At 47.4% G+C, this 121,075-nt stretch overlaps 2 protein-coding genes across 7 annotated transcripts; one reads left to right on the plus strand and one right to left on the minus strand.

The window, feature by feature from the left end:
* Positions 1–28,971: 28,971 nt before the first annotated feature.
* Positions 28,972–90,043, plus strand: pask (PAS domain containing serine/threonine kinase). Of its 6 annotated transcripts, none has more exons than XM_085990806.1 (20): positions 28,972–29,064; positions 34,116–34,378; positions 35,507–35,718; positions 36,736–36,906; positions 37,674–37,814; positions 39,022–39,156; positions 46,775–46,916; positions 48,443–48,630; positions 50,969–51,143; positions 53,828–53,920; positions 57,206–57,377; positions 61,074–62,428; positions 65,743–65,918; positions 67,562–67,729; positions 68,929–69,054; positions 69,627–69,761; positions 71,608–71,807; positions 83,956–84,089; positions 85,832–85,981; positions 86,944–90,043. In XM_085990806.1, the coding sequence occupies exons 2-20, from the start codon at positions 34,162–34,164 to the stop codon at positions 87,183–87,185; spliced, it is 4,332 nt and encodes a 1,443-aa protein (XP_085846932.1). In that variant the 5' UTR covers positions 28,972–29,064; positions 34,116–34,161; the 3' UTR covers positions 87,186–90,043. The 6 variants fall into 6 exon arrangements, 5 of the variants coding, with proteins under 5 accessions (XP_085846932.1, XP_085846933.1, XP_085846935.1 ...); XM_085990807.1 differs by having other exon boundaries at positions 85,832–85,975; XR_015078742.1 differs by lacking the exons at positions 85,832–85,981; positions 86,944–90,043 and adding an exon at positions 83,214–83,404 and having other exon boundaries at positions 83,956–84,086.
* A 6,361-nt stretch (positions 90,044–96,404) lies between these two features.
* mterf4 (mitochondrial transcription termination factor 4) lies at positions 96,405–112,040 on the minus strand. Its single transcript, XM_085992003.1, has 4 exons — positions 111,885–112,040; positions 109,818–110,355; positions 102,988–103,172; positions 96,405–97,176 (listed from the first exon to the last, which is right to left on the minus strand). The coding sequence occupies exons 1-4, from the start codon at positions 112,038–112,040 to the stop codon at positions 96,805–96,807; spliced, it is 1,251 nt and encodes a 416-aa protein (XP_085848129.1). The 3' UTR covers positions 96,405–96,804.
* Between the last annotated feature and the right edge of the window lie 9,035 nt (positions 112,041–121,075).

Raw genomic sequence — 121,075 nt, forward strand, 5'->3', positions numbered from 1 at the left:
ATAAGATTTACCAAAAACGTTTTATAAGTACTTTCACTTTCATCTTTCAAGGTATTAAGTGTGTGTGTGGGCGGGACTAATCGTTTTCATCTCAGGGATCTGCCAGCCATTGTTTCACAAAGGGACACAGACAGGGCCCCATATATATAAAGCGGTTCCGTACGTTTTGTCTGTCCGGCTATACGCTCGAAAGTTATAGGGCGTACCTGCGCGTGCGTTACCTCCAAAGAAAGCTTACCGTTCTGGGACGGTCGTAAGCATATTTACTTTTCGCTCAGATGAAAATTGTTCGCGCCTTATGCAAAAAACCTTCAAAATTAAACTCATTATCTGCTAATTAGCATTGATTGACTGACGTCAAGGTCGACCAATCCTGTGCCGTCACGATTGACCAATCCTACAGTTCTGTCCCCTGATGGTTGACCAATCGGTGTGTGTGTGGGCGGGACTAATCGTTTTCATCTCAGGCATCGGGCAGCCATTGTTTCACTACCAGCTCAAACGACTCTGCTCATCCACCTTCAAAAAAGTTAGTATCTCTTTTAAAAATAACATAACATTTACCAAAAACGTTTTATAAGTACTTTCACTTTCATCTTTGAAGGTACTAAAAGGTAGAAATGTTGCCCGGCAGCAGATTCACAAAGGGACAGAGAGACAGGGCCTGAAAACCTGGGACTCGATTTAAAATGTTGCCCGGCAGCAGATTCACAGAGGGACAGACAGACAGGGCCTGAAAGCCTGGTACTCGATTTAAAATGTTGCCCGGCAGCAGATTCACAAAGGGACAGAGACACAGGGCCCCAAAGCCTGGGACTCGATTTAAAATGTTGCCCGGCACCAGATTCACAGAGGGACACAGAGAGGCCCCAAAGCCTGGCACTCGATTTAAACCGCCCGGCCCAAAACAGCCCTGGCAAAGCCGGGCTCCCCCAGCTAGTATGGGTATATGATTTGACGGTGAAGGGATGGCCAGCACATGACGACTCACTGTTGCCAGCATTCTCATCCAGAAGAGAACAGCTGTCAGTATGCCAGGGTACCTTGATGTGTGGATCCCGAGTGGTAATTCCACCCAAGTTAAGGGAGAGAGTGCTCAATGAGCTTCACGAAGGTCATCTGGGAGGGGTGAAAATGAAAAGCCTTGCTAGGGCTTATGCCGGGGATCGATCAGCAAATCGAAGACCTGACAAAGAGCTGCTCAGGATGCCAGAAGGTCCAAAATGCACCACCACATGCCCCCTACACCCATGGGAGTGGCCCTCATCTCCATGGCAACGGGTGCATATTGATTTTGCTGGTCCGTTCATGGACTCAATGGCCTAGAAATTCAGTTGGTAGCGCCGGCGTTGAGCGCTTAAAGAGACCTAGAATTGGGGCGATACCCTATGTTGGGGCGGTCGCTATGAAGATAGCGACAACTCGCATATTGACTATACATTTAACGCCTGCGCTAAGTGTTTGCGCGCGCCTGCGAGCGCAAGCAGATCATGACGTCATTTCAGTGTGCAACGCCTTTTAGGAGCGCTTGAGCGCATATTGGGTGGCGCCCGGAGCCTTAACGCCTAGCGCTATTAGTGACAGTTCGAGGGAGCGCTAGCAGGCCCTTCTCAGAGTAGGGGGGCGCTATTTAAAGGGGACAGCTCTAGTGCAGAAGCTTCAGCCACTTGGCCTGCTCATTGCGATCGTTGCTGGAGAGAGTTGGTGAGCTACTGTGGAGCAGAGTTTTGGGAATTTAGCTTTAGGGTACTTGGGACCTTCAAACCTGTCCGGAGCAGTTGGAGCACTACACCTAACAGCCTTTTGACCAACTGGCATCGGAATGGGAGCTGCTTTGGAGGGCGACGGCCTCATGGCCGAACACTGTGAAGGGGCAGAGAGACGGCGGGAGAGAGGGCTGGGATTGGCCAGAAGGAGGAGGGGCAATGGAGGTCGGCCAATCCGACGGTATGCTGTGAGGGTCTTTAGGCAGCAGGTGTCAAGCCTTGACATGTCGGAGGAGCAGTGTTTGCGAAGGCTCCGAATCGGGAGGGACATTGTTACTGATCTGTGCCACCTGCTTGCTGAGGATCTGCAGCCGCATGAACGGTGCAGGACCTCTCTGTCCGTGTTCGCTAAACTGACTCAATTTTTATGCCAACGGATCCTTTCAGTCAGCCATTGGGGACATTGCGACTATCGCTCAGGTTGCAGTCCACTGTTGCATCCGGCAAGTTACAGATGCCCTTTATAGGCGAAGGCGTCAATTCATCACCTTCCCTCTGACCCTGCACAAGCAGGCGGAGCGCGCGCAGGGTATCGCTTCTATTGCGGACTTCCCCATGGTGCAGGGGGAGACTGCCAGCACACACGTGGCTTTGAGGGCGCCATGCCAGCATCCTTAGGACTTCCGCAACCGCAAGGGGTTCCACTCCCTCAACGTGCAGCTGGTCTGTGACCACCGCCAAATCATCATGGCAGTCAACGTGCATTTCCCAGGGTGCAGCCACGATGCCTTTATCCTGCGGTTGACCTCAGTTTGTTACCTTTTTGAGGGGCTGGCTCGAACACGAGGCTGGCTTACTGGGGACAAGGGCTATCCTCTCTGCCCATGGCTGATGACAACACTCCGTGTGGCCGACACCCCAGCAGAAGAGCTGATCAACAGCGGCCATCAGGCGACCAGGCACAGTGAACAGCACACTATTGGTGTTCTCAAAAAGCGTTTCCAATGTCTGGAACATTCGGGGGGATCCCTGCAGTACTCGCCGGAGCAAGTGGGACACATCGTCGTCGTCTGCTGCATGCTCCACAACTTGGCGATTCGACACACCCAGCCAATTCCAGCTGTCCCTCAATGACCAGCAGAGCAGGCGGAGGAGGAGCAGGATGAGGAGGAGGAGGAGGAGGAAGAGCAGGCGGAGAAGGAGGAGGAGGAGGAGGAGGAAGAGCAGGCGGAGGAGGAGGAGGAGGAGGAGGAAGAGCAGGCGGAGGAGGAGGAGGAGGAGGAGGAGGAGGAGGAAGAGCAGGCGGAGGAGGAGGATGAGGAGGAGGAGGAGGGCGAAGAGCAGGCGGAGGTGGAGGAGGAGGATGAGGAGGAGGACGAAGAGCAGGCGGAGGAGGAGGATGAGGAGGAGGAGGAGGAAGAGCAGGCGGAGGAGGAGGAGGAGGAGGAGGACGAAGAGCAGGCGGAGGAGGAGGAGGAGGACGAAGAGCAGGCGGAGGAGGAGGAGGAGGAGGAAGAGCAGGCGGAGGAGGAGGAGGAGGAAGATGGAAGGGCTCCTGAAAGTGGAAGGGCCATACGTCAGAGGCTCATCAGGACTCGTTTCGAGACCCCTCTGGCGGAATGATGAGAGTCTTAACTCCTGCGCACTTTGGATGTTTGACGGCCTCTGAATGCCAGCATCACTGAAAGTAGTCACGTGCACCATGCCACATTGAAACTTCTGTTTATTGTCACAAAAGTCTTTCATTACAGCAAAACAACGTCATGTCAACAGAAACCATAACTAACAAAATAACTGTGAACTCTTCGGCAAAGCTGCAAAACTCAACAAAACTTCTGCAAATATTACAACAGGTGAGGGTGTCCTTGAATTTGGACAAAGAAACGTCTCAGCACCTCCCTCTACAACTGGCCCCTTGAGGGAGAACGAATTCTCTTTCGCGGCCGGCCCCTTCCCTCCCTGCTGCTCCTATGTAATTGGACCCCAGTGGTGGGCTCAAGGCTGGGGGACGCCTGCTGACTGTGTGGAAGTGCAGAAGCCCCTGAGGGACGGCCTGGCCGACCTCTGGGCTTGGAGGGTGCGGACGCAGGATGCTTGATGTGACCATGGCTGGAAGCAGTGTGCCCTGCACTAGTGGGTGTAGTCTATAGGCCTCCGAACAGTTGCAACTCTGTTGGACGGAGTATTAATCAGGAAATAGTTGAGGCTTGTAATAAGGAAACAGCTATAATTATGGGGGATTTTAATTATCATATTAACTGGACAAATCAAATTGGGCAGAGCAGCCTTGAGGATGAGTTCATTGAGTGTATTAGGGATGGGTTTCTTGAGCAGTATGTAACTGAACCGACCAGGGGGCAAGCAACCTTAGATTTGGTCCTGTGTAATGAGACAGGATTAATTAAAAATGTCCTAGTAAAGGATCCCCTTGGAATGAGTGACCATAACATGGTTGAGTTCCATATTCAATTAGAGGGTGAGAAGGTTGGATCTCAAACAAGCGTGCTGAGCTTGAATAAAGGAGACTATGAAGGTATGAGAGCGGAATTGATTAGAGTGGACTGGGAAAATAGATTAAAGGGTAAGACGGTACATGATCAGTGGTGTACATTTAAGGAGTTATTTTACAACTTCCAAAAAATATATATTCCACTGAGGAAAAAAGGGTGTAAAAGAAAAGATAGACATCCGTGGCTAAGTAAAGTAATTAAGGATAGTATCCGACTAAAAGCAAGGGCATGTAAGGTAGCCAAATCTAGTGGGAGGATGGAAGATTGGGAAGTCTTTAAAAGACAGCAAAAAATAACTAAAAGATTGATTAAGAAAGGGAAGATAGATTATGAAAGTAAATAAGCAAAAAATATAAAAACAGACAGTAAAAGTTTCTATAGTTATATAAAAAGAAAAAAGGTGGCTAAAGTAAATGTTGGTCCCTTAGAGGGTGAGACCGGGAAATTAATGGTGGGAAACATGGAGATGGCAAAAACACTGAACAATTATTTTGTTTCAGTCTTTACAGTAGAGGACACTAAGAATATCCCAACACTGGACAAACAGGGGGCTCTAGGGGGGGAGGAACTAAATACGATTAAAATCACTAAGGAAGTGGTACTTGGTAAAATAATGGGACTCAAGGCGGATAAATCCCCTGGACCTGATGGCTTGCATCCTAGGGTCTTGAGGGAAGTAGCGGTAGGGATTGTGGATGCATTGGTAATAATTTTCCAAAACTCACTGGACTCAGCAAAGGTCCCGGCAGATTGGAAAACTGCTAATGTAACACCCTTATTTTAAAAGGGTAGTAGGCAGAAGGCTGGAAACTATAGACCTGTTAGCCTAACATCTGTGGTTGGTAAAATGTTAGAGTCCATTATTAAGGAGACAGTAACGGGACATTTGGATAAACATAATTCAATAGGACAAACTCAGCATGGTTTCATGAAGGGGAAGTCATGTTTGACAAATTTGCTGGAGTTTTTTGAGGAAGTAACATACAGGGTGGATAAAGGGGAACCAGTGGACGTAGTGTATTTAGACTTCCAAAAGGCATTTGACAAGGTGCCACACAAAAGATTATTGCTCAAGATAAAAAATCACGGGATTGGGGGTAATATTCTGGCGTGGGTGGAGAATTGGCTCTCTAACAGAAAGCAGAGAGTTGGGATAAATGGTTCGTTCTCAGATTGGCAACCAGTAACTAGTGGTGTTCCACAGGGGTCAGTGCTGGGTCCCCAACTCTTTACAATCTATATTAACGATTTGGAGGAGGGGACCGAGTGTAACATATCAAAGTTTGCAGATGATACTAAGATGGGACGGAAAGTAGTGAGTGAGGAGGACATAAAAAACCTGCAAAGGGACATAGACAGGCTAAGTAAGTGGGCAGAGATTTGGCAGATGGAATACAATACTGGAAAGTGTGAGGTTATGCACTTTGGCAGGAAAAATCATAGAGCAAGTTATTATCTTAATGGCAAGAAACTGGAAAGTACTGTAGTACAAAGGGATCTGGGGGTCCTGGTGCACGAAACTCAAAAAGTTAGTATGCAGGTGCAGCAAGTGATCAAGAAGGCCAATGGAATGTTGGCTTTTATTGCTAGGGGGATGGAATATAAAAACAGGGAGGTATTGCTGCAGTTGTACAAGGTATTGGTGAGACCGCACCTGGGATACTGCATACAGTTTTGGTGTCCATACTTAAGAAAAGACATACTTGCTCTCGAGTCAGTACAAAGAAGGTTCACTCGGTTAATCCCGGGGATGAGGGGGTGGTCATATGAGGAGAGGTTGAGTAGATTGGGACTCTACTCATTGGAGTTCAGAAGAATGAGAGGCGATCTTATTGAAACATATAAGATTGTGAAGGGGCTTGATCGGGTGGATGCGGTGAGGATGTTCCCCATGATGGGTGAAACTAGAACTAGGGGGCATAATCTAAAAATAAGGGGTTGCTCTTTCAAAACTGAGATGAGGAGAAACTTCTTCACTCAGAGGGTGGTAGGTTTGTGGAATTTGCTGCCCCAGAAAGCTGTGGAAGCTACATCATTAAATAAATTTAAAACAGAAATAGATAGTTTCCTAGAAGTAAAGGGAATTAAGGGTTACGGGGAGCGGGCAGGAAATTGGACATGAGTCTAGGTTCGGAATGGTCATGGCCCTGTGGGTAGTGGAGTGGGCCCAGGGGCCGTGTAGCCTGGTTCTGCTCCTACTGTGTTCTAATTCTGTGTTAGATTTCAGGAGATGGTTTTATTCCTGTTCCTGGCTGGGATGGAGATTGCCTTTACAAAAGGTAAGTACTGTAGAAAATATAGGGACAGAGTGATCTCCTGGAAGAATTTCGATCGCCTAGATGGGTCGGAGAGGAATTTCCCAGATTTTTTTCTCCCAAATTGGCCATTGGGTCTTTATCTGGTTTTTCGCCTCTCCCGGGAGATCACATGGGTTCGGTGGATGCACAGTGATAGAAGATTTGAGGTTAGAATCAGATCAGCCATGATCTTATTGAATGGTGGAGCAGGCTCGAGGGGCCGATTGGCCTACTCCTGCTCCTATTTCTTATGTTCTTATGTTCTTATGTTCTGCAGGTGGTGGCAGCTGCACTGCAGACGTCCCAGCGCTGGCATGTGCAATGGCCTCCTGCCGAGAGAGGACACCTGCACCATGGTCGGACGACACACTGGCTATCTGAGGGGACCGGCTCGGCTCATCCGCCACAATCGCATGCTCCACTGATTCCTGGCCTTGTATGGGACTGGAAGGGCCCGGGGTGATCCTAACTGATGCAGAGAGGGTGGCTGCAGTGAGAGATCGCGTTGCCTCAATCTGGGTGTGGACGAGGCCGGCAAGTGACTGCGTGGCAACAGTGAGGACCTGTGTGCCAGGTGCCAGTGCTTCGGAGAAGCCCTGGACAGTTCTTTCCATTGCTTCAGACAAGGCAGGTGCCGACTGCTCCACTGCCTCGGACAAGCCCTGGACAGACCTTTCCAGGGATTGTCCGAAGCCCTGAACAGTCCTTTCCATAGCGGCCTCAAAGCCCTGGACAGTCCTCTCCATTGTTGGCCCGAAGCCCTGGATAGACCTGTCCATTGTTGCCCCGAAGCCCTGGATAGACCTGTCCATTGTTGCCCCGAAGCCCTGGAGAGTCCTGTCCATTGTTGCCCCAAAGCCCTGGAGAGTCCTCTCCATTGTTGCCCCTAAGTCCAACATACTCTTAGCCAAGGTATCGATGGACTGAGGCATCTTCTCCACTGCAGCCATCAGCTCCGTGTGTCTGAGCCGGGCCTGTTTGCTCATTTCACCCAGGCAACGCGCCTCCTCTGCACTCTGAGCAGCAGTCATAACTACCTGCCTTGCCCTCCGGGGAGACGGTGGCCGAACTTGCCTATCCCCCTTGCGTTGCTGCATGCCGCTTGTTCCGGCAACTGGTTCATCCTCAGAGCGCCCCCCCTCCCCTCCAGCGGACTACTATCCCCAGTCTGTAGATGTGTCCGCTCCCCGGATTCTGCAACGGCTGGTCCGGATTCCTCCTGCTCCTCGCCTCCGGTGGCACTGGCACTGGCAGCTTCAGTGCGTTGAGCCCGAGTTGATGCTGATTCATCTGAAAGCAGGGAGGTGGAAGAGTGGCTTTAGCAAAAGAACAGGTTTGCGGAAAGGCATGCCAGATTGTGGCAAGGCTCTGACATGGCTGCACACTGAGGAAGCATGCTGGCGGGGGGACCAAGTGGAAGGCAACAGGTGAAAAAGGTGAGAGTCTTACCCTCGCTGTCGGAAATGGGGTCGGCAGATGCAGTGGTCACAGGACCAGACAGACGTCCTCCAAGAATCTGGTGCACTCTCCTCCAGATCCGTGAGAGGGACCACTTGTGGAGGCCCGCCACCGGTTTGAAAGTGGTCCCTTCGCCTGGCCGCCAGCTTGGCCTGGAGAGGAAAGAAGGGGAAGTTGTGTTACATGAGGCCTTGAGACATCATCGCATGCCCCCCATGGTGAAAGAGCCCTTACATGAGGCCTTGAGACATCATCGCATGCCCCCCATGGTGAATGAGCCCTTACATGAGGCCTTGAGACATCATCGCATGCCCCCCATGCTGAAAGAGCCCTTACATGAGGCCTTGAGACATCTGTCCATGTGTGTGCCCAGAAAGGGCCATGGGTGCTTGCTGACAGATGGCCATTGGGGCATCATGGCAACAGGGTGCCCGAAGTCAGCTGCAGATGGAGGGAATCAGAAGTTTGCTAAACCATCACTCACCCTAACGATCCGTGTGAGGTCGTTGAATTTCTTCCTGCACTGAACATGGGTCCTGGTCGCCATGCTGCTGGAGTTGACCCTCACAGCAACCTCCCTCCAAGATCATCAGTAAGCCTTCTGATTCGGCCTCTTGCCATTGTCCGGATACAGGACATCTCGACGGCGCGCAACTGCAGCCACCAACTGGTCCAGAGCCTCAGTGCTGAAGCGCTCTGCTCTCTGTCTAACCTTCTCCATGCTCACCAAGTTTCTAATGCCAGAGAAGGGCGAGCGCCGATTCTGAGGCCTACAGGGCATTGGGTGTGGCAGCTCAGGCTGACTGACCCACCCCTTTAAGAGCCAGCCGGCGCCTGGAAGTCTCGTGGTTTCCCGTAATTGAGATCACCTGCGCTGCGCCCGTCCGCGTCGATATTGAGTAGCGCCTGAACTTTTGCGCCTTAGGAGCACCGTGCAATGGCTGAATTCGCGCCTCAATCCCCTTTGGGGGCAATGCAACCCAATATCTCGCCAGGCAGCGATAATTTTCGTCTGGCTATAAACTTTGCGCACCGCCAGTTCTAGCGCCTCAAGCGGGGCTATACCCAATTTCTAGGCCAATGTTTTTAATAGCTGTGGATGCGCACTCGAAATGGCCTGAGGTGATCAAAATGTCCTCCACCACCACGGAGAAAACTATTGCAGTCCTACGGACCATATTTGCCAGGAACGGCTTGCCAGAGCAGATTTGCTCTGATAACGGACCACAGTTTGTGTCTGAAGAGTTTCGAAGATTTATGAAAAGGAATGGGGTAAGGCATTACACATCCGCCCCGTATTATCCAGCCACAAATGGATTGGCTGAGAGGTTTGTACAAACCTTTAAAAAAGCAGTAAGGGCCATGTGCGATGACGACATTCCACTGCAGCATAAGGTGGACAATTTCCTGTTAGCCTACAGAAATGCGACACGTGCAGTCACCAACCAGGCCCCGGCCATGATGTTCTTTAACCGAAGGTTGAGATCTCGTCTGGATTTGCTCAGACCAAATGTACGAAGAGATGTTGAGAATAAGCAATTCCAGCACATCAATGAGAAGCCGACAAGGAGCTTCAATGTAGGGCAACCAGTCTTGGCCCGCGACTACCGAACAGAGAAATGGCAACCAGGAACGATATGCACACGGCAGGGGCCACTAATGTACACAGTGGATGTTGGGGAGAACATTGTGAGACGCCATGTTGACCAGATCCTAGAGTCACAGGGACGAGTCAACCCCATGTCTCGCCCATACGTACCTGGTGATGAACCCGACGTACAGGTATCATCTACCCCAGAAACAGTAGCATCGGAAGCGGATGAACCAACTGACGACAGGGGGCCAGAATCGTCTCCGCACCAAGAGCAAGACACTCGGGAAAGGCACTATCCAGAAAGGATCAGGAAGCCTCCCCAAAGACTGAATTTATAAATAGACTATTTTCAGTTAATGTTGCATGTTAAAAGTGTTAATTGTAATTAGTTTGATATTTAATTGTTAAATGCGTGTTATGGTACTGTTAATCTAAAAGGGGAGGAATTGTAATGTATGTGCCTTTAAGGGGAGAACTACTTTTTACAGCTCCTGTATACTGTAGTACCGGCAGTGACCACACCTGTATATAAACCCTGAGTAGTGATTTGTATAGTTAGTTCTAGAGTAACCCTCATTCAGTAAACACCTGTTGATCGTTCCCTGCAGTCTCTTGTCTAATTATTGAAGGACATAACATCAAGATACACGGATCCAACAATCCACATACTGAAATAACTGTCGGGGCCGGCTGAAGCCCTTTAAACAATCTGCCATACACTGGTGAAAAATACTGGGGCTATTGTGGAAACCCTGAGGTAGGCAGTTCCAGGTGTATTGTTGGCCCTTAAACATGAAGGCGAACTTGTACTGGTCCTCTCTCCATAGAGGGATGGACCAAAACCCATTGGAAATATCCAGCACCGTGAAAGTGGTCACGGAGGCTGGAATACTTCCAATAAGGTCGGCGACAGCTGCGACCATGGGTGCACAGGCGAGGATGTTTCGATTGAGTACCCGATAGTCCACCGTGGCCCTCCAGGAGTTGTCCGGTTTTCTAACTGGCCACAGTGGAGAGTTTACATGGGTGGCTATCGGTCTCAATACCCCCTGTTTGACCAGAGAGGTCATGGCCGTTTCCATGTCTGCCTCCGCCTTTTTGGGGAAATTATACTGCTTTTGTGGTCGGGTCATGGGGTCCCCATCTACACTTACTTCGACCCCGTTCACCCTCCCACAATCGTGCTTATGAGTGGCAAATGCGCCGAGGTGTGCTCGCACAAATGCCTGGTACTCCACTGGAGAGTTACTGACCATTTGTTCGAGGTCGTAATCCTCCTTTGGTTTTAGGGTACACAAGGTCCCCTTGCCCTGTTTCTCTGGGATAACTGCCACTTCACTTTCTTTGCCGGTGCATGCTCCGCACAGACAGTGGTTCCTAAGATCCACTAGAATCCTGTGGCCTATAATAAAATCAGCCCCCAGGATCCTTTCCCTTCCTGCTCCCATTTCATTAAAACACAAGTCCACTTGGTGTGGAGTGCTCCTAAATGAATGGACAGCGGGATGGAGAACGAGCCAGCCTGCTTGTTACCTGTGAACCCCACTAAGCTGTATGGGACCCCGTTAGACAGAGGTGAGGCGGCGGGGTTATCTGAACAGACTATGGTGCTCGATGCTCCCGTGTCCAACAGATAGGTCCCTTTCACCTTTTCCACCTCCATCTTAACAAGCGGTCTCTTCCATACATCATACTCAAGGGGACACAGGTTGACAGGCTGCGCTGGCTCTAGTAATAAGTCTGTGTTAACTGGGGCAGATGAAGTCAAAGCACCCGTGGCTGTGGCTACCTTCCCTGGGCCAGCCAAGAAAACTCGAAGTGCAGCTACTAATGAATCAACCGTGGGGGGAGAGGTCGGTGTTTCTGTCTTTGGGGCAGGAGCTGGGGAGTTTTTCCCTACACTATCCTTCCAAGGATTTCTACAGTCCCTTCTCCAATGCCCACTTTTCCTGCACCCGAAGCAGTTACGCCTCGTATCGGAAGGGTTACCCCCTTCCTGGTGCCATTCTTTCTTACTTTGGCTTGGTATTAATTCGTGAACCTTTCCTTTCACTTGTGGTTCTTCTGCCCCTCTACCGTTGTGGTAAGCCAGGGTCAGTTGTCTGGCCACTGTCTCCTCGGTGACTTGGGGGCCCTTTGGGTCAAACCACAGCTCGGCCTTGGCCCTGATCTGTGGCAAGCTGTTTGCCACCAGACTCCGGAGCCAGTGGGCCAGCTCGTCCTGGTTCAAGTTAGTCCGGTCGAGATCCCCATTACAGGTACTCTTATACACAGGCCACAGCTTGTCTGCGAAAGCCTGTGGGGTCTCCCCTGCTAATTGTATAGCCTTCTCCACCCAGGAGAATGGACTACCATCGTTCATCCCCGTCGCCTCCAGAACTTGCTCCCAGATGGCAGCGTACCCGCCCTGTCCCTTCTTGCTCTCAGCAGAGAGGGACTGGTACAGCTTGCCATCCAAAGAGAACGGAAGCATTTTGGCCATCTCAGAGTCGTCGCACTCATTGATGCCTGCTGCTTGTTCCATTTCCATGAAGTGGACTGAGGGGTCTCCCTTGTGGGTGAGTTTGTTCAGATGGCTTACCATAGCCCTAAGCTGTTGGGTACCATGGGGAATCACGAATTGGCTTTTAAGGGGCCCCTGGCCCCCACCACCGCCGGGCGGGCCAAACTTCTGCTGCCGAGCCGGGCACATCGGCCCCGGCTCCGACCTTTCCTGCATTGGCTTGCCCCCTGCTGCCTGCTGCCAAACCGAGTCAAAACCCGGCGCCACAGGTGGTGGTGGTGGGCAATCCTCCCTGCCCTCCCTACAGATTGCCTGTCCCTCCTGCTGTCCAACCGGGTCATTCCCCAGTGCCACAGGTGATGTCTGAACAGTTTCCCCTTCTACTTCCAGGCCCACCCGGGCTGCACCCGGGCTCACCAGACATACCATGCCCTTTGCCCTGGACAGAGCAAAGTTTAAACTGTCGATCTGCTTTTGGCAGGGGCCGTGATCTCCCGCTTCAAAACCCCTAGTGCTTGCTACCTTATGTAGTGTATGTACCTTTAAGGGGAGAACTACTTTTTACAGCTCCTGTATACTGTAGTACCAGCAGTGACCACACCTGTATATAAACCCTGAGTAGGGATCTGTACTGCTTTGTTTTAGAGCAACCCTCATCCAGTAAACACCTGTTGATTGTTCCTCTGCAGTCTCTGTCGATTATTTGAAGGACACACTACCTAAAGATATCCAGATTTAACATTGGCGACAAGTCATTTCGAACCTACCTGCAACTCTGAAGAAGAAGGCCGATTCCACAGTGCGGGCGTCGACCATCCAGGGAGAACTTGAGCATCGCAGAGGAGGCTGTAGAGAGCTGGGCTTGGTTCTCCAGCCGCGACGATCCAGCACAGCGGGCTGGCAGCAGGTACGGCGCAGACCCTTCCCGGACAGCGGCAGCGGGAGCCGACCGTCGGCACAGAAAAAGACCGAGCAGCGTCGACGGGTAAGAGAGAGGGTAAAGCGCACAGGGTGCAGCCGGGGTTGAAGACCGAACGGCGTCAACGAGAGAGGGTAAAGAGCACAGGGCGCAGCCGGGGTTGAAGACCGAGCGGCGCCGAAAAGAGAGGGGAAAACACGCAGAGCGCGGCCGGTGTTCAAGGGCTGAGCAGCGTCTGCGGGGGAAGAAAAGAAGGGAGAGCGCGGGAAGACGCCATTTTGAGCCAGTGGAGAAGAAGGGAGAGTGCGGGAAGAAAGGAAAGCGCGGGAGACGCCATTTTTAGCCAGTCTAACCACACCCAGGGATGCCGAAGAGTGGCGTGTCACAGCGTTCGACAATGAAGTCGAAGATTGGGAGACATATATAGAGCGCATAGAGGTGTACTGCAAGGCGAATGAGGTGCCAGATGCCAGGAAAGCACTGGTATTGTTGAATTCCATGGGTGCAAAAACGTACGGCTTACTGCGAAACCTAGTAACCCCAGAGAAGCCAGTGGAAAAGGATTTTGAAAGCATAGTGGCAATCCTACAGGACCACTTAAACCCCACACCGCTGCTGATAACAGAAAGATTTAAGTTCCACAAAAGGAACCAGCATAAAGATGAAAGTAATGCTGAGTATTTAACGGAACTGCGCAAGCTATCGAAACACTGCCAGTTTGGAACGGGACTAGCAGATACTTTAAGGGACAAGTTTGTGTGTGGGCTTCAAAGCGAAGGAACCCAGAAACGGCTTCTATCAGAAAAGGATCTTACGCTGGACAAGGCTTTCAGCATGGCAGTATCACACGAAGCAGCCACACGAGGCACTGCAGAGATACAACGGAGACCGCAAGAATATGGCATAAATGAAATGTCATATGGAACAGGGAAGTGTTATCGCTGCGGCAGAACAACACATGACCATAAGGATTGTTGGTTTAAGGACCAAGTGTGCAGACAGTGTGGGGAAGTAGGACACATAGCAAGAGTCTGCAGGTCGGGAAAGAAAACCAGCAGCAAGAAATCTCCACAGGAGAAGTACAAAAAGGTACATAAGGTGACGGAGAGTAGTTCAGACGAACAGAAAACTGATATAGACTCCGGAAGCAAGGAGCTGGGTTGTCTGAAACTACATAATGTAATCAAAATGGAGGATCACCAAACTATCTGGGTCACGCTCAAGATAGACAGAGTCCAAGTGAAAATGGAATTGGACACAGGATCAGCCCTAACAGTTATAAACCGAAGGGACTACAAGCGGCTATTCTCACATATACCCTTGAGAGATACAGAGATTGTCTTGAAGACGTACACGGGGCAAAAAGTCTACCCCAAAGGAAAAATAATGGTGAACGTGATATACAACGGCAAGGAAACACCAAAAATGGACCTATATGTATTGCCAGATGGAGGACCACCACTACTAGGACGTGAATGGATCCGGAAGATACAGTTAGATTGGCATGCCATACAAGCACTGATGGTAGATGCCAAAAAGGATGACGATGTCACACCTGGACGACTGTCAAAAATGCTAACTGACGCACAAGAAGTGTTCCAGGAGGGACTCAGAACACTAAAAGGCATAACAGCGACGATCAAAATAGAGGAAAATGCAAGCCCAAAGTTTTTTAAGGCCAGACCTGTGCCTTTTGCGAACCGCCCAGCCGTCGAAGCAGAGCTGGAAGGTTTGGAATGTTCTGGAGTACTGTCCAAAGTGGACTGGAGCGAATGGGCTACACCCATCATTCCTGTAATGAAGAGGTCGTTGAGTAATACGCCTGGGGAACCAAAGAAGGTTCGCATCTGTAGGGACTTTAAGGTGACAGTGAACACAGTCCTTCACACGGTACAATATCCGCTTCCGCGGATTGAAGATATTTTCGCCTCGCTATCTGGAGGAAAACGCTTCACTAAGATTGATCTGGCCCAGTCGTACCTGCAAATGGAGGTAGAAGAAGCCTCGAAACAGTACCTCATGATCAACACTCATAAAGGTCTCTACCAATACAACCGGCTGGTGTTCGGGGTAGCATCAGCTCCGGCTATTTGGCAAAGGGCAATGGATCAAGTCCTGCAAGGGATTCCAGGGACCCAGGGTTATTTGGACGACATCCTGGTCACGGGCGAAAATGACAGTGATCACCTCGCCAACCTGGAGCAGGTGTCACTAGATTGAAGGAATATGGGCTCCGAGCTAATCGCCACAAATGCGAGTTTTTCCAGAAGCAGATCTCGTATTGTGGCCACGTTATTGATGAAGAGGGGTTACATAAGTCCCCTGAAAAGATTGAGGCAGTAGTCAAGGCTCCAGCACCGGAAAATGTGTCACAACTGAGGTCGTTCCTCGGGCTGATGAACTACTACCATAAGTTCTTGCCGAATTTGTCTACAGTACTGCACCCACTGAACACCCTACTGCAAACGGGGGTACCATGGAAGTGGAATGACGAATGTAAACGAGCTTTCCAGAAGTGCAAAGAATTGATCACATCAAAAGAGGTGTTGGCTCATTTCAACCCAGCACGACCAATTCGGTTGGCGTGTGATGCATCACCCTATGGTATTGGAGCGGTGCTGTCGCACAAATTCCCGGATGGCTTGGAGAGGCCAGTAGCCTTTGCGTCTCGGTCACTAATCTCAGCCGAGCGTAACTATGCCCAGATTGACAGGGAGGCCCTCAGCCTAGTGTGGGGAGTGAAAAAGTTCAACCACTATCTGCACAGGCTGAAGTTCACCTTGCTGACTGACCACCAACCACTTATCTCCATCTTTAATCCAAAGAAGGGCGTTCCGGTGATGACTGCGCAACGGCTACAAAGATGGTCCCTTTTTCTAGGGGCGAACCAATATGAAATAGAGTATAAGGGCACGAAACAGCATGGAAACGCTGATGGGCTATCACGCCTGCCACTGCCTACTGCGGAGGAAGCACCAGCCATGGACCCTGTCGAAATATTTTATTCGTCTATAATTGAACGCTTGCCAGTAACTAATGCGGATATAGAGAAGGAGACCCGAAATGACCCGACACTGTCTCGGGTATATGATTTGACGGTGAAGGGATGGCCAACACATGGCAACTCACTGTTGCCAGCATTCTCATCCAGAAGAGAACAGTTGTCAGTATGCCAGGGGACCTTGATGTGTGGATCCCGAGTGGTAATTCCACCCAAGTTAAGTGAGAGAGTGCTCAATGAGCTTCACGAAGGCCATCTGGGAGGGGTGAAAATGAAAAGCCTTGCTAGGGCTTATGTGTGGTGGCCGGGGATCGATCAGCAAATCGAGGACCTGACAAAGAGCTGCTCAGGATGCCAGAAGGTCCAAAATGCACCACCACATGCCCCTCTACACCCATGGGAGTGGCCCTCCTCTCCATGGCAATGGGTGCATATTGATTTTGCTGGTCCATTCGTGGACTCAATGTTTTTAATAGCCGTGGATGCGCACTCGAAATGGCCTGAGGTGATCAAAATGTCCTCCACCACCACGGAGAAAACTATTGCAGTCCTACGGACCATATTTGCCAGGAACGGCTTGCCAGAGCAGATTTGCTCTGATAAAGGACCACAGTTTGTGTCAGAAGAGTTTCGGAAATTTATGAAAAGGAATGGGGTAAGGCATTACACATCCGCCCCGTATTATCCAGCCACAAATGGATTGGCTGAGAGGTTCGTACAAACATTTAAAGAGGCAGTAAGGGCCATGTGCGATGACGACATTCCACTGCAGCATAAGGTGGACAATTTCCTGTTAGCCTACAGAAATTCGACACATGCAGTTACCAACCAGACCCCGGCCATGATGTTCTTTAACCGAAGGTTGAGATCTCGTCTGGATTTGCTCAGACCAAATGTACGAAGAAATGTTGAGAATAAGCAATTCCAGCACATCAATGAGAAGCCGACAAGGAGCTTCAATGTAGGGCAACCAGCCTTGGCCTGCGACTACCGAACAGAGAAATGGCAACCAGGAACGATATGCACACGGCAGGGGCCACTAATGTACACAGTGGATGTTGGGGAGAACATTGTGAGATGCCATGTCGACCAGATCCTAGCGTCACAGGAACGAGTCAACCCCATGTCTCGCGTACCTGGTAATGAACCCAACATACAGGTAGCATCTACCCCAGAAACAGTAGTACCGGAAGCTGATGAACCAACCGACGACAGGCCAGAATCGCCTCCACACCAAGAGCAAGACACTCAGGAAAGGCGCTATCCAGAAAGGATCAGGAAGCCGCCCCAAAGACTGAATTTATAAATGGACTATTTTCAGTTAATGTTGCATGTTAAAAGTGTTAATTGTTAAATGAATGTTATGGTACTGTTAATCTAAAAGGGGAGGAATTGTAGTGTATGTACCTTTAAGGGGAGAACTACTTTTTACAGCTCCTGTATACTGTAGTACCACACCTGTATATAACCCTGAGTAGGGATCTGTACTGCTTAGTTTTATAGCAACCCTCATCCAATAAACACCTGTTGATTGTTCCTCTGCAGTCTCTGTCGATTATTTGAAGGACACACTACCTAAAGATATCCAGATTTAACACCTTATAAGCTGCCTGCACGTCTCTTAACCGCTCTTCCTGTTCTTTTAACTGTCTGGTTAGGCGAGCGTCCTCCTCTCTTAACATTAATTCATTGCTTTTAGCCTCGGTGACTTGACACCGAAAATACTCATGTCTGTTCCTGTGTTTCTCTGGTAGCTGTAACTTCTCCTGACTTTGGGCCTGTAATTCCTGCAGTAATCCCTCCCCTGCTATAGCTCTTGCTTGAGACAGTTTGGCTGCCTCCCGCAGCTCTTCTGTTAACATCTTAATGTGTTGATCTAAAAGCTGGATCTGTCGCAGGGCGCAGACCAACCAGATGGCCTTTTCCACCGACTTCTTATGATCTTTGCTCTCAGTCCATTTGGCTGCAGCGTCCAGGGGACGCTCAGCGCGCAACAGACTGGTCACCCATTTCTTGGTGATATTCACCTTCTCAAACACATAAGAGGAAATCCTCTCTTCCATCTTCGTTCTTTCGTCAAACACAGGGTCTATTGCATTACATCCCGTTTGCCAAGGTCCTGCCGCAGTCGCCATTATGTAAGGGGTGGTGTGTGTGGTCAGCTTTGCCTCTGACTCCTGAGTGGTTCGAATCACTCCCACTCCCTTGGTTCTAGACCTGGACTTATTTGGGGGTTGTAATGAAATTGCAACAGACAACTGAGTTGGTGAAAAGAACTTGGATTTTATTTGAGACAAGAAAATATACACAACACAACAATCTTATCACTCTAAAAAGGGGGAACACTTTGGAATATATGAGGGAGAATAACAATAGACAGAATACTTCACCACTCCCAATCCCACTACACTAACTAAGTTGGACTCCAGAGGACAGGGAAAATGCTCACCAAACGACTTTCTTGACAGTTGTAGAGGTTCACGGTTTTGGGGTTCTCTAGGTGTGGCAGTTGGGGCCTGCCGTGCCCCGGATGTGGTAGAGGACTTCACCTGCGTTGCTTTTTCAGTCTTCGCGTGTCCGCTGATGCGGTCGGGTGCGTATTGGATCTATCGGGTAAGTACCTGATTTTCTTTGGTCAGAAATAGGGTTTAGAGTCTTTTCATCAAATCTTACCCAGGGGTAAGTCAGAATAGTTTGTAGAGTGGAAACAAACTTGCGAATCTTCGGTTTCTTCCAGGTTGGTTTCTTGTTGGTCGTGGTGGCCTAATATTACCTAGTTGTTGATAATATTGTTGGTTGTTTGTTTCTTGGGGCCCTTGGTTGCCGCGATTCCTTTCTCCTTTCCTTCCATTCTCCTTCTGTTGTCCTTCCATCGATCTCCGAATGGTTTCGCTCTCACCAATTGACTGTTGAATTCCGAATGACAGCCTCCACTGAAAAAGCAGGCCTCAATTATACCATTTGAGGCCTTGCTTATCTGCCTGCCAAATCTTCTCTAGCCCATTGTCAATTTTGGCAGGCTCGTTAACATCAATAGTTTAAAAATTCTTTAACGGGTTTCGAGCTGGTCCCATCTACCTTAATTGATTTAAGTTGGTGTAAACTAGGTTCGGGATGGTCCATTGAAACCTAAATTGGCTTTAAATGACTGTTTAATCTTTGGTCCGATTAGTAAGTTTTGTCTTCTCCTGCTGGGGTCAGGGTCCCTTTTGTTGGTCAGTGGCATGTACTGCATTATGCATACTCCTAATGGCTCTGTAATTTTGGCGGGAACTGCTCTTCCGTAGGCCTATTGTCATTATGTAAAAATGACTGAGACAGTCCAGAACATTCCCAGACAGTTTGGCCTATGCCAATACCCAAACTGCTTGTTTTACAGAGGCCCATCCCAATCCCTTTGTCGCAGCCTTCCACAGGCCTGGACATGCCCTTTTAAAATAACCAAACTCCTGGGGTTTTAACTTTAAGCCCCTTTTTGGCCCAACATTCTTTAAAACAGTCCAACAATCTCTTCTTTGGGGTAATCTTCTTGGTTTGAGGGAATCTGCAGAATTTTACAAACCTTACATATTGCAGCTTCCCCAGGTTGGCACTTCATTTTTAGGTACGCTTGGTGCTGCTCATGGCATGATTTTCTGCACTCCTTATTGAACCAGGGTTTGTCCCCTCGCTTGATGGTAATGGTAGAGTGAGGGATATGCCAGGCCATGAGGTTACAAATTATGGTGGAATACAATTCTGCTGCTGCTGATGGCCCACAGCTCCTCATGGATGCCCAGTTTTGAGCTACTAGATCTGTTCTGAATCTATCCCATTTAGCACAGTGGTAGTGCCACACAACACAATGGAAGGTGTCCTCAGTGTGAAGACGGGACTTTGTCTCCACAATGACTGTGCGGTGGTCACTGTTATCAATACTGTCATGGACAGATGCACCTGCGACAGGTAGATTGGTGAGGGCGAGGTCAAGTAGGTTTTTCCCTCATGTTGGTTCTCTCACCACCTGCCACAGGCCCAGACTGGCAGCTATTTAAACTAAATAGCACAAGAACCAGAGGCGACATGAGAATTTTTTTACACAGCGAGTTGTTATGATCTAGAATGCAATGCTTGAACGTGTGGTGGAAGCAGATTCAGTAGTAACTTTCAAAAGGGAATTGGATATATACTTGAAAAGGAAACATTTGCAGTGCTTTGGGGAAAGATTAGGGGAGTGGGACTAATTAGATAGCTCTTTCAAAGGGTCTGCACAGATATGATGGGCCTTCTGTACTGTAACATTCTATGATTCTATGAAAGATGCTTTAGTCATGATCTTCCAAAACTCTTGTGATTCAGGAATTGTCCCTTTGGATTGGAAAATTGCCAATGCCACTCCATTATTTAAGAAGGGCGGGAGAGAGAAATTGGAAAGGTATAGACTTATTTGTCTGTTGTGGGGAAGTTATTAGAATCTGTCATTAGGGACAGAGTGACTGAGCACTTGGGCAAACATGAACTGATCAGACAGAGCCAGCATGGTTTTGTAAAGTAGAGATAATGGGTATGTGTGACAGGATGTGACTAGTGGTGTCCCCCAGGGATCTGTACTGGGGCCTCAGCTTTTCACCATATTTATAAATGACTTAGATGAAGGAATAGAGAGCCGTATATCCAAGTTTGCTGACCACACTAAGTTAAGTGGCACAGTAAGTAGTGTAGCTGGGAGCAGAAAGTTGCAAAAGAATATTGATAGATGAAGTGAGTGGGCAAAACTGTGGCAGATGGAGTTCAATGTGGGGAAGTGTGAGGTCATCCACTTTGGACCTAAGAAAGGTAGAGTATTCCTGTAGATCGGAGATAGCGAAAGGGCTTGCCATAATTTTCCAATCTTCTCTAGATGTGGGGGAGGTGCCTGAGGATTGGAAAGTGGCAAATGTGACACCTTTGTTCAAGAAATGGTGCAAGTACAATCCTGGTAACTACAGGCCGGTCAGTTTAACATCAGTGGTGGGTAAAGTTTTAGAAACAATAATCAAGGAAAAAATTAACGGGCACTTGGAGAGGTTTGAGCTAATTAAAGAGAGCCAACACGGGTTTGTAAAAGGAAGATCGTGTTTGACTAATCTAATTGAATTTTTTGATGAAGTAACAGAGAGGATTGATGAAGGGAATGCAATGGATGTTGTCTACATGGATTTTAGGAAGGCGTTTGACAAAGTACCACATAGAAGGCTGGTTAACAAAATTGAGGCTCATGGAATAGGTGGGTCAGTGGCAGTTTGGATAAGGAATTGGCTTAAGGACATAAAACAGCAAGTTGTGGTAAATGGCTGTTTTTCAGACTGGAGGATGGTAGACAGTGGTATTCCCCAAGGGTCAGTGCTGGGCCACTGCTTTTTAAAAATATATATAAATGACCTGGATATTGAAATGCAGAGTAGAATTTCTAAATTTGCCGATGACACCAAACTTGGGGGTGTGACAAACAGTGATGATGCAACAGGACATAGAAAGGCTAGCAGAATGGGCAGACAAGTGGCAGATAGAATTTAATACAGAGAAGTGTGAGGTGATGCATTTTGGTAGAAGGAACAGGGAGAGGCAATATACACTTAATGGCACAGTTTTAAAGAGTGTGCAGAGACAGAGGGACCTGGGAGTTAATGTACATAGGTCCCTGAAGGTGGCAGGACATGTTGAGAGAGTGGTTAGCAAAGCATATGGGATCTTGGGTTTCATAAATAGAGGTATTGAGTACAAAAGTAGAGAAGTCATGCTGAATCTTTATAAAGCGCTGGTTAGGCCACAACTGGAGTATTGCGTCCAGTTCTGGTCACCACACTTTAGGAAGGATGTGAAGGCCCTTGAGAGGGTTCAGAGGAGATTTACCAGAATGGTTCTGGGGATGGGGGATCTTAGCTACAAGGACAGGTTGGAGAAGCTGGATTTTTTTTCATTAGAGCAAAGGAGGTTGAGGGGTGATTTGATAGAGGTGTACAAGATTATGACGGGTTTGGGTAGACTAGACGGGAAAGGCTGTTCCCACTAGTTGATGGTACAAGGACTAGGGGACACAGATTTAAGGTTTTGGGCAAGAGATACAGAGGGGATGTGAGGAAAAACTTTTTTACGCAGCGAGTGATGAGGACCTGGAACTCGCTGCCGACGGAAGTGGTGGAAGCGGAGACACTCAATGTTTTCAAGGGGAGACTGGATAGGCACTTGAGGGAAATAAACTTGCAGGGCTACGGGGATAGAGTGGGGGAATAGGACTGACTGGATTGCTCTACAGAGAGCCAGCACGGACTCGATGGGCTGAATGGCCTCTCTCTGTGCCGTTATGAATCTATGACTCTATAAGTGTGAGGTCATCCACTTGGACTTAAGAAAGGTAGATCAGAGTATTTTCTAAATGGTGAGAAGCTAAGAACTGTGAGCAGCAGAGAGATTTAGGGGTCCATGTACAGTAATCACTGAAACCTAGTGGACAGGTAAAAATATTAAATAGCCTTTATCTCAAGGGAGCTGGAATACAAAGGGGTGGAAGTTATGCTACAGTTGTATAAAGCTCTAGTTACACTGCATCTGGAGTGCTGCTTTCACTTCTGGGCACCACACCTCAGATAGGATATATTTTCCTTGGAGGAGGTGCAGCGCAGATTCACCATAGTGATACCATGGCTAAATTATGAGGACAGGTTGCATAGACTAGGCTTGTATTCCCTTGATTATAGAAGATTAAGGGGGTGATCTAATTGAAGTGTTTAAGATGATTAAAGGGTTTGATAAGCGTAGAGAGAAACTATTGCCTATGGTGGGGGTGTCCAGAACAAGGAGGGATAACCTAAAAATTAGAGCTAGGTGTAATGATCAGTAACATGTCATTCTAGAATGGTACACCACCAGAACAATCTAACACAAACACACATACAGGCTCTCATGAAAACACATCAGACTCACCTGTGCTGAGAAGATCCACACGTGAAGTAAAAAAGCCTGATAGACTTAATCTTTGAGTACAAAGAAAAGTATAATAAAACAATGAAAAGCTTAGAGTTCATAAAGTAAAGCTTTGAAAATGTGTTGACTGTTCTGAAGATGTTTATGTCGTTATGATTGATTGATATTGATTGATATTGATTTTGTTTAACCTCAAAGAAAGGGGGATGTAATGATCAGTAACATGTCATTCTAGAATGGTACACTAGGTGGAGCTGTATGTTTAGTAGTGGGCTACCCACAAGGCAGTAGTCAAGATGGATGCTGTACACTAGTCCACATGGCTGAATAAATGACTAGCACAAGCTAGCTGTTCATAATGAAAACATCTATTTATTTATGAACATAACATGGTACCAGGATTGGTAATATCTGCTGAATATTGTGAAACGCGACATGGAGAATTTGAAGCCACTGGAGGGTTTGAAACTCACAGGGAATGTTGACCGCAATTGGCGGACTTTCAAACGACAATTCGAACTCTAAATTGCTGCCATCGGGTTTGGTACGAAGCCAGATGCAAGGAAAATAGCATTGCTGCTCACGGTTGCAGGCACGCCGGCGATAGAGGTATTTAATACATTTGTATTTGATCAAGAGGAGGACAGAGAAAAAATGGACGATGTGCTAAAGAAGTTTGATACACATTGTTCTCCCAAAAAGAACGAGACCTATGAGAGGCACGTGTTCCGTTCACGGACACAGCAGCAAAATGAGACTTTTGATAGCTTTGTGACTGATTTGAAACTGAAAGCACAGACATGTAATTTCTCTGAACTGAAATCATCCATGATTGTTGACCAGATTGTGTTTGGTATTCATGATAAAAAGGTCAGGGAACGTTTGTTGAGAGAAACCGAACTAACATTGGAGGATGCTGTGAAAATATGCCATGCCAGTGAGCTAGCTCGGCAGCACGCAAAGACTTTCAGTGAAATTAATAATAATGCAACTGTAGTAAGTGATTGTGCTGCTGTCGGTGCTGTGTCCTACAAGGGGAAGAAACGTGGGCAGAACAGAAATGCAAAGCAATCGGAGGATGGAATTTTTAATTGTAAACGCTGTGGTTACCAGCACCAGTCAAGACAATGCCCAGCGTTTGGGAAAATGTGCACAAAATGTAATGGAAAGAATCACTTTGCCAAACAATGCTTTTCAAAAGTAAAAACAAAGAAAGGGCAACAAGTCAATGTGATTGAGGACACTGATTTAAATGAGACATTTTTTGTAGGAATGGTGTCATGTGACAATATCGAAAAGGATACAGAAAATATGCAGCCCTCAGGAATGGACAATGCTGAACATAAAGTTAATGCACTAAAAGAGGACAAATGGATAGTGCCACTGCAGGTAAATGGAGCATTAGTTACATTGAAACTAGACACTGGGGCAAAAGCAAACTTAATCAGTATGAGTGACATTAAAAATATGAAAGAAAAGCCTAAAATACAGAAAAAGTCAGTACTACTGAAGAACTATAATGGACAGAAAATAGATAGCTTAGGTGTATGCAGACTTAAAGTGACAGTCAAAGACAAAGTGCATCATCTCATGTTTTCTGTTGTGGCTGAAGGACTTGATTCACTGTTAGGTGACAAAGCTTGTGAGGACTTAGAACTGGTCAAGAGAGTCTAAACTGTGCCATAAGCAGACCAGCTGACTCGGTGGATTCTGTAGTGAGTAATTTCCAGGATGTGTTCAAAGGATTTGGAGTTCTACCATTCACTTACAAGATCCAGCTAAAGGAGGATGCTCAGCCAGTGGTACATGTACCACGGAGAGTTCCAGTACCCCTGCGTGACCGGCTCAAGAAAGAACTGAACAGAATGACCACACTAGGAGTCATCAGGAAAGTCAAAGAGCCAACAGACTGGGTTAACTCCATGGTATGTGTAAAGAAAAAGAACAATGATCTAAGAGTATGCATGGATCCAAAGGACTTAAATGCAAACATAAAACGTGAACACTACCAGATTCCCAAGCGAGAAGAAATCACCAGTGAAATGTCAGGTGCCAGATACTTCACGAGGATTTTGGCAACTAAAACTGGATGAAGAGAGCACCAAATACTGTACCTTCAACACACCATTTGGCAGGTATTGTTTCCTCAGAATGCCTTTCGGGATAATATCTGCATCTGAAATCTTTCATAGAGCGATGGAACACATAATTGAAGGTCTGGAAGGAGTTCGAGTCTATGTTGATGACATCATCATCTGGGGCTCCACACTGAAAGAACACAATGAGAGACTGACTAAAGTGCTACAGAGCATACGCTGGAATGGACTGAAGCTCAACAAAGCCAAGTGTCAGTTTGGCATCCAGGAAGTCACTTTCCTAGGAGATAATCTATCTGGTAAAGGAATAGAGCCAGATATGGAAAAAGTAAACGCCATACTCAACATGCCTCGACCCACTGACAAAAAAGGAGTGCTACGCATCATGGGGATGATAAACTTCATTGGAAAGTTCATTCCTAACTTGTCAGCCAAGACAGCCTGTCTGCGAGACCTGCTACTTAAAACAAATGAGTTCGCATGGACAGAAGACATGAACAAGAGTGGATGAACCTCAAAACAGTGCTGACAACCACACCTGTACTCACCTTCTTTGACCCAACAAAGAGAATCAAAGTGTCAACGGATGCATCAAAAGATGGCCTAGGTGCGGTCTTGCTACAAGCAGAGGGTGAAGATTGGAAGCCTGTTGCCTATGCCTCCAGGTCTATGACTGACTCTGAGTGTCGATACGCCCAGATTGAAAAGGAATGTCTAGGCTTGGTAGTTGGACTAGAAAAGTTCCATGACTACATATATGGACTTCCCACCTTCACAGTTGAGACAGACCACTGCCCACTGGTTGCCATCATAAAAAAAAATCTGAATGAGATGTCTCCAAGGATTCAATGACTCATGATGAAGCTGCAAAGATATGACTTTGAACTGATCTACACACCAGGCAAACACATAGGCCTAGAAATTGAGTAGCCTTAGCGCCGCATTTGAGGCGCTAGAGGGCCTAGCGCCGGAGTTATGGCCAGTTGGGAAATTGAGTGGGGGCCTTCCGTCGGCGTTAAGCCGGTAGCGCTGCGCCGGCACCGATGACGTCATCGGTGTGCACAGCGTCCCGGTTGCCATGACGACGGGCCCCAGCGCCGAAATTCAGTTGCGGCCGCCTCGCCCGTGGCAGCCGCAACTAAGACTCTGGCAACCGAGTCTTCCCCGAGTTAGCGCCGGCGCATTAAGGTCGCGCTGCGGCCGGCCGCTTTCCCGTCGGCTGCCTGCCCGCACCTCCCTCCCCGGACTCCTCCACCCCCCCCCCGCGGAACAGATGCGTCTGGCCTGCAAGCCCGGCACTTGTCCGAGGTGCCGGGCTCATTTTTTCAATATTTGAACGGACAGCGGGCGGGTGCAGGCAGCTCCTCCTTAACTGAAGGAGGAGGCCTGCACTTCCCCAGCCTGCCGCACCGCATCGGGTGCCGCAGCGCCGGATTAGCGCCGCAATTCGGCACTCAGCGCCCATTGGGAGGCGCTCACGCCCGCCAGTAGCGCCGGCAGCCATCTGGGCGCGGCGCTACTGAATTTTTGGCGCGCGCAAGGGAATTAGCGCCGGCGCTAAATTTCCGGCGCTAAAGCCCTGGCGCGGCGTCAACTCAATTTCTAGGCCATAGTGTTAGCAGATGCACTATCCCGAGCACCCACAATGAGTCATGTGAGCTCTACTGAGGAAGATGTGTATGTTCATGTGAGTATGGTCACTGCTGCGCTGCCCGTGTCAGACACAAAATCAAAGCAAATAGCAGAAGAAACAGTGAAAGATATAGTGTTACAAACAGTAATAGAGAACATTCATCATGGTTGGCCAAAAGGTTCCTGCCCAAAGTACTATCACATCAGGTCAGAGTTAAGTGTCGCAAGTGGACTATTACTAAAACAGAACAGAATAGTCATTCCACAGGCTCTACGTCAAGACATGCTCAAAAGGATTCATGAGGGACACCTCGGAATTGAAAAATGCAAAAGGAGAGCAAGAGACACCGTTTATTGGCCTGGCATAAATAAGGACATTGAGAACATGATAGGCATATGTGAGACATGTCAGAAACACCAAAACAAACAAGCAAAGGAACCAATGATAGTAGCTGACTTACCAACAGCACCATGGCAAAAGGTTGGTATGGACCTCTTTCATTTGAATGGTAAAGACTATCTAATAGTGATTGACTACTATTTTAACTATCCTGAGATGGTGCTGCTCTCAAGCACAAGCACATCAGGAAGCAGTGTCATAATGCATGTTAAATCCATCTTCGCCAGACATGGAATTCCCAGGATTGCCGTTAGCGACAATGGTCTGTGCTTCAACTGTAAGGAGTGGCAACAGTTTGCAGCACATTATGACTTTCAACACATCACATCCAGTCCTCAGTATGCTCAGTCGAATGGTAAGGCAGAGAAAGGTGTTCAAGTTCTCAAACAGCTACTGAAGAAAGCAACAGAAAGCAAGTCTGATCCTTATTTCGCCCTGCTGAGCTACCGAGCCTCCCCTTTAGACTGTGGTTCTTCACCTGCTGAACTCCTAATGGGTCGCAAGTTGCGCACCACGCTACCCTGCTGTGCAAAAGAAAAGCAGAGTAAGGAACTGAGACAGAGACTTCAACTGTTAAAGCTGAAACAGAAATCATACTATGACAAGTCATCCAAAACTCTGAAACCATTGACAAGGGATGATGTTGTCAGGATTGAGGATCCAAATGCATGGAACAGGAAAGCTACAGTTCTTGAGGAAGTAGGACCAAGGTCATACACTGTTATAACTGAGGAAGGACAGATTCTCAGGAGGAACCGCCGTTCCCTCCTGAAAACACAAGAAACTATCCAAGAGCAAATCGATGACAATGCCGCAACTGAATCTTGTCACTCACCACCAGAACAATCTAACACAAACACACATACAGGCTCTCATGAAAACACATCAGACTCACCTGTGCTGAGAAGATCCACACGTGAAGTAAAAAAGCCTGATAGACTTAATCTTTGAGTACAAAGAAAAGTATAATAAATGAATGAAAAGCTTAGAGTTCATAAAGTAAAGCTTTGAAAATGTGTTGACTGTTGTGAAGATGTTTATGTCGTTATGATTGATTGATATTGATTGATATTGATTTTGTTTAACCTCAAAGGGGGATGTAATGATCAGTAACATGTCATTCTAGAATGGTACACTAGGTGGAGCTGCATGTTTAGTAGTGGGCTACCCACAAGGCAGTAGTCAAGATGGATGCTGTACACTAGTCCACATGGCTGAATAAATGACTAGCACAAGCGAGCTGTTCATAATGAAAACATCTATTTATTTATGAACATAACACTAGGCTGTTCAGGGGTGATGTCAGGAAGCACTTCTTCACACAAAGGGTGGTGGAAATCTGGAACTCACTCCCCCAAAAAGGTGTTGCGGCTTGGGGTCAATTGAAAATTTCAAAACAGAGATTGATAGATTTTTGTTAGGCGTGGGTCTTAAGGATTACAGAACCAAGGTGGGCAAATGGAGGTAAGATGCAGATCAGCCATGATCTATTTGAATGGCAGAACAGGTTTGAAGGGCTGAATGGCCTTCTCCTGTTCCTAAGTTAGGAAATTCCAATTAATATGCTGATAATGTAACATTTTACCAGTGGAAAAAGCAGGCATGCTGATAAATTAGCAATTGAGTAGCAATGCCCACCCTTCCCCTGCACTCTATAATCAGCATCTTTCCTTTATCAAGATGGTAGCGCTGTAACTTCAGGGCAGGGTCAGATGTCCTGACCCCACTCCGGCGCACCCTTTGACCTCTCACCCTCCCTCCTCGTGCTCCCATGGTTACGGGAACCGCGCGTTCGTCTCCAAGCAAACGGCCCCAGTCGGAGCCCCGCCTTCAACGCGCTGCTCATTGGTTGGCGGCGGCGCACGCCACATGCTCAGCCTTCAATTGGTGGGTTCGGCTGTCAGTCACGGCGCGGCGCCTATCAGCTGTACTGGAATGTGACGGCGAAGCGCGGGACTGGGGAAGGCAATGGCGGTTCTGAGGGAAGAGGGAACGAGTAATGGCAGGTAGGAGCGGAAGGGCGGCCTGCCCGGCACACTGATCCTAAAGGGCAGATCATATAGAAGGAGCTGAGCTGGCCACGACTACCACAACCCACCCCTGGCCCTGACTGACCACCACAACCCGCCCCTGGCCCTGACTGACCACCACAACCCGCCCCTGGCCCTGACTGACCACCACAACCCGCCCCTGGCCCTGACTGACCACCACAACCCGCCCCTGGCCCTGACTGACCACCACAACCCGCCCCTGGCCCTGACTGACCACCACAACCCGCCCCTGGCCCTGACTGACCACCACAACCCGCCCCTGGCCCTGACTGACTATCACAACCCGCCCCTGGCCCTGACTGACCACCACAACCCGCCCCTGGCCCTGACTGACCACCACAACCCGCCCCTGGCCCTGACCCTGACTGACCACCACAACCCGCCCCTGGCCCTGACCCTGACTGACCACCACAACCCGCCCCTGGCCCTGACTGACCACCACAACCCGCCCCTGGCCCTGACTGACCACCACAACCCGCCCCTGGCCCTGACTGACCACCACAACCCGCCCCTGGCCCTGACTGACCACCACAACCCGCCCCTGGCCCTGACTGACCACCACAACCCGCCCCTGGCCCTGACTGACCACCACAACCCGCCCCTGGCCCTGACTGACCACCACAACCCGCCCCTGGCCCAGACCCTGACCCTGACTGACCACCACAACCTGGCCCTGACCCTGACCCTGACTGACCACCACAACCCGCCCCTGACTGACCACCACAACCCGGCCCTGGCCCTGACCCTGACCCTGACTGACCACCACAACCCGCCCCTGGCCCTGACCCTGACTGACCACCACAACCCGCCCCTGACTGACCACCACAACCCGCCCCTGACTGACCACCACAACCCGGCCCTGGCCCTGACCCTGACCCTGACTGACCACCACAACCCGCCCCTGGCCCTGACCCTGACTGACCACCACAACCCGCCCCTGGCCCTGACCCTGACTGACCACCACAACCCGCCCCTGACCCTGACTGACCACCACAACCCGCCCCTGGCCCTGACCCTGACTGTAGAGCAGTCTGACCACTGACTATAGCAACCTGACTTACCTTGGAAGCCACCCTGCTCTGTATGTGAGTGTGGGGGTTGGGAAGGGGGTGGGGTTTGGGTTGGTAGGGGGTGGGGGGGGAGTGGTGGTGACCATTAGCTTTGTGTCTATACAACAGCAACTTGCATTTATATAGCACCTTTTTAATGTAGTAAAATGTCCCAAGGCACTTCACAGGAGTGTTATCGGACAAAATTTGAGATTGAGTCACTTAAGTAGATATTAGGACAGGTGACCTAAAGCTTGGTCAAAGAGGTAGGTTTTAAGGTGTGTCTTTAAAGGAGAAAAGAGAGAGTGGTGGTGAGGTGGAGACTGGGATACTGCCCACTGAGCCTAGCTCTCATCTCATAGAAACATAGAAGATAGGAGCAGGAGTAGGCCATTCAGCCCCTCGAGCCTGTTCAGCCATTTAATGAGATCATGGCTGATCATCCAAATTCAGTACCCTGTCCCTGCTTTCTCCCCATATCCCTTGATCCCTTTAGCCTTAAGAAATATATCTAAATCCTTCTTGAATATATTTAATGAATTGGCCTCAACTGCCTTTTGTGGTAGAGAATTCCACAGGTTCACCACTCTCTGGGTGAAGAAATTCCTCCTCATCTCTGTCCTAAATGGCTTACCCCTTATCTTTAGACTGTGACCCCTGGTTCTGGACTCCCCTGCCATCGGGAACATCCTTCCTGCATCTAGTCTGTCTCGTCCTGTTAGAATTTTATAAGTTTCAATGAGATCCCCTCTCATTCTTCTAAACTCCAACGAATATAAGCCCAATCGACTCAATCTCTCTTCATACGTCATTCCTGCCATCCCAAGTATCAGCCTGGTGAATCTTTGCTGCACTCCCTCTGTGGCAAGAACATCCTTCCTCAGATAAGGTGACCAAAACTGCACACAATACTCAAGGTGTGCTCTCACCAAGGCCCTGTACAACTGGAGCAAGACATCCTTGCTCCTGTACTCGAATCCTCTCGCTATGAAGGCCAACATACTATTTGCCGCCTTAACCGCCTGCTGCACCTGCATGCTTACCTTCAGCGACTGGTGCACAAGGACACCCAGGTCTCGTTGCACTTCCCCTTCTCCCAATCTATTGCTGTTCAGATAATAATCTGCCTTCCTGTTTTTGCCACCAAAGTGGATAATCTCACATTTATCCACATTATACTGCATCTGCCATGCAGTATAACGTCCTGACTGCGAGTATAGAGGAGATTGGCCACTGACCCTGAATGCTGGTGCTGAGTTGTGGGGTGGATGTTGACCATAGCTGCTAGCTCCTGTTGTGACTGATTGTGATGGGGACAGTGTGGATCTTGACCGTAGTTGCCACTCCCTGTCCTGATTATGTGGCAGGGCAATAGACTTGGACCGTTGCTGTTCTTCTTCCCTTATTCCAGTGTCATAGCCATTAGTATGGCAGTTTTTGGCTTGGAGTGATTGAACTAGGGCCCTACTCACTAGCCATCTTGAGCCTCCAACATAAGTGAGTGCTGGCTAATGACTTCTTGACTTGACTGAGTTTGGCTGGGAACTATCTGTTGGGTCAGTTATTGCTGCCTCTGATGATGAGCATCTATAATTTTTTCCTCTGGTGTTGCCCACAGCCTCAGTATGATTGTTGCAAATATTTTTATATTATATCCTGTGAACATTTAGCACTAATTTGAATTGATTTGAATTGAATTCAGTGTCAGCTGTGGCTCAGTTGGTAGCGCACTCGCCTCTGAGTTCAGGGACTCGAGCACATAAAAAGCTAGGGTGACACTCCAGTGCAGTGCTGAGGGAGTACTGCACTGTCGGAGGTGCCGTCTTTCGGATGAGATGTTAAACCGAGGCCCCGTCTGCTCTCTCAGGTGGATGTAAAAGATCCCACGGCACTATTTCGAAGAAGAGCAGGGGAGTTATCTCCAGTGTCCTGGCCAATATTTATCCCTCAACCAACATAACAAAAACAGATTATCTGGTCATTATCACATTGCTGTTTGTGGGAACTTGCTGTGTGCAAATTGGCAGCCGCGTTTCCCACATTACAACAGTGATTACACTTCAAAAAAAGTACTTCATTGGCTGTAAAGCGCTTTGAGACATCTGGTGGTTGTGAAAGGCACTATAAAAATGCAAGTCTTTTTTCTTTATTTTAGCTCCACCAATAGCTCAGTTTATAAATATAAGATCTGATATGATACTGAGAACTACAGACCAGGGAAGTTCTTGGTTTGATCACTAGTCTGTAATGAGTTGGCCAGTCTTAGTCAGATCATTGGTAGCAGTGCTGCAATTAAGCTCTGTGTCCCTAGGTTATTGGGAATAGAAATAAGTCAGGATTTTTGCTATCCCATGACCTGCACTGAAAGTGTCTGTGTATGGATTTTGGGTAGGAACATAATTGTGCTGGCTGTGATGAATCTGCTCTGGTCAAAATGCACCAATGTAAAATGCCAGGTTCATGTATGATGAATGGCCACTTGGGGCAAGGCCAGAGGGCTGCTATTCCCTGGAGTGGATAGGAAGGATCTATTTCCCTTAGCAGAGAGGTCAATAACCAGGGGGCATAGGTTTAAAGTAATTGGTAGAAGGATTCGAGGGGAGTTGAGAAATCTTTTCACCCAGAGGGTGGTGAGGGGCTCTGGAGCTCACTGCCTGAAAGGGTGGTAGAGGCAGAAACCTTCATCGCATTTAAAAAGTACTTGGAGGTTACGGCACCTCAAGTGCATATCCAAGGCTACGGACCAAGAGCTGGCGAGTGGGATTAGGCTGGATTGCTCTTTTTTGACCGACACAGACACAATGGGCCGAATGGCCTCCTTCTGTACCTTAAACTTCTAATGCTTCTATGAGGTATAGTATGAGGAAGAAAACAAGAGGGAGGAATTGAAAAAGTCTTGATTTGATGTTACAGTATAGAGAAAATGTTCCATATATTTGTATCTACCTGTTGCTTAAGCCTCACCTTGTAATCTTCTGTTTCTTTGAGCATTTTATCTTCCTGTACACGTGGCGGTCTGTGGCTGGAAGCATTGCTTTTTGTTGTTGTTGTGGAATGCACGTTGACACGGGGAAAGGAGGAAAGGAAAGAATTACACTAAAGTTGAACTGTTGCCAACAGTGAGATTTTAGGAAGAGGAAAAAAATCCCACAGGAAACAGACTGAAACCTTAATTGTAAGGAATGGTGGAGAGTTTATTGGCAGTGAGACAGATTGAGACCCCATTGAAACGAATAGAGTTGGGTTTATTCTCAATTCTTTTAAAGAGATGCACATTAACAAGTTGAATCTTTCCCCGTGTGTTGAGCCTTACTAAAAATGTGTTCCCTGGCAGGTCTGCTGTCACTCCCCTTCCTCCTCTAAAACTACTCTTTTACTGTTGCTGCAACAAAGACAAATTCTTTCAACCAGGGCAGGATGTTACTTCCACATTGATATACAAAGTTATCACCCTTAACCTGAAATTAGCTGTCAATATTTTTAAAATATTGATGCTACTTATTTAATATTTGTTATAAGATGTGCCACAGGACAAGGTCTACTTTTGTTAGTACCACATCTCTGGTGAAAGCTTTGTGCCAATGATTGACAAAAGGATTTCCCATTGGGCTATGTGTGACACCCGATCTGAAGGACTAGTTTAGTTCTGTTTGGCACTTGCAATTTTACTAAAAATTTGCCATATTTCTATTAAAATACAGTTGCAATTTTTGGGGAAAATTGCAACCCCCCCCCCCCCCCCCCCCCCCCACTTCACCACTACCAGGGTTGCAATCTAATGTTAGTGGGCTGAGATTGAGCACCAGCTGTCTGGTCCTTTTACCTCAAGGTTGTATTTGGTACTTTTTTCTAACAATTATTCTATATAGCTGACTTGGAATAATTCCCAAAATATTGTACAAATACAGTAGCTATGTTTGTGTTATTTGTTCTGACTGCCCTCTATCTGTACTTTAGGTGAATGATTGCATAACCATTTACTGTAAAAGTGCCAGTGCTAAAGATGGAGCCGAAACTCCTGGGCTCCTTGGATGGCCGATGCAAAGCCTTCTCCCCAACTGACCGTTTGGAGAATGGCAAGAGGGCGAGGGCAGCCCTGTTTGGACTTGAAAGGAAGTTGAACGATTCATTTGACCTCAGCAAAACGTTCCCACGGATAGCAAAGCCTGCCCTCCGGAAGGTAGCTCCAGGCACCTACTGGAACCTGGAGTCTTTTACAGGTGGGCCTTTCTTCTGTCGTAGAGTGTGCTGGAAGATCTCTTCGGTTGAAAACACGTAGCTTTGATTGCAATTTGTAACAAACCTAAAAGAAGTGAAATGCAGAATGATCTGTTGATAAATGTGCACAGCAGGAAAATCATTGCCGGATTCTACGATAGTCCTGTACAGCGTTGCTTGTGTTCAAATCCAGATATTTATTAGAATTCAATTTCAGGCTACACAGTGTACGGTTTGACAGTATATTTAGATTGGTATGATTTTTTTTTCTATAACCCGAGGTCTGATGACCTTGCTGTTTGTCTCAGAAGACTTCTGAGTCTCCGAAGTCAGCAGACTCATATATTATCTAACAGTTTCTCATACATACAGTTGGCAAATACATTAAAACTGTACTGAGTTTTAATCAGCTAAAAGTCAGTTCCTGGATCAGTGCTGAGAAATCAGCTTTTAAAAATGTGGAGTTGAGGCCGAAGATCAACCATGATCTCATTGAATGGCGGAGCAGGCTCGAGGGGCCATATGGCCTACACCTCCTATTTCTTATGTTATGCCTTATTTACTTCTATATCTCCCCTTCCTATTAGATCCTTTCTAATCTTGACTAACCACACAATCCCCCCCTCCCTCCCCCCTCCCTGACAACTGCAGTATTCCGGACCCTTTCTTCCATAATTCCAATTCCTAGCATTCCCCTCACAGTAATCCCACTCTCAGTACTTCCCCCTACATTAGTCTTCACTCACTCAACTCAACTCAACTCACTCACTATATACCTGGAAGATCTTTCCTACTATCCTGCTGTGTATCCTGTCCTTCAGGAAAAGGCATAAAGTTCCTTCTATATCTTGATGTTCAGACTGGAGGATGATGTGGGTGTCCCTACTGTTTGCATTCCTTGATGATGGTTGCTTGCATAGTAATGAGTGCCCTGAGCTGTGTGGTGGTGACTGACCATCTGTCCTCCCAGCTGAGGAAGAAGTCATGCAGATTGGCCTAGACTCACCTCCCCTTGATGGAGTAAGTTGCTGGTGCTTTGTTTGGGGAGACAAATGTTAGAAAGTATGAAGACAAAAAGTGACCAAATTTGGCATGACCTTATCGATTTGTTCCTTGCTTACTTCTAACAGGTGAATCTCTGAACTCCTACAGTTACTCTTCTGTGGCCTCTCGAAACCTTCTCTTGACAGATCTCAGTAGTTCCTTCTCTTGCCCTGGGTCAGCCTCTAATATATCGAGCAACTTTTGGAATCTTCTAGGAGGTGATGGCAATTCTGCTCTCCCCTCTGCAGTCCGCAACCCGAACAAAGCCATCCTTACAATAGACGGCCTGACTACAGAGGTACAAAATGAACTCTGATCTTTCAGCTTTTACTGTACACCATTACCATGTACTTACCACATGTAGCTTTGGAGAAATCAAGTTCAAACAATCTAAGAATATAATGGTTTGGGGTGAAGGAAGGGAAGAGGTAGAGCCAATTTGCATCTGCACAAAGTTACAGTGTGTATAATCTTGGGGATACAGTTTGGAAAGGAAGCAATACTGGAAGGGACCTTCATATTTACATTGTATTGTTAGACCTTTCAGTGCAAACTCCACATACTGAGGCAGGATGGTATTGTACAGCATTGACACTATCTCAGGATCTGAATGCTTTGGTACTCTTGGCAAGTTTATCCATAAAACAAATGAGAAATAGTGCTGCACCTTCATGTGTGTTTAACGATTAGATTTCTCTCATGCTCTATCACCATTTCTTTTGTAAAATATTTCCAAATTGTTTAAATGATTAAAACTGCAAATTTGCAGCTGATTTACTTTATTGGGCTAAAACCTATATATGCAACATAGTGTAGTATGGCCATACTAATTCAGATGCACGCTTTGTGTTCATACACCTGATAGCTCCCACTGTTGCACAGACTGAGCTGGGGATATTTGCTGCAATGTGCCAAGTCTGTGTAAATGGCACTTCCCCTGAAATACTGTTAAAATTTGTTTTACTGCCTAATTTAAGTACCCCTGTGAATGATGTACGTATCTCCCATTAGCACCGCCTTTTCTTGGCTCCTTTTTAAAATCAAACCAAGACAAGTTTAACTGTTTTGGATGAATATGCAGCATCCTCTCCCTTCCCCTGGTGTTTCACCCCTTCTATTCCCCACCTCTTTTATTGACCTGTTAGAATAATCATCCTGAGGCTAAGCGCAAACACTCCAATTACCTAGGGTTATACAGTATATCTGTATCCTCTTCCCAAGATACTGTGCAATCCTAGTTAAACACTGGTGATTTTCTAGTATGGTGGAGCTTGTAATTCTGATGCCCGTTTGTTCTTTCTCTGTGCCCTAACAGATATTAGTGGCCAATGACATGGCTTGTAAGCTGCTTTGTTACAGTAGCAAAGAGCTAATCGGTCAGAAGTTGTCTTTACTCGTATTGAAGTCCAACCGTGTGCTGGAAGAGGCACTATATGAAGAACATCCAGAAGTTGATGGACAAGTTGTGACCATCTCTGGAAAAGTGGTATGTGACCAAATAAACACTTTCAATGGATGTCTCCCCATGTTTCTATTGTGGTGCTCTCAGTAATGGTTTATTTCCCTGTCGAAGGGTCGTTGATGAGTGACAGTTAGTATGAGGTACTTTTCACAAATTGAAGAAGGGCTATTTGGACAGAGGCAGGAGCCAAAAGTACAAAGGGCTGCACTGTGGGAGCAGGAGAGCCAATGTGCATCAAACCTTGTACTGAAGGGAGGGGGGGGTTAACATAGGCTAAGCCTTGCCCTCACATAGGGTGGGCTGTGGAAAGTGGAGCGAACCAAGCTTTAACCTTGCGCTGGGGGGTTTCTGTCAACTGAGCGTTGCACTTGGTAAGGACTTTTATGTATTAAGCTTCATATTGCATGTCGGGGCAACTATGGATTGAAACATTCATTGTATAGAAGAATTCTGTGATTTAATTGCACTGAAATTAGTTTTTATTAAGGCTGTGACATTCAGATTAATTTGGGAGGGAGGGAGACCGGTTGTGGTGGGGGGGGAAAAGATGGGAAAGAGAGTAATTTTATGCTAATGTTGCACACCTATTAGCTGAATCTGGAGTGACATTAACCAGGGAACAAGCCACTATTCCTGGTATAAAGAGACCCAGAAACGAGAAGAGAAGAAAATCCCATCCTCCCCAACACAAAGGATGAAATAAACCAATAAATTACACTGTGTCCTCTGAGTAAACTACTTTCCAATAATTTTCATACTTTTCTCATTATGGATTGTGTTCTTGTTTCCAGATTGACATTATTGGCAATGGTGGAGTGGAGATCCCAGTGTCAGTCTGGATGAAGCGCATGACTGGTGAAGACAGGCAGTGCTGTGTTGTGGTGATGGAACCTGTAGAGCGACTTACTGCCTCTGTTACATTCACAGGCAGTGTGAGTTCACGTGTTTTGATTTCAGTAAACAGTGGTTGTCTAGTAACAGTGTGCCACAGAATGCAGGCTAGTTCAACAACAACAACAACTTGCATTTATATAGTAGTGAAATGTCCCAAGGCGCTTCACAGGAGCGTTTTCAGACAAAATTTGACTCCAAGCCACGTAAGAAGATATATGGGCAGAAGAGATGGGTTTTAGGAGCATCTTAAAGGAGGAAAGAGGGGTGGAGAGGTTTAGGGAGGGAATTCCAGAGCTTCGGGCCTCTGCAGCTGAAGGCACGGCCCCCAATGGTGGAGCGATTAAATGCAGGGATGTGCAAGAGACCAGAATTAGAGGAGCGCAGAGATCTGAGTGTTGTAGGAGATTACAGAGATAGGGAGAGGAGAGGCCATGGGGGAATTTGAAAACAAGGATGAGAATTTTAAAATTGAGGTGTAGAACTGGGCATTACACCGGGCCCAATCAATTGAAGGACAAGACTGTTGGGGTTTTTACACAGCAACACATTGCAGTTTGATGAAGTTGTTGACCCCACACAAACTGGAAGGAGATGAATAATGTAACTTATTTTTAAAAAATTATCATTTTTTAAGAATATTTGGTGTACTTTAGGAGGCAAAAACAATTGGGAGGTACAAAATGAAACTCCTCACCTGTGAACTGCACCTGGATACTTAATCCCTGTTTCAGTGTTTGCTGAGCCTCCTAAATGGCCTTTAGTCACAACTGTTCAGGTGGATATTGAAGATCCCATGGTACTATTTGAGGTAGAGCAGGGAGTTCTCTCAAATGTCCTGGTCAGCATTTCTTTCTAAACCAACATCGTCGGAAACAGATTAACTGATTATTCTTCTCATTTACTGTTTGTAGGCCACTGCTGTATGCAGGTTGGCTGCTGTGTTTGCCTACATAACAGTGACTACACAAAGTAATTCATTAGTTGTGAAGTGGTTTGAGACATCCTGAGAATGTGACCATGATATATAAACGCTAGTTGTCTCTTTTTCTAACTGTCCTTCAGTTTTATAGGAAACTGTAAAGAGAAGGATAGGGTTTTGATTATTTTATCTGTAATTTGTAGTACTATAGTTATATTCCAGCCCTCGATCTACCCTATGTATTCTAGTTCCCGGATACCCAAATGTCGTATGTTGCATTCACTTTTAGATTATCTCACAGTAAAATTAATGTTTGTTTCTTTTAGGGAAGAATTGTATCCTGTGATGCATCATTTGCCTATCTCCACGGTTACACAACTGAGGATGAGGTCACCGGCCTTTCAATAACCAATGTTATTCCTTCAGTAAAGATACCCTTGCCTTGCGAGAAGATACCAAAGGTTTGAAACCGCTGAACGTGAATGTGGTAAAATAAGACTGGAAGGGTAGGGCGGCGGGCTGTGATTTTGTGAGACATCTCCCTGAAATGTAAGCGTATCTGGTTGGGTCAGATTATTGTCCCATGCTTTTGGTCTTTGAACAGATCTTTTGAAGCAGTAGATGTGAAGAGACCTGATCCTGCTGCTCACATCACTGGTCCTGACACTAATTCAATTGGTGATTTTTTTCTTCCCCTGTAGCAGTCTGTATAACTGCAATAAGCATTCCATTTTTCTGTTTACCCTTTTGCATTTTCCTTGTCCTTTCACTTCTAATTGGAGGAATCTTTTCCTCTTCCTTTTTTCCCTTATGGCTATTTTGGTTCAAATCCCCTGTCTGCCATCCAGGCCTTTTTTTTACTTAACTGTTTTCTTTTAAACAAAAATGAGTGATCATAAATTGCTTTATTTTAGCCTGTGCAATTTTTGAAAAGTTGGTTATCTTCAAATGTATCGGTCTACATTTTTTATATGCTAAAGTAGAAAAAAATGCATTTGTAAATTAAAAATCTAGATGGCATTGGAGATGGGTTCAAGAGATGCTGCAAAGGATGATAGTGAAATATTTCAGTGGTAGTCAGATCCTTTTAAAGGCAAATGGCCTACTCCTGCTCCTATTTCTTATGTTCTGTGAAGAACTGATTCCTCACATCACCCCTAAATCGCCTACCTCCACTAGAGGAAATAGTTTCCCTCTATCTACCCTATCAAATCCTTTAATCATCTTAAACACCTCAATTAGATCACCCTTTAATCTTCTATACTCGAGGGAATACAAGCCTAGTCTATGCAGCCTGTCCTCATAATTTAACCCTTTTAGCCCCGGTATCATTCTGGTGAATCTGCGCTGCAGCCCCTCTGAGACCAATATATCCTTCCTGAGGTGAGGTGCCCAGAACTGAACGCAGTGCTCCAGATGGGGTCTGACCAGAGCTTTATATCACTGTAACATCCTCTACTTTGCATTCCTGCCCCCTTCAGATAAAGACCAACATCCATTCGTCTTTTAAATTAATGTTGGATCTGTCCCACTAGCTTTTAGTGATTTCTGTACATGGACCCCTAAATCTCTCTGCTCCTCCACAGTTCCTAGCTCCTCGCCATTTAGAAAATACTCTGATCTATCTTTTTTCGGTCCAAAGTGGATGACCTCACACTTTCCCACGTTGAACTCCATCTGCCACAGTTTTGCCCACTCCCTTAATCTAAATGTCCCTTTGCAACTTTCTGCTCCCATCTACACTATATTTACTGAGCCACCTAACTTGGTGTCATCAGCAAATGTAGATATACAGCGCTCTCTTCCTCCTTCCAAGTCATTTATAAATATAGTGAAAAGCTGCGGCCCCAGTACAGATCCCTAGGGGCACCACTCGCTACATCCGGCCAATTAAGTAGAAAACAATCATCCCTACCTACTCTCTGCCTCCTACCTCCTAACCAATTTCCTATCCAAGCCAATAGATTGCCTTTCATTCCATGTGCTCTCATTTTTGTTGATAATCTGTTATGTGGAACCTTGTTGAATGCCTTCTGGAAGTCCATATAAATAATCAAACTGAGAACCCTCAGCATTGTATTCCATTTACTGGATAAATCTCATGCTCGCTAGTGTAATATAAAATTCTATTATATTATGGCCACTCTTCCCTAAAGGCCCCTTTACTGTAAGGTTATTAATTAACCCTTTCTCATTGCACAATACTAGATCTAAAATAGCCTGTTCCCTAGTTGGTTCCTCAACATACTGATCTAGAAAACTATCTGATATACATTCCATGAATTCGTCTTCCACACTACTACTGCAAATGTGGTTTTCCCAGTCGATATGTAGATTAAAGTCCCCCATGATTACTGTATTACCCTTGTTACATGCACCTCTAATTCCCTGATTTATACTCTGCCCTACATTACAACTACTGTTTGGGGTCTATAAACCACTCCCACCAATGTTTTGTGCCCCCTTCTTTTTTTTTTAGCTCCACCCAAACTGATTCTACTTGATTTTCAGAACTAAGATCCTTTCTCTACTTTTATTATCAGGGCTACCCCTCCTCCTTTTCCATTTTGCCTATCTCTTCTAAAAGTTAAATTCCTGGAATATTTAGTTCCCAACCTTGGCCACTTTGCAACCATGCCTCCATTGTGGCTATTAGATCAAACCTGTTGATTTCTATCTGCACTATTCATCTATTTTGTTGCGAATGCTTCACGCATTCAGATATAGTGCCTTTAGCTTTGACATTTCTATTTTTCCCTGATGTCACCTTAGTCACTGATGCCTTATTACCTTTGTTACTCTCTCTGTCCCTACCTGACTCACTGCTTATTTTTACACAAAACTCTACTCTGCTCTAGAGCCTTGACATTTCTCTCGCTGCTTTTAAATTTACTCTTTCCTGAATCCTCCCGCCCCCCTTCATTATTTTAAAGCCCTGTGTACTGCTCTAGTTATTCGATTTGCCAGGATACTGGTCCCAGCCTGGTTTAAGTGGAGCCTGTCCCAATGGAACAGCTCCCTCTTTCCCCAGTACTGGTGCCAGTGCCCCATGAACTGAAACCCCTTCCTCCCACACCACTCTTTGAGCCACGCATTTAAACCTCTAATCCGTTTGTCCCTTTGCCAATTTGCGCGTGGCTCGGGTAACAATCCAGAGATTATTACCTTTTTGAGGTTTTGCTTTTTAATTTGGATTCTAGCTTCTCAAACTCTCTCAGCAGAACCTCATTCCTAGTTTTACCTAAGTCGTTGGTGCCTACGTGGACCATGACAACTGGATCCTCCCCCTCCCACTCCAGGTTCTTCTCCAGCCACGAGATGATGTTTTTAGCCCTGGCACCAGGCAGGCAACACAACTTTCGGAACTCTCAGTCACGGCTGCAAAGAACAGTATCTATCCACCTGACTGGACTGTCCCCTACCACAACTACATTCCCTTTCACTCCCCCCACTTGAATGGCTTCCTGCACCATGGTGCCATGGTTAGCTTGTTCATCCATCCTGCAAGCTTTTCCCTTATCCACACAGGCAGCAAGAACCTCATGCCTGTTGGACATGGGCAAAGGCTAAGGCTCCTCCAGCACTGCACCTGGGGGCCCCTTACCTGCCTGAGTTGCAGTCACACCCTCCTGTCCCTGACCACTAACCAGACCTGTACTACTACCTAACCTAAGGGGTGTGACTGCCTCCTGGATCATATGTCCAGGTAACTCTCCTCATCCCTGATGCCTTGCAATGTCTGCACCTCAGACTCCAGCTCAAAAACTCTGAGCTGAAGTTCCTCGAGATGCAGGCACTTACTGCAAACATGGTTGTCCGGGATCACAATGCTCTCCACAAACTCCCACATACTGCAGTTGCGGCACACCACCTGCACTGCCATCCCTATATAACCTTGTTTTATTTAAATAATTTTGTAATTAGGTAACTTCGTTTACAGTGTAGTTTCTTGACTACTTACTTGATCTAGATTAAGTTATGGATAATGAAATTAAATATCTACCTGTAAAACACAGCACTACAAGTAGTGTAGGCAAAAAGCAGCAACTCCTTCCCCCTCTTCTCCGAATTCCCACTCTCTCCAAATTCCCAAATAAAACACTGTTCAAGTCCACTCCGTTTAATCCTGCTCTGTGCAGACCAAAGGGTGGTGGAAATCTGGAATTCTCGCTCCCAAAAAGTTGTTGAGGCTGGGGGTCAATTGAAAATTTCAAAACTGAGATTGATAGATTTTTGTTAGGCAAGGGTATTGAGGGTTACGGAACCATGGCGGGTAGATGGAGTTAAGATGCAGATCAGCCGTGATCTAATTGAATGGTGGAACAGGCTTGAGGGGCTGACTGGCCTACGCCTGTTGCTATGATTCCCTGGGCTTGCTTAATTTGCTTAAAGTATCGAGCAAGTGAAGACTCATTGCAGGTGTAGGGCACACAGGTTCACTTATGTTTTCTGTGCTCTATGATGCTGAACTTGAGGAAAATATCCAGTATAAAAACCTTGGAGAGAAAGAAGAAAATGGAAGGTAAATGGAGAAACAGGGAATGGAAGGCCAGCAGAGAGACAGGCACAGGCGAAGAGAAATATCAGTTTATTTTTGTCTGTGAGCAATGTTATTAATTTTTTTTTTAAACTTTGGGTTTAATGTCTGACCATTCCCATAGGTGAGTCTTTGCTCCATATGTCCCATAGAGTGCTTTCACTTACCTGGTTATCTGGGTGATTTTGTAGTGTGCCGAAGGATTGAACAGAAAACCCAATTCATTTTGTTTTGGCTTACTGGTTGTAGTATTTGCCCCCGCATCATAATCCTTGACTTTCGAAGGTGGTCGAATAACACGACACTAGACTGGGATTCAACTCCCCCACAAATGTATTCAATTAAAAAGAATGTGACAGTAGCAATGACACAACGTAGACTTTAAAGTAGTCATTAATTTTAAAACCATCTCAAATAAGTAGAAAATGACAGTCATGATCAATGTTTCCCCCCCCTAATTTTTTGGGTGTGCGTGGCCCATTCACAGTTACTTAACATTGAAAAGGCCGGTCCTGGGCTGCGCGGGACTCGCAGAGAGCTGTGTGGCTGCGAAGCTTAGAGGGAACGTTGGTCATGACTGCACAAAACTGTGTCATTTTATATGGCCTTTCTTTTCCTTTTCTCATTGTCCAAGGAAGCTATCTGATCTATTACTCTCCTTCAGGGAGACTCTCTGATTTGAACCAAACGGGCTGAGAAATACTTTTCAGAAAACGATCGAGACCAAACGTTTAAATAACTTGCAGCTCTTTTGAACTGAACAATCAAACTTGTATTTAACCAAATCCCATAAGATGTTTGTATTTGACTTGAATGACTTGTTCTGGCCCTTGGACACCTGGCTGAGACAAAAATCGTCAACATTCCCGTGTCGGCGGGAATCCTGAGCAGCAGCGGGGCTATAAAAGTCCCAGAGACCAGGTAAGGCCTCACAGCGTCGGCGGGAATCCTGAGCGGCAGAGCGGGGCTATAGAAGTCCCAGAGACCAGGTAAGGCCTCACAGCGTCGGCGGGAATCCTGAGCGGCAGAGCGGGGCTATAGAAGTCCCAGAGACCAGGTAAGGCCTCACAGCGTCGGCGGGAATCCTGAGCGGCAGAGCGGGGCTATAGAAGTCCCAGAGACCAGGTAAGGCCTCACAGCGTCGGCGGGAATCCTGAGCGGCAGAGCGGGGCTATAGAAGTCCCAGAGACCAGGTAAGGTGTACCAGTCTCCAGTCTGGGAACTCTGAGGGAAGGAGAGAGGTAAAAAGTAATCCAAGTGTGACGTCACCAGAAAGCGGGTAAGTGATTGGTTGGTGAGTATTTCTCCCTTTTTGAAGCTTAAATCTCTTTGGTTTATAGTTTCTAAGGTGTGATATTCACCATCTAGAATCGGGGCAGAGGGTATTTAAGAATAATATTAATAAATTTAATTAATTACATAGAATGGGAGATCAGGTGCTGTGTTGCTGCTGCAATATGTGGGAGCTGGTGGACACCATTGATGCTCGCGGTGATCACATTTGCAGTAAGTGTTGGCTGCTCGAGGAATTCCGGCTCCGCGTTGAAGAGCTGGAGTCAGAGCTTCAAACACTGAGACACATCAGGGAGGGGGGAGTGTTACCTGGACTCTGTATCACGAGGTATTCACACCAATTAGATTAATTAATTCAGATGTAGTCCGTGGCCACTAGAAGTGAGGCAGGTACGGGGATCCAGGAGGTAGTGTTGGAGGAGCCGCAGCCCTTGCACTTGTCCAACAGGTTCGAGGCTCTTACTCCCTGTGAGGTTGGGAACAGGGACTGCGGGGAGGATGAGCAACCTGGCCACAGCACCGTGGAGCAGGGGGCCATTCAAGTGGGGGGAGTTAAAAGAAATGTTGTAGTGGTAGGGGATAGTATCGTTGGGGGGATAGATAGTCCTTTGCAGCCGAGAGCGAGAGTCCTGAAGGCTGTGTTGCCTGCCCGGTGCCAGGGTTAAGGACATCTCCTCTGGGCTGGAGAGAAACTTGGAGTGGGCGGGGGAGGATCCAGTTGTCGTGGTCCATGTTGGTACCAACGACATAGATAGGACAAGGAAGGAGGTTCTGCTGAGGGAGTTTGAGCAGCTAGGGGCCAAATTAAAAAGCAGAACCACAAGGATAATAATCTCTGGATTATTACCTGAGCCACGAGTGAATTTGGCTAGGACAAATAAAATTAGAGAGTTAAATGCGTGGCTCAAAGACTGGTGTGGGAGAAATGGGTTTTGCTTCCTGTGACACTGGCACCAGTACTGGGGCAGGAGGGAGCTGTTCTGTTGGGACGGGCTTCACTTGGCCAGTGCTGGGACTAGAGTCCTGGCGGATCATAATAACTAGGGCTGTAGAGAGGGCTTTAAACTAACTAGTGGGGGGGGAGGTTCCTAGAGAGCAAATAATAAAAATGACAACAGAGAAGGTCATAGACTTAGGTAGCAGTGGGGAAATTGAAAACCAGAGCGTGTCAGGAAGGGGCAGATGGTATGGAGTAAAAGGTAAAGTAATAAAAAGGGCAAAAGCAGGAACTAAGTGTCACAAAACATCTTTGAAAGTTCTCTATCTGAATGCACGTAGCATTCGTAACAAAATAGACGAGTTAATGGCACAAATAACTACATATGGGTATGATCTTGTGGCCATTACAGAAACATGGCTGCAGGGTGACAATGCCTGGGAATTAAACATACCAGGTTATTTAACGATCAGGAAGGACAGGCAGGAAGGAAGGGGAGGTGGGGTGGCTATGTTAATAAAGGAAGGAATCACTGTAATACAGAGAAATGATATTGGGTCGAAAGATCAGGATAATGAAACGGTTTGGGTGGAGGTAAGGAATAATAAGGGGAACATCCATTTATTATGTTCGGATCGGTCATGGCCCTGTGGGTAGCGGAGCGGGCCCAGGGGCCGTGTAGCCTGATCCTGCTCCTATTTCGTGTGTCTAATTCTGTTAGATTCAGGAGATGGTTCTGTGATAGTGGATTGGCGGTTAGGATCAGATCAGCCATGATCTTATTGAATGGCGGAGCAGGCTCGAGGGGCCGATTGGCCTACTCCTGCTCCTATTTCTTATGTTCTTATCAAAATAAACCAGGGCATGTGTTTCTGTGCATGAGAAGTGTTTTATGCACCATGATAATTAAAGAAGTCGATACCAAACTAACTCTTAGACAGAAATAACAACAGAAAACGCTGGAAAAACTCCAGGCCAGGCAACATCTGTGGAGAGAGAAATAGAGTTAACGTTTCAGGTCGATGACCCTTCATCAGAACTGAGAAAAAAGGCAGGATATGAAACCGATTAAAAGGCCAGTATGGGGGAGGGGATGAAAGAACAAAAGGGAAGTGAAGAGACATTTAGGTATTCAAGAAGAGATGAGATAGTAATAGGACAGGTAAAGAGATGAAAGATGGCTCTCGATGAAGTGTGAAATGCGCTGGCAGAATGCTACAAGCAGAAAGATTAGGAGGCACAGGTGCTTCAGAAATGGATGTTAAGTGCTTGCTTGGTGTTTTGTTCACCTACAGTTTGCCTCCTCTTTCAGAACTTGAAAATTCAGCGAGCAGCTGGCACAGCAAAAGACGGCACTACTTTTCCTCTCAGTATTAAACTCAGCATTAAAGACCTGGAAGATCAAAGGATTGAGGGTCTTCATCAGATTGAGCCACCAGATCTCGGTTATCCAGGTACTGTATATGGCTTTTCTGTATGTACCATGTTTTGTAGCCTTAATGAGCCTTTTTTAAAAAAAAAAAAAAAAAAAAACAACTAGTCTGGAATGGTTGATAATGAGCAAAGCCTCCAGTTGCTGTGACTTGTGTTCGAGTTTGTTGCTATCGAAGTGGCATTGTATTTCAGGGATGAAGAAACACTGATTTTATTTTTGAAGTTGCTCAAGTAGAAATTGTGCCAAAAAGCAAAAACGGCAGATACTGGAAATCTGAAACAAAAACCGAAAATGCTGGGAACACTCAGCAAGTCACAGCGTCTGTGGAGCGCACAGGCGAGCTAACTTTTCAGGTGTACGCCCTTCCTTGGATCTCTAGAAATTGTGCCACCTTTCGAACAACACAGTTTTAAATAGTGACAAACCTAGTAATATAAATTGCATCTGGCTGGAGGTTTTATCCTATCCAATGTTCCTTTCCAGTTTATACCTGTAAAGATGCATTTGCTTTGAATTTAAATTCCTGGTGGTTGTGTTTGAAATAAGCAGCACATGGTTGAAAGTTGTTATTTTCCCTCCAAAATCTATTTTGTAGGGTCTCTTTCACCAATCAGATTACAGAACTAGAGACTAGTCAGATGATGGAACTAAATCAGATCCTAGAACCATCTCGTTTGTGACTGATCCAATGTAGCAGAAATATTTTCTGTGGCTTTTGGTGACAGAATAGTTTCTCACTCATCTCATGGTACCCCTGAAAATAAATATTATAACATACCAGGTAGAAAAATCTTCGGCCTCAGCAGCTCCCTTCACATTCCTTCCAACCACAGCCCATCCTTGTTAATCATCTCTACTCCCTTCGCGTCCCCATACCTATTGATTTCCCACCACTATTGACCCCTTCCACTTTGTTCGACTCCTCCCTGCTCAATATTGTGTCTAATACCTTGGTGCCCTGTTGCCTAACTGTCACTTTTTCCCAATCTATTCACTCTCTCCAAACCCCTCTTCCTCCACTCCCTACTACTGGAGCATAGAACTAACCCGGACTCCCCGCCTCCACATGCACATCCACTGTCAGTAAGTGAAAGCATGAGCTGGATGCACAGTAAAGATCTCTCCACTCTGTGCCAACAATGTACTTTAACCACAGCCTCTAAAGAGAGCTAGCTACTGCAGCAATGTGAACTTTTCCACTTCTCACAACAGCTGTCCTCTCTGAATGAAATTGCCAATTCAGGATCAAATCGTGGTCAGTTTTTGTAGCCTTGCATTCGGGGAACAGGGTTGAAAATGTTCCAGATTCAATTTACTTGGCATGTTACACCAGAGAGAATGCGTTTCCTTAGCAGCGTCTAGTAACAGAAAGCAGACGCTGCAGCAGTACAGTCAGTACTGAATAGACTGGTACATTTTGTCCTGAGGCTGGATGCTTTGACGTTAATTTGTTGGATGCTCATACTTTTCAATGCTATATAAATGATTTTATGGTACAAATGTACTTTGTATTGAAGGTTTGCTTTATTCTTTTCTTTTTCCCAGATGAACCCGAGGAAGATGATGTGAATCAGGCAATCACAGGCACAGAGGTGGTTTTCTCAGGAGTTGTGTGGGTTTTCACCACCATCAGTGGACTGATCACTCTCCTGCCAGATGGAGCAATCCACAGTTTGAATAATAACTTTGCTCTGATGTTATTTGGCTATGAGAAAACAGAGTTACTGGGCAAGGTAAGATTGTGAACGGCTGTTGGTTTAGTGAGGCATGTATGGGCTAGTATCAGAAATTACGGCATTGGAGGCCACTCAGCCAATCATACTTATGCTAACTCTTAAACGGGAACAGTCGCCCATTCCCTTGCCCTTGTACCCTATTATTCTTCCTTTTCAAATATTTATTCAATTCCCCTTTAAATGACGTAGTCTCTGTTTCAATGGCCACTTGTGGTAATAACCCTCTGTGGAAAAAGTATTTTCTGACTTCCCCTTTTGTTCTAATGATCCTCCCCGTCAATGTCACCTTATAACTGCTTTCATCATTTACCTTCTCAAAACCATTCATAATTTTGACACTCCTATTAAATTCCCTTTTAATCTTCTATGTCTCGGTGAAAAAGCTCCAATTTATTTCAGCCTTTCTTCATAACTGTAACCTTTCATTCCTGGTATTCTAGTGAATCTTACCTTTTCATGACTAATATGCCCACAACTGTGGCCAACATTTTGCACCAATTCAACATGACTTCCTTTTCTATTCAACTACACTATATATAAGGCCTAGAATCCTATTTGCCTTCCTATGTCCTTTTCTACCGACACTCCCAATCCGTGTTTATGATCTCTCGAGCCATTGCTCATGGTAAGTCAGGTTCTCCTCATTCTGTATCGTCATGGAGAAATTGGAGAACAGTGTGAAGTAGTGGAAGGATTTGCAGGCTGATTAACAGTTTAGCAGGCCGCGACATGAATGCACTTTCCGTGACTGTAACCTCCTTCATACCAGTTGATAGAGTGGTTAGTCCTGTACAGCAGGAAGGCTTTGTGGGCTCTCGCAACCCGCCGGACGTGACAATCCTGATGGCTGGCAATCCAAATACGGAGCCGGAGCTTCAGTCTCCACTTGCCAGGACTGTCGAACCCTGTACCTTCTGACTCGGAGGTGGCAATGCTACCACTGAGTCAAAGGCTTGCTCCCTTGGTAAGTCAGATGATGTTGTTTTATAATGCTTGTTGGACCACATAATGCACAATGTATTATTCTGCTGCTACGGTGGACAATTTAAGTGGTCTGTCACTAACTGCCTGAAGGCAATCTGTGTTTAATTGCTATTTGTGGACAAGGTTTGCAGTTTGGAGAGGGCATTTAAATTTCTGGCTCCAAGTCAGAAGAAGGCAACACAAAATATTGCCTTTTTGTTTTAAACTTTTTGCACTTTAATATAACCATTTCTCAACTTTTATACCGGTTGATCTCCCCCTGTGACATTGCTCCTGTGTCTTTTGTAAATGTGTCTGCTTCTCTCCCACTGTGTGTGATGCTTTCTGTTCGCCTCTGTTTCTCTGTGGTTTTCTCTCTCCCAGTGTGTCTCTCTCTACCTTGCGCGTTCTTTTGTCACATTTCTTTTTTCCTCTCTGACTCATTCATTAATTTCTCTCCCATCATGCATCTTTTACATTCTCTGTATTCTGTCTGTTTTTCTTTGTCCATTCATTCTCACTTACCTTATCTTTTTATCCCTTTATTGGGTTTCCCCTTCTTTCTGATTTCCCTTTCTCTGAGGTTGGGCAGGGGGTTGCGTATGCGGGACGGATGCTGACCAACGCACAAGTTGGCCTGAAAAATGACACTTGGGTTGCGGATGAATAGAGCGGCAAAATTATCAGCAGGGAAGGCCCAGCTGGAGGATCCTATCTTGGGGAATGGAGCAAAAGGCAAGCTTGAGGCCCTGATCGAGGGATGGGTCTGCGATGATGGCAGGTAAAACAGCAACATATAGTAAATGAAACCGAGAAGATCAATGTGCTTACTATAAGGGGCGTAACTTTTTTTTCAGCTCTCGTGATTGGCTCAAAATATACGCGAACTAAAAAGTAAGCAATCTTCATGCTCAATGGAGACCTTCGCATGCCCGCAGGCACATAAACACAGCCAGAATATTAGTAGTTATTTATGAAGGTGTCCTGTCTGAAATATTCCTGTGACTTCACTATAACCAAATAATCACCTTGGTATTCACTGAGGGACATCACCAGTGAATTATTTTATAGCTCTGATTTTTAAATTCCAGGGGAATTAACAATCACCTGTTCTAACTCTTCTGTCTTGAAGGTTTCTGCTTTGAGATGGGACTCTTTGAATATTAGTGTACAAATATTGAACAGGTTTGCCTGAAATTCTTTAATCTGCTATTTTAACAGTTGTTGACCCAGAATTTCTGCCAAAAAACGCAGATAAAGGAGTCTCTCAAGGATGCGTTGTTTTTGTACGTGAATATTTGAAGGATCTGATTTTAATGTATTCATCTTTTGGATTGGGTTGTTCTGAGATGGGAGTATTTTTATTTTCTAGAACATTACATTTCTAATTCCTGGTTTCTATGACTACATGGATACGATTGATGACAGCTTTCTCCCATTACCACCAATGGACAGTGGTGTTGATGAGGTAGAGGTGTGTCGTAATGGCGAGACGAGTGAAGGAGGGTGCCATAATTACACAGTGCTATCTGACAATGTGGAGGAGGGTATGTTGAACATTACAATAGGAATTCTTCATTTGCCTTCACCTGTCTAATTCTGATAGTGATAGCACCTGTCCTGTTCCTGCTTCGCTGCTGTAGTTAACGCAGTAGTTGTAATACAAAGTAGATGTGGAAGAGAGAAGGCACCAGCAGTAATGATCTAAATTAATTTTTCTTTTGTAAAACTAATGAGAAAATGGCAACACTTGTATTCCAGACAGATTAATGAGTAAACTCTTGATGCTTTTTAAGAATTTTAAGTAAACTGATCTTCAGATCTCCATCACAAACTCTCTAGTTTAGACTCCAAGCCAATGGCTGTTCGGAGACAAGTCTCCTTAATAGATTAAAAGTATTGCCTTTACTGAACCATTCATGTTAAGTCTATACTATTGAGCTGATGTGTACTGAGCCTGATGTGGGATAACATCAGGTCTTCAGAATCCTGAGAAAGAAGTCTTCAACACATCTCAAGCACAATGTAAAGAAGGATTTAAAACAGGTCCAACAGTTCCTTGGGACCAAGGTTTGCCAGTGTTCCCGAGAGTTGCTGTTATCAGAACTCTCACTGCATGCACTGGTGTTATTCTTGCTGTCAGTTATGTACCAATTACCGAAGGACCTACAATGTGTAATCTTGCTGGATTGATCTGTAGGTCCAGTCTAATACTGTGAATTTTATAATTGGGCCCACTGATTGATTTATAATTTTGTAAGTCAAATTCCATTTTTATTATTTGGAATATGGGATTTTTACTGTGTTTTCCGGATTGTATTCCATGATTCCATCCATTTCTCTGAAAACTACACATTAGTGGCCTGCTTGCAGATGAATAAACAGCATGCTCCATAGAGTGGCACTGTGGAAGATGTTTGACTACTTGCAGTGAGGCAGCTAGCAAAGCGCTCGTAAGGAGGGTAGCAATTTCTACTCGTTGGTTAGATTATGAGGAGGGGCAGGAAGACATGGGGGCTAGAGTTATCGGCCATTCACAACCAGCTGGTAGAAGATCTAGCCCATTGTTTTCAGGAGTTATAAATTTTGGGAGAAGACAAGTATGTGTGATTATAAAGATGCAGCAATATTCATTCCTGACCTGCTTGGGATTATCTCTCTTACTGATTATTTGCCCCAGCCAGATTTAAACTGCTGATGAAACTTTTTCAAGTGCCTTTCACATCAAACACGAACTGCAAGGAATTACAAGAGATTAGCTTGTTATAAGCAGTAGAAGGACATGGCTACATAGATTTTGAATTTAGAAGCAATTACCACAACATGAATAGCCATCAGCAAGTATATGCAGTGAGGAGCGTTCTGACGACAACAATCTGAGAACAACCGCAAACCACAGTCAGCCCTATGCAGCCTGAGGTTGCTTCAGAGTTGAAACTTTATATATATTTTTTGGGATATGGGGGACACTGGCAAGCCAATATTTATTACCTATTCCTAGTTGCCCTGAGGGCATTAAGTGTAAATCATATTGGGCGGCACTGGAGACTCCTGTAGGCCAGACTGGGAAGAGGGCAAGTTCCCTTTTGTGAAGGGCACGAGTGAACCAGTTGCAATTTGTTTTACAGCATTCTGGTAACTGTCATGGTCATTTTCTGGTGTTAGCCCAAAAATTATCAAATTTATAGAATTCAGTTTTTCAACTCAACGGTAAGATTTGAATTCCAGATCACTGAGCAGGCTCCAAGGACAGTCTGTCGACGGCACTAAAACTCACCAACTTTGCTGACTTAACATTTCCACCTCACCAGAATAGTTCATCCTGCAAGAAGCAATACAAGAGCACAGCCTTTTTTTTTAAAACACTTAATAAAATTTCTTCAAACATTGCTGCTTTGTTTACCATGTTATTATGCTGCTGTAATTCACTAAAACACATCCCTTGATATAATAAACATACCTGAGGTCCCCAGCAAGTTTTTATCGCAAGATTATTGTGTTAAAGACCAAGTACTGGGTAAATTGCAGCACTGAATATCACACAGAATGTCTAATCAAACCTGTTCAATATACAAAGCAGCAATGTTTCCATTAGTATCTGGGTCCTGAATGCACCTGAGCAAAGAATTGCCTTTAAGAAGATTACGCTTAACAAAGAAGCTGAATTGATTAGTGCATGGTGTAGTATTAAATAGAACTTTAGGGGGGAAATAGTGAGACATGAATGAATTTTAAAGTTGCTGCCATATTTTGTGGTGCAAAACCTACCCCTGGATTCCTTTTGAGGCATGTTAAGGGTTAAATGCTTTGAGTCTGGCCTGTGTGAATCTGGCTTTGATCAGATATGATATGAGTTTGGGAGGTGGTTTGGGGGGTGGGGGAAGGAAAGGGAGTGCTGGTTTGTATTTTTTAATTGTTTACAAAAAGGCTATTGGTGGTGCTTTTGGCTAGTTTATGTTGGTACTATTTTCTCCTGTTTAACACAATGAGAGCATGTGAGAATCTCCTACTGTGCAGTCACTGGGAATCTAATGTAAGACTGAATATAAAATTCACAGTTAGTGTAAATATTCAGTGACCTGCTTGCTCGCGTTTTCAATAGGTGAATATTTGCTGTGGTTTGTAATACAAGTAGGAATGCTTTTGTCTCTTGCTAACTGGTGTTCTCTCTTTCTCCTTCTGTGGTACTACTTTCTTTTGGTCTATTTCTTTGGGTTGTGTTTGTGTTTAGATGACCAGCATGGTGCAGGTAGCATTAACCCACTGAGCAGTGACATCGAGCTACCTAACATACTTCCTGTAGTATCTGCTACGATGAAAAAAGGTATAGTATGCTGAACAGGATTGGGGGGGATGGGGGGTGGTGTGAATGAATGTAGGAGTTGGGAGGTAACTGAACTGTACTACACAGATTACTGCATTCACATTCTGGATTAAAACCAGAGGATCTTACTCAGTTTTAAATAGAATTTGATCCAATAATTGTAATTTTTAGAAAAATATTACAACTCCGTCCCATTTATAATTTCCATCTACCCCCCCCCCCCCCCACAAAATCAACTGCTAAAGTTGTAGGTGGTTCCAGAACAAATGTATATAATGTACATTAGTCAACCGTGGCTCAGTGGGCAGCATAGAGTCATCGAGTTATACAGCACCGAAAGAGGCCCATCGTGTCCACTCTGATCATCAAGCCCGGTCTATTCTAATCCCATTTTCCAGCACTTGGTCTGTAGCCTTGTATGCTACGGCGTTTCAAGTGCTCATCTAAATGCTGCTTGAATGTTGTGAGGGTTCCTGCCTCTACCACCCTTTCAGGCAGTGAGTTCCAGATTCCAACCACCCTCTGGGTGAAAAAGTTTTTCCTCAAATCCCCTCTAAGCCTCCTGCCCCTTATCTTGAAACTATGCCCTCTGGTTATTGACCCCTCTACTAAGGGGAAAAGTTCCTTTCTATCAACCCTATCTATGCCCCTCATTAATTTTGTACACCTCAATCAGGTCCCCCCTCAGCCTTCTCTGCTGTAAGGAAAACATTTCTCTCTTCATAGCTGAAGCGCTCCAGCCCAGGTAACATCCTGGTGAATCTCCTCTGCACCCTCTCCAATGCAATCACATCCTTCCTTCCTATAGTGTGGCAACCAGAACTGCACACAGTATTCCAGCTGTGGCCTAACTAGCGTTTTGTACAGCTCCATCATACCCTCCCTGCTCTTATATTCTATGCCTCGGCTAATGAAGGCAAGTATCCTATATGCCTTTTTAACCACCTTATCTACCTGTCCTGCTGCCTTCAGGGATCTATGTACATGCATACCAAGGTCCCTCTGATCCTCTGTCCTTCCTAGGGTCCTACCATTCATTGTGTATTGCCTTGTTGGCACTCTCTCCTCCGAGGTTGTGGGTTCAAGTCCCACTCCAGAGACTTGGCACAAATTCTAGGCTAACACTCCAGTGCAGTATTGAGGGAGTGCTGCACTGTCGGCGCTGCCTTCTTTTGGATGAGATGTTAAACTGACGTCTGCCCTCTCGAGTGGGTGTAAAAGATCCCATGGCACTATTTGAAACATAGAAGATAGGAGCAGGAGTAGGCCATTTGGCCCCTTGAGCCTGCTCTGCCATTCAATGCGATCATGGCTGATCATCCAAATTCAGTACCCTGTCCCTGCTTTCTCCCCATACCCCTTGATCCCTTTAGCCTTAAGAAATATATCCAACTCCTTCTTGAATATATTTAATGAATTGGCCTCTACTGCCGCCTTTGGCAGAGAATTCCACAGGTTCACCACTCTCTAGGTGAAGAAATTCCTCCTCATCTCTGTCCTAAATGGCTTACCCCTTATCCTTAGACTGTGACCCCTGGTTCTGGACTCCCTGACCATCGGAAACATCCTTCCTGCATCTAGTCTGTCTAGTCCTGTCAGAATTTTATAAGTTTCAATGAGATCCCCTCTCATTTTTCTAAACTCCAGCGAGTATAAGCCCAATCGACCCAATCTCTCCTCGTATGTCATTCCTGCCATCCCAGGTATCAGCCTGGTGAATCTTCGCTGAACTCTTTCCATGGCAAGAACATCCTTCCTCAGATAAAGCGAACAAAACTGCACACAATACTCAAGGTGTGGTCTCACCAAGGCCCTGTACAATTGCAGCAAGACATCCTTGTTCCTGTACTCAAACCCTCTCGCTACGAAGGCCAACATACCATTTGCCTTCTTAACCGCCTGCTGCACCTGCATGCTTACCTTCAGCGACTGGTGCATAAGGACACCCAGGTCTCGTTGCGCTTCCCCTTCTCCCAATCTACTGCCATTCAGATAATAATCTACCTTCCTGTTTTTGCCACCAAAGTGGATAACCTTACATTTATCCACATTATACTGCATCTGCCATGCTTCCGCCCAATCACCCAACCTGTCCAAATCATCCTGGAGTTTCTCGGCATCCTCCTTGCAGCACACGCCCACCCAGCTTTGTGTCATCTGCAAACTTGGAGATATTACATCTAGTTCCCTTGTCTAGATCATGAATATATATTGTGAATAGCTGGGGTCCAAGGGCCGATCCCTGCGGTACCCCACTAGTCACTGCCTGCCACTCGGAAAAAGACCCGAAGAAGAGCAGGGGAGTTCTCCTTGGTATCCTGGCCAATATTTATCCCTCAACTAACATCACTAAACACACATGATCTGGTCATCATTGCATTGCTGTTTGTGGGACCATGCTGTGTGCAAATTGGCTGCCGTGTTTCCTACATTACTACACTTCAAAAAGTACTTCATTGGCTGTAAAGAGCTTTGGGATGTCCTGAGGTCATGAGAAATGCTATAGAAATGCAAGTTTTCTTTCTTGATTTACAAAATAAATTGTTTGCTGTGTACCCAAACAGTGATGTGCATGTGTAAAATCTATATATTGTGGAAGATGTACATGATATTGGGTCTGATTTTTCATCTGACGTGGCACACTTCTTTTGCTTAGCCATTGAAAGGAAAAGCCTATTGACTGGTGCTTCTTCCTCCAATATTGGCTATTTACATTGCCTTTAGAAATAAGGCTTATAAAAAAAAAAAAGTGAAATAAAGAAGGTGCTATTCCAGAAAGCTGCTTCAATTGTCGTATGAGATGTCTTGTATTTGCCCAATTTTAAGTCTGAAGTCAAGTTCTCTCTGGGTTCATCACCTCCCATGTTTCATCTTCTGTTTGGGGAAAATGACCCTCTGCAACCCATGGAGCTTGGAAATGTGGTCCTTTTCTGTTTGCTCCTTTCTCCATCAATTTGCTCCCCTCTCCTCATCTTGAAGGCTTTGACTGTTTTGCTGGGATTAGGTAAAGAGGGTGCCCGTTGCCTTCTGACACCTTGGCCATGTGTGAACCTTGAGTGTTAGTATGCTATTGGGAGGATATACGATTGTACTGCCCTGTAAATAAGAATATTTTCAACATGGAACAAGTCCCTTTTGAGTTGCCTTCTCAGAATGTTTATGTATAGCTATTATAAGGAGAACTACCTTTGTTAGCCAACCTGTTTATTAATTGATGGGGCAACTCTGTGCTATTAACCTAGAATCATAACTGAAGTGCTTACTATATATGGCTTTCTAATTTAGATCCAAGCCCACTGCTTGCTGGAGATACTGCTCTCGTACAGCAGGAAAAAACAAGATGTGGTACTGGTCTGAGTGGCCCCATTTTTACCGGAACCAGCTCAAGGCTAGATAGTGACGGCAGCCTCCCTTCCACCATGTCGTCTCCCAAAGTCACCTCCACTCCTTTCAGCAGGTAAATGGACACATTGTGTGAGAAAAATTCACTATAAAAGCAGGGATTGTGAGAGACACTTCCAGAATTAGTCATTCGTGCAAGATAAACTGGTCACAGTCTGCTGAAGTACCTTGTCCTGACTCATTCACGCTGAGATATCATTTAGGGCCTTTTAATATCCACGATCTGTGTTGCTTAGAATTTGATCGATGATCTCATTTTTGTAGCTGTACAGACTGGATGTGGATGTAGTAAATAACTTTACAATGGTAATATGAAGTGGAGGGATATCAGTGCTACTTTTGGCACCCAGTGCCAACAACCATGGCATGGGCTGCAAATAGAGCAAAGCTCCCTCTACACTGCTGCCAAGACATCCTTTAAATCCCAATCTTTGGAGTTTCTTATTAAAAATGAATCAAGCTCTGGGATGCATCTTGAGGTGGTTTAATTATTTTATCTCTGCATCTGTTTAGTATGGCCATATTTAAAACATGAGTAATTTCAGGTAATGTACTTTTATATATAAAAAAGACTGATGTATTTTTGAAGGTTCAAAGAAGAGTGACCAAGAATTGAAACTTGCCGGTGTGGGAAGAATTACATTTGTTGTTATTAGGGAAAATGTTGAGAAAGGACTTGACCTATATCTTCTAAAATGATATCTGATGTTGATCAGGGAACAGAAACAGGGAAATGGCAGAGACTTTGAACAAATATTTTGTATCGGTCTTCATGGTAGAAGACACTAAAAGCATCCCAATAATAATTGATAATCAAGGGGCTATAGGGAGGGAGGAACTTAAAACAATGACTATCACTAAGAGAAAAAGTACGAGGCAAACTAATTGGACTAAAGGCTGACAAGTCCCCTGGACCTGATGGCCTACATCCTAGGGTCTTAAAAGAAGTGGCTGCAGAGATAGTGGATGCACTGGTTGTAATCGACCAAAATTTCCTGGATTCTGGAGAGGTCCCAGCGGATTGGAAAACCGCAAATGTAACGCCACTATTCAAGAAAGGAGGGAGGCAAAAAGTTAGCCTAATGTCATTGGGAAAATGCTGGAATCCATTATTAAGGAAGTAATAACAGGACATTTAGAAAATCATAATACAATCAAGCAGAGTCAACATGGTTTTATGAAAGGGAAATCGTGTTTGACAAATTTACTAGAGTTCTTTGAGGATGTAACGAGCAGGATGGATAAAGGGGAACCAGTAGATGAATTGTATTTGGATTTCCAGAAGGCATTCGATAAGGTGCCACATAAAAGGTTACTGCACAAGATAAGAGCTCACTGGGTTGGGGGTAATATATTAGCATGGATAGAGGATTGGCTAACTAACAGAAAACAAAGAGTCGGGATAAATGGGTCATTTTCCGGATAGCAAACTAACTAGTGGGGTGCCACAGGGATCAGTGCTGGGGCTTCAACTATTTACAATCTATATTAATGACTTGGATGAAGGGACTGTGTGTACTGTAGCCAAATTTGCTGATGATACAAAGATAGGTGGGAAAGCAAGTTGTGAGGAGGACACAGAGTCTGCAAAGAGATATACAGGAAACTCTCGTTTAAACGGCACCTGAATATCCGGAATTCTCTATTAACCGGCAAAATTCATACTCCGAAAACAACACCTCAATAACCGGAAATGTTGCCGAGTCAGAGTCTCCCGCGGTGGCCGAGTTAGTCAGTGGGGGTAGTTCTCCAAACTGCATCTACTCGGCTTCTTGGCACTGTTGGGAGTCATTAAAGAGTTATGGATTACGCTCAACTGGCAGTACTGTACTTAATCAAGCATCTTCCACCATTCATTTAACACATTCTGTAGGTGAGTACCCAGTTACTGTATACTGCACATTTCTTGATTTTTTAAATTTTGTTTTTTAAAAGTAGCCTCGGTAGATAACCCTCCGTCATTGGGAATTTTTAATCAACCGGCAACACGCAGGTCCTGTCGGTGCTGGATACCAAAGAGTTTCCTGTACATAGGTTAAGTGAGTGGGCAAAAGTTTGGCAAATGGAGTATAATGTGGGAAAATGTGAGGTTATCCACTTTGGTAGGAAAAATAAAAAAGCATTATTATTTAAATGGAGAGAGACTACATAATGCTGCGGTGCAGAGGGATCTGGGGGTCCTCGTACATGAAACACACAAAGTTAACATGCAGATACAGCGAGTAATTAGGAAGGCAAATGGAATATTGGCCGCCTTTGCAAAGGGGATGGAGTACAAAAGTAGGGATGTCTTGCTACAACTGTACAGTGCGTTGGTGAGACCACACCTGGAGTACTGCCTGCAGTTTTGGTCTCCTTATTTAAGGAGGGATATACTTGCATTGGAGGCAACTCAGAGAAGATTCACTAGGGTCATTCCTGAGATGAAGGGGCTGTCTTATGAAGAAAGGTTGGGCCTATACTCATTGGAGTTTAGAAGAATGAGAGGTGATCTTATTGAAACATAAGATGCTGAGGGGGCTTGACAAGGTAGATGCAGGGGGGATGTTTCCCCTCATGGGGGAATCTAGAACTAGGGGGCACAGTTTCAGGATAAGGGGTCGCCAATTTAAAACTAAGATGAGGAGGAATTTCTTCTCTACCCCAGAGAGCTGTGGAGGCGGAGTCCTTGAATATATTCAAGGCGGAGATAGACATAGTTGAGCTACAGGGGAGTCGAGGGTTATGGGGAGCGAGCGTTGAGGCCAAGATCAGCCATGATCTTATTGAATGGCGGAGCAGACTCGAGGGGCTGAGTGGCCTACTCCTGCTCCTGTTTCTTATATAGATGTATTTAGGTGTTCAAACCTGGTGATTATAGGGTTACAGAAAATCAATAAGCCTCAATTGGACTGAAATTACTTTTTTCACACTGTGACAGATACACTGAATAGATTGTCAACACAAGTAGTTATGACTGTCAGTTAGCTCTCCTTTTTAAAAAAAAATAAAAATAAAATAAAAATAAAAAAATTGAAGAAATTAAGATTGCGATTAAAGGTTAGAAAAGTAAGTCTAAATATATGCTGATCAAATATTCCACTCAACATAACGGTTCTTCTTTTCCAGGATTGGCTGTTATGTTTGTTAGTATTGTAAATTATAATGTTAAATTGATTTCCTGGCATTTTGCAAGATCAATTTGGGGGTCAGGGACCAATTTCAGAGCTCTGCTTGTAGTTTTTACGAGATTAAATAAGTGGAGTAGAAGTTACAATCTGGTAAATTATGTATGGTCTGGGAAAGGAATGGACTGAATGGCTTTCTCCTGTCTATATTTTGTTGTATTCACTTCAGCAGAGTGCTCTATACTGTACCATGGTATTGTATCACCAATTTTTGCACGAGCATTGTATTTGGCCTACTAAACAAGACTATTGTGTATGACTAGTGTGCTGTGCGAGTGCATTTGCTGGAATCTGGGCCGATGCTGTCTGAACTCATTTTGTGCAGCTGGCAGAGACACTAAAGTTGCATCCCATCTGTTTGGCTTGGATTCATTCCCGACTCCCAGAAATCAAAGGATAGTGTTCAAATCTCTCCACTCAACCCAATCTCTGGCCAAATTTGGAGAATCAGTTTATTTGGCATTGTGTTCTTATCATTTCACGCTAATATGTGCCACAATTTCAAATGCTATAGTTTGGGTCTTGGGGATAATGCTGGTGTCCTAGTTAATGCACCAATTTATACTACACTTTGTCGTTTTCAGGCCAGCGAGTGACGACACAAATGAACTGATTGCCCAGGCTGAACAGTTTCACCCTGCTGGCCAGGACCGTAATTCCTTGCTGCTTTCGGAAAGTGTAATTACGCGGGATCTTCTCACGGTGCCATCCATTATGTCTGCTGGGACAAAACGGACAAATGGACATTCATCTCCATTTGAAGAAGTCAATCCTGAGGACCGCAAGGAACAATTGATTCCTAAGGACTCGACGGAGACACTGTGCTCTGCTGGTGTGTGTGGGTATTGTCCAATTTCAGTGGCTTCAGCAGTAGTCCATCATTGCTGTGACGGAAAGGGTACATTACCAGGTTCACCAATTGTAAACCCGCTCTTGTCCATTTTTGGTACCCCAACCTGTTTGCCGGGAGATGAAATGGGCTGTTCAAATGAGGATGGCAACTTTATTTGCCAGCACCATAGCAATGTCTGTGATTCCCCAGGGACTCCTACCCTGGATGAAGTGTGGCCTGGAAACAGGACCTGTACCTACAGTGTCCATCTGGAAACTTCAGAAAGGAACCATGATGGAGATAAAGTCGTGCATCGTAATTGTCTCAGTGGCAAATGTAATACAGTAGGTGCAGCTAATGAAGGGACTTTGTGGCAAAAAGGTTTATGCTCCCATGCACTCAATCTGCCATCTGATAACCACAAACAGCAAACGAGTGTCTCCAACGGAAACCAAACTGGAGTTTCTCCAGACGGGACAAATGCTCAAGTAAAATCATCTGCAAGACATCACACGCAGAGTGGTATAAAGACTGAAAGCCCAGCTGAGGCTGATGTCAACCTGATTCTGTGTGGTCTTGAAGAGCTGGAGCTCAGTAGTGACTCCGAGCTGGTTTCTGTAGACCAGTCAGGCACTTCTTGCGCTACCTCTGAACTTCTCCGGACTCCATCTCCCTATGTGATAGATTCAGACCTTGAATCAGAACCCGCCAAGAGTAGGAAGGGTTCCCCTTCAGCTGGTCTGGAACAACCTACGAGTACTGGCACCTCCAGTTGCAGTGGCCAAAGTGGAAAATTAACCAGCCGGTGCACAGGGGCATCGGAACAGTTCCCTGTCCACCCAATGGTGGCTGGTGTTTTGCCTGAAGGATCAAATTACAGCCAGGATCATCACTATAATAGTAAGATGATGAGTGCCAGTGAACTCTCAGTGCGGCACAGTCCTTGTCTGGAAATGATAGAAAGTAAGGATGAGCTGGAGGGACGTGCAACATCAACACCAATAGCCCAGAGATACTTGAAACGTCCAGTTTCTTTAAGGCCCAGCTGTGAAATTAATGAAGGGAACTACACTGGAAACTGCTATCACAGGGATGGTTCCAGACTATGTAAGTCATTTTGATGAGTTAACTGAGAGGGTTGATGAGAGCAATGTGGTTGACGTGGTGTGCATCGATTTCCAAAAGGTGTTTGATAATGTACCACATAATAGACTTGCCAGCAAAGTTGAAGCCCATGGAATAAAAGGGACAGTGGCAGCATGGATACGGAATTGGCTAAGTGACCGGAAACAGGGAGTAGTGGTGAATGGTAGTTTTTTGGACTGGAGGAAGATTTACAGTGGTGTTCCCTAGGGGTCGGTACCAGGACCACTGCTTTTCTTGATGTATATTAATGACTTGGACTTGGGTGTACATGGCACAGTTTCAAAATTTGCAGATGACATAAAACTTGGAAGTATAGAGAACAGTGAGGAGGATAGTGATAGACTTCAAGAGGACATAGACAGGCTGGTGGAATGGGCGGACACGTGGCAGATGAAATTTAACGCAGAAAAGTGCAAAGTGATACATTTTGGTAGCAAGAATGAGGAGAGGCAATATAAACTAAAGGGGGTGCATGAACAGAGAGACCTGGGGGTATATGTGCACAAATCGTTGAAGGTGGCAGGGCAGGTTAAGAAAGCAGTTATAAAAGCATACGGGATCCTGGGCTTCATAAATCGAGGTACAGAGTACAAAAGCAAGGAAGTTACGATGAACCTTTATAAAACACTGGTTCGGCCCCAACTGGAGTATTGTGTCCAATTCTGGGTACTGCACTATGGGAAGGTGCAGAAAAGATTTACGAGAATGATTCCAGGGATGAGGGACTTCAGTTACGTGGATAGACTAGAGAAGCTGGGGTTGTTCTCCTTGGAGCATAGAAGATTGAGAGAAGATTTGATAGCGGTGTTCAACATCATGAGGGGTCTAGACAGAGTAGATAGAGAGAAACTGTTCCCATTGGTGGAAGGGTCGAGAACCAGAGGACACAGATTTAAGGTGATTGGCAAAAAACCAAAGGTGACATGAGGAAAAACTTTTTTACGCAGCAAGTAGTTAGGATTTGGAATGCACTGCCTGAAAGGATGGTGGAGGAAGACTTAATCGTGGCTTTCAAAAGGGAATTGGATAAGTACCTGAAGGAAAAAAATTTGCAGGGTTGTGGGACTAGCTGAAGTGCTCTTGCAGAGAGCAGCACAGGCTCGATGGGCCAAATGGTCTCCTGTGCTGTAATGATTCTATGATTTTAATGTTGTATAATTGTAGGTGGTACATAGCTGAAACTTGTTATATTAAAATCTTTAGTTCTTGCTCTAATACTATATTATTGTCAGGTCCCAATGGTGACGTATGTAGGCATTCATGCCCTTCAGCAGTAGACGTCAAGCCTTGAAGTGTTGGATGCATTCACGTGTTGATATTGGGTGTTATGGAATTTTCAGTAAATTTTCAATAGAAGTACCAGCACTGAGAGATTACAGCTATTGGGAAAGATTGAACAGGTTAGGGCTTTTTTTCTTTAGAAAAGAGAAGTCTTAATTTTAAAGACCCCCATCAGGTCTCACCTGTGAATGGGTTGGACAGGGTAAATGTGGAGAGAATGTTTCCACTTGTGGGAGAATCCAAAACCAGGAGCCATAAATACAGGATAGTTACTAATAAATCCAGTAGGGAAATAAGGAGACATTTCTTTTACTAAGAGAGTGGATAGAATGCGAAACTCGCTACCACAGGAAGCTTGGATGCTTTCAAAAGGAAACTAGACGAGTAGGTGAGAGAAAAGGGAATAGAAAGATACGCTGAAAGGCTGATGGAATGTGAGGAGACTGGTGTGGAGTATAAACACCAGCACAGACTAGTGGGGCCGAATGGTCTGTTTCTGTGCTGTATATTCTCTGTGAAATGGGATATTTATATCTGAGAGGTTTGGGCTTTACATTTCACAGTGTCATAATTATTTTTAAAAAGAGACAGTCATTTCATGGTTTTTTTCTTGCCTGGAATTTACAAGTACTTTCCAAATGGCAGTTAAACTGAGTGACCCCAGGTTGTGTCTTAGACTAATTAGACTTTGTGGCATTAAAGGAACAGGTCACTTTAAACACAGTTTACATTAAGTACCATAACACTCCTGTCATTATAAAACCTGGTGCAAAGGTCCTGTCATTAGGAAACATAGTATATAATGCTGCTGTTACTATAAAACCGTGCTTCTTGCCATTTACCTTAAATCTGCTAGTATATGTGCACATAAAAATCTTGTGTCTAGTCTGCATCCATTGCTTGTATCTAACTGGCTCAAATATTGTTTTCATAAAACACTTGACAAATCACAGCTGAACAGGTACTGCCCACCTAACAACACCATATAACAGGGAACAAAAGTGATCAATCACTGTTCTGAAACTGCCAATCCACAATTGGCAGTCAGTAAGCAGCTGTGGGGGGGGGATCTTGTCTGCCATATTTGGTTGTCCGGCAGCTCGAGAGTCATAAAAACAAGTTTCCTAGCGTCAGAAAACGATTTGTCCATGTGTTCGAAGCTTGGCTCCTGACTTTTGCTGCTTCTTCAGGTCTTTGAGTGAAGTGGATAAAGCCAAGTGTCACATCCGATTGCAACATTGATGATCGTTCTGCTTGTCGCACGAGTGGACTCAATAAGCTAGGGCTTCTTGGCTTCGGACCTCTCTGAGGAGCCTTTGCAGATGTAGACAAGAAACTTAATAGGATGAATAAAGTAAATCTGAAGTGGCACTTTCGGATACATCAGGATAGTAAGACCAGAGGGCACAGGGACAGTTTGTGAAGGGCAAATTTACACGGAAGATGATGAGTTGAAATCAATTGCCAAGTACACTGGGTTCATTTGCTAAACATATGGATGCTGTAATGGAAAATTGGTGGTGATCTGGAAGGATAGGACTGTAGGGCCTTTTATCCAAACTTATCATGGGAGTTATTTTTGTGGGTAGGACACAGTGAGCTGCAGAAACTTGTACTCTTGTCCCAGGGATACATGTCTACTTAGTTGACGCAGATCGATCAATTCCCCTGGTCCAGCATATTTCACACATCTTGGAAGAATAATGAGTTGATAAATTTGGTATTTACCATTTGAAATAACGTCCAATAAATAACACACACACAATCGATAACAAAAGCACTGCTTTCAGCTCTAGGGCCTGGATTCAAGCCTAGGTTGATGGGCTGGAAATCCACCTCCCAGCTGCCCATGTTAAATATGATGGAGATGTGTTTGTGGTCGATGGGAGAATGAAGGAATGTGGAATAAAATACTCTTGTATGATCTGACTAGGATCTGTTATTGTCTTTTGTTTATACTGTGGAAATGTACAATCTGTATCTTTTTGTCCCAGGTATTGTGTTTCAGGTCAAATGTCTGCATTTGCGAGATGGAGGAAAGTTGTACTGTGTGTGGGTAGTGCGGGATCATATTCAGAGTCGGAGAGAGGCTGCACTGAAGACTCTTTTAATGTCCACTCTGAACAGCACCTCCATGTCTGCAGAGCACTCTGCTATCAGCCTGGGAGAGGTCAGTCAAGTTAACAAAGCTGAAATATTCATTTGTTCTAGATGTAGCATTTTAGTCCAGTGTTGCATTTTTTATGTCCCAGAAAATTAAGTCATCTCTGGTCCCACTCCAGAGACTTGAGTGCAAAAATCTAAGCTGACACTCCAGTACAATACTGAGGGAGTGCTGTGCTGTCAGAGGTGCCGTCTTTCGGATCAGACATTAAACCAAGGCCCCGTCTGCTTTCTCGGGTGGATGTAAAAGATATCCCCGCACTATTTCAAAGAAGAGCAACAGAGTTATCCCCGGTATCCTGGCCAATATTTATCCCTCCATCAACTTCACAAAAAACAGATTATCTGGTCATTATCACATTGTTGTGGGACCTTGCTGTGCGCAAATTGGCTGCTGCGTTTCCTACATTACAACAGTGACTACACTTCAAAAGTACTTCATTGCCTGTAAAGTGTTTTGGGACGTCCTGAGGTTGTGGAAGTCTTTCTTTCTTTCAAATTTTTCTGTCATGTCGCACGAGAAAAATATTTTTTACAAAATCAAGTTTTGCCTTCATGTCTTATTTTCCCAAAGCTACTGATTTATAGGCAACGACCTTCAACCTGGGACTTCGATTTTCTAAAGTACCATTTCCCCTTTCAATAGTTTCACTGCGGTTCCTATGAACAGACCTTGCCATCCAGAAGCTGTATTCCTTGCAATATAGAAGATTAAGGGGCGATTTGATTGAGGTTTTTCGGATTTGAAAAGAATTGATAGGGTAGGTAGAGAGAAACATTTTTTCTGCTGGTGGGGTTAACCTTCAAATCGGAGCCGGGCCATTCAGGAGAGAAGTTAGGAAATGCTTCTTGCGCAAAGGGTGGTCAAAGTGTGGCACTCTCTCCCACAAACAGCAGTAGATGCGAGCTCAATTAATAATTTTACATCTGAGATTGATAGATTTTTGCCAGCCAAGGGTATTAAGGGATATGGAGCCAAGGTGGGTATATGGAGTCAGGATACAGATCAGCCATGATCTCATTGAATGGCAGAACAGTCTCGAGGGATTGAAGAGCCCCCTGTTCCTATGTTCTACATTTTCAGTAGGTGGAATTTCAAAACTAATTCATGCTTGTACAACCTAAAATGTTTATTTGCTTACAATTTAAAGCATCAGCACGGTCAATACTGAAGAGCAATGTTCACTTGCATACAACACAGAAAGTTCATCAGAGAGTTGAGTGCCCTCTGTCAGAAATGCAGCAAAATCTTGGGAATAAGCAGAGCCCCAAGTGCTGAACGGAGAATTGCAAAGAGTTCATTAAATCACTTAACTTCCCGCTGCGCAAACTTGGTTTAAGCAACATTTCCTCTTAATGACCAGTTACTCTGGAGTCGGACGTCAAACTCTTCCAACTCTTTGCAGACGTGCAGCATAAAGGGAAATCAATGACCAGGTTAGCAGATGAAATGGGCGCTGTCCAGAAACCAGTTACTTGAGACCTGATGAGCTGGAGTTTGGATTTCTAAAACACAAAAACAAAACCTTATGGTGTGGAGATAAATGTTTTCTGTTCCTCTTCAAATCATGGGTACTGTTTAGATTTAAAGGTTTGCTCTCAAGGTTTATGGGATGGCATGTCTGACATGTGGATTGCCATTCTATTTAGGTTATAATGGGGACTGCCAGGTCGAATGGTTTGAAGTGTTCGGAGGATCTGGAGGCAGTGAAAGCTTGTGAAGGAGAATACTCCGAGTATTATAGCACGCTCAGCCCACTGGGGAAGGGAGCTTTTGGCTTTGTGTGGACAGCCAGTCAAAAACTCAGCAAGAAAAAGGTATATGCAGAGCTTGATTTCTGACTCAAACACATGTAGCTCATTCATTTTAGTATATCTTTGTTGTTTTCTCTCTCACACACAAAATATACTTCATCAGGGCCTGATAACAATGGGCTATTGTAAATTTAAACATCAGCGAATCCACTGAATAGTCCAAGATGATTTTTACTGTTAGAACACGCACACACTTTTATTTTTACAAAAGAACCAGAGGGAAGATGAGATTTTTTTATTTTTACGCAGCGAGTTGTTGTGATCTAGAATGCACTGTCTGAAAGGGTGGTGGAAACAGATTCACTAGTGACTTTCAAAGAGAAATTGAATATATATTTGAAAGGGAAAAATTTACAGGACTCTGGAAAAAGAACATGGGAGTGGGACTAATTGGAAAGCTCTTTCAAAGAGCAGGCACATTGGGCTGAATGGCCTCTTTCTGTGCTGTATGATTCTGTTAGTTTGATTGGATTGTTTGTACGCTATTTCATAAATAAAGGACAGCCAGTAAACTTTAGAACTACAGTACATTGTTGCTGGTTACTCAATTGTGAGTTTCTTATAACTGAAACTACTTAGCAAGAAAGGTGTACAGACTAGTGATCTTATGGATTAAAGACCCCATTCATAAACTGTCCTGATGGATCAACTTGTTAAGGCGGTGAGTAACCGCACCTTATAGACTAAGAAGGTTTCAGCTTTGATTCCTGGTGAGTTAGTGGATCTCCGCTAGGATGAGGGCATTACAATTCACTTCTAGTTAGGGAGGGAGAAACCTGGCTAGAATTGCCACTTCTGCTTCCTATCCATTGATCCCTGCTGAAAGTGTATATGGATACTGGGTGAGGACAGGATTGAGTTTTAATGTTATGCCCCCTACAGTTAAATAGCCTAACACTCTCTGGGCTGAGGCATCAAAAGGGCTATTTTGTTGAGATCCTGGATCCCATCAAGGGATTGAAGCATTCAGTAGAGAAGGGAGAGGGGAAATTTTTGTTGAAGGCCTCATTTGACTTTGGCCGTGAGCAGATGTATGAGAGCTTTGCTTGCTTTCCCAACCTCCCGCACCTCCCACTGAGAGTGTGCCACATGGGCATTCACAGCCTAGCCAGTTGCCAACAATGACTACTAATAACTGAAAAATGTTTAGCCATCATCATGGTTACACTGTTTAAACATTTGTTTTTGTGTTGTTTCTCCAGGTTGTGGTGAAATTTATTAGGAAGGACAAGATTGTGGAGGACTGCTGGGTGGATGATGTGGACCTAGGCAGAGTAAGTCAGGAGATTGCACTCCTTGCGAGACTCAACCATCCCAACATAATCAAGGTCAGTCACATTTCTTCCTGTTTCTCCCTTTTTTATATTTCTTGGTTTGGTCTTCCTGCATCAGGCTTCTGCTGTAGATCCACAATATACTCATGCAAACAAATTTGCTAAATCCAAACGGGAGTGGAGTCCTTTCTGACAATTGACACCGATGATGTTGCCTTCTAATTTGCTTCCTCTTCTATGACGGCAGGAGATAATCTATTTCAGTTCCTCTGTGATGGGATGCTGCTGCTTGTGATATGTGAATGCATTACTTTATGAATGTTCAGTAGCTGTGTGCATTCCCTTCCTGTGACTGAGCTGATATTTACCATCCTGAGCTGAGCGCTCTCGTGTTACTTGGATGTGGGTCACAGCGAGCAAACTGGTTAGTGAAACTGAGGACGGGCTGGCCTTCAATCAATGGTTCAGTTTTGTTTTGCAGCAGCCATTTTAGAGTAGGGCAGAAAACAGTAAAGCTAAACCCCATTGACTTGAGAGTTCATTTTATTTCCTTTTTGTATTGTTCCTCACTGGAATTACTGTAAGAGAGCTACAAATTCAAACCAGATGCTTTATAATCCCTGCAGGTACTTGATGTGTTTGAGAACCAGGATTTCTTTCAGCTTGTGATGGAGAAACATGGAGCTGGTCTAGATCTCTTTGAGTTCATTGACCAACAACCAGACCTAGATGAACCATTAGCCAGTTTCATATTCAGACAGGTAAAGGGAACAAAATGACAAGAGATTGCTAACCAGAGTTGTTGTTTTCTTTAAAGGTGTATGTTAATTTTGAAGAAATATAAACAGTCATCCATGCTACATTTCTGGTTTGGTGCCATTAAAGATCCAAATCATTCTAAATTCAAAATTTACATATTCTACATATAGGATTTATTAAGATGCTATTTCTGTATTTTATGCAACAAAAAATGTGAGATGTTTATGAAGTGATGGTTTGAGGAGGTGACTGTTGGTTACCAATCTGATGAGTGGCTTAGACCGAGATATTAAGCTGCAACCTTAAACTAACCATCAGCCAGTAGGAAGTGTTGAAGGAAATACTTGTTTTCTACTACTAATGGCATTTTGGAGGTGATGTAAAGTAGATGAAAGAGTAACAAATAGAGATAGCAATAGTCATGAAAGGTTAATGGGGGATAGTGATACTGTTGAAAGGATTAAAGAGTAACCAAGGAGGACAGTAATGTTCGTAAAACCGTAACGCAGTGCTTGTCAAAGGGAGACAGTGGTGCTAATGAAGGGGATAGTGATATAGTTGAAAGGGTAATAAGAGAGGAGCATAGCAGGTGAAAGAGTGCAACTTTATATAGTGCTTTTTAATGTTTAAAAAAAACCTGTCTTAGAGAATGGAGGAAGCTGAACTGGCGGGATTTGAACAGGAAGTTATGGGAGAGATGGGCATGTTCAAGGAATTTAGAAAGGAAGGCAGGTTGGCGATGGATGGCAATTGGAGAAGATAGAAGGGTCAAGGGTAGACTTTTTGAGGAGGGAGGTTTCAAGAGGAAAAGGTTGGACCTTGTGGAGAGGGAACTATTGACCATGCCAGCTAGCGTGGGGCCATGACAGGTGATCGGGTGGTCAGAAGTTGAAGGGGACTGAGGCAGTAGGAGGTATGTTTTAGAGATGACCTGAGTTTGGAGAGGGTATCGAGAGGAACTGGAGGCAGATTGGGTTCAGGGCTAGAGTGAGTGACAGACTAGGAGAGCTTGGGTCTGGGAGAAGGGAGAATGCAGCAGAGCAAGTTCCATAGATCCATCTTGGTAATAAAGAAATTCATGAGTTCTTTGCACCTGGTGATTGAGGTGATACTGGCGTGGGATGGGAGAGTGGTTTAAGGAGGTGGATGATCATAAAAAAGGGAGCCTGGGGTTCTGCTTGCCCACCAGGAGTTCTGGAATAGTGGGTGGGAGCGAAGCACGATAATACACGACATGGTCATGCCAGATTTGACGACATGGCTAGGCCTTTTGTGCTCTAGGTATGCTGTAGACTACACCCCTCAGACTTGAGGGAGTGAAGGTGGGGGCTGTATTGGCAGAGAGGGGAAACATCAGGGGTGGGATACAATGTTAGCTTTTCAAGCATCTACAATGGAGGAGAGAGCACAGATAAACAGATCAACAACAGCTATGGGGTCATGAGTGGAGGGCCAGAAGCTAGGCACTTGAGAACAAAGTTGTAAGGATCCTAGGGTGGAGATTTTTTTCATGGGTGGGTGATGAAAGTCGTAGAATTATTGGAGTAGAGGAAATTGGGTGGTGAGAGATGTGGAAGTGGTCAGTGATATCCTTAACTGAAATTGAGACCACAGGTACTGAGAAGCCATGATGGAGAAGTGCAATTTTTTAACAGTTATATCAGATCATTTTAAAGTCTTTGCCACTGCTCTCTGTACGATTCATGTCCAGTTTATTTTCTCCATCTACAATCTTGGTTCCCCAATAGGCACCCTTCTGTATTCTCTCCTATATCTTGGCCACTTGCTTAGTTTTGCCTTTGCACTTGCCAGTATGTACTGAGATGGCTGGGCCTATGTGTATTGCAGATTGTGGCTGCAGTGGACTACCTGCACAGTAAGTGCATTCTACACCGGGACATCAAGGATGAGAACGTGATTATCGATGAGGATTTCACTATTAAACTTATTGACTTTGGCTCAGCTGTGACCTTGGAGCCTGGGAATGTTTTCCATACGTTTTATGGAACGATTGAATACTGCTCCCCAGAGGTGCTGATGGGACACCCGTGAGTATTTACCGGGAAAATGTATGGAGGACAGATGCTGAACATTTGTTTTATTTGACACATAAGGTCTTTTATGCTCCCCTTTCCTAGGTTTTGTCCACAATCCTATCCCTCACCTACCAGGCTGTCCTTGCTGCAGGTAGGATCAGGCCTGTGAAATCCTCTACTGTTGCCATTAATGCTGCTCTATATTGATTCAATAGAACCCTGGATTTTTAAATGAAGGACTTTCCCAGTGATGCTACTCCTTCCGCTCCCTTTCACTTCACAGCCTTTGTTGGCCACTCTTATTGTGCAAGCCTTATAATCCTGCTTTTCCCTCTGTGGCTTTTCTGATCCCACATAGAAACATAGCAGATAGGAGCAGGAGTAGGCCATTCGGCCCCTTGAGCCTGCTCCGCCATTCAATGCGATCATGGCTGATCATCCAAATTCAGTACCCTGTCCCTGCTTTCTCCCCATACCCCTTGATCTCTTTAGCCTTGAGAAATATATCCAACTCCTTCTTGAATATATTTAATGATTTGGCCTCTACTGCCTTCTGTGGTAGAGAATTCCACAGGTTCACCACTCTCTGGGTGAAGAAATTCCTCCTCATTTCTGTCCTAAATGGCTTACCCCTTATCCTTAGACTGTGACCCCTGGTTCTGGGCTCCCTGATGCGCCATCAATTACTCAAAAGACTGAAGTTGAGTGAGTAACAATCAGGCTTTTATTAACTAAAGAATGAAGGTCTTGTCTCGAGTGGTCGACCCGTCCAGAATACTAAGGGACTGGGAGGTAGTCACTTATATACCTGGAATAGTGGGAGGAGTCAGCCGAGGCATGTCCAGACCTGTACCTAGTGGAATACACATACAGACACAGACAGGTATGACAGTGGTTTACCACATTCACCCCTTGTTTAAAAATGAGTCCGGCGGGGTGAAGTGTATTTAAAAGTTCGTGTATTGGAGTCTCTCCGGAGGTCTTGTCTGCCGCTGTGATCGACGTGGCGACGGCAGGGGTGGTGGAGCTTCCGGCGTCGCGTCCCGTGTAGGCTGGGGCCCTGGAGTGTAGTCCTCATGGGTGACGGTCCAAGGCGAGCCGGCTGCTGGGGTTGGATATCGGGTCGTGGGGGGGGGGGTGGTAATGGGTAGTGGGTTACAGCGGTCCCCGAGGGTGCGAGGTCTCGTATGGAGACTGTGTCCTCCCGCCCGTCCGGGTACGCAATGTAAGCGTACTGGGGGTTGGCGTGGAGGAGGTCGACCCTCTCGACCAGGGGGTCCGTTTTATTGGCCCTCACGTGTCTTCTCAGTAGTACCGGCCCTGGGGACGTCAGCCATGGCGGTAACGATGTCCCCGATGTGGACTTCCTTGGGAAGACAAACATTTTCTCGTGAGGGGTGGCATTGGTGGCAGTGCAGAGAAGTGACCGAATCGAGTGGAGCGCATCGGGGAGCACCTCCTGCCAGCGGGAGGTCGGAAGGCCCCTAGACTTTAAGGCTAGTAGGGCAGCCTTCCAAACAGTTGCATTCTCTCTTTCCACCTGTCCGTTCCCCCGGGGGTTGTAACTGGTGGTCCTGCTTGTGGCAATACCCCTAGCGAGCAGGTACTGGCGGAGTTCGTCGCTCATAAACGATGAGCCCCGGTCGCTATGGATATAGCTGGGGAAACCGAACAGGGTGAAGAGGCTGTTCAGACATTTAATGACCGTGGCACTGGTCATGTCCGGGCAGGGGAAAGCGAACGGGAACCGGGAGTACTCGTCAATGATGTTGAGGAAGTACACATTGCGGTCGGAGGAGGGGAGAGGCCCTTTAAAATCGACGCTCAGGCGTTCGAAAGGGCGAGTGGCTTTTATCAGGTGGGCTCTGTCTGGTCTATAAAAGTGCGGTTTGCACTCAGCGCAGACTTGGCAGTTCTTGGTCATGGTCCTGACCTCCTCAATGGAGTAAGGCAGGTTGCGGGCCTTGATGAAGTGGAAGAACCTGGTGACCCCCGGGTGGCAGAGGTCATTGTGGAGGGCCCTCAGCCTATCGATCTGCGCGCTGGCGCAGGTGCCACGCGATAGGGCATCTGGGGGTTCATTGAGCTTCCCAGGCCGGTACAAGATCTCGTAATTGTAGGTGGAAAGTTCGATTCTCCACCTCAAGATCTTGTCATTTTTGATTTTGCCCCTCTGCTTGTTGTTGAACATAAAAGCAACTGAACGCTGGTCAGTGAGCAGGGTAAATCGTTTTCCGGCCAGGTAGTGCCTCCAATGACGCACAGCCTCCACGATAGCCTGGGCCTCCTTCTCGACCGCGGAGTGTCTGGTCTCCGGGCCCTGGAGGGTTCGTGAGAAGAATGCCACAGGTCTCCCCGCCTGATTAAGGGTGGCGGCCAGAGCGAAGTCGGACGCATCGCTTTCCACCTGGAAGGGGATGGATTCGTCCACTGCGTGCATGGTGGCTTTGGCAATGTCTTCCTTGATACGGTGGAAGGCTAAGCGGGCCTCTGCCGTCACGGGAAAAGAGGTGGACTTGATCAGCGGACGGGCTTTGTCTGCATAGTAGGGGACCCACTGAGCGTAGTAGGAAAAAAACCCTAGGCACCTCTTCAGAGCTTTTAGGCAGTGGGGCAGTGGGAGTTCCATAAGGGGACGCATCCGGTCCGGGTCGGGACCGATGACCCCGTGTTCTACAACACAGCCAAGGATGGCGAGGCGGTCTGTGCGGAATATGCACTTCTCCTTGTTATATGTCAGGTTCAGGAGTTGGGCGGTGCGGAGGAATTTCTCGAGGTTTGCGTCATGGTCCTGCAAGTCATGGCCGCAGATGGTCACATTATCTAGGTAAGGGAAAGTGGCCTGCAGCTCGTTTTGATCGACCATCCGGTCCATCTCCCTTTGGAAGACGGAGACCCCGTTGGTAACGCCGAAGGGAACCCTAAGGAAGTGATAGAGGCGGCCGTTTGCCTCAAAAGCAGTATACTGGCGGTCTTCAGGGCTGATGGGGAGCTGGTGGTACGCTGATTTCAGGTCAATGGTCGAAAAGACGCGGTACTGCGCGATCTGGTTGACCATGTCAGCTATGCGGGGGAGTGGGTAGGCGTCCAGCAGGGTGTAGCGGTTTATTGTTTGGCTGTAGTCGATGACCAGGCGTTGTTTCTCGCCGGTCTTAACGACCACAACCTGGGCTCGCCAGGGGCTGGAGCTGCCCTCAATAATCCCCTCCTTCAGGAGCCGTTCCACTTCGGTTTTGATGAAAACCCTGTCCCCGGCACTGTATCGCCTGCTCTTTGTGGCGATGGGCTTACAGTCAGGGGTGAGGTTAGCAAACAGTGGGGGGGGTGGGACTCTGAGTGTGGAGAGGTTGCATCTAGTGCGCGGCGGGCAATTTGGAGGCTGCTGGCTGCGGACTGTGAGTGGGGGGAGGGGGCCACCGTACGCCATCGTAACGCTTTTGAGGTGGCACTGGAAATCCAACCCCAGTAGAACGGCAGCGCAGAGGTCGGGCAGGACCAGGAGTTTAAAATTATTGAACACAGTCCCGTCTACTACTAGTGTCACCACGCAGTAGCCGCCAATGTCCGCTGACTGGGACTCGGAGGCCATAGAAATCCGCTGGTGCGCAGGCAGGACTGGGAGAGAGCAACGCCGCACCGTGTCGGGGTGGATGAAGCTCTCTGTGCTCCCGGAGTCAAAAAGGCAGTTTATTGCATGGCCGTTTACCTTAACGTCCATTTTGGACCGAGCTAACTGGTGCGGTCTCGTTTGGTACAGAGGCCAGCGTAGGGGTCGGTGTGTCGCTGCGAGTATCAGATGGGTGGGGGTTGGCGGTCTGCTGCGTCCCGGCTGGTGTCCAAGATGGCGGCGCCCATGATTCCCATGTGGCTGGAGTCGTCCAAGATGGCTGCTGCTGCGGTGGTTCGCACATGGCTGGGGAGGCCCAAGATGGCGGCTCGCACGGCCCACACGCGGCGCTGCTGGCGTTCGGGGTGGCTTTGGCCTTGCAGACGCTGGCGTAGTGTCCCTTTTTCCCGCAGCCCGAGCAGGTTGCATTCTTCGCCGGGCAGCGCGCTCTGGGGTGTTTGGCCTGGCCACAGAAGTAGCATTTCTGGCCTTGGGATACTGCTGTCTGGCTTTGGGACACTGCTGCGGTAGTTGGGCCGTTGTTGGGCTGTGGCTGGGGTGGCACGGTGCTATGGGGCTGTCCTACCGTGTCCCAGGTTGTCGTTCCCCGCGGCGTCCACGGTGCAGAGGAGTAGGCATCCATGCCCCGGAAGGCTGCGTCCAGCGTTAGTGCGATGTCGGAGGCTTTGTCGAGGGTGAGGTCACTCTGCTCCAGCAGTCGCTGTCGGGTGTAGTTGGACCTGTGGCCCGCTACGAAGGCATCCCGGATCAGTTCCTCCGTGTACTTAGTGGGCGTTACCGCCTTACACCCACAGGCCCGGCCAAGCACGGACAGTGCTTGGAGGTATTCCTCAGTCGATTCCCCAGGTTGTTGCTTGCGACTCCCCAGAAGGTGCCTAGCGTATACTTCGTTCACAGGGCGCGTGTACTGGGTCTTGAGGAGCTGGAGGGCGGCTGTGTACGAGGTCGCATCCCGGATGACTGAGTACACTCGGTGGTTCACCTTGGAGATCAGGACAGACAGTTTGTCCGCATCCGTTTCGACCGCAGTGGAGGCAGTCAGGAATGTCTCGAAGCACGTGAGCCAGTGAGCAAACTTGGTGGAAGCGTCCGCTTCCCGACTGTCCAGGTCCAGGCAAGCTGGTGTGAGGATCTTCTCCATTATAAAAAATTTAGTTAATAAAATTGATGCGCCATCAATTACTCAAAAGACTGAAGTTGAGTGAGTAACAATCAGGCTTTTATTAACTAAAGAATGAAGGTCTTGTCTCGAGTGGTCGACCCGTCCAGAATACTAAGGGACTGGGAGGTAGTCACTTATATACCTGGAATAGTGGGAGGAGTCAGCCGAGGCATGTCCAGACCTGTACCTAGTGGAATACACATACAGACACAGACAGGTATGACAGTGGTTTACCACACTCCCCGACCATCGGGAACATTCTTCCTGCATCTAGTCTGTCCAGTCCTGTCAGAATTTTATAAGTTTCAATGAGATCCCCTCTCATTCTTCTAAACTCCAGCGAGTACCAGCCCAATCGACCCAATCTCTCCTCATATGTCATTCCTGCCATCCCAGGTATCAGCCTGGTGAATCTTCGCTGAACTCCTTCCATGACAAGAACATCCTTCCTCAGATAAACTGCACACAATACTCAAGATGTGGTCTCACCAAGGCCCTGTACAACTGTAGCAAGACATCCTTGTTCCTGTACTCAAACCCTCTCGCTACGAAGGCCAACATACCATTTGCCTTCTTAACCGCCTGCATGCTTACCTTCAGCGACTGGTGCACAAGGACACCCAGGTCTCGTTGCACGTCCCTTTCTCCCAATCTATTGCCATTCAGATAATAATCTGCCTTCCTGTTTTTGCCACCAAAGTGGATAACCTCACATTTATCCACGTTATATTGCATCTGCCATGCTTCTGCCCAATCACCCAACCTGTCCAAATCATCCTGGAGTTTCTTGGCATCCTCCTCACAGCGCACACACCCACCCAGCTTTGTGTCATCTGCAAATTTGGAGATATTACATCTACTTCCCTTGTCTAGATCATTAATATATATTGTGAATAGCTGGGGTCCAAGGACCGCTCCCTGCGGTACCCCACTAGTCACTGCCTGCCACTCGGAAAAAGACCCGTTTATTCCAACTCTTTGCTTTCTGTCTGCCAACCAGTTCTCTATCCAAGTCAATACCTTGCCCCCAATCCCATGTGCCTTAACTTTACACGCTAATCTCTTATGCGGGACCTTATCGAAAGCCTTCTGAAAGTCCAAATACACCACATCCACTGGTTCTCCCTTATCTATTTTACCAGTTACATCCTCAAAAAATTCCAGTAGATTAGTCGAGCACGATTTACCTTTTTGTAAATCCATGTTGACTTTGTCCGATCCTGTCACTGTTTTCCAAGTGCTCTGCTATTACATCCTTTATAATAGATTCTAGCATTTTCCCCACTACCGATGTCAGGCTTACCGGTCTGTAATTCCCTGTTTTCTCTCTACTGCCTTTTTTGAATAGTGGGGTAACATTAGCTACCCTCCAATCCATGGGTACTGCTCCAGATTCCATCGAATGTTGGAAGATGATCAGCCCTATTTCTAGGGCCACTTCCTTAAGTACCCTAGGATGTAGATTATCAGGCCCTGGGGATTTATCGGCCTTCAGTCCCATCAATTTCCCTAACACCATTTCCCTACAAATACTGATTTCTTTCAGTTCCTCCCTTTCATCAGACCCTCCCTTTCATCAGACCCTATGTTCCCTGACATCTCTGGGAGGTTATTTGTGTCCTCCTTTGTGAAGACCGAACCAAAATATGTATTTAATTGGTCTGCCATTTCTTTGTTCCTGTGGTAAACCACTGTTGTTGTTGTTGTTGTAGTTGCTCTTGTTGCACACTTGTGTCTTTGCATGCCTCAGCTGACTCTGCCCACATGCCCGGGTATAAAGGTGACTGCTCTGCAGTCCCCTGCCCTTTTGGATACCAGGCTACCACGAGAGGCATGCTCTGTTCTTTGCTAATAAAAGCCTATTAATTAACTGTCTTTTATGAGGAATTGATAGTGTATCAATTTTATTAGCAAAACAAAATGTCGAATCCCGGTCCAAATACTGAACAGCAGGAGCTGCATCACACGGCGCCAAACGCTGAGCAGCAGGAGCTGCTGCGAGCCCTCAGACCAACATGCCTGGACCTAGACCCCCAAGAAGCGGGTTCGGCTACCAAATTCGCACATTGGCTGCGTTGCTTCGAGGCTTACCTGCAAGCCTCAACTGTGACCCTGGACGAAAACAAGCTGGAAATCCTGGCCTCAAAGGTGAGCCACCAAGTTTATACAATAATCCAGGACGCGACGACCTACGCGGCGGCTATCGATCTGCTTAAAGGGCAATACGCACGCCCGGTAAATACAGTCTATGCCAGGCACCTCTTAAGATCCCGCAGACAGCAGCCCGGGGAATCGGTGGAGGCCTTCCTACGAGCACTACGGATACTCGGCCGAGGCTGCGATTGCAAAGAAGTATCAGCCGCAGCACACACGGAGGGACTGATCCGAGATGCTTTCGTTGCGGGTCTAAGGTCCGACTACTCCCGGCAGAGACTGTTGGACAAGGGAGAAATGGACCTGAGAAAGGCAGTGTCCCTCGCGCTCTCGCTCGACGCGGCCCACAGGAATATGGACGCTTTCTCCCCTAACCGCTCTGCACCATGGACGCCACAACCTTGGGTCATGGGACCGCCACCTCCAACTGCTGCCGCGATTTCCAAGGCACACATATTTTTGTGGCCAGGCAAAACACCCCAGAGCACGCTGCCCAGCGAGAAACGCTACCTGCTCCGGCTGCGGGAAGAAAGGACACTATGTCAGCGCCTGCAAAGGTAAAACCGCTAACTCCAGCAGCGCCGCGTGCGAACCGTGGGGGCTGCCATCTTGTCCGCCATCTTGGGCTCCCCCAGCCGCGTGGGGATCGGGATCATGGGCTCCGCCATCTTGGACGTCTCCAACCTCAATCACTGGGGACCCGGACTCAACCACCGCCTCATCTGACGATCACGTCGACTCGCTTGACCATACGCTGGCCTCCGTGACGCTGGACCAATCTCTCCCTCATCAACTGTCCAGGTCCATGATGGACATTACGGTAAACGGCCGCGCCACTACCTGCCTTTTTGACAGCGGGAGCACGGAGAGCTTTATCCACCCCGACACGGTGCGCAGTTACACTCTTTCGGTCCTGCCGACGCGCCATCGGATCTCTATGGCTTCCAAAGCCCAGTCAGCGGACATCGGTGGCTACTGTGTAGTGACCCTTTCAGTACGGGGCACAGAATACAAAAATTTTAAACTTCTGGTCCTGCCCCATCTCTGCGCTGCTGTTCTACTGGGGTTGGATTTCCAGTGCCACCTTAAGAGTGTCACATTAGCGTACGACGGACCCCTCCCCCCACTCAGTCTGCAGCCAGCAGTTTTTAAATCGCCCGCCGCGCACCATTTGCAGCCTCTCCACCCTTAAAGTTCCCCCCCCCCCCCCCCCTCTTTGTTCGCTAACCTCACCCGCGACTGTAAGCCCATTGCTACCAAAAGCAGGCGTTACAGTGCCGGGGATAGGAGCTTCATTAAATCCGAGGTAGCGAGACTCCTGAAGGAAGGGATTATTGAGAGTAGCACCAGCCCATGGCGAGCACAAGTGGTGGTAGTGAAGACTGGCGGAAAACAGCGCCTAGTCATTGACTACAGCCAGACGATCAATCGCTACACCCAGTTGGATGCATACCCACTCCCCCGCATATCTGACATGGTCAATCAGATAGCACAATATCGGGTGTTCTCGACAATTGATCTGAAGTCGGCATACCACCAGCTCCCCATCAGGGCTGAGGACTGCCAGTACACAGCTTTCGAAGCTGACGGTCGTCTCTACCACTTCCTCAGAGTTCCCTTCGGCGTCACCAACGGGGTTTCAGTCTTCCAACGGGAGATGGACCGGATGGTTGACCAGAACGCGCTCCAGGCCACTTTCCCCTATCTAGACAACGTCACCATCTGCGGCCATGACCAGCAGGACCATGATGTTAATCTAGAGAAATTCCTCCGTACGGCCCAGCGGCTGAATCTAACATACAACAAGGACAAATGTATGTTTCGTACCACGCGCCTTGCCATTCTTGGCTGTGTAGTGGAGAACGGAGTCATCGGCCCCGACCCCGACAGGATGCGCCCCCTTATAGAGCTCCCCCTCCCCCACTGCCAAAAAGCACTGAAGAGATGCCTAGGGTTTTTCTCGTACTATGCTCAGTGGGTGCCCAACTATGCGGACAAAGCCAGACCCCTCATCAAGTCCGCCTCCTTCCCCCTGACAGCAGAGGCATATGCAGCCTTCACTCTCATAAAAAGAGATATTGCGAAGGCCACAATGCACGCAGTGGATGAGTCCATCCCTTTTCAAGTGGAGAGCGACGCATCCGACTTTGCCCTAGCTGCAACCCTTAACCAGGCGGGGAGACCTGTGGCCTTTTTCTCAAGGACCCTCCAGGGCCCCGAGATTCGACACTCCTCTGTCGAAAAGGAGGCCCAGGCCATTGTGGAAGCGGTGCGACATTGGAGGCATTACCTGGCCGGAAAACTATTTACCCTGCTCACTGACCAGCGTTCAGTAGCTTTTATGTTTAATAATAAGCAGAGGGGCAAAATCAAGAATGACAAGATCTTGAGGTGGAGAATCGAACTCTCCACCTACAATTACGATATCTTGTACCGGCCCGGGAAACTCAAATGAGCCCCCAGATGCCCTATCACGTGGTACATGTGCCAACACGCAGGTTGATAGACTGAAGACCCTCCACAATGACCTCTGCCACCCGGGGGTCACCACGTTTTTTCACTTCATCAAATCCCGTAACCTGCCCTACTCCATCGAGGAGGTCAGGACCTTGACCAGGAACTGCCAAATCTGTGCTGAGTGCAAACCGCATTTCTATAGGCCAGACAGGGCAAGCCTGATCAAAGCCACGCGCCCCTTTGAGCGGCTGAGCGGCGATTTTAAAGGGCCCCTCCCCTCCTCCGACCGCAATGTGTACTTCCTCAACATAATTGATGAGTTTTTCCGTTTGCCATCCCTTGCTCAGACATGACCAGTACCACGGTCATTAAATGTCTGAATGACCTCTTCGCCTTGTTCGGTTTCCCTAGCTATATTCATAGCGACAGGGGCGCGTCCTTTATGAGCGACGAACTTCGGCAGTACCTGCTCACGAGAGGTATTGCTACAAGCAGGACCACCAGCTACAACCCCCGGGGGAATGGCCAGGTGGAGCGAGAGAATGCGACGGTCTGGAAGGCAGTCCTTTTAAACTTGAAATCTAAGGGCCTTCCGACCTCTCTCTGGCAGGAGGTCCTCCCTGCGGCGCTCCATTCCATTCGGTCACTGCTTTGTACAGCCACCAATGCCACCCCTCACGAGAGAATGTTCTCCTTCCCCAGGAAGTCCACATCGGGGATCTCGTTACCGACATGGCTGACTTCTCCAGGACACGTCCTACTGCGGAAGCACGTGAGGTCCCATAAGACGGACCCCCTGGTCGAGAGGGTGAGCCTCCTCCACGCCAACCCTCAGTACGCTTACGTGGTGTACCCGGACGGGCGGGAGGACACAGTCTCCATACGAGACCTCGCACCTTCGGGTGCTCCCGAAACACTTCCTTCGCCACCCACCACTACCCACGCCTACCCCCAGGTTGCTTACGTAGCGTACCCGGATGGGCGGGAGGACACAGTCTCCACAAGAGACCTCGCACCTTCAGGTGCCCCTGAGACTCCGCCACTGCCACCCACCACTACCCACACCCCGACCCCTGTAGACGGCATGCCGCAGCCCCAGGACCCGCCATTGACTACACAACCTCTCGACGAGACGCCGTTGGATGCTGCACCACTACCGCCGCTGCTACAACGATCGGGACGGCATACGAGGCCACCTGATATACTCGAACTTTTAGTACACTTCACCCCGCCGGACTCAATTTTAAACAAGGGGTGAATGTGGTAAACCACGTTGTTGTTGTAGTTGCTCTTGTTGCACACTTGTGTCTTTGCATGCCTCAGCTGACTCCGCCCACATGCCCGGGTATAAAGGTGACTGCTCTGCAGTCCCCTGCCCTTTTGGATACCAGGCTACCACGAGAGGCATGCTCTGTTCTTTGCTAATAAAAGCCTATTAATTAACTGTCTTTTATGAGGAATTGATAGTGTATCAGTTCCCCATTATAAATTCCCCTGATTCTGACTGCAAGGGACCTACGCTTGACTTCACCAATCTTTTTCTCTTCACATATCTATAGAAGCTTTTACAGTCAGTTTTTATGTTCCCTGCAAGCTTACACTCATATTCTATTTTCCCTTTCTTAATTAATCCCTTTGTCCTCCTTTGTTGAATCCTAAACTGTTCCCAATCCTCAGGTTTACTGCTTTTTCTGGCCAATTTATATGTCCTCTCCTTGGATCTTATGCTATCCCTAATTTCCCTTGTTAGCCACGGTTGAGTCACCTTTTTTTGTTTTATTTTTATGCCAAACTGGGATGAACAAATTCTGTAGTTCTCACATTGTGTGGCCTCTGAAATGCTTGTTTATATTAAACACGCAAGTTTACTATAGTCCTTTTATAAAACGTCCTCCTAGCTTCTTGCCTTCACATGCTATCAAGCCAAACTTCCTCCCAAATCTCTGCCAATGTGACAAAATGATTGTGTGTGTTTTGGGGTAACTGACAAACTCCAATTTATTACTTTTTCTTACAGCAAGTGGAAAAATAATGCGCACGGTATCCAGGGGCCACGAAACAGGATAAACTGGAGCCCTTGGCTCCATGGCAGTCCCTACATCATTCCCACGCCACAGACACCCAACGCACCAGCTTCATATTAATCAGCTTGTCCCACCTAGCTCTGTTCTTCTTCTTGATAGAACTTGCCACTGAAATATATCACCAGTTAAGTGAAGGTCATGTTAATCAGTTTTGTTCCACCTGCATATTAAGCCAAGATACTTGAGGTGGCGTCTATCTCCCTGCAAAAACCTGTTTGTTTATAGTATAAATAAAGGGAAGTTCATGGAGGACTGACGAGGGAAGCAAGCATATGGGAGAAGAAAAGATTTCCTCCTTTTCTGCAGCAAAATTATAAAACTGTTTGTGCAAGTGTATGTGAACATTTTATAATGTAATGTATATGTGAAAGTAGCTTCTTGTAAAATATAGTGAATGTATACTTTTGAGAATTGAAAAAAATAGTGTGTGTAGGAGGGAGCGGGTTTTCCATTTCCTCACCTATAGCGCACAGGGTAAAAGTTGCCCCATGTGGGGTGGTATTTTTTAGTGGTTGATGGTGATTGCTGCTCCATGCAGTGTAGTGTTATGCACTGGTCTGCTGGAGGTTTTTCTGATTGTCTGCATCCAATAGTAGCAGGTCTCTGATTTTGAAGCAGTGGAATTTTTTCACCCTTGTAAATGTCTCATGTTCTACCTTTTCTATCTGTGTTCAGGTACTCTGGGCCTGAGTTGGAGATCTGGTCCCTGGGAGTTACCTTGTATACCCTGGTCTTTGCAGAGAATCCGTTCAGTGATGTGGAAGAGACAGTGGCAGCTATGCTAAAGCCACCTTTTCAAGTGTCGAATGGTAAGATATATTTTCAACCTCCTAAATTTCAAATAGTGAATAGCACAAGCACCCATTTGTAATCTGGAGCGTAGGGATTGTGAGTCGTTCAGTTTGCAGCTCCTGGGATTGAAGTATTGATGCATCTGTTGTACCGGTTGGGATAGTAATTAATGCCATTGCATCTGCAGTGGGAGGTTGGAGTGGCTGTTGGTGAAACCTTGCCTATTGATGCCATTGTGTTTGCAACTCATGGCCGATGAAGCAGTTTTTGGGTTGTTTTTTGGGGACAGTGAGTCTGTTTTGGTTTGGAGCATGTCAAGGCAGAGTGGGCGGGTGGTGGAAAAGGCACAATGTGTCACATTTGTAGTCCGATAAGTGGGCAGTGCCATGATTTCGTTGCGAAGAACCATATACTTCATTGTCTATTTACTATGTTGCAAATGTATTTCATTTACTAACCTGTGCACCCCTTTTCCTAAAAAAAAAAGGAAAACAATCCTTTGTTATGCTAAATAAACATTTATAAATCAATGGAGAGTGGGACTAATTGGCTAGCTCCTTCAAAGAGCCAGCACAGGCATGATGGGCCAAATGGCTTCCTTCTGTGCAATGATTCAATCAGTACACAACTTATTCAGCATCAACACAGGATGTTATGCCTCAAACCTAGTAGTGAAAGTTCAACAATAAAAGAAAAACAGTAAATGCTGGAAATACTCAGCAGGTCAGGCAGCATCTGTGGAGAGAGAAACAGAGTTGACGTTTCCTGTCAGCAACTTTTCATCAGAACTGTTCATCGACCTGAAACGTTAACACTCTTTCTCTCTCCACAGATGCTGCCTGACGTGCTGAGTGTGTCCAGCATTTTCTGTATTTATTTCAGATTTCCAGCATCTGCATTATTTTGCTTTTGTTTTAGTGAAAGTTCAAATACTGTTTTTCTAATGCATGAAAACATAGAAAAATAGGAGCAGGAGTAGGCCCTTCGAGCCTGCTCCGCCATTCAGTATGATCATGGCTGATCCTCTATCTCAATACCATATTCCCCCACTCTTCCCATACCCCACACAAGTAGTGTTATTCTCCTTTTAAAAGGAAAACAATCGATTCTGTCTGTGATGTGGTGCAGGAGCCAACTACTTGAACAGGGGAATGTTAAGGAATTGTTTTAGTCAACCATCTGATGTACACAAACAAAAAAAAATGGTCTCTTCCTGTAAATTTCTCTCTTTCCCCCATTGTATTTGTTTCTCTCTCTTGTGTTTGTATTGCACTCTTTCTTTCTCTTGCTCTTTCCCCATTATTCTAGCTATGCCCACTACCATAGCCATGACGAGTACTACAAAAGCTGGGATTACTCAGCTAGCAGTTCCTATTGATTGTGCTATGTATGATGATGAAGTCTTCAGAATCGCACTTTCTGCTTGTCACACTGTTGACTAATGATTGGGTGTTATCAACAGTGGTCTGCCTAAGGCAGCTCCTGGCTCAATTCTCCCTTCTCCAAGCCACTCTGTCTTTGCTTCTCTTCAATTCTCCATACGATCTCTCAATCTTCAGGTGGTCCAGAAGCATCTTTCTTTTCCTCTCTTTTTTTCCTTTCATCTGCCCTTTTATACCTGTTTCAACATCCCATCCACTCTCAGCACATCCTCAATCATCATAAAATAGCATATCCTCCGACTCACTGCTAGCATCGCCATGGGAGATCTGGTTTTGAGGGCAGCTGAACTCTTTTGTGACCTGTTCCTTTTCTGTAGAATTTATGAAGCTGGTGTCCTGGATGCTGCAGCCTGATCCTCACCTCCGCCTGACTCTGGAGGAACTAATGAAGAACCCGTGGGTGACTCAGCCAGTCAACCTGGTTCTGTACACCTGGGAGGAAGTGTACTCCACCAAAGAAAGTGAGGGTGAGACTTGAGTTCTTTACACAGCTGGGACTTGGGCAATCCCTGCAACAACAACAACTTGTATTTATATAGTGCCTTTTAACGTAGTAAAACGTCCCAAGACGCTGCACAGGAGTATTATAAGACAGAAAATTTGACACCGAGCCACATCAGGATAAATTAGGGCAGGTGACCAAAAGCTTGGTCAAAGAGGTAGGTTTTAAGGAGGAAGGAGGAAAGAGGTAGAGGTTTAGGGAGGGAATTCCAGAGCTTGGGGCCTAGGCAACCGAAGGCACGGCCACCAATGGTTGAGTGATTATTATCGGGGATGCTCAAGAGGGCAGAATTAGAGGCGCGCAGATATCTCCGGGGAGGGGGGGTGCCGCGGGCTGAAGGAGATTACAGAGATAGGGAGGGGCGAGGCCATGGAGGGATTTGAAAACAAGGATGAGAATTTTGAAATCGAGGCGTTGCTTAACTGGGAGCCAATGTAGGTCAGCGAGCACAAGGGTGATGGGTGAACAGGACTTGGTGCGAGTTAGGACACAGGCAGCCGAGTTTTGGATGACCAAGTTTACCTCAAGCAACCACCTTGACAAGGCTGGCGATTTTTGGATTAAGGGATCAAGTCTAAAAGGATTTGAGATCACACTAAGTTCCAAGATAAGATCATGAAGAGCTTTCAACCCATTTGATTTTATCCTTCCAGAATATTAACACTATCTTCTAGATGTTAAATGAGTTCAGCACCGTGATCTCAATCGCACTTCCTGACGACCTATTCCAGTAGTGGACGACCCTTTATATGTAAAGCATTTTATTCTTGCAACAAGCTGCTTTATACCATGTTATCAGTACCTCCTGGAGGAACCCAGCTCATTTATATGCTTTCAGTATGCAATTGCAATAAGATCACACCTGCATGGAAGGTCGACAGCATGCTCGTTAATAACCAAATCACCTTTGCTACCTTTTGTAAACAGGACCTTCTACAAGCTGTTCTGCTATGGCTGGAGAGGACTGCAGGGGATTCATTCCTTCTCTGAAGTTCGCAGGCAGTGAGAGTGAAGTGTGTGCTGACGAGGATCGCTGTGCGGATCTCCTCCAGGGTGAACATGGACGTTGTGAGCTGCACAGGAGTGCTGAGGAGAACACTGGTCCTGAAACACTGCCATCTTCTGCAGAGCTCCAGTCTGACCTGGAATACCTGCTGAGCCAGGACTGAGGGGGGTATTCTTGTATTGCAAACCAGGACACGGGGTAGCTGCAGTCGCACTTGTTTTAAGTTTTAACTTACTTTATTTTTTCAGTTGTGCATTCCTGCAAGGTGCGTATTGTGCTGCACTCCTATGAGTGGATTAACGTGCTGTGGGGAACAATGGGATCTGCTGCACTCCTGTCATTGCTCTAATTTCTTAACAATTTCAACCAGAAGGCAGCAATTCTTGCTTGGGTATGACTCCTGAGGCAGCTGCAGTCTACACTTGGCCCAAAGCTATCCTTCACCTGTGAGCCTAGGCAGGAAGTGCCAGCGAGTAAAATGGCCTCTAGATATAGTCAAATCCAATTCCTATACATACACTTTGCCTGGACAGCAATTGAGAACCTCCCTCCCTCCCTCCCCCTCTCTCCCCCTTCCCCCCCCTCCCTGCCCCTCTCCCCCTCCCTGCCCCTCTCTCCCTCCCTCCCTGCCCCTCTCCCCCTCCCTCCCTCCCCCTCCCTCCCTCCCCCTCTGCTCCTCCCTCCCTGCCCTCTTCCCTCCCCGCCGGCCTTTACTAAGATGGCTACGGTCGGCTCAGTCCCGCACCGCCAGCCTTTACCAAGATGGCGGCGATCGCGGGGCGGACCCAGCGGGACGGGCGGTGGCTGGCGAGGAGAGGCCGAGGCTTCGAGGCCTGCAGGTGGGGTAACCCTCCAAGGTTGCAGCGCCCGGCGGAGGCAGCGAGTCGAGAGGGGAAAAAAAAGGGTGAAAGGTAGGAAAATTAATCGGCTTAGAAAAAATATTTACAAATTAATTTACTTTTTTTTTAAAAACAATTTCCCCTCCACCCACACACACACACACTGGGGAAAAATAAATCAATAGTTAGAAATCAAGATGGCGCCCACACACACAATGAACCCCCCCCCCCCTGTGATGCACCGATTGGTCAACCATCACGTCACTCAACGTTAATGAGCGGAATTTTGCCATTTTTGTCTGACCAAAAAGTAACTATGCCTATTGGACTCCCCTAATGATGAGCTTTCTTTTGATATAACATGCGTGTAGGTATGCTCTATAACCTTTGAGTGTATTGCGGACAGACAGACAAACCACTTTTTATATATAAACGTACCATTTTGTGATTACTGATATCCTGCACAGTTCTGTTTAATTTTCATTTTGGAGTGCGACCTATAAAAAATGGCTGCTGGCTACAGCCATAGAATGTACTTGGTCAAAATTTCCACCCACTCGAGGTCGAAAACTTCCTATTGAGTAATTCTCAAGCCGATTCCAGCAAATTTCTCCAACTGTGACTGATTTCTTAAGTTATAACTTCTAGTATAAAACAAACAGAAGGATGTGTGGTCCAGATATATAGTGATGGAAGCAATGACCTCTTTTCATTAGAAGGGTGCAATCCTAGGGCCATGTGGACAACACGAGCCTACATAATTTTTTTCCCAGAATAAGGATCACCAAAGCATTGCTTTAGTATGGAATAAGTAACTAACTATTTTAAATTAATATATTATACATTTTTGTGCACTAATGTGGTACTAGTCTAGTATTTTGACATCTAATTTTGTCGTAACCGGTGATTTCACTTCACTTCTATCCCTAAAAAAACAACTTGGGTAACAGATTGCTAACCTTTGCACAAAAGATTTACCCAAGGAAATGTTCAGCTTTTCTTTAGTTGTATGAACACTCCCATCTGGTGATTAATGCAGAAGATGGATTTGTACATATATAACAAGGTATTTGAGGTAGAAAGTTTCTTCACAAGGTGGGAGTGTTGATTCCTTTCTGAATTATATTGTTTCTAACACACATGAAAATAGTGAGATGAGCAGCAATGGAGTATACACAGCCACCTCATGGGATTGTGCAGCACTAATTGCCTGACACTAAATTCTGGTTAAGAAGCTCTTAATGTGGGTGGTTAGTCACAGTAGATTTGTGATGTTCTACTGCTGCAAGCTCCTGTGTAGGGGATTTGAGAGGCTGAAGGTGGCAACTCTCATGAAAGCTGGTGATGTTTCCTGGCACCGCATCAACTATCCATATGGGGTCGTGGAAACAATATTGCCCATCCTTTTGTGAAGCCTATTTGTAAAAGTAACCTGGGAGCATGTAAGTGTATGGTGGACAGGGTAACATCAGCTGCTGTAGTCATGGGTTTGCATCATCGTGGTGGTTGTTTGGCACAAGTGTGACTAGTTTTGTTCATCTGGTCACTTCTGCCTCTCAAAGGATTAATTACCGCTTGTCTCTTCCTCCTTGGAGCTGGCTGCTGATTGTCACTGGTTCATAACAGCCACTCTGGAAACTACCCTCTTCCTTGCAATAGGATGAATGTAACAAACCATGATGGGAGAAAGGAAAAATCCATCACTTCTGTTTATCTAAAGAATCCAAAACACCATAACAATGAATCCACAGATAGGGGGCAAGTATTGGTAATTTGACAGTTCCAGACTGGAGTAAATCATGTGAATTGTAGTTCCATCATTTAATAAGCCTTGGGGCACATCTAGCTATATGAAGCTACCATTGCCTAAGGATACCAAATACTTCTCTCATCACTAGTCACATATGTTGTGCCATGGTACCTAAATGCTATAATGTATAGTTCAGGACCTACAAAACCTAATTCTGTCTCTGATTAGCCTGGTAACTGTTTTAACCATTGTCCTGTCCTTGCCAAACATCCTGTGGGGATTATTATGTGGCACCAGAATTAAATAAACTTTAATCTGTTATATTTCATAAAGATTCCAGGTGCCAGGATGTAGTTTACCTCCTTGACCTTTTCTCAAATTGCATATTTTTGTATTTACCCTTTTGTGAACAGTAAAGCTTATTTTGAAGAAGTCTGCTTTAAAAAAAATTAATTGCATTAATTTTTTTTCCCCATTTGCATCAGTCGTGGTCACTTGCAGCAGCATCAATCTGCCTCAATCACATTTCTGATTCGACACACCTACAGCACATGCCTGGAGTTGACTCCTACCAGCCAGCTTCATAAAAGCTGGGTAACTATTTGAAAGAGAAAGGGCTTGCATCTCAAAGTAGTTCACAATCAATTATTTCTTGAATTGCAGTCACTGTTATTAGATAAGGCAAATAGGGAAGCCAATTGGACATAGCAAGGTCCCACCAACATCAACTGAGAGGACTGAATGGCTGTTTGTGGTGTTGCTTGATAGAAGAATGTTGGGCAGGAAAACTCCCTTGTGCTTCTTCGAAGACAAGAAGCGCACAGATCTTTGTTGACCTGAGCAGGTTTCATCAGAACGACAGCACCACTCCCAAATACAGCACTGGAGTGTAAGTGGAGTTCTTAAGTCCTGGAGTGGGGCTTGAACCTGTGACTTTCTGCCTCAGCAGGCAGAATACTGCCAACTTAGCCAAGTTGACACTTTTTTAAACCTTATTTCTCTAAATCTCCATTCAAAATTTGTCGCTGAATTCATATCACAACAATCATTCAGTATAAAACTCTGCCTGGGTTTCTCATCCTGATAGTGTTTAATTATATACATTCACTAACATTACAACAGTGACTCCACTTCATTGACTGTAAAGTGCTTAGAGACGTCTGGTGGTCGTGAAAGGCGCTATATAAATGCAAGTCTTTAACAAGTGAGAGTTGAACCACCTTCCCTTGACGTTCAACGGCATTATCATTGTTGAATCCCCCACCATCACCATCCTGGGGTCACCGTGCAGCAGAAATTTAACCAGACCAGCCACATACACACTGTGGCTACAAGAGGGTGGGTATTCTGCAGTGAGTGGCTCACCTCGCGATTTCCCAAAGCCTTTCCACCATCTACAAGATGCAAGGCAGGAGTGAAATGGAATACTCTCCATTTGCCTGGATATGTGCAACTCCAACAACACTCAAGAAACTCGACACCATACAGGACAAAGCAGCCTGCTTAATTGGCACCCCCTCCACCACATTAAACATTCACTCCCTCTACCACCAGCGTACCATGGCTGCAGTGTACTATCAACAAGATGCACTGCCGTACCATGGCTGCAGTGTACTATCAACAAGATGCACTGCAGCACCTCCCAAACCCAGGACCTTTACCGCCTCGAAGGACAAAGGCAGCAGACGCATGGGAACACCATCACCTCCAAGTTCCCCTCCAGGTCACACACCATCCTGACTTGGAAATATATCATCGTTCCTGCGTCGTCGTTGGGTCAAAATCCTGGAATTCCTTCCCTAACAGCACTGTGGGATACCTTCACCGCAAAGACTGCAGTGGTTCAAGAAGGCGGCTCACCACTACCTTCTCAAGCACATAGAAGATAGGAACAGGAGTAGGCCATTCGGCCCCTCAAGCCTGCTCCGCCATTCAATGCGATCATAGCTGATCATCCAAATTCAGTACCCGGTCCCTACTTTCTTCCCCATACCCCTTGATCCCTTTAACCCTAAGAAATATATCCAACTCCTTGAATATAATGAATTGGCCTCTACTGCCTTCTGTGGTAGAGAATTCCACAGGTTCACCACTCTCTGGGTGAAGAAATTCCTCCTCATTTCTGTCCTAAATAGCCTACCCCTTATCCTTAGAATGTGACCCCTGGTTCTGGACTCCCCAATCGGCAGTCCTGTCAGAATTTTATACGTTTCAATGAGATCCCCTCTCATTCTTCGAAACTCCAGCAAGTACAAGCCCAATCGACCCAATCTCTCCTCATATGTCATTCCTGCCATCCCAGGTATCAGCCTGGTGAATCTCTCCTGAACTCCTTCCATGGCAAGAACATCCTTCCTCAGATAAGGTGACCAAAACTGCACACAATACTCAAGGTGTAGTTTCACCAAGGCCCTGTACAACTGCAGCAAGACATCCTTGTTCCTGTACTCAAACCCTCTCGCTACGAAGGCCAACAAACCATTTGCCTGCTGCACCTGCATGCTTACCTTCAGCGACTGGTGCACAAGGACACCCAGGTCTCGTTGCACTTCCCCTTCTCCCAATCTATTGACATACAGATAATAATCTGCCTTCCTGTTTTTGCTACCAAAGTGGATAACCTAATTTATCCACGTTATATTGCATTTGCTATGCTTCTGCCCAATCACCCAACCTGTCCAAATCATCCTGGAGTTTCTCGGCATCCTCCTCACAGCACACGTGCCCACCCAGCTTTGTGTCAGCTGCAAATTTGGAGATATTACATCTAGTACCATTGTCTGGATCATTAATATATATTGTGAATAGCTGGGGTCCTAGGACCGATCCCTGCGGTACCCCACTAGTCACTGCCTGCCACTCGGAAAAAGACCCGTTTATTCCAACTCTTTGCTTTCTGTCTGCCAACCAGTTCTCTATCCAAGTCAGTAGCTTGCCCCCAATCCCATGTGCCTTAACTTTACAAGCTAATCTCTTATGCGGGACCTTATCAAAAGCCTTCCGAAAGTCCAAATACACCACATCCACTGGTTCTCCCTTATCTATTCTACCAGTTACATCCTCAAAAAATTCCAGTAGGTTAGTCAAGCACGATTTACCCTTTGTAAATCCATGTTGACTTTGTCCGATCCTGTCACTGTTTTCCAAGTGCTCTGCTATTACATCTTTTATAATGGACTCTAGCATTTTCCCACTACCGATGTCAGGCTTACTGGTCTGTAATTCCCCGTTTTCTCTTTACCACCTTTTTTGAATAGTGGGGTAACATTAGCTACCCTCCAATCCATGGGTACAGTTCCAGATTCCATCGAATGTTGGAAGATGATCAGCAATGCATCTACTATTTCTAGGGCCACTTCCTTAACTACCCTAGGATGTAGATTATCAGGCCCTGGGGATTTATCGGTCTTCAATCCCATCAATTTCCTTAACACCATTTCCCTACAAATACTGATTTCTTTCAGTTCCTCCCTTTCATCAGACCCTATGTTCCCCGACATCTCTGGGTGGTTATTTCTGTCCTCCTTTGTGAAGACAGAACCAAAGTATGTATTTAATTGGTCTGCCATTTCTTTGTCCCCCATTATAAATTCCCCTGATTCTGACTGCAAGGGACCTATGCTTGACTTCACCAATCTTTTTCTCTTCACATATCTATAAAAGCTTTTACAGTCAGTTTTTATGTTCCCTGAAAGCTTACTCTCATATTCTATTTTCCCCTTCTTAATTAATCCCTTTGTCCTCCTTTGTTGAATCCTAAACTGCTCCCAATCCTCAGGTTTACTGCTTTTTCTGGGCAATTTCTATGTCCTCTCCTTGGATCTTATGCTATCCCTAATTTCCCTTGTTAGCCACAGTTGAGTCACCTTTTTTGTTTTATTTTTATGCCAAACTGGGATGAACAAATTCTGTAGTTCATCCATGCAGTCTTTGAATGTTTGCCATTGCCTATCCACCATCAACCCTTTGAGTGACATTCCCCAATCAATCCTACCCAACTCACGCCTCAGACCATCGTAGTTTCCTTTGTTTAAATTCAGGACCCTAATCTCTGAGTCAACAACTTCATTCTCCATCTTAATGAAGAATTCTATCATATTATGATCGCTCCGACCCAAGGGGCCTCATACAACAAGATTGTTAATTAATCCTTTCTCGTTACATAATACCCAGTCTAAGATGGCCTGACCTCTGGTTGGTTCCTTGACATATTGGTCCAGGAAACCATCCCGTAAACACTGCAGGAATTCCTCCTCCACAATATTGTTACTAATTTGGTTAACCCAATTTAAATGTAGATTGAAGTCACCCATGATGACTGCTGTGCCCTTATTGCACGCTTCTCTAATTTCCCTTTTAATGCCATCCCCAACCTCCGCATTACTGTTTGGAGGTCTATATACCACTCCCACTAACGTTTTCTGCCCCTTGGTATTTCTCAGTTCTACCCATACAGATTCCACATCATCAGAGCTAATATCTTCCTTACAATTGTGTTAATCCCTTCTTTAACCAGCAATGCTACCCCACCTCCCTTTCCTTTTTGCCTATCTTTCCTGAATATTGAATACCCCTGGATGTTGAGTTCCCAGCCTTGGCCACCCTGGAGCCATGTTTCCGTAATCCCAATCAAATCATAATCGTTTACCTCTATTTGCACAGCTAATTCATCCACCTTATTACAAATGCTCCTCGCATTAAGACACAAAGCCTTCAGGCTTGTTTTTTTAATGCTCTTCGACCTATTAGAATTATTATTTACTGTGGCCATGTTTGATTTAAACCGTCGATTTCTCTGACTGCCACTTTTGTTTTTCTCCTTCCTAGCTTTTTCTTTTATCCTTGTTTCCCTTTCCTCTGTCCCCCTGCTCAGGTTCCCAACCCCCTGCCATTTTAGTTTAAACCCTCCCCCTAGGACATCGGTCCCGGCCCTGCCCAGGTGCAAACTGTCCGGTTTGAACTGGTCCCACCTCCCCCAGAACCGGTTCCAATGTCCCAGGCATTTGAATCCCTCCCCCTCACACCATTCCTCTAGCCACGTATTCATCTGAAATATCCTTCTATTTTTACTCTGACTAGCACATGGCAGCAATCCTGAGATTACTACCTTTTGAGGTCCTATTTTTAAATTTACCTCCTAACTCCCTATATTCAGCTTTTAGGACCTCATCCTGTTTTTTACCTATATCGTTGGTACCTATATGCACCACGACAACTAGCAGTTCACCCTCCCCTTCCAAAATGTTCTGCAGCCGCTCTGAGACATCCTTAACCCTTGCACCAGGGAGGCAACACACCATCCTGGAGTCTCGTTTGCGGCCGCAGAAACGCCTATCTATTCCCCTTACAATAGAATCCCCTATTACTATAGCTCTACCCCTCTTTTCCTCCCGTCCTGTGCAGCAGAACCACCCCTGGTGCCAGGAAGTTGGCTGCTGTTGCCTTCCTCTGATAAGCCATCCCCCCAACAGTACTCAAAGTGGTGTATCTGTTTGAGAGGGGGATGTCCACAGGGGACCCCTGCACTACCTGCCTGCGCCTAGTACTCTGTTGGTCACCCCTTCCCTTTCTGCCTGTCCAACCTTTGCCTGCGATGTGACCAACAAGATTAAATGTGCTATTCACGACGTCCTCAGCATTGCGAATGGTCCAGTGTGCATCCAATCGCCGCTCCAGCGCCGTAATGCGGTCTGCCAGTAGCTGCAGCTGGATACACTTCCTGCACACATGGTTGTCAGGGACACAGGAAGTGTCCCTGAGTTCCCACATATCGCAGGAAGAGCATACCACGGCACCGGGCTGTCCTGCCATGACTTACCCTTTAGTTAATTGCAATTAAATTAAATCAAATCAATCCCACCAATTACACTACAATTAAATGGTATATTTAAGGGCCCTGGTTTTACAAACAGTCCCCACTGCACCACAGAGAGCTTAGAAACTATAAACCGCAGAGTTAAAGTTTAAAAAGAGAGAAATACTCACCAACCAATCACTTACCTGCTTTCTGATGACGTCACACTTCGATTACTTTTTACTTCCCTCCCTCTCTGTGAGATTCAAGATTAGTAAACCTACCTGGTCTCTTGGAGCCTTTTATAGCCCCGCTGAGTTTCCCGCCGACGCTGTGAGGCCTACCTGGTCTCTTGGAGCCTTTTATAGCCCCCCTGCCGCCGCTGAGTTTCCCACTGACGCTGTGAGGCCTACCTGGTCTCTTGGAGCCTTTTATAGCCCCACTGAGTTTCCTGCCGACGCTGTGAAACCTACCTGGTCTCTTGGAGCCTTTTATAGCCCGGCTGCTGCCACTGAGTTTCCTGCCGACACTGTGAGGCCTACCTGGTCTCTTGGAGCCTTTTATAGCCCCACTGAGTTTCCTGCCGACGCTGTGAAACCTACCTGGTCTCTTGGAGCCTTTTATAGCCCCGCTGCCGCCGCTGAGTTTCCTGCCGACACTGTGAGGCCTACCTGGTCTCTTGGTGCCTTTTATAGCCCCGCTGCCGCCGCTGAGTTTCCCGCCGACAATTAGGGATGGGCAATAAAATGCTGGCTTTGCCAGCGACACCCATATCCCGTGAATGAATATTAAAAAAGTCACGTTACTTCTCCCATAACATGCCTAGCTTTGCTGCTGCTCATTTATTACAGGCCTGTTGCTATGGTTTGTGCTGTTAGCAGTAGAAAAAGCACAGCTGCAGCAAAGATCTTGCTCCTGCTTGCTTCAAAATATAGTTGATCCTTTGTTTGGAAATATTCAGTACATGGAGACTAGGTAAGATTTAGCAATTCACTGAGATTTAGCCGATGATTTTTAATACAGGTCAATCTCATTTAATAACTTGTTGATGCGCCGAGGAATAAAGCGGTGGAAATGCATTGGCCAGTCAACATCTGTGCAGAGAAGACAGCTCAGCACTCTGGGCTAGACCCTTCTTCATCTTTTCATTCACCTGACCTGTTTTTATTTAATTACCAATAAATTTTTTCCACTATCTCTCTGTTTACAGTCACGTTCCACCATTTTTAAAACCTGATTGAAACAGGCTTTGTGTACAGAGACTAGTATAGAACAGTATAATTTTTTAGTGGTTGTGTTTTTCATTAGTGAGTTTTTTTTAACTGGTTTCCTTCAAACCTCAGCATCAACACCTAATTTAATCACTACCAGCTCTGATCGCTTTCTGGAACGTGACCCTTCACCGTTTTCCTTGAAACGGTCCCTCATCCTCCTCGCTGCTGTACTCTTCCTCAGATTCTTCTTCGTCTTCCCATTCTGAGTCCTCAAGTTCTTCATTCTCCATCTCCTCACGGCTCAGCAGCTTCTTAAAGATGTCAAACTCTTCCCAAGACGACATAGCCACTTTAGCCAGAAAATAGTCCTCGCTGGTGGTGAGTATGTCCTTCAGTTTGGGGTTTATAATCTGAGTCTGACCCTTCTTATCCGGAGTCTGGTGAAGTCCTAACCGTTCCAAGAAGATGTGACGCTGCTTCAGTTCTTCCAGTGACACCCGGAATATTCCAGATTTCGCTATTTCTGGTTGTTTTATTCCCATTCGGAAATATGCATACTGTGGGGGAATATGGAAGGCAAAGGTAATATGGCAGCAAAAATATGGGTTAATATTAAGTACCAATATTTATGAAAATTTGATAAGAATCATACATTTTTGGAAAGGGAAAATGGAATTTTGTGACCGAAGAGAGCAATATTAGCTCTGCGAATTAAACATCTTTAAACACCCTTTGCCAGCATCTCACACTCAACACTATACAGATAGCCCAGAGGTGCAGAATCCCGTCATATTACTTGACCCTGAGCTCAGCTTTTCCCCCGCATCTGATTTTTCACCTCCATCATAGAAACCAAGAAACATTCATAGAATGATACAGCACAGGAGAAGGCCATTCGGCCCATCGTGCCTGCTCTTTGAAAGAGCTGTCCAATTAGTCCCACTCCTCCCTGCTCTTTCCCCCATAGCCCTTTTCAAGTATTTATCCAATTCCCCTTTTGAAAGTTACTATTGAATCTGCTTCCACCGCCTTTTCAGGCAGCGCATTCCAGATCACGACAACTCGCTGCGGAAAAAAACTTATCCGCATCTCACCCTCTGGTTCTTTTCCCAATTATCTTCAATCTGTGTCCTCTGATTACCGACCCTTCTGCCACTGGAAACAGTTTCTCCTTATTTACTCTATCAAAACCCTTCATAATTTTGAACACCTCTATCAAATCTTCCCTTAACCTTCTCTGCTCTAAGGAGAACAAACCCAGCTTCTCCAGTCTCTCCGCATCACTGAAGTCCCTCATCCCTGGAACCATTCTGGTCAATCTCCCCTTAACCTTCTCTTCCAGCTCTGCAGCTGAAATTTTAATCCCTGCCTATCCCCTCACAACTGGACTTTTCCAGGATTCTGGTTGCTGGCCTTCCTGTTTATACCATTCATAAACTCATCTAGAATTCCACAGCCCCCTGTCCTCGCCAAGATTAACTGGTTTCCCATGACCCAGAGCATCTTGCCCCTGCTTTCAAATCCCTCATGGCCTCGCCCCTCCCTACCTCCGTGATCTCCAGCCTATGTCCCTGCACATACCATCCATTGCACCATCAGCAGCCGCTCCTTCCCTCGGGTACTCCCGTAAAATCTCCACCTTGCCGCCTCCCCTCCTCAAGAACCTGAGCGTCTATTCACTATCCACTGCCCTGTAAATGTCTTTTTATATATAATTAACACTATAGGGATGCAAGTTGTTACTCGCAGGATCCTGCTCCTTCCGCACTATCACAAGTGTACATGATCCTCAGAAAAGCACACCCTATTGTACCACAGAATTTTACAGTACGGAACGAGGGCACAGGGCCGTTGTGCTTGTTGCGATTCTCTGAAAGCGCTCTCCACTTCGCCCATTTCACTACCCTTTCCCCATACCATTTAGAACATTTTCTTTTTCAAATATTTAGCCACTTCCGTTTTAAAAGCTGTTCCACCACCATTTCTGGGAATTCCATATCCTCGCGACCCTCTGTTTAAAAACATTATCCCATTCTTCCCGTGTTTTCTGTTGGTGATCATGAATTTACCCCCCTTAGTAACAGATTCATCAACCAGAAGAAATTGTTTTTCCTTATGAAAACTTTTCTTAAATTTTGAGCACCTCGATCAGATCTCTTCTTAGCCTTCTCTGTTCTACTGAAGAGCTGAGCTTTCTCCTCGTAACTAAAGCTTCTCAGGCTAGTGTGATATTTGCATTTTGTAATGAGCTATTCTCATGCCCCAAGACTGCCAATTGAACAATTTGTGTTGTGTATTCAAGCCATCTAAGAACTAGGTTGACACGCCAAAACTCACTTCTGGAATCCACACAGGTGATAGAGAAAAGAGATTTTTGTTTCATCAGACTGGGCTGGGTATGAACCATTTATCAGCCTGTACTAATATATCCTTGAACATTACATTAACATGTACTCTGGTCTACAAGCATTTTTGTTTCTGACAGCCAACTTCTCCACAGCTAGTACAGGCCGACGAGGGGTGAAGAGAGGGCTAGTACAGGCCGACGAGGGGTGAAGAGAGGGCTAGTACAGGCTGACGAGGGGTGAAGAGAGGGCTAGTACAGGCTGACGAGGGGTGAAGAGAGGGCTAGAACAGACTGACGAGGGGTGAACAGAGGGCTAGTACAGGCTGACAAGGGGTGAACAGAGGGCTAGAACAGACTGACGAGGGGTGAAGAGAGGGCTAGTACAGGCTGACGAGGGGTGAACAGAGGGCTAGAACAGGCTGACGAGGGGTGAAGAGAGGGCTAGTACAGGCTGACGAGGGGTGAAGAGGGCTAGAACAGACTGACGAGGGGTGAAGGGAGGGCTAGTACAGGCTGACAAGGGGTGAACAGAGGGCTAGTACAGGCTGACGAGGGGTGAAGAGAGGGCTAGTACAGGCTGACGAGGGGTGAACAGAGGGCTAGTACAGGCTGACGAGGGGTGAACAGAGGGCTAGTACAGGCTGACGAGGGGTGAACAGAGGGTTAGTACAGGCTGACGAGGGGTGAACAGAGGGCTAGTACAGGCTGACGAGGGGCGAACAGAGGGCTAGTACAGGCTGACGAGGGGTGAAGAGGGCTAGTACAGACTGACGAGGGGTGAACAGAGGGCTAGTACAGGCTGACGGGTGAACAGAGGGCTAGTACAGGCTGACAAGGGGTGAAGAGAGGGCTAGTACAGGCTGACGAGGGGTGAACAGAGGGCTAGTACAGGCTGACGAGGGGTGAAGAGAGGGCTAGTACAGGCTGACGAGGGGTGACCAGAAGGCTAGTACAGGCTGACGAGGGGTGACCAGAGGGCTAGTACAGGCTGACGAGGGGTGAAGAGAGAGCTAGTACAGGCTGACGAGGGGTGAAGAGAGGGCTAGTACAGGCTGACGAGGGGTGAAGAGGGCTAGTACAAGCTGATGAGGGGTGAAGAGGGCTAGTACAGGCTGACGAGGGGCGGACAGAGGGCTAGTACAGGCTGAAGAGGGCTAGTACAGGCTGACGAGGGGTGAAGAGGGCTAGTACAGGCTGACGAGGGGTGAAGAGGGCTAGTACAGGGTGAAGAGGGCTAGTACAGGCTGACAAGGGGTGAAGAGGGCTAGTACAGGCTGACGAGGGGTGAACAGAGGGCTAGTACAGGCCGATGAAGGGTGAACAGAGGGCTAGTACAGGCTGGCGAGGGGTGAAGAGGGCTAGTACAGGCTGATGAGGGGTGAACAGAGGGCTAGTACAGGCTGACGAGGGGTGAAGAGGGCTAGTATAGACTGACGAGGGGTGAACAGAGGGCTAGTACAGGCTGACGGGTGAACAGAGGGCTAGTACAGGCTGACAAGGGGTGAAGAGAGGGCTAGTACAGGCTGACGAGGGGTGAACAGAGGGCTAGTACAGGCTGACGAGGGGTGAAGAGAGGGCTAGTACAGGCTGACGAGGGGTGACCAGAAGGCTAGTACAGGCTGACGAGGGGTGACCAGAGGGCTAGTACAGGCTGACGAGGGGTGAAGAGAGAGCTAGTACAGGCTGACGAGGGGTGAAGAGAGGGCTAGTACAGGCTGACGAGGGGTGAAGAGGGCTAGTACAAGCTGATGAGGGGTGAAGAGGGCTAGTACAGGCTGACGAGGGGCGGACAGAGGGCTAGTACAGGCTGACGAGGGGTGAAGAGGGCTAGTACAGGCTGACGAGGGGTGAAGAGGGCTAGTACAGGCTGACGAGGGGTGAAGAGGGCTAGTACAGGGTGAAGAGGGCTAGTACAGGCTGACGAGGGGTGAAGAGGGCTAGTACAGGCTGACGGGTGAACAGAGGGCTAGTACAGGCCGATGAAGGGTGAACAGAGGGCTAGTACAGGCTGGCGAGGGGTGAAGAGGGCTAGTACAGGCTGATGAGGGGTGAACAGAGGGCTAGTACAGGCTGACGAGGGGTGAAGAGGGCTAGTATAGGCTGACGAGGGGTGAACAGAGGGCTAGTACAGGCTGACGAGGGGTGAACAGAGGGCTAGTACAGGCTGGCGAGGTGTGAAGAGGGCTAGTACAGGCTGGCGAGGGGTGAAGAGGGCTAGTACAGGCTGATGAGTGGTGAACAGAGGGCTAGTACAGGCTGACGAGTGGTGAACAGAGGGCTAGTACAGGCTGACGAGGGGTGAAGAGGGCTAGTACAGGCTGACGAGGGGTGAACAGAGGGCTAGTACAGGCTGACGAGGGGTGAACAGAGGGCTAGTACAGGCTGACGAGGGGTGAACAGAGGGCTAGTACAGGCTGACGAGGGGTGAAGAGGGCTAGTACAGGCTGGCGAGGGGTGGACAGAGGGCTAGTACAGGCTGACGAGGGGTGAAGAGGGCTAGTACAGGCTGACGAGGGGTGAAGAGGGCTAGTACAGGCTGACAAGGGGTGAAGAGGGCTAGTACAGGCTGACGAGGGGTGAAGAGGGCTAGTACAGGCTGACGAGGGGTGAAGAGGGCTAGTACAGGCTCTATGAGGGGTGAAGAGGGCTAGTACAGGCTGACGAGGGGCGAACAGAGGGCTAGTACAGGCCGATGAAGGGTGAACAGAGGAAGGATGCCAATCTCAGCCAGGACATCAGGCTAGAGATTGAAATTCTCCCTCTGTTTAGCCACCTGCTGTGATCTTAGCTGAGGAATATTTACATGCAATGATAGAGTTAGTATAAGATTTTGTTATTTGGAACAATCTTTAAAGTCTGGTATTAGTAATTTACATTTTAAGAACAAATTTGGAATTGCTAGAGCACTTTCTCGCATCTCTCAAACTTCCCAAAGTGCTTCACATAGAATGAATTACATTGTCCAGTTACTGTTTTATGGGGAAATATGGCAGCCATTTTCTCAGTGAAATCCAACAGACAGCAATGAGATAAATTAATTACATGTTTTGAGGATTTCTTTTTGGTGGTGTTGGGTGAGGGAGGAATGTTGGCTAGGACACCAGATGTCCCTACTCTTCAATTCATATGGTGTGGAGATGCCGGTGTTGGACTGAGGTGGACAAATGTAAGAAGTCACACAACACCAGGTTATAGTCCAACAGTTTTATTTGAAATCACAAGCTTTCGGAGCGCTGCTCCTTCGTCAGGTGAAGGAGCCTGACGAAGGAGCAGCGCTCCGAAAGCTTGTGATTTCAAATAAAACTGTTGGACTATAACCTGGTGTTGTGTGACTTCGTACATTTCTTCAATTCATACCATGTGATTTTTAACATCTATCAGAACAGGCACGTTAATGTCTGTTACTGTCTTAAGAACTTTTTGTTGTTTCATAGGACGGGAAAAGCTTATAATGGAATGTCTAGTTTGTCTATCCATTCGATGGGCTCCTGAGATGCCGAGTGGAGAAATAAGGTGACTCCCGCAACAGATCTCAGTGGGCGGGTTGATGTGATGTATTCCATGGTCTGGGACTCATGGCCACAGTCGCACTTCGGGTCGTCCCTCATCTTCCACTTGTGGAGCAGGTGGACGCGTTGCCCTGTGGGGATTCAATTGAGCTCTTAAGAACTGAAGATTTATTACTTTTTAAACATCCACAAAACATAATGGTTGCAATAATCAAAGTTGGTCCTTTAACATCTTATTAAATGCCACTTGCTATAGATTATAGGAGGGATTGAATCCCAAAAGCTACAGCTGCAAGGCTTTTAAGAAGATTTTTACGTATCCAATTAAATATTTCCTTGTGAAAGTACAACTTTTTACAAACACAAAATGTAAAATCTATGTAATTTCATAAAGAATTATCGATCAGAATAATTTTTTTAATATAGTTGACAAGGGAGAACAGGGCAGAGGAATGCAAAATAAAACAGGATGGTCCTACACAGTCAGAGTCTTACAAGGGTGTGCCCATTACCTGGAATTTATATTCCAATTCTTCAAATTTCTCGAAAAGGACATTGGGTGAAGTTCGGAGGATCTCTGTGATCTGCTGACCTGTGAAAACACACTTGTCTTTGAAGAAACGGACAGTGTTGTTCACCTGCTTTGCAGAGAGATTCAGGATCTGTGGACAATGCACCAAGACACGTTGGAGACTGCCTGCGGAAAGGAAACGCACACTGAAAATTCACAACAGGGCCGGCAGATAGTGTTCCAATACACAATATATTTCCACACTCTGACACAATGCATTATCACAAACACGTCGCCACTCAATGCATATCATGCTTGACCAACCTTATTGAATTCTTTGAAGTAGTAACAGAAAGGGTAGACAAGCGTAATGCAGTAGACGTAATATATTTGGATTTTCAAAAGGTCTTCGATCAGGTACCGCACAGCAGATTCATGACTAAGATCAGAATACGTGGAGCCAGGGGACAAGTAACGCAATGGATAGCGAGCTAGCTACAAAATGACTCGGAAATCAGAAGTACAATTTCAAAATTTGCAGACAACGCCACATTGGGGGGTATCAGTAATAGGAAGGAGGACTGTGACAAAATACAGGAAGACATTAATAAATTTGTAGAATGGGCATGTATTTGGCAAATGAACTTCAATATAGGTAAGTGTGAGGTGGTACATTTTGGTAGGAAGAACAAGGAGGTCACATATACCTAGGAAAATAAGTATCTAAATGGGGTAGAGGATCAGAGGGATCTGGGGGTGCAGAGGATCAGAGGGTGCAGAGGATCAGAGGGATCTGGGGGGGTAGAGGATCAGAGGGATCTGGGGGGGTAGAGGATCAGAGGGATCTGGGGGGGTAGAGGATCAGAGGGATCTGGGGGTGCAGAGGATCAGAGGGATCTGGGGGTGCAGAGGATCAGAGGGATCTGGGGGTGCAGAGGATCAGAGGGATCTGGGGGTGCAGAGGATCAGAGGGATCTGGGGGGGTAGAGGATCAGAGGGATCTGGGGGTGCAGAGGATCAGAGGGATCTGGGGGTGCAGAGGATCAGAGGGATCTGGGGGGGTAGAGGATCAGAGGGATCTGGGGGGGGTAGAGGATCAGAGGGATCTGGGGGTGCAGAGGATCAGAGGGATCTGGGGGGGTAGAGGATCAGAGGGATCTGGGGGGGTAGAGGATCAGAGGGATCTGGGGGTGCAGAGGGTCAGAGGGATCTGGGGGGGTAGAGGATCAGAGGGATCTGGGGGTGCAGAGGATCAGAGGGATCTGGGGGTGCAGAGGATCAGAGGGATCTGGGGGTGCAGAGGATCAGAGGGATCTGGGGGTGCAGAGGATCAGAGGGATCTGGGGGGGTAGAGGATCAGAGGGATCTGGGGGGGTAGAGGATCAGAGGGATCTGGGGGGGTAGAGGATCAGAGGGATCTGGGGGGGTAGAGGATCAGAGGGATCTGGGGGGTAGAGGATCAGAGGGATCTGGGGGTGCAGAGGATCAGAGGGATCTGGGGGGGTAGAGGATCAGAGGGATCTGGGGGGGTAGAGGATCAGAGGGATCTGGGGGGGTAGAGGATCAGAGGGATCTGGGGGGGTAGAGGATCAGAGGGATCTGGGGGGGTAGAGGATCAGAGGGATCTGGGGGGGTAGAGGATCAGAGGGATCTGGGGGGGTAGAGGATCAGAGGGATCTGGGGGTGCAGATACACAAATCACTAAAAGCAGTGACACAGATTAATAAGGCCATAAAAAAGTAAACAAAGCACTAGGGTTCATTTCTAGAAGAATAGAATTGAAAAGCAGAGAAGTGATGTTAAACTTGTATAGAACCTTGGTTAGACCGCACTTGGAGCACTGTGAACAGTTCTGGTCTCCATATTACAAAAAGAATATAGAGGCACTGGCGAAGGTGTCAAAAATATTTACTAGGATGATACCAGAAATGAGAGGTTATAACCATCAGGAAAGATTGAACAGGCTATGGCTCTTTTCTCTAGACAAGAGAAGACTGAGGGGTGAGTTGATAGATTATGAAAGGGTTTGATAGGGTAGACATAGAGAAGATGTATCCACTTGCAGGGGAGACTAGAACTGGGATACATAAATATAAGATAGTCACTAATAAATCCAATAGGGAATTCAGGAGAAACTTCTTTACCCAAAGAGTGGTTAGAATGTGGAATTCCCCACCACAAGGAGTGGTTGAGGCGAATAGCATAGATGCATTTAAGAGGAAGCTAGATAAACATATGAGGGAGAAAGGAATAGAAGGATATGTTAATGGGGTTCCATGAAGAAGGGTGGGAGAAGGCGCGTGTAGAGCATAAACAGGGCTGAATGACCTGTTTCTGTGCTGTAAATACGATGTAAATAATGTTATTCTATGCACTGGCACACAAACACATTACCACAAATAGATTGTAACTTAATGCACACATTCAACGGCATTAGCATCGCCGAATCCCCCACCATCAACATCCTGGGGGTCACCATTGACCAGAAACTTAACTGTACCAGCCACATAAATACTATGGCTACAAGAACAGGTCAGAGGCTGGGTATTCTGCGGCAAGTGTCTCATCTCCTGACTCCCCAAAGCCTTTTCACCATCTACAAGGCACAAGTCAGGAGTAAGAACATAAGAAATATGAGCAGGAGTAGGCCATACGGCCCCTCGAGCCTGCTCCGCCATTCAATAAGATCATGACTGATCATTGACCTCAACTCCACTTTCCCGCCCGATCTCCATATCCCTTGATTCCCCTAGAGTCCAAAAATCTATCTATTTCAGCCTTGAATATAGTCAATGACTCAGCATTCACAGCCCTCTGAGTGAAGAAATTCCTCCTCATCTTGGTCTTAAATAGACTACCCCTTATCCTGAGACTATGCCCCCTAGTTCTAGACACTCCAGCCAGGGGAAACAACCTCTCAGCATCTACCCTGTCAATCCCCTTCAGAATCTTGTCTGTTTCAATGAAATCACCTCTCATTCTTCTAGACTCCAGAGAGTATAGGCCTATTCTACACAATCTCTGATCATAGGGCAGCCCTCTCAACCCAGGAATCAATCTAGTGAACCTTCGTTGCACCGCCCCCAAGGCAAGTACATCCTTCCTTAGATAAGGAGACTAAAACTGTGCACAGTACTCCAGGTGTGGTCTCAACAAGGCCCTGTACAACTGTAGCAAGACTTCCTTACTCTTATACTCCAACCCCCTTGCAATAAAGGCCAACATGCCATTTGCCTTCCTTATTGTTTGCTGTACCTGCATGCTAGCTTTCTGTGTTTCTTGCACGAGGACACCCAAATCTCTCTGAACAGCAACATTTGAAAGTTTCTCACCATTTAAAAAATATTGTTTTTCTATTCTTCCTACCAAAGTGAATAACCTTACATTTCCCTACATTATACTCCATCTGCCACCTTACTGCCCACTCACTTAGTCTATCTATATCCCTTTGCAGACTCTTTGTGTTCTCCTCACAGCTTACTGTCTCACCTAGCTTTGTATCATCAGCAAACTTGGATACATTACACTCGGTCCCTTCATCTAGGTCATTAATATAGATTGTAAATAGCTGAGGCCCCAGCACTGATCCTTGTGGCACCCCACTAGTTACAGCCTGCCAACCTGAAAAAGATCAGTTTATCCCTACTCTCTGTTTTCTGTCCATTAACCAATCCTCTATCCATGCTATTATATTACCCCCAACCCCATGAGCCCTAATCTTGTGTAATAACATTTTATGTGGCGCGTTATCGAATGCCTTTTGGAAATCCAAATATACTACATCCACTGGTTCCCCTTTATCTAACCTGCTAGTTACATCCTCAAAAAACTTAAATAAATTTGTCAAACACGATTTCCCTTTCATAAAACCATGTTGACTCTGCCTGATCATGTTATGATTTTCTAAGTGCCCTGATACCACTTCCTTAACAATGGATTCCAGCATTTTCCCGACGACTGATGTCAGGCTAACTGGCCTGTAGTTCCCCGTTTTTCTCTCCCCCCCCCCTTTCTTGAATAGCGGTGTTACATTTGCGACCTTCCAATCCGCTGGGACCATTCTAGAATCTAGGGAAGTTTGGAAGATCAAAACCAAAGCATCCACTATCTCTTCAGCCACCTCTTTTAGAACCCGAGGATGTAGGTCGTCAGGTCATGGGGATTTGTCAGCTTTTAGTCCCATTCGTTTCTCTAGTACTTTTTTTCTACTTATATTAATTACGTTAAGTTCTTCACCCTCATTAGACCCTTGGTTCCCCACCATTTTTGGTATGCTTTTTGGGTCTTCTACTGTGAAGACAGATACAAAATATTTGTTTAACGTTTTTGCCATTTCTTTATTCCCCATAATAATATCTCCTGTCTCAGCCTCTAAGGGACCAATGTTTACTTTTGCTACTCTTTTCCTTTTTACATACTTGTAGAAGCACTTACAATCTGCTTTTATATTTCTTTCTAGTTTTCTCTCATTCTATTTTTTCCCTTTTTATCAATTTTTTGGTCAACCTTTGCTGGTTTCTGAAACTCTCCCAATTCTCAGGCTTACTATTATTCTTTGCAACATTATAAGCTTCTTCTTTCAATCTAATGCTATCCTTAACGTCTTTAGTTAGCCACGGATGGATCACTTTTCCCATGGAGTTTTTGTTTCTCAATGGAATGTATTTTTGATGCGCTATCAATTACTCATAAAAGACGGAGAGTTAGGAGAGTAACTAAAGGCTTTTATTAGCAAAGAACAGAGCATGCCTCTCGTGGTTGACTGGGTTCCAAGAAGGCAGGGGGCTGCAGGTCAATCACCTTTATACCTGGGCCTGTGGGTGGAGCCAGCCGAGACATGTTGAGGCATGCATAGGTACAACAGTGTGCAACAACAACAGTGAATAACAATAACAGTGGTTTACCACATTCACCCCTTGTTTAAAATTGAGTCCGGCGGGGTGAAGTGTACTAAAGGTTCGTGTAAGTAAGTCTATCAGGTGGCCTTGTATGCCGTCCCGATCGTCGTGGTGGCGGCGGTGATGGTGCAGCATCCAACGTTGAATCTGGCGTCTCATTGAGTGGTCAATGACGGGTCCTGGGGCTGCGGCATGCCGTCTAGCGGGGTTGGGTTGTGGGTAGTGGTGGATGGCAATGGTAGTGTTTCAGGGGCACCCAAAGGTGCGAGATCTCGTGTGGGGGCTGTGTCCTCCCGCCCGTCCGGGTACGCTACGTAAGCGTACTGGGGGTAGGCGTGGGTAGTGGTGGGTGGCGAGGGAGGTGTTTCGGGAGCACCCGAAGGTGCGAGGTCTCGTATGGAGACTGTGTCCTCCCGCCCGTCCGGGTAATTGATAGCGCATCAATTTTATTAGCAAAGAACAGAGCATGCCTCTCGTGGTTGACTGGGTTCCAAGAAGGCAGGGGGCTGCAGGTCAATCACCTTTATACCTGGGCCTGTGGGTGGAGCCAGCCGAGACATGTTGAGGCATGCATAGGTGCAACAGTGCGCAACAACAACAACAACAGTGAATAACAATAACAGTGGTTTACCACAATTTTTGTTGAGAATTATGAAATATTTATTTAAATGCTAGCCACTGCTTATCTACCGCCATACCTTTTAATCTATTTCTCCAATCTACCTTAGCCAACTCGCCCCTCATACCTATGTAATTGGCTTTATTTAAGTTTAAGACTCTAGTTTCGGACTTAGGCAAGTCACTCTCAAAATTAAGGTGAAATTCTATCATATTATGATCACTCTGCCCCAGATGGAATACTCTCCACTTGCCTGGAGGAGTGCAGCTCCAACAACACTCAAGAAGCTCAACACCATCTAGGACAAAGCAGCCCGCTTGATTGGCACCCCATCCACCACTTTAAACATTCACTCCCTCCACCACCAGCGTGCCATGGCTACAGTGTGTACCATCTACAAGATGCACTGCAGCAACTTGCCAAGACTTCTTCGGCAGCACCTCCCAAACCCGCGACCTCTACCACCTAGAAGGACAAGGGCAGCAGGCGCATGGGAACACCATCACCTGCAAGTTCCCCTCCAAGTTACACACCATCCTGACTTAGTAGTATATCACTGTTCCTTCATCGTCGCTGGGTCAAAATCCTGGAACTCCCTCCCTAACAGCACTGTGGAAGTACCTTCACCACACGGACTGGCTCACCACCACCTTCTCAATGGCAATTAGGGATGGGCAATAAATGCTGGCGTTGCCAGCAACGCCCACATCCCAGGAACAAATAAAAAAACATACAAATGCAGTATTATTCAATGCACTTTCACACAAACATTGTTATTCCATAGATTGCCACACAATGAAGTCACTCAAACACTGTTACTCAATGCAGCATCACACAAACACTGTCACAGGGCATGTCACACCAACACAATGCACCATTACATAAACATTATACTTGTGCCCTCCATTCCTGTGAGCTAACTAACCTTCATCTACATAATCCATGTCCTTCAGCATTTTAAACACTTCAATCATGTCCTCTAATAAGTTTTGTTCCGTCAATCTATCATGCACAATAGACAGAACAATAGGACACCTGTGTACCAATAACCCCTCCCCAGGCAGCTGGGACAATTTAACACCAGAGGCAGCAGACAGGAGATGGCAACTGCCATGACGAAGTGAAACCAGTGAACAGGAAAGAAGATGAGGCACAGAGAAAGTGACCCCTGTGGTTCTACTGTAAGTATCGCGTGCTTACTATATATAACCGTTAGATATATAGGTTACCATCTTCCTATAACGTATACTTCCCACTCAATGTATTGTATTAAAACTGGCCAGATCCGCAAGTGGAACAGGCAGTAACCATTACCTTCTCCCAGCCCGTGCTTCCGCAGGTTGTCAATGCGTGACTGCAGTTGATAGTCCTTTACTCCAAACAGTTCTGGACACTTCTCCAGGACCTTGATGGTGCTGCTTGGGTTTAGGCCAAGAACGGTGAGGATGCACAGTGCAGGCAGGCTCTTCTGTGGAGGCTGTACAGCAATACTGGGATTCAAAGCCAGCAACTGCTTCACCTGAACCTGGCTGAATCCCAGCTTCAGAATGGAGTCAACCACACTTTCTAATCCAGAGGCATCAACATCCGACATTCCAAAATGCTTTGCAGCAGAACATCTAAGAGCTTCCAGAAGCTCGGAGAAAGGAAGCTGGGATTTGGTCTTTGGAGCTGAACCGGAGTCTGGTGAAGTCTTCTCAGATTGACCAAGAGCCCTGGCTGTAGAGAACCCATAAGAGATGTATTTCCGAGGCCTTGCATGTAGAGCACTGTGGTTCTCTTGTGTAGCGGAAAGCTGCCAATACCCAACAGGGGGCTGGCTCCTTTGGAGGACGCAGTGCAAGCGTACAGCCTGAAAGATAACAAGACCGGTTCAGGAAAGAAGGGAAACACGTGGTCTACATGAGTTTCAACAAAACCTACACCAGGAGTTTTAATGACACTATGTAACAGAGACACCCCCTCCATATAACCAGGACTACGGCTTCACAGTCATCACCGTTAATGGGACTGAATTGCAGAATTCAAACTCCCAAACATGTAAAAATCCAAGAATCCCTTGTAATAAAAACAAAATTTAACTTATTCAGACACCATATAACAGCAATCCTGAATGTAACCTACGGGGTCTCCCTGATGCCGTAGTCTGGTATGGTATGATATGTCTGGTATGAATTAAATTAAATGAAACTACCTGCTGTCCAGGATATCTACCCCGAGAGGTGCCGGGGGAAGGCCCTGAGAATCATTAACGACGCGAGTCACCCCAGCCACAACCTCTTCGCCCTGCTCCCGTCCGGTAAGAGATACCGAAGCATACGGTCTCGTACCAGCAGGTTTCAAAACAGCTTCTACCCTCAGGCCATAAGACTCATGAATGTATAATTTATTATTTATTACTGTTGTTTTATTCATTATTACTGTATTTCTATTAGTATTTTATCATTGTTATGCCATATTTATTCCAATGTTGGGAGGACTCGTAAAAATCAACATTTCATTGTGCAGTACACACGTCTGCTGCATATATGACAAATAAAATAAAATTGAATTGAATTGTATGATATGGAGTCAGATTCAGTTTAGCGCCTGGTGCTAATTATCGCCTCCGACTGCAAACTTGGCCTCTATCGCCCCTGGTGGTGATTTGAGCGCTAAATCAGGCGCTACACACCTGTCTTAAGACGCTAATGCCGAGGAGCGAGGCGCTACCTCAGAGCGCTGGCGAAGCTCAGGTGATGTCAGTCAGCAATGGAACCCAGACAGACTGACGCCGGCCAGTTCTTAAAGGGGAGGGTCGATCTGGCTGGCTGGCCAGCCACACCCTGCTGCAGCCTTGAATCTCGGCCTGGAGAGACCTCAAAAGCAATTGTGTTGGAAACACTAATGGATAGGCCCAGGGAAAGAGCTCGGCGCTTAGGAATCTCAAAAATGGTGCTGAGGACCACAACTCCTTAGGACAGTGTTAAAAACAAAACTTTGCCGACAAGACAGGAAGTGCCCGCCTTTAAATAGCGCTCGCCAGCCCCTTCCCGACTTGAAAACGTCCCCCTCTACCTGTCATTCCTAGTGGCAGGCGCTAAGGCGCGACTCAATATCCGGTCTGGGGCGCTACACGCTTGACTGACGTCACGATCTGCGGGCGCAGGAGATCGTGGCGGTAGTGTTTAGCGCCGCCACAAAACGACTGGTCAATTTCGCAAGCGGCGCTAAAATTGCCGCACTTGGGCGCTAAGTTCCTAGCGCCCCGTTAGCATCCCCCCGGAGGCGCTAACCAACCGAATTTTCCCCCCGTGATTTTTAAGAGTTTGTCTCGTGATTTACGAGATGGTGGGGTTGGCATTACTGCATAATCTTCTCTAATAATCTCCTGTGTAGTACCTTGTCAAAGGTTTTCTTAAAGTCCTCGGGCCACTGCATTTCCCCATTAACCATGCCCGTTACCTTTTCATCGAATTCTCTGAGGTTTGTCAAGCACAATCGTCCCTTCTGAAATCCATGCTGGCTACTTGTGTTTCCTCTTTCTCTAGATTTCATCCTTGATTTTCCCGACCACAGATGTTAAACTAACTGGTCTCTGCACAACCTTCCCTCAGGATGTATCTGGTGAGGCCCTGGTATTTTGCTTTCCTTTGGCCTAACTAACTAATCTATAGGGACAGCAGGGACACGAGATGGTGATCAGGAGTGATGTTCCCCTCCCGAAGTGCAGCACTCTCACTGCTGACCCAGCTGAGAATAGTCAATCAGACAGACTGGACATGGAGCCCGGAACCTTGTGAATCTGACTCTGTACCATGCCAGACCTTGCTCAAGCATCAGGGAGACCCCCCTGGTTACATTCAGGACTGTTGTTATATGGTGACTGAATTCCATTTATCCATCATAATATCGCTCATCTCATTATCAACCAATTCACGATTCACCTCCTCTCTCATATTATTCTCTTTTAATACCTTCATAATAATTTATTGATCATCCACACACCGAGTCCCCGCCTCCCACAATTAAGCTTTTTATTGATACAATTCTAAATTACTTTAGAGCTCCTTCAGAATGGAATCAGCACTTTCATTATCCGCCCTCCCTCATTCTGCCACCCCTTTATCTCCCCAATTCTGTTCTCCTCCCCATTCTCCTCCACCACCAAAACCCCATTCTCTCTCTCCTCCCGCATTCTCTCTTTCCCCTCCCCCTCCTCTCCCTCCCACCATTCTCTTCCTCACCCCCACCACCCCATTCTCTCTCCCCCCACCATTCTCTTCCTCACCCCCACCACCCCATTCTCTCTCCCCCCATTCTCATTCCACCCTCCCCTCCCCCATTTATCCCCGCCACCGTCCCCGTTTCCGCCCTCCCTTCCCTGTTTCCCCCTCCCTTCCCCGTCCCCCCCTCCCTTCCTTGTTTCCCCACCCCTCCCTTCCCCGTATCCCCCTCTCCCTTCCCCGTTTCCAACCTCTCCCCGTTCCCCCTTCCCCATTTCCCCCTTCCCTATTTCCCCCCATCCACCTCCTCCCCCGCACCCACCCATCTCCCGCCCCCGCACCCACTCATCTCCTCCCCCACCCATCCCCCCCCACCCATCTCTCCCCCACACTCACCCATCCCCCCCCACCCATCTCTCCCCCCCACCCACCCATCTCCTCCCCACCCATCTCTCCCCCACACCCACCCATCCCCCCCGCCCATCTCTCCCCCCCACCCCTCTCCCCACCCCCCCTCTCCCCACCCCACCCCCACCCCCCCTCTCCCCCCCTCTCCCCACCCCCACCCCCACCCCCCTCTCCCCACCCCGCCCCCCTCCCATCTTATGTTGCCAAAGCATCGAAAAACATTCATGGTTGTACACAAAAATACAGATCTATCCATACAGTGTATAAACAGATATATCCCTGAGTGTATAAATATACATTCATATAATTTGTATATACTCTTTTCTTATATTTAGTGGTTGTCCCTCTGTTTATGGCAAGCTGTAACATAGTGTGCCGCTAGTGTTACACAATTTCTCTCTTCCCCTAGTAGGTATGGGAGTTTTTGGTCGTCATTCAAATTTCTGAATTCCGGGCATATTTTTGTGAATTTTGGGTAGAAATTCTCCCTTATGCCCTGATATTTTCTACAAGCTGTGAGGAAGTGCATCTCTGTCTCCACCACTCCCTGACTGCAGTGAGAGCATATCCTGTCCTCTCTTGGTAGCCGGGTCTGCCTGTGTCTACCTTTTTCGATCGCCAGGCTATGTTCACGAAGTCTGTACATTGTCAAGGTTTTTCTCAGTTTGCCATCCTTTACCATGGTCAGGTAATCAGACATGTTGTATTGTCTGTTTAGGGCCAAGTAGCAATTGAGTTTGCTTTGGGTTTTTGTTGTTTCTGCCCAATATGACAGATATTTTTCCTTTTGCTTAGCGACGATTGTGTTGGGTTGAATTCTTTGTGTTACGCTGTCACTATCCTGGGGCTGGTTATTGTTAGTAGTTACTTCACTGAGTCCCAGGACTAGTTGACTGAGGGTATTCTTCTTTATGGTCCTCTCTTGGCATTTCAGGGCTTCGTAATGATAGCATTGGGGGTTGCTCATTTCTAGGTGTTTCCAAAATTTGGTGGCTCTTTTTTGGATAGTGATTATTAATGGATATTGGCCTAGTTCTGCCCTGCATGCATTGTTTACGGTTTTCCTTTGAGTCCGGAGGATACTTTTACAGAATTCTGCATGTAGGATCTCAATTGGGTGTTTGTCCCATTTTGCAAATTCTTGTTGTGTTAGCGGTCCCCACACCTCACTGCCATAGAGTGCAATTGGTTCAATTACTGATTTGAAAATTTTGAGCCAAATGCTAATTGTGATTTCTATTTGGATTGATTTTTTAATGGCATAGAAAGCCCTTCTTGCTTTCTCTTTCAGTTCATTCACAGCCAGATGAAAATTTCCCGTAGAACTGATTTTTAAGCCCAAGTATGTGTAGTTAGTGGTTTGTTCAATTTTGGTTGTTCCTAGTGTGAAATTTATTTTGGGTCCCTGATGTCTGGATCTTTGCTGGAACACAAGGACTTTGGTTTTTTGGGGATTTATTGTCATGGCCCAAGTCTGGCAGTATGACTCCAGCAGATCCAGGTTCTGCTGTAGACCCTCCTTAGTTGGTGACAGCAGAACCAGATCGTCTGCATAGAGGAGGAATTTAACCTTGGATTCATATAGGGTGAGGCCGGGTGCTGTAGATTGTTCAAGTAGTTTTGCCAATTCATTTATGTAAATATTAAAGAGTGTCGGTGAGATGGGCGAGCCCTGCGTCACCCTCGGCCCCGGTGGGAAGTATTTTGTTTGTTTGTCTCCAATTTTAACTGCACATTTGTTGTTTGTATACATTGATTTAATTACATCATATGTTTTTCCCCCTACCCCGCTTTCGATAAGTTTCAGGAATAAACCGTCGTGCCAGATGGAATCGAAAGCCTTCTAGAAATCTATAAAGCATGCGTAGATTTTGCTTTTGTTTTGATGAACGTGTTTGTCAATTAGGGTCTGTAGGGTGAAGATATGATCTGATGTTCTATAGTTTGGCAGGAATCCAATTTGGCTTTTACTCAAGACATTGTGCTCCTCAGGGAAGTTTATAAGTCTTTTGTTTATGATACTACAGAATACCTTCCCCAGGTTACTGTTTACACAGATGCCTCGATGCCCCCCCACAGATGCCCCCCACCCCCATCTCCCCCCCCCACTCTCCCCCCACCCCCATAACTCTCCCCCCACCCCCATCTCCCCCCCAACTCTCCCCCCCCCACCCCCATCTCCCCCCCAACTCTCCCCCCCACCCCCATCTCCCCCCCCCACCCCCATCTCCCCCCCAACTCTCCCCCCCACCCCCATCTCCCCCCAACTCTCCCCCCACCCCCATCTCCCCCCCCACCCCCATCTATCCCCCACCCCCATCTATCCCCCACATCTCCACCCCACTCTCACCCCCCACCCCATCTCCCCCCCCACCCCCATCTACCCCCCACCCCCATCTCCCCCCCACTCTCCCCCCCCACCCCCATCTCCCCTCTCCACCCCCTCTCCACCCCCCACTCTCTCCCCCCCACCCCCATCTCCCCCCCACCCCCATCTCCCCCCCACTCTCCCCCCCCACCCCCATCTACCCCCCACCCCCATCTCCCCCCCACCCCCCATCTCCCCCCCCACCCCCATCTCCCCTCTCCACCCCCCTCTCCACCCCACACTCTCTCCGCCCCACCCCCATCTCCCCCCCACTCTGCCCCCCACCCCCATCTCCCCCCACCCCCATCTCCCCCCCAACCCCACTCTCCCCCCCCACCCCCACTCTCCCCCCCACCCCCATCTCCCCCCAACTCTCTCCCCCCCACCCCCATCTCCCCCCCACTCTCTACCCCCCCATCTCCCCCCACCCCCATCTCCCCCCCCCACTCCCATCTCCCCCCCCACTCTCCCCCCCCACCCCCATCTCCCCCCCCACTCTCCCCCCACCCCCATCTCCCCCCCCACTCTCCCCCCCACCCCATCTCCCCCCCACTCTCCCCCCCCACCCCCATCTCCCCCCCACCCCCATCTCCCCCCCCACTCTCCCCCCCACCCCCATCTACCCCCCCCATCTCCCCCCCACCCCCATCTCCCCCCCCCACTCTCCCCTCACCCCCATCTCCCCCCGCACTCTCCCCCCCCACCCCCATCTCCCCCCCCACTCACCCCCCCCACCCCCATCTCCCCCCCCACTCACCCCCCCCACCCCATCTCCTCCCCACTCTCCCCCCCACCCCCATCTCCCCCCCCACCCCCCCCACTCCCATCTCCCCCCCCACCCCCATCTCCCCCCACTCACCCCCCCACCCCCCACTCTCCCCCCCCACCCCCATCTCCCCCCACTCTCCCCCCCCACCCCCATCTCCCCCCCACTCCCATCTCCCCCCCCCACCCCCCCCACCACACCACCACCCCCCCTCCCCCCCCAACCCCCCCTCCCCCACTCCCCCCCAACCCCCCCCACTCCCATCTCCCCCCCCCCACCCCATCTCCCCCCCACCCCCATCTCCCCCCCCCCGACACTCCCATCTCCCCGCCCACAACCCCACTCCCATCTCCCCGCCCACACCCCCCACTCCCATCTCCCCCGCCCACACCCCCCACTCCCATCTCCCCCCCCACTCCCATCTCCCCCCCCACTCCCATCTCCTCCCCCCCATCTCCCCCCAACTCCCCCCCTCCCATCTCCCCCCCACTACCCCGTCCCATCCCACCCCCACTACCCCCTCCCATCTCCCCCCTACTCCCCCCATCCCCACTCCCCACTCACAATTCAATTCACAATTCAAATCGCTTTATTGGCATGATAAGTTACATCTTATGTTGCCAAAGCATCAAAATACATTTATGGTTTACCACATAAACGCAGTTCTATTCATACAGTGTATAAACAGGTATATCCCTGAGTGTATAAATATACATTCACATTGTTTATATATATTCTTTTCTTAGTTTACTGGTTGGCTCTCTGTTCATGGCAAGCTGTAACATAGCGTGCCGCCAGTGTTATACAGCTTCTCTCCTCTCCCAGTAGGAATGGGAGTTTTTGGTTGTCATTCAGATTTCTGAAATCAGGGCATATTTGTGAGAATTTTTGGTAGAAATTCTCCCTGATGCCCTGATATTTTCCACAAGCTGTGAGGAAGTGCATCTCTGTCTCCACCACTCCCTGACTGCAGTGCGAGCATATCCTGTCCTCTCTTGGCAGCCTGGTCTGCCTGTGTCTGCCTTTTTCGATCACTAGGCTATGTTCGCTAAGTCTGTACCTTGTCAAGGTTCTTCTCAGTTTGTTATCCTTTACCATGGTCAGGTAATCAGCTATGTTGTATTGTCTGTTTAGGGCCAAGTAGCAATTGAGTTTGCTTTGGGTTTTTGTTGTTTCTGCCCCAATATGTCAGATATTTTTCCTTTTGCTTAGCGACGATTGTGTTGTGTCGAATTCTTTGTGTTACCCTGTCACTGTCCTGGGGCTGGTTATTGTTAGTATTGTTAGTAGTTACTTCACTGAGTCCCAGGACTAGTTGACTGAGGGTATTCTTCTTTATGGTCAGCTCTTGGCATTTCAGGGCGTCGTAGTGATAGCATTGGGGATTGCTCATTTGTAGGTGATTCCAAAATTTGGTGGCTCTTTTTTGGATAGTGATTATTAATGGATATTGGCCTAGTTCCGCCCTGCATGCATTGTTTACTGTTTTCCTTTGAGTCCGGAGGATACTTTTACAGAATTCTGCATGTAGGATCTCAATTGGGTGTTTGTCCCATTTTGCAAATTCTTGTTGAGTTAGCGGTCCCCATACCTCACTGCCATAGAGTGCAATTGGTTCAATTACTGATTTGAAAATTTTGAGCCAAATGCTAATTGGGATTTCTATTTGGATTGATTTTTTGATGGCATAGAAAGCCCTTCTTGCTTTCTCTTTCAGTTCATTCACAGCCAGTTTGAAGTTTCCCGTAGAACTGATTTTTAAGCCCAAGTATGTGTAGTTAGTGGTTTGTTCAATTTTGGTTGTTCCTACTGTGAAATTTATTTTGGGTCCCTGATGTTTGGATCTTTGCTGGAACACAAGGACTTTGGTTTTTTGGGGATTCATTGTCAGGGCCCAAGTCTGGCAGTACGATTCCAGCAGGTCCAGGTTTTGCTGTAGCCCCTCTTTAGTAGGTGACAGCAGAACCAGGTCGTCTGCCGCCCCCCCCTCACCCCACCCACTCATTTCCGCCCCCCCTCACCCCCCCCCACTCATCTCCGCCCCCCCCTCACCCCCCCCACTCATTTCCGCCCCCCCTCACCCCCCCACTCATTTCCGCTCCCCCTCACCCCCCCCACTCATCTCCGCCCCCCCCCTCACCCCCCCCCACTCATTTCCGCCCCCCCTCACCCCCCCCACTCATCTCCGCCCCCCCCCCTCACCCCCCCACTCATCTCCGCCCCCCCCTCACCCCCCCCCTCATCTCCGCCCCCCCTTACCCCCCCCCACTCATCTCCGCCCCCCCTTACCCCCCCCCACTCATCTCCGCCACCCCCCGCCCCCCCCTCATCTCCGCCCCCCCCCTCACCCCCCCCACTCATCTCTGCCCCCCCCTCACCCCCCCCACTCATCTCCGCCACCCCCACACCCCCCACTCATCTCCGCCCCCCCCACACCCCCGCCCCCCCCCTTCACCCCCCCCCGCCCCCCCTTCACCCCCCCCACCCCCCCACTCATCTCCCCCCCTCACCCCCCCACTCATCTCCCCCCCTCACCCCCCCACTCATCTCCCCCCCTCACCCCCCCCCACTCATCTCCCCCCACTCACCCCCCCCCCCCACTCACCCCCCCCCTCTCATCTCCCCCCTCACCCCCCCACTCATCTCCTCCCTCACCCCCCCACTCATCTCCCCCCTCACCCCCCCCACTCATCTCCTCCCTCACCCCCCCCCACTCATCTCCCCCTCACCCCCCCACACTCATCTCCCCCCCTCATTTCCGTCCCCCCTCCCCCCCCACTCATTTCCTCCCCCTCATCTCCGCCCCCCCCTCATCTCCGCCCCCCCCCTCGCATCTCCGCTCATCTCCGCCCCCCCCCTCATCTCCCCCCCCATTCATCTCCGCCCCCCCATCTCCCCCCCCCCTCATCTCCGCCCTCCCCCCCCCACTCATCTCCCCCCCTCACCTCCCCACTCATCTCCCCCCCCCTCACCCCCCCCACTCATCTCCCCCCCCCTCACCCCCCCACTCATCTCCCCCCCCCCTCACCCCCCCACTCATCTCCCCCCCCCTCACCCCCCCCACTCATCTCCCCCCTCACCCCCCCACTCATCTCCTCCCTCACCCCCCACACTCATCTCCCCCCCTCACCCCCCACACTCATCTCCCCCCTCACCCCCCACACTCATCTCCCCCCCTCATTTCCGCCCCCCTCACCCCCCCACTCATTTCCTCCCCCTCATTTCCTCCCCCTCATCTCCCCCCCATCTCCGCCCCCCCCTCCCTCATCTCCGCCCCCCCCCATCTCCGCCCCCCCCCTCATCTCCGCCCCCCCCTCATCTCCGCCCCCCCCTCATCTCCGCCCCCCCCTCATCTCCGCACCCCCCCTCATCTCCGCCCCCCCGCCCCCTCATCTCCGCACCCCCCCTCATCTCCGCCCCCACCCTCATCTCCGCCCCCCCCTTCATCTCCGCCCCCCCCTTCATCTCCGCCCCCCCCCCTCATCTCCGCCCCCCCCTTCATCTCCGCCCCCCCCCTTCATCTCCGCCCCCCCCCTTCATCTCCGCCCCCCCTTCATCTCCGCCCCCCCCCTTCATCTCCGCCCCCCCCTTCATCTCCGCCCCCCCTTCATCTCCGCCCCCCCCCCTTCATCTCCGCCCCCCCCTTCATCTCCGCCCCCCCCCTTCATCTCCGCCCCCCCCCTTCATCTCCGCCCCCCCCTTCATCTCCGCCCCCCCCCCTTCATCTCCGCCCCCCCCCCCCCCCTTCATCTCCGCCCCACCTTCATCTCCGCCCGCCCCCCCTTCATCTCCGCCCGCCCCCCCTTCATCTCCGCCCCGCCCCCCCTTCATCTCCGCCCCCCCCCCTTCATCTCCGCCCCCCCCCCTTCATCTCCGCCCCCCCCCTTCATCTCCGCCCCCCCCCTTCATCTCCGCCCCCCCCCCTTCATCTCCGCCCCACCCCCCCCCCTTCATCTCCGCCCCACCCCCCCCCTTCATCTCCGCCCCACCCCCCCCCCTTCATCTCCGCCCCCCCCTTCATCTCCGCCCCCCCCTTCATCTCCGCCCCCCCCCTTCATCTCCGCCCCACCCCCCCCCTTCACCTCCGCCCCCCCCCCCTTCACCTCCGCCCCCCCTTCATCTCCGCCCCCCCCCTTCATCTCCGCCGCCCCCCCCCTTCATCTCCCCCCCCTTCATCTCCGCCCCCCCCTTCATCTCCGCCCCCCCCCTTCATCTCCGCCCCCCCCCCTTCATCTCCGCCCCCCCCCCCCTTCATCTCCGCCCCCCCTTCATCTCCGCCCCCCCTTCATCTCCGCCCCCCCTTCATCTCCGCCCCCCCCCTTCATCTCCGCCCCCCCCCTTCATCTCCGCCCCCCCCCTTCATCTCCGCCCCCCCCCTTCATCTCCGCCCCCCCCCCTTCATCTCCGCCCCCCCCCTTCATCTCCGCCCCCCCCCTTCATCTCCGCCCCCCCCCTTCATCTCCGCCCCCCCCCTTCATCTCCGCCCCCCCCCTTCATCTCCGCCCCCCCCCTTCATCTCCGCCCCCCCCCTTCATCTCCGCCCCCCCCCTTCATCTCCGCCCCCCCCTTCATCTCCGCCCCCCCCCCTTCATCTCCGCCCCCCCCCCTTCATCTCCGCCCCCCCCCTTCATCTCCGCCCCCCCCCTTCATCTCCGCCCCCCCCTTCATCTCCGCCCCCCTTCATCTCTCCTCCCCCCCCCCCTTCATCTCTCTCCCCCCCCCCTTCATCTCTCTCCCCCCCCCCCCTTCATCTCTCTCCCCCCCCCCTTCATCTCTCTCCCCCCCCCCTTCATCTCTCTCCCCCCCCCCTTCATCTCTCTCTCCC

The sequence above is a fragment of the Somniosus microcephalus genome, chromosome 6 (assembly GCF_052327205.1).
Source record: "Somniosus microcephalus isolate GS21.2 chromosome 6, FLI_Smic_1.0, whole genome shotgun sequence".
Classification (NCBI taxonomy): Eukaryota; Metazoa; Chordata; class Chondrichthyes; order Squaliformes; family Somniosidae; genus Somniosus; species Somniosus microcephalus.

Coding starts and splice junctions, on each gene's coding strand:
- pask (XM_085990806.1), top strand. CDS start 34,162: ATGGAGCCGAAACTCCTGGGCTCCTTGGATGGCCGATGCAAAGCCTTC. Junction 39,157..46,774: donor CTTGCGAGAAGATACCAAAG/GTTTGAAACCGC, acceptor CTCCTCTTTCAG/AACTTGAAAATTCAGCGAGC. Junction 57,378..61,073: donor ACCTCCACTCCTTTCAGCAG/GTAAATGGACAC, acceptor TGTCGTTTTCAG/GCCAGCGAGTGACGACACAA.
- mterf4 (XM_085992003.1), bottom strand. CDS start 112,040: ATGAAATCTAGAGAAAGAGGAAACACAAGTAGCCAGCATGGATTTCAG. Junction 110,356..111,884: donor TTAAGAAAACCTTTGACAAG/GTACTACACAGG, acceptor GTTATCTTTCAG/GCTGTACGCTTGCACTGCGT. Junction 97,177..102,987: donor AATTGGAATATAAATTCCAG/GTAATGGGCACA, acceptor ATTCCCCCACAG/TATGCATATTTCCGAATGGG.